General features: G+C 44.2%; 4 protein-coding genes across 4 annotated transcripts in view; 2 read left to right on the top strand and 2 right to left on the bottom strand.

Moving 5' to 3' along the window:
• Positions 1–16,786, top strand: part of ZNF787 (zinc finger protein 787) — a 25,268-nt gene extending 8,482 nt beyond the window's left edge. Inside the window, exons 2-3 of the mRNA XM_041743771.1 lie at positions 5,437–5,525; positions 15,041–16,786. Coding sequence (XP_041599705.1) covers positions 5,447–5,525; positions 15,041–16,119 — 1,158 coding nt within the window. The 5' untranslated portion in view covers positions 5,437–5,446 and the 3' untranslated portion in view covers positions 16,120–16,786. The remainder of the gene's footprint in view (positions 1–5,436; positions 5,526–15,040) is intronic.
• Positions 16,787–32,038: 15,252 nt separating this feature from the next.
• On the bottom strand, positions 32,039–69,963 carry NLRP5 (NLR family pyrin domain containing 5). Its single transcript, XM_041733995.1, is given in 15 exon segments — positions 32,039–32,171; positions 33,765–33,935; positions 35,216–35,386; positions 36,616–36,786; positions 39,135–39,305; positions 40,471–40,641; positions 45,137–45,304; positions 47,272–47,442; positions 48,693–50,347; positions 52,044–52,108; positions 54,414–54,470; positions 57,380–57,457; positions 60,243–60,581; positions 60,584–60,601; positions 69,867–69,963. Coding segments are annotated over 15 exon segments (3,636 nt in total).
• Positions 69,964–71,495: 1,532 nt separating this feature from the next.
• Positions 71,496–94,258, bottom strand: NLRP8 (NLR family pyrin domain containing 8). Its single transcript, XM_041733980.1, has 10 exons — positions 93,970–94,258; positions 92,696–92,770; positions 88,990–90,589; positions 85,317–85,487; positions 83,349–83,516; positions 80,425–80,577; positions 78,893–79,063; positions 76,500–76,670; positions 73,008–73,178; positions 71,496–71,885 (listed from the first exon to the last, which is right to left on the bottom strand). The coding sequence occupies exons 1-10, from the start codon at positions 94,256–94,258 to the stop codon at positions 71,756–71,758; spliced, it is 3,099 nt and encodes a 1,032-aa protein (XP_041589914.1). The 3' UTR covers positions 71,496–71,755.
• Positions 94,259–112,963: 18,705 nt separating this feature from the next.
• On the top strand, positions 112,964–136,138 carry LOC121478732 (NACHT, LRR and PYD domains-containing protein 13-like). The gene is made up of 8 exons (XM_041733972.1): positions 112,964–113,264; positions 121,659–123,246; positions 125,438–125,596; positions 127,034–127,201; positions 128,760–128,930; positions 132,932–133,102; positions 133,746–133,916; positions 135,964–136,138. The coding sequence occupies exons 1-8, from the start codon at positions 112,964–112,966 to the stop codon at positions 136,136–136,138; spliced, it is 2,904 nt and encodes a 967-aa protein (XP_041589906.1).
• Positions 136,139–144,179: the final 8,041 nt, after the last annotated feature.

Genomic DNA, 144,179 nt, shown 5'->3' with positions numbered 1-144,179 from the left:
TCTAAAACAGATTAACAGGAGGGAAGCACACAGATTGTATTTTCACAAACATGGGAGCCTGAGCAAGAGAGACATTCACGAAGTACTTCTGACCCTTCTGACCTGGAGTGTGAAGTGGCTGCAGCCCGGGGGCTCTACAGGAGATGGTCTGTTCATGCAGGCGACTTTCTCCAGGTCCAGGGAGGGCCCTGTACTGTGTGGCTCTCATGTGCTCTCAGGAAGAAAGGCGACCTGAGAGAGACCAGGCACTGCTCTGCAGCCATGGGCCCTCTCACTTGCCTCTGTAGGGGCTGTTGTTAGCTGCCCGCTGGGTAGGCTGGGTACGCGGGAATCTCATTGGCTGCAGACGTTCAAGGAGTGCCCCTGCACCCCGCCTCCTGGCCATGGGTGTTTTGAGGAGAGGACAGGGACAAGGGGGTGGTGGTGACGGAGTGAAGGCCAAGGCCCTTCTGCAGGAAACTGGTCTGAGCTGGAGACTTGGGTCTGGGAAGTCCCTGCTTTCGGTGACTTCCATGTCCGAGGGGGAAGCACAGCACACCCACTTGGCAAACAAGTTTCCGCACACAGAGGAAGGCAGGGGAGCCAGCTTTCTCAGTACACCTCTTTAGCCCCGCTGTCCCACAGCGCTGTTAGCAGTGTCTCCTTTTTTTTTTCTTTTAAAAGTTTTTTGTATTTGAGAGAATGTGTGCATGAGAGGGGGAGGGGCAGATGGAGAAGCAGGCTCCCTGCTGAGCACGGAGCCCCACATGGGGCTCCATCCCACGACCCAGAGCTGAAGCCAGATGCTTCACCGACTGAGCCGTCCAGGCACTTCTTGTTTTCCTTGAGGATGTAATTGGCTCTATTAAATGGGGGAAGGGGGGAACGCACCTCATTTTCAGTGTTGGTAGCCTTGTAATCAGAGGGCCCCCATGCAATTTTTTAAAGTCTGTTTACTTTTTTTTAAGTCAGTTTTTTTAATTTACTTTTATTTTTTTTAAGCATTCTACTTTTATTTTTTTTTAATATTTTATTTATTTATTCATGAGAGACACAGAGAGAGAGAGGCAGAGACACAGGCAGAGGGAGAAGCAGGCTCCATGCAGGGATCCTGATGTGGGACTTGATCTGGGAACTCCAGGATCACACCCTGGGCCGAAGGCAGGCACTAAGCCGCTGAGCCACCCAGGGATCCCCGTCTGTTTACTTTTTAATTGAAATGTAACTTACATGTCGTGAGGTCCACTCCCTTAACGTGTTCAATTTAGTGGTTTTTAACACATCAACAACGTTGTGCAACTATCACCACCATCTGATCCCATGATACTCATTGTTCCAAAAGAACCTCCGCACCCATTTGCAGTCCCTCACCATCCCCTCTTCCAGCCCCTGGCAGCCACCGTCTCTGTCCTGGATGTTTCTGGACGTTTCACAGAGATGGAATCTGCTCTCCGCTGTCCTTTGTGACTGCCTTCTCCCTCTGGTGTTTGCACTGTGAGCAGCTCTGCTGGAAACATTCAAGATTGAGCCTGTTTGTGGACACTTGTTCTTGGGTACATGTCTCTTGGCTGTGTACCTGGGAGTGGATTCCCGGGTCACAAGGTAGGTCTGTTTATCATGTGAGAAGCCACGGCTGCTCGGCTCGTTCCACATGCCTGTCAGCTGTGCACTGGGGGTTCTGTGCCTCACGGTTACTGTGTGTGACCCGAGGGCCGAATGATGGTGTCCCTGCCTTGCCCCCTCAACACAGTGATTTTCCCATCGCAGTGCACAGTCCTTATGGCGATCCAAAAAAGAATCAATGTGTAGTCTTTTTTCCCTTATTACAGGAGTAATTACTTATTCTGAAAAATTAATAAGTTGAGAAAATGAGGATAAACGAGAAGAAAAGTTAAAAGCATTCTTCCTGCTATCAGCAGGGGGCGTTATGACCCCTGTTTCTGAAGCTGTGGCTTCTGTGGGATTTTCTTAGGCTTTCTACCACGTGGTGCTGATGGCTTCTTTCCATTTTTTTCCCTGCTCTAAATCTGGCTGTGATGAACTTCTTTTTTTCCCATAAGAAATATTTTCTGAGATTTGGGTTTCCCCTCAGATGAGCTTCTGGAGAAGGGGGTGGCCTGGTCAGGGCCCTGAGCACCTGTTTGCGGCTCCACAACCGTGTGGCCAGATTGTGCCTGAGTAGCCCGGGCTGTCAGGTTCTGTGTGGACTGTATGTGGCACCACCTTGTGGCTTAGGGCTCTTCGGGCTTCCTGGGGGTCCGAAAGTGTGGGCAGGCAGGGGGGACAGAGTTGCGTTGCATTTATCTCTTGAGCCGCTGTTCTGTTCAGACCCTTCATGCAGGCGTCACATGACCATCATAGGCCCTGTGGGTGCCGAGCGCTGATGTGGGTGCTGTGTACCTAGTGGTCCCAGGGTCAGGCTGATTGGGGGCTGGGAGGCCTCTGAGGGGGTGATGCCTCAGGCAGACAGGGATGAAGACTGTTCTGCCCTCCTAGCTTCTGGGCATTGCTGCGGCTGCCTGGCATTGCTGCTGCTATCCGATGTGCCTTGCTGTTGGTGCTGGGCCCCTCTAGGATGTGGCCTCACCCATGTCTGTGAGCCCATGTCCTCTATAAAACATGTGTTGTGTTGGGGCCCACCTCAAAGAGGTCACCGCATTTCAGACAACTCCTCAATGCTAGGTCTGGCCTTAGAAGCCCTGCAAGAGAGCCCTCCCACTCCTGCATCTCTAGCCTCTCCTCAGGGCCTTTGCACTTGCTGTCCCTGCTGCCTGCATCCTTCCCTCTCCACCCTTCTCATGAGGGCCGCTCTTGGTTCCTGTGGCTCCTCCTCCTGGGAGATCTCTGGCTCCCCCCTCACCCCCCATACGAATCTTCACAGAATTCATTGTCTGAAATCACCTTTTTCATTCAGGTGCTCATTCATCACTGGCAGGGCTCTCCTATGTGGCTGGAGCTGTGGCCATTCACTGTAACATACGCCCGTGTCAGAGCAATGTCTGCCCCTTGGGGAGACCCACGCCTGTGGGGTACCGGTGACGGGGGCAGGTGGGGAGGAAAGGAGTGTGCCATTGAGCACACACCAGCACCTGTGCAGCTGCTGACATTCCTGCCTTATCTTCTCGTTAGTCCAAGTGAGGATCCAGTGAGACAAGGGCCGTGTGTAGAGGGGGAGCTTGTGATGTGGTGGGTGCTTCCATTTCATAGTGGGTGCTGTGATGATGTCTGTGAGTGAGAACCTGCACAGGGCACCCTCTGCATGCTTTCCTCACTGACCTGGCCTGACCCCGTGGTAGCTCCCTGCTGAGGTTGGTGGCAGGGTGGGTGGTGAGGAGACCTGGCCTTGGCTGTAGCCTCCAGCCAGGGGGCCCTTGCTGCCTTCCCCCTCCAGCCCTGCTTTCCTCCTGTCCACTCAGCAGTGCCTCTGAGATGGCTGCTTTCCATCTCCTGTTCAGTGTACCCCATCTTGGCCTCCTGGCCCCCTAGACAGGCTGGTCTTTGTCTTTGGTTGTGTCCTTGTTGGGTGTCAGGATGGCAGAGCGTTTGGGAGTGAGGACTCTGCAGTGACACCGTTGGCATCCTATCCCTGCTTCTTGATGACCTCATGTCCTCTGCTATGACATGGGGGCCGTTCAGAGCATGTTAGTGCAGGGTAATGCAGGGCCAGGCTGGTGGGCAGAAGACGGAAGGTGATTGGAGCCTGAGTGACAATATCGCCCACTCAGAGGGCTGTGCCAGAATCGAAGGCTACGGTAATGGCGTCTAAACCACGTAGAGCAGGGTCTAGACCCAGGAAATGTTGGCTGAAGGAACTGCTTACTATATCTGCAAGTGTTTGTTAACTGGACAGGTGGGTTCCTGGAGTTCCTCACAGAGGTTAGTAGAGGTTATGGAGGGGCGGCCTCATGCTTCCCAGTAGTGGAATGGGTTCCATTTGGTCCCTGGATGGTGGTGACCCCCTCTCAGTGGGGGATTCAAGAGAAGTGGGCTTGGCATGTTGTGCCAGGGGGCAGTTGGCTATGATTCACAGGTGCTATGGTGAGGTCCACATATGCAGTGAGGGGGGAGGGACTCTGGAGATTTGCTTAGAGCTGTAAGCACTCAACTCAAGGGACCAGGTTGATAAGTGTGAGGCCTAGAAATAGGGCAGGGGGACCAGGTCGCACCACCTCCTGTCAGAAGTCTCCACCACCTCCTGTCAGAAATCTGGCCCACCTGCAGGCTTCCTGTCAGGGAGTGATGTCCCACCAAGGGACAGGTTCCCCCAGTGCTGGGTGGTGGTGCAGCACAGGACTGACGAGCCCGCCTGGGCCCAGGGCCTGCCCGGTTCTCCCTCCCCTGCCAGCCGACTCCAAACATGGGGCAGAGTGGATGGAGGCCAGTCAGGAGGTGGAGGATTTCTCCCCAGCATGACCTGTTGCATGCGGTGAGCGTGGGGTAGGCATGGGGTGAGCGTGGGCTGTGCAGCAGCTCCTCTCTGGGCAAGGTGAAAACATGTCCCCACAGTACATGGCCTCAGATGCGCATTGTGGCTTTACTCCTTGGCCCCAGTCCAGACGCCTGTCAGTGTCGGCTGGTGGGCTGGCATACAAGGTGGTCGATCTTTCTGTATGGTGGAGTGTTGTTCAGCCATGAGAAGGAAGGAAGCTTGGACACATGCTAAGGTGTGGACGAGCCTTGAAAACGTTACGCTGAGGGAGAGAAGACGCAGACACGGCCCCCAGGAATGTAGTGTGCCAGTAACGAGACCTCCAGAATGGGCAGACCCGTAGAGACAGTGAGAGGGCCAGGATTGCAGAGAGCAGAATGGATGGGCCTCCATCCCCAAATGCCAGGGTTGTCAGGCCACCCCTTTTGTACAGGTACTCTGGACAGTCGGCGATCAGCGCCTTTGTCCCCCGGGATCCTGATTCAGGGAATTAATTGTTCAGTTCATGCATGCTTGAGGAGACCTGAAAGCATGAACCCCATAGGTGACCTGTGTGCCTCTCTGTCTGCTGCATCATTCCTTGGGGGTGGGCTTCCAGGGCACTGGCAGGAGGACCTGGGTCGGTTTCCTTGCTCCAGGGCTGGAGCTGCTGCTTTGCTTTGTTGTTCGATCTCATGGCACATCGGACAAACCAGGTGCCTGGAGGTAGCTGTGGAAGATGAGGCAGGCACGTGGAGTTTCTCCCCAGGCTCTAGCTAGGATCCGTACCTGGGTGGCTGCTCCCCAGTGCTTTCTCCTTGCCCAGACTGTGCATGACCTTGGGCTGGTCCCCCATCCAGGGGGAAGGTGAGGGCCATTTCACCTTTGTCCCTCAGGTACCTGCCATGACCGTCTGCCTACCAGGGCCAAGCTGGGAGCTCGGAGTTTGGGTGCCGATGGTTGCCAACGTGGGACCTGCCTTCCTGGGGCCCTCCGTTGAGTCTGGCGTCCTGTAAACTCTATATTTCCATTTCCTCCCGTTCTAACAGGGACCCAGACATGGAGCTGCGGGAGGAGGCCTGGTCTCCGGGGCCGCTGGACTCTGAGGACCAGCAGATGGCCAGTCACGAGAACCCAGGTGAGGTGGCCTTGGGCGGCGGGGCTTAGCTGATCCCATAGCCCTGGACCCCAGCTTGCTTCTCCTCCCTGTCCCATGGCTCAGGGTTGATGTGTCCTTCCTCCAGAGGGTTGTGGGTGCCCTTAGGGGCTGCTTCTGTCTGTCTCTCTGTTCCCCCAACTCCTGGCCCAGGCTCTCGCTCCCCAGCGTCCTGGGCCCCCTGCCCTATTTCTAGGCAGTCCGCCTTCTCAAGCAAGAAGCCATAGAGTGGGGTGGGCATCCCAGGGCTGGGGAGACAGCACGATAGGACGGTGTGGCATGTGCCAGTTTTTTTTTTTTTTTTTTAAATATTTTATTTATTTATTCATGAGAGACACAGAGAGAGAGAGGCAGAGACACAGGCAGAGGGAGAAGCAGGCTCCATGCAGGGAGCCCGACGTGGGACTCGATCCCTGGTCTCCAGGATCACGCCCTGGGCTGAAGGCAGCGCTAAACCGCTGGGCCACTGGGGCTGCCCATGCATGTGCCAGTTTTGTGGGGAAAGCCTGCATCTGGGTTTTCAAGGGAAATCTTTCACATTTTAAGTATTGGTGCTCTGTTTTGTTGAATAAAGCATTCCTTGGGTTGAATAAAGCATTTCTTGGGCTAAATAAAATTCACCTTTATCCCATGGGGCTGGGGTTTGCTTGCCGAGACTCTACTTTCCCATATGGCACTCGAGAAATAAAGCATGGACTGGGCTTTCATGCTGCTCTTGGTGTGTTTTTGTGCCAGGCATTATGCCAGTATGGAATCAGCACATTTTTTTTTTATTGTAAGGGGCCAGAAGGGAGATACATGGTTTGCAGACCATGTGCCCTTACAGCAGGAAGGCAGCCAGACAGGATGGAAGTGAATGGGTGCGACCATGTGCCAGCAAAACTTGACGTACAGAACAGTTGCTGGGTTCAGCCCCAGGGCCAGCATGCCATAGTCCTCCTTGATAAGGGCCATGAGACCTGCATGGTGGTGAGGGTAGTTTATGAAGCCTTGGTTACAGAGGAGGGAACTGAGAACTGAGGGCTTTGTGCAGGGGGACCATGACCGTCCTTCCCTGCTGCTCCTGCTACCCCCTCCCTCTGACGCATGTTCTTGGCCTCCCAGGCCTTTTAGAATTAACTTAAAATCCTGTGTCATTGTGGGAATGTCAGACCTCGGTAATGTCATGGTTCTGCCCTCAGCTTTGGGGTTAGAGACACCTCACCAGTCCTCCTTCTCACTCATGCCTTCTTCTCCTCCCAGAGAGTTTAAAGAACATCTCAGATTTGTGTCATTGTACTCCTAGGTCCTCCACACGAAACAACAGCTACAAAATGCTTATTACTTCACCCAACAAAACACCCAGGCTACCTTAACAACCTCTGTTTTCTTCAAAACATACATCTGCCATGGAGTAAGTCAGGTTTAATCTTACGAGTCCTCTGCTAACTTGTTCTCTTTAGAAAACCTGTAAAATGTATGGGTGAGTGCTCATGGCCTCTTTGTCCAGCCCACTGTCCTGACCTGTTTTTCCCCATGGGAATCTGCTGGAAATTCCTGCTCCAGCCACCACTGCTGCAGAGCCACCACATGGTGATACCCCTTCACTCGGTTCACAGGCCATGTGCCTGGAACTTCTAAGCTGCCGTGTGTCCCGTTGTTCTGGGCCTGCCACTGTAGGTCCTGCCTGCCTGTGGGGTGACTGTGCTGGACTCCTGCCCTGGGACCCTGGGCTGATGCCCTGGTAGCTCTGGCCTGCAGGGCAAGGGTTGATGTCTGTGCTGACCCCCTGAGAGTGGGGCAGAGTGGGGAGGCAGGCAGGATGGGCTTATCCACCTGTCCCAGGGTCTGAAGATGGCAGACAGAAGGTGCTTTTGGAGCCCTGACTCGCATCCACATGGCACAGGCGACCATGGAGGCTCCCTAGGGTCTCCCCCAACCCCCTTCTGACTTCTGGCGTGTTGAGCACCCACTCACAAAATACATTCTGGATGTGGCCACAGAGCCTTCCCGGCCCCAGCAGTCACAACCACCACCACTGCCTGGCACCTGGATTGCCACTGACCTCCACATGGTTCCTGCATCCCTCCTTGTCCACAGCCACCAGCTTCTTGAGATGGATGTGAGGTCCTGGCTTGCCCAGAGTGGTCCTACATCCTGCACCACATACATTGCCTGGAGTTAGCTGGCCCGTTGTCTGCAGCGCGGATGCAACCTATGCCCTCTGGGAGCTTGCCTCATGCCCTTGCCCCAGAGCCTTCTTCCCATAGCTGCTCCCGCCTTGCATTCAGCTCTGTTCAGATGCCCCTGGGTCACCGCTTCTGCTGGTGGGGGAGCTAGATTGGGGGCTAGGGACTGTATGCCTGAGGTCCCTGCCTCCATGAGGCCCGTAGGCTGCTAGTTGTCATGGAGAGGAATCCATTAGAGGCCGCCTTGCCAGAGGGCCTGTCTGATTGGGGGCAGGGCTGGCTTCACCAAGGAAGGGCCTGCCCACTGAGGGCAGCTGGCTGTGGAGCAGGGTCTCCGAGGTGGTTCCGAGGCTGGTTAGTGCAGCCATTTCTCTGTGAGCCACCAACCTTCTGGCTCTTGGTGGCCTTCTATGTGCTGTCCTGGCCATCCCTGCACTCCTGAGGTGGTATATCCGCTCTGGCCCTTGAGTCCTCCCAGGCACCTGCCAGGGATTGCAGGTCAGGGAAGGGAGTGGGGCTGAGGCCAAACTGGCTCCTCTGGTGTTTCTGCCTGGTAGCTGTGTTTGGGTCCTGCTGGCCTGGTTGGGGGCGTATGATGTAGGAGGTGGCTTCAGGCTCACCATGCCTGCTGTGTCCCAGCTCAGTCCTGTGCTTGGGATTTTCTGGCGAGGGAGAGGGCACTGACTGTGGGCAGCCCCCGGCAATGTCACCCCAGGGACAAAGGGTTCCTTTGGGGCTCGGGTATGTTGGAAAGCTTTCTGGGGCCTGCTATGGGGGCAGTAGTCCCAAGCCCCGTGGCACTCTGTTTCCCTGAGGCAGCGAACTCCTAGAAGCTCTGGTGGCTGTGGGCCCAAGGCTCCTTCCTTCCCTGAGTCCCGTGGACTGCACAGGTTGGGTGGTGGGCCCTGGTATAGGATGTTGTCTAACGGACACTCCAGCCCTCTCTGTCCCCTGAGCGTTAGCCTCCCTGCCACCCCACGATGAAGACATACCCTGCGACATAAGGCAGAGGGTGACCTGTCTTCTGACTGCTGTCAGGGCCTGCATTGTCACTAATATGCCCCCTGCCCCGCATGTGTTATGGGGGACTGAGGTCAAAGTCTCAGACCCGTTGTCCCTGCTGGCAGCACCTGCTCTGTGGTTGCTCCTGCTGCCTGTTGGTTTGGCAACTGCCCTGCCTGCTCTGTGGTGAACTGACCCTGCCAGGCTGTGACCCAGTGGGAAGCACGCGGCTGCGGAGGGCAGGTGGCTCTACACACCTGGGACTAAAGAGACCCAGAGGGTCACGTTTCCTTTCCAGTGCCTTTGTGAAACCTCAGGAACTTTCTCATTTTCTCCCTGTGCTTGGATGTTTTGGGGAATGGTGTGCAAACCAAGCTGGTGCTGCTGGCGGCAGTGGCGGGTGCTTTAGAAGCACTTCCTGGCTGCCCCATGCTCCTCTCCAGCCACTGGGCTGTCCTGTGCGGCTGGGTTGCCGGTCAGAGCGCTGGAGTGGAGAGGCCAGGTCACCCATATGGGCCGAGGTGGCTGTGGGAGGACAGCCAGGCTCTGTGCACTGTGCCCAGGCAAGGGTGGCCCTTCCCACCCTGCTGTGTGTGGCTCCTGATGGCCCCAGCCTGGCTGGCCAGATGGAGCGGTCAGAGGCCTGGGGTCAGGCGGTGGCGAGGTGGGAGAGCTATCTAGGCCTGTGTTGGGGCTTTAGCTACAGGGTACTCTGAAAGGGAAGCAATCCAAAAAATTAATACATAAATAAAAATGACATCATGATGCTCAGGAGGTAGCTCTCCCCACAAGAAATAGTCAGCTGGGGTCCTGGAAGTCACTCCCTGGAGGACAGGGTTCTGACCTCCCTCTGCCAGGCTCTGGCTCTCAAGTCATTATGGAGAATTCATCCAGAATGATGGCAGCCCTTAAACCTCCCTAGATCTCTATGTAAAAACCCAGATCCCTAGGGCCACACGGATGACCATACACTGTAGGTGTGATGGTGCCCCTGTGACCCCAAGATACAGTCGGATGGGGACAAACCAATGGCCACAGGCCTCTGTGGTGTTGGCATTGTGCTGGAGGGAAGGAAGCAAGAAGAGACCCAAATAGCCCTCGGGTTCACTTGAGGTTCCCACTGAGGCCACCGTCTGAGATTGGAGGTGTTCTGTCCAGACTGGGAGCAGGGAGCTTAGGGCCACAGGAAGATCTGGGGCTGGAGTGGGCTCTGGTGCCAACCAGGTCAAGCGTTCTGCCAGGACAGGAGACACTCCCAGCAAAACCTTCCAGGAGGGAACTCCAAACTGAATGGGACCCCTGTCCTTGACCACAGGGAGGAAGGAAGGAGCAGGTACAGATAAAAACAGAGTGGCTGCAGAGCCAGGATTCTTGGGAGAGTGTCATGGACTCTCAGCTATGATGTGAGAATGTCAAGGAGGGAGCTCTGCAAACCTTGTGCCCCAGGAACTGCGGATCACTTGCCCACGAAACCAAGCAACAGGAACAAGCTAGCTCGACACCGTGTTCCCCCACCCTGAAAGCTATGAGAATAAAAGAGAAAATGGGCAGATAACAGCTCCCCCCAACAGGGAGGCCAGGTCAGAAAGATAACAACCCACTGAGGGAGCACAGAAGCAGCACAGCAAGGAGCTAGGGTGTGTGGGGCTCAGCAGAAATTGGAGCAAAGTCACTTTCCAGTGAAAGCTGAAGGCAAAAATTCCAGAGGGAATAAAAAGAACTCATTCCCTAAGGAAAGTTGGAGGTATCAAGGAGGGATGTTTAAAATCAAAAAGAAATGAAAGAAAGGTTAAAACAGAGTTAAATTTTTTTTTCAAGTTTTTTTTTCATGTAGACCGGGAAGCCCTTGCAAGAAATCCAGAGCAAAGGAGGAGGACAAACAGTAAACACTCCACGCCAAGAAGACCTTCCTGAAATGTAAAAATTAGGTCTTGAAAGAGCACATCACCAATGAAAATATCTCAGATGAACAAGCCATGTTTTGTCCGGGTCACTGGACAGTGAGGAAGGAAGCTGATCTTTGGGGCAAGTAGGCAGACATGGAGTCAGCCATGCTTAATGCCAGGAGAGGGGGTGGTCGGGGCACATTAATCATTCCCAGGGGTCTGTTAGTGGGTGAGCAGAATGGGGCCTTGTGGGGCCATGGGAGATTCCATAGGTTAGACTGCACGCAGCCCGTGGGGGTCCTGCTATGAATGGACTAGTGCATGCAAAGCGTGCACAAAGCCATGCTTTGTGTTTCCAGAAATTGTAACTGGCAGTCATGGTGTTAGGGTGCTTATCTCAAACCTGTAACGGGAATCCGCAGATGAATAATTACAGGGTATTCAAATTCTCTTCCTTTCCTAGAGGGGAGATGGCAGACGTCACATACAAAGGACTCAAGAAAAAACCTGTAGGCCTGGATTTGTCTGGGAAGTGTCAGAGTGAACTTGGAGCAATTTTATTAATAATAATAATAAAAAAAAAAACAGTGACCATTTCCAGATTTTGGTCTTGAAGTACTTTTTACCAGAAGAAACCAGGGCCTCCTGGAAGGGGTGATTGCACGTCTGGGCAGCCCATGTAGGTGCACCTGAAGCATCCTGAGGCTGGATAGTGGGGAAGCCTCCAGGAGCACCAGCGTCCTGCCCCAGGGACGCCGAGGGCGGAGGGGGGGCCTGAAATGGCAGTGATGGGACCCCTGCAGCTCCAGTAGCCATAATGACAGCAGTGGACCGAGACCCACCAAATATGTTTAAATCCAGGAGTTCAGAGCGATGTTAAGAAAGGGGACAGTATTTGGAGTATGATAGAGGACCAGTTCATTATTTTGAAAACTGGACCCATGAGGGGAAGTGAGCGTGTATTCCGCCATGGCCACATGTGTTTGCTGTGGTGATGGGGAGTGTTTGGGGACCCTTCCAGCTGCCAGGGCCATGGGCAGCTCCGTCCTGCGCCCCTTGGGATCAGCCAGCGTAAGCACCATGGGAAGAGGCACGATGGCCACCATGTGTGTCCCATCGATGGAGCAAGAGCCTGATGTTGCCTTGAGGCCCAGCTACACACTGGCTGCCGGTGCGGGCACAGAGGCATCCCCCAAACCACATGCAGCGGGCAGAGGCCAGGTGGACTGGCAAGGCACAGGGGAATCTGGATGAAAAGAGACTTTCAGACACCCTGAATGAAAAAGTAACGGACCAAGTAGCATCTGGGGATGTGCCTGTGGGCACCAGAGCCCAGGGAAGGGGCGTGCAGGGTGGGGGGGGGGATGGGAGGAGGGGCTTCCTGGTGGGTGGTCAGGTTCTGGGTGGTTTCTATTTACCATGGCTAGCTTTGCATTCCACCTGGGGCTTTCTGAACCTGTCATGTATTTTGCAACAGAAGGGCTAACATGGAATTAAACCACATTCCAGTTCAGCTTCAGAAGTTCAGCTCGAGGGGCTCTGTGGTGGGAACCCTGGAGCTGGGCCCACCCTGAGTGAGAGGACAGTGAGAGTGCGGTGGGGAGCCCCTCCTGCCCAGCATGAGAGTGCCAGGGGACCCCCTCTCTCCTCCTTGAAGGGCAGTTACTCTTGTTTCTGTTGAGTCAAGGCTTTGTGCTCCTGGTCACTGGGCTCCTCTCTGCAGCAGTTCTTGAACCCTTTGAGTGCTAACACCGTGAGGCAGAAAGGTCCCTAGCCTTGTCTCCCCTGTGAGGAAGGGGCCGGCCACAGGGAAGCTGCTGACTGCCTGCCTGCCTGAGCAGGAGGCCAGCTCTTCTCCATCACCACCAAGCCCAGAGCCAACCAGTGCTTGGAAGCAGAGACCTAGAGCCCCGAAAGTCTGTGGGGGGCCAGGAAACCACCTCCACTTAGCAGTTTGTGTAGCACCTGCTTAAAAAGTAGCAGTACACATGGTGGACTAGACACAGGCCTGGTGGAATAGCATGAGGTGTCCCCAGCCCCGCTGCCCCCTCTATCCCCAGGCCGTTCCCGTTGCCTGTCTGGATCCCTCTCCCTGATCCTAGACCAGGCGCCCAGGCCTCTGGCTCCAACTGATGCAGCCATTTGCTGCTGTGGGGGTCGGGTTGGGGGGAGGGGAGGATGTGCCCTGAATGGGTTCCCTGGGTCTCTGGAGCTTTGGTGGTACCAATTCACATGACAACTGTGTAAATGTTCTTCCTGGCTGACAAGTGGTAGTGAACACAGTCTGTTAATTTTCTTGACAACTTTGAAAACAAAACTATTTTCTTTTTAAAATTATTTATTTATTCATGAGAGACACACACACACATAGAGAGAGAGAGAGAGAGAGGAGGAGGAGGAGGAGGCAGAGGGAGAAGCAGGCTTCATGCAAGGAGCCTGATGTGGGACTGGATCCCAGGACTCCAGGATCATGCCCTGGGCCAAAGGCAGGCACTAAACCACTGAGCCACCCAGGGATCCTCAACAAAACTATTTTCATGAAAGGAGTGTGAGCACTGGTGGTGAGTGGGGTGATGAGGCTTATTTCCCTACCCTGCCACCCAGGGCATATCACTTTCCAGGTCTGTTTTATTTTTCTCTTTGCTTTCTTGGTTTATGCTGACCCCAGATGGGCTCCAAGCCAGTTCCCCCGAAGCCCTGCACCTGCCTGATTTCCTCCCCGTGTAGTTTTGCTCCAGGTGATTCCATATCCAGTACAGGCCACTCTTCAGTAGTCTTCCCTCCGAGTGGTGGTTCTTTTTTTTTTTTTTTTAAACATTTTTAAAATTTTTATTTATTTATGATTAAGAGAGAGAGAGAGGCAGAGACACAGGCAGAGGGAGAAGCAGGCTCCATGTACCGGGAGCCCGACGTGGGACTCGATTCTGGGTCTCCAGGATCGCGCCCTGGGCCAAAGGCAGGCGCCAAACCGCTGCGCCACCCAGGGATCCCCGAGTGGTGGTTCTTATGAGTCCTGGTCCCCGGCCCTAGAGCTGACTGGATGGTCTGGGGAGCCAAGCAAGAGCGTTTCCAAGTTCCCTGAAGATTCTGATGCTGATGGTTGGGCCTCTTGGAGGAGTGTTCCGTTAGTGTAAGGTGCTGTGGGGTGGCTCGGGGTGGCTGGTTTGAGACCCATACTGCTGTGTAGCTCATGGCTTTGCCTCTCCCAGGTTGTGATTCATCTTCTGGTGCTTGGGGTTCTGTGCTGTAAAGACCCGAGTTCCAAAGCACCACTCTGACAGGATGTAAATGCATTGAGGCTTAAGTGCTCAGTGCCAGCCTTGGTGCACATCCTAACACCTCAGCATATTTGTGTTTCGTGGGTCAGTGTGAGTGTTTTGGGCCTGGCTTCTGCATGTGTTGAAGGGAAGCTGTGGGCACCCATGGGGGGCCACGCTGGGCCGTCGGGCAACATGCAGCAGTTCCCAGCTGAGGCCCAGGCCCCGCCAGATTGGGGGAGCCAGTTGCACACAGGTTAGTCTGAGCTGAGTAGGCTGGGGGGCAGTGCGTCACTCATTTACCCTGGGAGATGACTTAGGGCCAGGTGTGGTGCAGATGCCGGACAGGCTTTGAGGGCAGCCAGCATGTGGCGGAATCCTCATCTCATAGCTGGTGAGACTGGGCCACATGATCCTCTGTTATCTGCACTGGGCAGACAGGGACCAGGGACAGGTTTGAGGATGTCTGTAACAGAGGCTCCCAGTTATTGGGGCAGGTGGGATCCAGTGCCAGCCTGTGATCCCATTAACGAGTCCCATTCCTCCTTCCTCTCCTCCTCTCCACCTGCACTAAGATAGCCTTCCTGGAGCCCAGGTGTGATGCCATCACTCCTGGGCTTGTCTTTGCTCCTGGGCCAGGGTGTGAGCGCCCTGTCACCACCAGTGGAGTTCTCCCTGGACCCTCCCTGCCCCACCCTGGTGCCTTGGGCTCCTAGTGTCATTTCCTAAGCTGCTTGCATCTGTGTTGTGTTCATTTATGTTGATGCTGTTTATTTCCCAGACATTTTTGGAGTCCCTGCTATGTCCCAGGCATTGTAACAGGTGTGGGGGGCAGCATCTGGGTAGGAAAAAGTCTTGAGGGGTGGGTAATGACCACATGAATGTTCAGTAAAATGCCAGGGAGTGAGCGATGCTTTGAGGAAAACGGGGCAGGTGAAGAGATGGAGAGACAGGTGCATCTGCAGACTGCCTGTCTGTGTAAGGGCTTCATGCTGACCCGACCTAGCTGCCCTCCTAGGTGGGTGCCACAGGGGACCCTGAGGGGGCAGGGCTGTGTGAGATGCCCAAGGCTTTGTGCACACACCCTGTGGAAGGTGACAAGTGGCAGGGCTGGCTCAAAGCTCCTGGCCCTGTGTGCAGCCAGGGCTTCTCTGACTCTCCTCTCCTGCCCTTTTGCCTTCTAGTGGACATCCTCATCATGGATGATGACGACGTCCCCAGCTGGCCCCCGACCAAGCTGTCCCCGCCCCAGTCGGCGCCCCCGGCTGGCCCCCCGCCCCGGCCGAGGCCACCGGCACCTTACATCTGCAACGAGTGTGGCAAGAGCTTCAGTCACTGGTCCAAGCTGACGCGGCACCAACGCACGCACACGGGCGAGCGGCCCAACGCGTGCGCCGACTGCGGCAAGACCTTCTCACAGAGCTCGCACCTGGTGCAGCACCGGCGCATCCACACAGGCGAGAAGCCCTACGCCTGCTCCGAATGCGGCAAGCGTTTCAGCTGGAGCTCCAACCTCATGCAGCACCAGCGCATCCACACGGGTGAGAAGCCGTACGCCTGCCCCGACTGCGGCCGCAGCTTCACGCAGAGCAAGAGTCTGGCCAAGCACCGGCGGTCGCATAGCGGCCTCAAGCCCTTCGTGTGCCCGCGCTGTGGCCGCGGCTTCAGCCAACCCAAGAGCCTGGCGCGCCACCTGCGGCTGCACCCTGAGCTGTCGGGCCCTGGTGTGGCGGCCAAGGTGCTGGCGGCCAGCGTGCGCCGGGCCAAGGCGCCCGAGGAGGCGGCGGCGGCGGACGGCGATATTGCCATCCCGGTGGGCGATGGCGAGGGCATCATTGTGGTGGGCGCACCAGGTGAGGGGGCTGCGGCAGCTGCAGCCATGGCGGGCACGGGGGCCAAGGCTCCGGGGCCCCGCTCGCGGCGTGCCCCGGCCCCCAAGCCGTACGTGTGCGTGGAGTGCGGGAAGGGCTTCGGGCATGGGGCGGGGCTCTTGGCCCACCAGCGCGCGCAGCACGGGGACGGGCTTGGGGCGGCGGGGGGCGAGGAGCCCGCACATATCTGTGTGGAATGTGGCGAGGGCTTCGTGCAGGGCGCGGCGCTGCGGAGACACAAGAAGGTGCACGCCGTGGGCGCGCCGTCGGTCTGCAGCCACTGCGGACAGAGCTACTACCGGGCGGGGGCGGGCGGGGAGGACGACAAGGACGATGATGATGAGGCAGCTGGTGGGCGCTGCAGCGAGTGCCGTGGTGGAGAGGGCCGGTAGGGGCGGAGGCCCGGGGGGGGGGGCGGGCAGGGCCCCTCGGGCTTGGCGGGGAGGATGGCGCAGGACCCTGACACCGGAGAGACTTGGACCAGAGAGACCCGGACCAGAGAGACCCAGAGAGGGACGGACAGGGGCACGACGGCCGGTGGCGGCCTCATCATCTCCCCTGCGCCGCCACATGGTTCCCATGGTCCCCGCGGTGCAGAGGCGGCGGCCCGCTGGGGCCCTCCTGCGCCCTGCCCCCTGTCCTTGGCCTGGCCTGCCCCCCTGGTTCTTGGAGAGCCTCGGGGAGCCAGAGAGAGGACGGAGCCCACGACTGAGAGACCGGCCTCCGGCCCCCTTTTCTCTTGCCGCCCACCCTGGGTGCTTGGGAGGAATGAGCAGCCTGGCTCTTCTGTAGGAGGGCTGCATGGAGGGAGGGGGAGACAGCCCTTTCTCCTTTAGAGTTTTCTTTTAATCACACCACCTCCCGACTGCACCTTTCCATTATTTTGTCTTCTTCCTGCGGGTCCTGTTATTTTTCGTGGCCCTCGTCCTTCCCCTTCCCTGGATTTGGGGTCATGGAGGAGTTCTAGTGTACCCCTTGGAGACTGGGGTCCTGTCTGTTCCTGGCCTGGACTCTGCCAAGGAAGGGTGCGGGGGCAATAAATGGCACTATCTGACTATCTCTGCTGTGCGTGTTTCTTGAGTTGGGAGGGAGATTGGCTAGAGCAAGAATGCAGGGCCCCCACCCTGCAGTCCTGGAGGGGTCACCAGCCCTGGGCTGGGCCCCAGGAGAGCCGCTTGGGGCTGAGCAGCCTCCCACCCCTTGCCAGGGTGTAGATGGTGTGGTCCTAAAGAGTGACCCCACTTGGTCACCTGCAGTGGGCTGTGGGCTTTCAAGACAGAAGATCACCACACTGGGAATGTTCCACCAGCTTGTGAGGAACTGGGGGTGGCTCAGGGCAGGACCTGCTTCCTGCTGTTTTTAGGAGGAATCTCATTGTCTGTACTCCTGGGATGGTAGGTGGTCTTACGCAGCAAATGAGGTGCCGGTGCTCCAACTGTGGCTTCTGCCACCAGCACCTGAAGCCCCTTCCTGCATCCAGCTTCTTGGAAAACTTGGTCTGGAGATGACACATGTCTTCCCCTGCTCATATCTCATTGAGTGTGTGTATATGTGTGTGTGTGGGGGGGAGCGGGGGGGGGGATCACAGGGTCATGTCCCACTGCAGAGGAGGCTGGAAATGTCCCTGGCCAGGCCACTACTTCCCAGTGACAGAACTCTACTGTGGGGGGTGGAAGAGGGACTGGTGGGTAACTGTCTTGCCTATGGGGGTCCATGTGCAGGAGCCGGCTGAGGGGCTGGGTGGATGAAGACCAGGATATTGACAGTTTTGGGGTGCTTCCCACGCCCTAGGCACTTACAGACACTAGACAGAATCATTGCAACAGTCTTGTGAGGTGAGGCCTGCTGGGAGGTGGCCCATCAGGATAGGGTCCCCAATGCCAGCTCCTGTTTCCTGGGACCCATGGCCAGAGTCCTGGGTGCCCCTGTCCCTGGGTTTGTGAGAGGCTGCAGGGGGTTTCCTGGGGAAGAAAGATCCCCACCAAGGGGTATTTTTGACCTGGCTGTTTGGCCACGGCTGGACTCTGTCCTTTTACCTCTGGGGAAAGAGTTTATTAGCATCAGGGAGCTGAAGGAGGAAGCGAGATTTCCAGTGTGAAATCTGCCTTCAATCTGCCACTAGGTGCTCCCCTGTCCTTGAGCAGGTCATGCTCCTCCACCCCCCACCCGGGCCTCAGGTCCTTATCTGGAGGATGAGGGATGCAAAACCAAGGTCATGGATGTGGGAACCTTCCTCCTGGGAGGATCCTTTAGACCTTGGTTGTGGTTGCAGGTCAGATGAGCATGTTCTCAAGTGGCGTTTCCTTGGAAATTGGTTAATGTGGTTCAATTTGGTTTGAAATCTCAGATCACTTTAAGAGGGAGAGGTGTGAAGCTCTTGTTTGTTCAGAGAGCACATACATAAGCAGAGTTGAGAAAACATTGCCTAACGCTCTTGGGTCCCCTCTGTGAGGTGCTAACCTTGGGTGCCTTGGGAGGCAGGGGTGGGAGCGAAAGGAGCTGTGGGAGCCCAAGTGGTGGCAGGTGCCCCGTCACTCAGTGGAGGTAAGCAGTTGGGTTTCTTCCTTCCTTCCTTTTTTTTTTTTTTTTTAGATTTAATCTATTTATTCATGAGAGACAGAGAGGCAGAGACATAGGCAGAGGGAGAAGCAGGCTCCCTGTGGGGAGCCTGAGCGGGACTCAATCTCAGGACCCCAGGATCACTACCTGAACACCCCACTCAGGGGTGACACTCTGAGTCACTCAACCCCTGAGCCACCCAGACATCCCAGCAGTTGAGTTTCTTGTACCAGTTTAGGGTAGGTATTATGCTCTCGGGCCTGCCTCTTCTGCTCCCTACCCCAGGAGGTGGGGCAGGAGCTGACACCTAGGGCAAGAAAAATTAAACGTTAGTTTCCACTCTGTCACCTACAGGCCGTGTGACCCTGGGCAAGTGAACTCTGACCCTCCGGTTCCTCTGCAAAGATCTTGACTGTCTCACTGGAAGGGATACCTGGGGGCATCTGTCCAAGCCTGGTGCAGACTCACTGACAGTACCTTTCCTGGAAAGGAGCTTACTGCAATGTCCAGAAGCCAAGGTTCACATCTGGGTTCTCCCTAGGAACGTTACTCGCTTTGCTCTGAGACTCCACTCCTTTTACTTAATGCCAAACTTGGTGAGCTAACATGACTATGTACTTAGACATGTGTCCTTTCGATATTGATATTATCATCAGGGCACCTGGGTGGCTCAGCGGTTGAGGGCTGCATCTCAAGCCGTTGGTTCAACATCTGTTCGTCCCAAAAGACAATGTAAGTGCTCATTCATGTCACCCTCATCTGTTCCGTGTGCACACACTCTGTCAGATGTGAACACTGGTGTAGCTCTGCCCATGTGGAGAACTAATGCCCTGCACCAAGTGGATCAGGCCCTCTCAGCTTTGGCACTGATTACATTTTGTTTTTGGGGGGCATGCTTTGTGGTGGGGCCGTCTCGTGCGCTGTAGGGTGTTGAGCAGCCTCTCTGGGCTTCACCCAATCGATGCCGGTAGCTCCCCCTACCTGTGTCAGTGAAACATACCTCTAGACATTGCCAGAGGTCCTCTGGTTGTGAGGCACAGTCGTCCCTTGTTGAAAATCACTGAATTAAAGAAACCTCACAGCCCTTAGCAGCTTTTTCCTCCAATGGAGGGAACAGAACACTCCACCCCCTTCTTTCCTGCAGCCAACACTGCCTTTCTTGCCTCTTGTACCACATGCTTGATGTCTCGGCTTCAGGTCATGCTGGGGCCAGTGTGTTTCCATTCTCCTAGTCTCCTAAAAGGTTTACCTGTGAGCTGCAAGCTTAGATTCTTGTAGGGGCCAAGATTCTTGTAGGGGCCAGGCAGGGGACGGAAGTGAGAAAGGGCTTTGGGAAGACAGTCCCCCAGAGAGCCTGTCCCCAGTCCAGAGTGGGCAGCCGCCTCTCAGCTCAGCTGGCATGTGCCCTGTGGAATGTGGATCTGGCTTGGCCAGGCCTGATTTTCCAGGAGAGATCAGAATTAGGATTTTTTAAAATGGGAAACTCCATTTTTTAAAAATGTTAGCAACTAATTAAAAAAAAAAAAAGCCCAGCATAAACCAACCTAAAAACACTGGTGGCCAATTTGGGTTTAAAGGCTTCAATTTCTAATCCTCTCTCTCTCTCTCTCTCTCTTTTTTTTTTTTTTAAATTCCTTTAGAAAGTTCCTTTATTTCTTTTTTTTTTTTTTCTTAATTTATTCATTCAGGAGAGACAGAAAGGGTGAGAGAGGCAGAGACACAGGCAGAGGGAGAAGCAGGCTCCATACAGAGAGCCTGACATGGGACTCGATCCGGGGTCTCCAGGATCCCATCCTGGGCCACATGCAGCACTAAACGGCTGAGCCACCCAGGCTGCCCTCTAATCCTCTCTTTAGCATCGACTCAAAAGAATTTAGTTCTCACCAAACAAAACAAAACAAGCCCCCAAACAAAGAAGAGGTAACCGGGAGAGGTGAGGGATGTGTTAAGAGGTGGTGGGAACTCTTTGACAGTGTACATGTGTATCAAATCAGGATGCACACTTCAAACATCTTACAAACATCTTACAACTTGTCAATTTTACCTAAAAGCTGGAAAAAAATTTTTTTAAGGAGGAATTAAGGTTTTGGAGTCCCATATCAGCAACCTTTGTCTCCTTTTTCATGATCTTGAGCCAGAATTTTAAACTGGAACATATCATGTAAAAACAATGGCTTTCTGGCTTCTCTTGGAAGTTCTGGCAACACCAGGTCTTAATGTTGTGTGGAGATGGTTGGCTGGAGGTGTGGGTATATGTGTAGTGTGTGTATGATACACCTTTGCACACCCCAAACCCAGGGTTAGGGACAGCCTTTGTGCTTGGTCACAGGACCCCTGGGCAGGTCTTTTTTTTTGGGGGGGGGGCAGGTCTTTATAGTGTACTGACCCATATGTTTCAGTTTCCTTTTGAGCCAGTGGAATTGGTTCTGGAGATCAAAGATTTTGACTCTGGGTTAAGCACTCTGCATTGCAACTGGGGACAGCTATGGTGGCCATGTTGCCCTGGGACTGTGCTTAATGAGCTTTGTGGGTGCTTTTGATGGCTGCCCTAGTGGGGAAGCTGCCTGCCCCAGAAGAAACTCAGACATTCTCCACTGGGAAGGAACACTTGTCTTTGTCTGTGTCTGCTGTCCTTGAGCTTTGACAGGCGTATGGTGCTGATCAGGCAGATGCCTGGGACCTGTCCCTGGGGGTTTGTATTCAATGTCTGCACCCCAGGGCTCGATAACCCACAAGTCCTGGAGTTCCAGCCAAATCGGTGGGTGGCGCAGGAAAAACATTGGCCTCCCCAGCACCAGGCACCTGACCTATGCTTTCACACCAATTGTGCTGCTTATCTATCTGTCAGTGCACACACATATTTACTCACCCCTTCACTTACCCAGAAAGTATTTACCAAAACTGTCAGGCACTGCTTTGGGTGCTCGGGTAAAGAAAGAAATGCATGTTCTCTTCTCATGGGTCTTGCCATGTAGTCCTCACGCTAAGCCTACATTGCAGCCACTCACCCATGGCAAAGTTGAAGAAATCAGGGGCAGGTGAATTTGGGCAGCCTTTCCAATCACATGAACCCTAGTGGGTTCAAATCACATTTGCTACCATGTAGTTAGCACCCACTTTGGTGCAAGGCTGACTCCTGTCCTTCACTTAACCCAATCCTCACAAAGGCCCATGTGGTTGGGATTACTTCTCCCTTGTTGGTGATGGAACTGCTACCAGATCATGGTCTGTAAAGCAGTATAACTGAGATCTGAGCCCAAAGCCCCAAACTTCACACTCCTACTGTTTCCATGTCTCCTTCCTTGTTCATGTTTTCCGAGCACTTATTACTTGTCTGGGACCCTGCCAAACGCTGGGGCCTTGTCAGTGAACGTGACAGGCACACTCTGCCCCTCAGAGCTACCCTCTAGTGTGTGTGTGGTGGGGAGGGAGTGACACACAGGCAAGGATTGATGTGGAGAAGGTCCTGGGGTCAGGAAGGTGGAATAGGAGGCCGTCTGGAGAGGTGAGGTCTCAACATGTGGAAGTCAGACTATTATGAGATGACTATGTCCAACTTCCCTCTGTGAATGCAATGATCTGGGAATGTGTGCTCCATGTATCCCCACATCAGAACTGTTACATGAATATTTATTAAGTTGAGCACAGAAGGTGAGCTGTGACTCAACAGATCACAAGACAAACTGAAATAGAGAAGTTTATTACTTATGGGTCCTGGAGGAAGGATAACGCATTCCTCAAGGGGCCACATGGGGAGGTCAAGGCAGAGTGCAGACAGAGGCAGGACCTGGGGCATATGCCTTTATTGGTGTCTGTGGGTGGAGTGCCCTGGGGTTCCTGGGCTGGGGCTGGACTGGCCAATTCAAACCAAAGGAGTAGGGTTTTGGGGAGCCCCCCAGGGGTCTTAACTGAGGGGGTATATAAGGGATATAAGTGCTAGGAGGCCGGGGAGACTTACTCACAAGGGTGGTTGTGGGAGTTACCAGGACTTGCCTTTGCTTATGACACTAGGACATGTGCTCAAGGGAGGGGCGAATGTCAGGTTTGCTCCCACAGGCTACGTGGCTACACAGAAGGGATGCTGAGGCAACAATTTCATGGACCAGTCTTAGCTAAGGTCTGGAACCACCCTTTCCAAAACGTGCCCTGGGGAATAGGTTCCAGGGAATGTTGATAAGGTGTTTGGAGAAAACAGGATCCTATGTTCAAGTAATTTAGGAAAATGTTGTATTTGAATTTTTAAAAAACATTTATCTATTTTAGAGAATGGGAGAGAGAGAGAGAGAGAGAGAGAGAGAGAGAGAGAGAGGTGGGGAAGGGTCAGAGGAGAGGGAGACAAGCAGACTCCCTGTGGAGAGGAGAGCCTATGGGGCTCAATGCCAGGACCCTGAGATCATGACCTGAGCCGAAATCAAGTGTCAGATGCTTAATGGACTGAGCCCCCCAGGTGCCCCAGTATTTGAATTTTCTAACACATAGAGCAGTGCTGGGTACATGGTAGGTGCCATGCTGTCTTTTCTGAACATGTTTGATCATGAAACCTTCCACTAATAGAGCATCTTGGGGGCTAGTGTGCTCCAAGCCATCGTTAGAGAGGTGGGTGCTGTGTGCGCATGTTTATGCACATGTATGTGTGTCCTTGTGTGTCTTTGTATCTCTGCATGTCTGTGTCATTGTGTGTGTTATTGTATATGCATGTGTGTTTGTGTATCTGTATATGTTGTCTGTGTCTCTATGTATTTGGGTGTGTATCATATATACATCCACTCTTCTTTTTTTTTTTAAGATTTTATTTATTTATTCATGAGAGATACAGAGAGAAGGCAGAGACATAGGCAGAGGGAGAAGCAGGCTCCTCACAGGTAGCCCAATGTGGGACTTGATCCCGGAACTCTGGGATCACGCCCTGAGCCGAAGGAGACGCTCAACTGCTGAGGCACCCAGGTGTCCCTCATCTTTTCTCTTACACTTACCTTCCAAAGGGGCTATAGGTGGGAGGGGATTGTTTCTGACTGTATCGATTTCGCCTCCTCTCCGGCCTCCATAGACAAGTCTATCCACAAACCCTCATTGTTATCCCTCGGCTAGATCCTTCAGCACCACGGACAGGGCCCCATTGCGAGTCTAGGGTGTTGGAGCTCAGCTTAATCCACATGCATCATATCCTCAGGCTTCCTAACCACCTAATGAGGAAGTATCATTCCCATTTTACAGATAAGGAGAGGTTCAGGGGGGTATTTTACCCAGACTGTCCCAGCTAGTAAGTAGCAAGAACTTACTAGTCCAAATTGAATACCCATACTCACAGTGATCTATACTTCATGCAATATTTGTGAAATAGATGTGGTCATCAGCTAGCAAAGCAATGAATATGTTGATGGGCAGTTATGGCTACTGGGGGCTACACCTAAGGAATTTGGGTCAGGAATTGATATATGTTTGATCACAAAATCTTAAAAAAAATGGATACTTGGAAGAAAAATAGCAAGTGTCTTTATTATTTTTTAAAGTTTTTATTTATTTGAGAGCAAGCAAGCACACAAGCAGGGGAGTGGCAGAGGAAGAGGGAGAAGCAGGTTCCCCACTGATCAGGGACCTAGACATGGGGCTCAATCCCAGGACCCAGAGGTCATGGTCTGAGCCAAAGGCAGACGCTTAACCAGCTGAGCCATCCAGGCACTGCCTCCACAGGTCTCTTTTACACCAATTCCCAGATTCCTCATTCCTTTCCTATATTATTTTCTGGGATACTCAATGAATATACAAATGTTTTAAAAATATTTTATGAAATGGGAGCACATCATGCATACTATTCTGCCACTTGCCTATGTATGTATAAATGATATATCTTTCTACCTATGCATCTACTCTTGTGTCTATGTATGTGTGCATCTAATCCGTGTATCTATGTTTCTATCAGCTATGTATCTATCCTTGTATCTATATATCTGTGTATGTATGTGTCTGTCATCTATCTATCCACTACTACCTACCTACCTACCTATGTATCCAAGATTGTTCCAGAGTGGCCTATATAGATCATCTCATTCCTTTCAATATTTTCACATTTCATTGTGGACATAACCTTTTATTACCTAGTAGTTCAGTAAGTGTGTCTCTTGTCTTCTGCTATAACAATGTGCCAGCAAAAGTCACTTCTCTCCTGGCATCCAGGAGTAGCATGAAGGGGAATGTGTGTGTGAATTCTGACAGCTGCAGTGTCTCCTCAGAGGTTTGATGATTGTGTCCTCAACAGTGTACCAAGTGACTCTTTCTGCCTGCCCTCCCCAGTAAGGGTGATGTGGTTTGGGATGTTGGGGTCCAGAGCCAATCACCAAGAAAGAACTCCTAAGATGTTTTTGATGCAAAAAAAAAAAAGTGGTTTTATTAAAGCACAGGAAAAAAAAAAAAAAAAGCACAGGGACAGGACCCATGGACTGAAAGAGCTGCATTATAAGTGTGAGGGGTGACTGATTATATATTGGGAGATGGAGGAGGTGTCCAAGAGGACTTTGACATGCTAGAGACTTGCAGGATACTGGAGGCCTGGTTATGATCAAAAGAAGGTTGTTTTTCCCTCTAGTAAGGCATTGAGACAGTCGGGAGTTTCCTGGAGGAATGTTATACTCTGCCTATCTCAAGTATTTATCAATGGGCTGCAGGTTATAAGGGAATTTAGTTTTATTTACATTCCTTTCTTTTTTTCTTACATCACTATGGAGGGCCAGGTGATGTAAGGGCTCCAGGAAATGGAGTCTATGGGTTTCTATGGGAAGTTAGGCTAGTGGTAAGAATGCTTTTGTCTTGTAAATCACTAAGACATTTGTAAACTGATGGAGACTCTCGTCCTACAGGACTGTCATCTCTATGAGTTAACCATTTGTTTTTTTCTCTTCCCTTAGTTTTAGGGCAGCCAAGAGTGCCTGAGAAACGTCACACATATCCCTGAGGGCCAGGGGGGTGGTTTGCGGGGGTGTCAGCTTGTGCTTGGCCCTCAACTAGCCTTCTCCTCCCTCATCAAGGGAACACATGGATGAGGGTTTTGAGATGGCCATTATCTGAGAGATACTAGGGAGATGCAATTTCAGGTGCACCTACTGTGCGTCTGGTGCTTCTTAGGTATCATCTTGCCTAATGTTCACAGGGACACTAGGAAGCAGGAGCTAGTTTTTCCACTTGACAGAGAAGCAGCCTCAGAGAGGTAAGGTGACATATCCTAAAATTTATAAGGAGACATAGTAACACTGGGTGTCAGTCACTGGGTTCTGCCATGCCCCACACAGACGCAGCTAGATTTTGTTACTGTTAAGTGAATCCACTGGTCCAAGATCTGGTGATCCATTATCATTCCCTGTGGGGTGGAAATACTGCCCAGAACTCCACCTATTTTGGCAGCTTCCTCCATCCTGCCCCTCTTGTCCTGGACCTCAGAGGCTCTTCCTTCTTCTTAGCTGCGTTCACTGCTGTGAATAAATCCAGAGCAATTGATTTTTATTTATTTATTGGAGAGAGAGAGCAAAAGAGCAAGAGAGAGAAAGAGAGGGGTAGAGAACACTGCGCGAGAGCGGGGAGGGGCAGCAGGGGAGGAGGGGCAGAAGAAAAGAGAGAATCTGAAGCCGACTCTGGCTGAGCACAGAGCCCTGGCCTGGGTAGGGGGTATGAGGGTGGGCTCTATCCCACAACTGGGAGATCATGACCTGAGTCAGACCAAGGCTCTGATGCTTAATGGAGTGAGCCACCCTGGCGCCCCCAGAACAATTTAACAATAGGCTTCCACACTGCAGAAATGCTCTGCGCAATCTGGCAAGGCTTCCTAGGGTCCTCGAGGAAAACGCTGGTCTCTGCTGCCACTGTCTGGATTCTTGAGAACAGCACAGTGTCTGTGAAAGAATGAAAAGATGGGCTCCAGGATGAAGAGCAGTAGAGTGTTATTTATGTCACATCATTTATTTTTTGATTTTTTAAAAAGATTTTATTTATTATTTATTAGAGAGAGAGAGAGAGAGAGAGAGAGAGAGGGGCAGAGTCACAGGCAGAGGGAGAAGCAGGCTCCATGCAGGGAGCCCCGACGTGGGACTTGATCCCAGGTCTCCAGGATCACGCCCTGGGCTGAAGGTGGCGCCAAACAGGTAAGCCACTGGGGCTGCCCTATTTTTTGATTTTTAAAAAAGATTTATTTGTTTTAGAGCAAGAGAGAGCATGATGGGGGATGGGGAGGGAGGTCAGAGGGAGAGAGAAGATATCAAGCAGACTTCCTGCTGAGCGGGGAACCCAACCTGGGGCTTGATATGGGGTTGGATCTCATGACCCTGAGATCACGACCCTGAGATCATGACCTGAGCCAAAATCAAGAATCAGAGGCTTAACCAGCTGAACCACCCAGGCGCCCCTATGTCACATCATTTAAATGCATGAGTCTGAGTTAGACGGACCTTGTTTTGTTTATTGAGGCAAAATGCACATAACCCCAAACCAACCAATTTTCTAAAACTTGGTAAAATTGTTTAACCAAAAGATGAACAAAATATCCTAAACCATATTAATTTCACTTTATAAAATGTGTACATGACCTCATCATAACCTCATATATCCTAATCACCTCCCAAAGACCCCACCTCCTAATACTATGACATTGGGAGTTTCAACATCTGAATTTGGGTGGGGAGAACCTAGACATTCAGTCCATAACAGCTATAGAAGTTTTTTTTTTTTTTTTTAATAAAAGTAGTTTTCTGGATTTTTGTCTCTCCTCTCTCTTCAACTTAAAAAAAATCTTTTATTTTAAAATTTTATTTAAATTCAATTAATATGTAATGTGTTATTGGTTTCAGATGTAGAGTTCAGCGATTCATCAGTCTTATACAACCTCCAATGCTTATTCCATCAGGTGCCTTCCTTCATGCCCATCACCCAGTTACCCCATCTCTCACACCTCACCCCTCCAGCACCCCTCAGTTTGTTTCCTATGATTAAGAGTCTCTTGGGACACCTGGGTGGCTCAGTGGTTGAGCGTCTGCCTTCAGCTTAGGTTGTGATCACAGGGATCCCTGTGAACCCAGTTTTGGGTTCACACAATTTGTGGAAGGCATAGATTTCCCACTTACTGCCTGACCTGCTCACGTGCGCAGCCTTCTCCACTACCAACATCCCCCCTCCCAGAGTGGTACATTTGTCACCTTTGATGAACCTGCAAGACACATCATTATCATCCAAGCCTATAGGTTACATTAGGGTTCATTCTTGGTATTTATATTCTACTGGTTTTGGCAAACATATAATGAATCTATCATTCTAGCCTCACACAGAATAGTGAAGGCATTTAAGTTTCCTCTATGTCTTGGCTTGATGGCTTTTTTTTGGTGCTGAGAATATTCCATTATCTGGACCAACCACAGTTCATTTATGCATTTACCTCCTGAAGGGCATCTTGATTGCTTCTGCAGTTTTGGCAACTGTGGATAATGCAGCTGCCCTCTTGGGTGTCCAGTCCACGGCTGTCCCTCTCTGATAGAAGCAGCCAAAAGTGGCGGTAGTCTCGGCACTGCATGCTGACATTGGATTGCCTATGGATCAGTCAGATGCATTGGAGTTCAGGGGATATCATTGAAGGAGGTTTCCCTGTGTAATGTAGAGTGGTGGTCTTCAGATGAGGGCATTTGTACCCCAGGTGATATCTGGCAGTGTCTGGAGCCATTTTTAGTTGTCATGACTGGGGGGCAGGCGGGTGCTCCTCACGTCTTAGTGGGTAGATGCCAGGGATGCTGCTCAACATGCTAGCATGCACAGGACAGCTCCCTCTTCCACAACAACGCTAACAATACTGATGATGAAAATGCAATATGGGGAGGTATGAGCAGATCCTACTGGCTGGTTTAGCTGTATAAAGGAAAGGATGGTGCTCTACTGCCATCTAGTGAGCATCAGAGGGACATTGGAGGGCATTGCACAGCCGCAGAAAGGCAGGTGGGGCATCCCCACCCCAAGCTGTATCCGCTGTGATATTTTAGGATGCACTCAATAATGACTTGGCGGGTGGCTAATTCAGGTTTAGTGAATTCAGCAATGCCGGGAGGTTGTGGGGAATAAGTGTGGGGGTACAAATGGGCATGAGGGATTTTGTTTTGGAGGACGAACTGTTCTGTATATTTTGGTGATGGCTATCCAACTGCTTGTCAAAACTCAGAACTGTACGCTGAACAGAGGGAAATTTTTACTGTATGTAAATCATATCTGAGAACCAACTTGAAAATTACAAACGATGCAGAAAAAACATAGCCTTCTCATGCTCCAAATTTAAAAACAGCTGGCCCTCTCTTGCTAGCATACTGTCTCTTTGTAGGATGTATTGACTGGACATTTGCAGCTTGTACTTGAAACCACCCCCCCGCAAGAATGTAATAAGCTCTGAGAGAGCAAGGACATTGCTGGTCTTGTGTGCTGTTGAACTGCCAGCTCTGGCCTGGCAAGGGCTGGGCATTTTTTTTCTTCTTTAGATTGAATTTAATAAAGTTAATTTGCCAACATATGGTGTTGTATGCTGAACTGTCAGCTCTAGCCCAGCAGCCAGTGCATGGGGGATGCACATTTCTAAGAATAATAAGCACCTCATCGCCTCCTTTTGGAACTTGGAATCAAATGAGAAATCAGGAGTTAGATATAGATCAAGATGTTGCCTCTATTACTCAAAGCTTCATTGGTCCTATGGCCTGTATTTGCAGATACCTTTTTTTTTTAATAAAGATTTTGAGAGAGCAAGAAGCAGAGGGGAGGGTAGAGGGAGAAGCAGACTCCCCTCTGAGCAGGGAGCCTGACGTGGGGTTGGATTCCAGGACCCTGAGATCATGACCTGAGCTGAAGGCAGTAGTTTAGCCCACTGAGTCACCCAGGTGCCCTTGTATTTGCAGATTCCTAACACTTTGCTTTCATCAGAGTCCCAGGAAGCATGTGGCATGGAGGAGGAAAGAGTGCATATGTCCTAAGGACAGGCTGCTTAGAAGGAGTGCCCAGAGGCGCTAAGCCACACAGGCCTGGTGTCTTCCTGGTGTCTTCCTTCTGGCCTCATCAACTTGGTAACTTCTTTTCTAGGCTTGGAGATAGCTGGGGGAACAAGACATTAGCTGCCCTTTCCGACATGGAGGAGTTGAGAGTAGTTTCCCTCTAGAGCTAGAGCTCAGAGCAGAGCATCAGACTAAAGGTGGCCCCATGATCCCTCCCTTCATCCTGGTGTTCATGCGCTTGTGGGGTCTCCTCCTCTCAAATGTGAGGACTTGTGACTTACAGCCAGATAGAATATGGCAAAGATGGTGGGCTCTCACTTCTGTGTAACGTGGAGTTGTTAGTATGCTTTGCAGTGAGACTCTCTTTCTTGCTAGCTTTGAAGAAGCAACCTGTTATATAGAGCGGCAGCGCATGTAGCTGGGAATGCCCTCTGGCTGACAACCGACAAGAATCTGAAGCCCTCCATCTAATAGCCTGCAAAGAAATGAACGGTTCCAGGAACCACGAGTTTGGAAGAGGTTCTTTCCCCCAATGAGACCATGGCCCTACAGGACACATTGTGACTTTGTGAGACGCTGAGGTGGAGGACCCAGCTAAACCGCACCCAGACTCCTGACCCACAGAAACTGTGAGGGAATGTGTTTTAAGTTGCTGAGTTTGTGACAATATCGTGGACTGCCACAGATAAATAGGTATCCGAGAACATATTTGTGGAATGAATGTTCTAGCTTTGAGAGCTTTCCAGGAATTCATCTTTTCAAACTGCCCATAAGAAGTAGGTGTTTTCCTTATTTTACAGATAAGGAAACAAAGGCTGATGGAGGTTGACATTTGTCTCATGTCACATAAAAGTCATTTAAGAGGGCCAGGACACCAACAGATCTGAATAAAAAAGATGGTGCCTTCTCTTTGATCTTCCTTTTCAGGCAGCAATTTTCCAAAATGGGACATATGTACTGTCAGGGGAGATTGGGGACAGGTAGTGTTCAAGAGACTCCATGAAACACAGAAGGAAGGGATTAGGTATTTTTAGCTCTATGTAAGGTGATATCCTTTAAAAAAGACTAAAATAGTAATGCTTTATTAGTATTTAACACACAGAGCAGTGGTGCTGCCTCACCAGGTCAGATGGTCATGTGCCCCATGTGGGAGAACAGTTTTTTTTTTTTTTTTAAAGATTTTATTTATTCATGAGAGACACACATGAGGGAGAGGCAGAGGGAGAAGTAGGCTCCATGCAGGGAGCCCAACCTGGGACTCGATCCTGGGTCTCCAGGATCACACCCTGGGCCGAAGGCAGCGCTAAACCACTGAGCCACCCAGGCTGCCCAGAGAACAGGTATTCTGAAGACTGAGATCTCTAATGTAGGAGGTGTAACTGTGACACCTCTGCCCCATTCACATCACACACACCATGCCCCACTGGTCCAATGCACAAACATTATATAAGGTGAATACTCCCAGAACATGGGTTTAATAAAGTATTCCTTCAGGGACACCAAAGATTGAAGATGATGCTAGTAACATAAGGCCAACGAAACTACAGGGCTGGCATTTCCCCATGCCTGGCATAAACTTTTCAATCAGCACATTACAGGGGTAAGAGGAGGCAGGCAGATCAGAGAATGAAAACATTTCCAGGTTTGAAAAACGCTTGAATTTGAAGTCCAAGTGAGTTAATTTGTAGATTGTGCTTAGAGTAGAGCCTGGCACACAGTAAGGGCGGTGTTAGCTATCATTATCATAGACTAGAGAAATAAATGGAAGGACTAATAAAAAGTACACATTGGTGAGAACACAAGAATTTGTGTTCCCTCTTTTCTAGAAGAAGACTGATGGTTCTGTAGCCATGGTAAAGAGTAGGTAACCAACCAGGTGTAAACCCATGAACTGGATCCAAGACAATTTACCCCAGTGAACATGCTTTGACAAGCCAACCAAGGACTCCCCTCAGCTTCTGAGATTCAGCCAGTCAGGAAGAGATTCACCCCAGTGAACACACCTGTGACTGCTAAGCAGCCTTACTGAAGAGACTACAGATCAACTCATTCCGAAGATTCACCAATCCCTGAACTCCATGCTTCTCCACATCCCTACCTATATAAGATCAGCAGTCTGCTCTTCTCAGCGATGGTGGTAGAGCAGTTCATCAACTACACTAAGAAACATGTTCAGTTTGTGTTTCTATACATGTTTTAAAGATTTTTTCATGAGAGACACACAGAGAGGCAGACACATAGGCAGAGGGAGAAGCAGGCTTCTCGTGGGGAGCCTGATGCGGGGCTCAATCCCAGGCCCCCAGGATCAGGACCTGAGCCAAAGGTTCAACCACTGAGCCACCCAGGCATCCCTGTGTTTATATTTAGATAATGATAGTCACACCATCCTTTGACTTTCAGATTGTACTTTGATTTTTTTTTTAACACCAGCAGAGTTGAATCATCAACATTTGGGGGCCACTTTTAGGATTAAGCCCTCCCACTCTTCTCTTGGAACTACCCAAGAAGGTCACATGGTAATTATTCCTTGAATGCTCTCCATGTTTATTCAATTTTCTCTATATGCTCCAACATAGGACAGACATTTCACAGATACTGAGATCCTAGGATTTGAAAGTCACAGCCTATGTCACTGAGGGCTTTGTGAGAACCAGAACTAATATTCTATCCCCAAGAGGGAGTTTCTGGGCACAGCTTACCCCAGAAGACTATTTTTAATGTTCTTCCATCAGAGTGGGTGGGGTGGGAGGAGTCTTCAGCTTTTCCACCAGTACCGGTCATCTTCATCAAAAGAATACCAATCATCACCAATGACAATCTGTGGCTTGACTAGCTGGATTTCCTTCAGCAACTTCCTTATTTGAGTGGGATACTCCCATTTCCACAGCCTGGAGAAGAGAGATACATTACTCTGGGAATTTGCTTCTGACTACTTCTCCTTTCCTTAAAATTTCCTTAGTACATCAAGGATCTAAAACCTCTTCTTGTACTCTTGAGGTGCTCCATAGAATAAGAGTAAATCCCTACCTGTAAAGGCACGCTTAGATGTATTAGGTGCTACACTGAGCTTTTATAGGCATCTGCCCCTCACCACGGTCCTAAAAGGCAGGTGTGATAATTCATCTATCCATGAACTCTTTCCTGAGAACCTACTTTGTGCCAGGCCCTATAATAGTGTTTTGAGGCAGTGATGAGCAAGCCAAAGTCCCTAAACCTCATGAAGCTTATATTCTAGGACAAGAGAGAGAAACAGGTATTCAAATAGATACACAGAATCATCTCCATTTTGTGGATAGGGAAATAGGCTTCTGAAAGGTCCATTAGTAAAATCCAGGTCTGATTCCTCTTTGCAGGTTCAAGTGCTAAGTTCCATGGTCACAGGCTGAACTTGTCCAAACATGCTCTTTCAAACCAATCTTCTGCCCTTCTAGCTCATTTGCAAAATAGATCACTGTGACAGTTCTCCTTGGCCATGTTGGGATCTCCAAATCCACTGAGCCGTGCCCTCCAATCCATTTTGCTCCTCAGATCCCAACTACAATAGATGTCACATCTATATGCTGACACTTGGCTCCTGCACAAAGCCAACCACTGGAAGCTGGGCCACATAGAAGAGTTCCTCAGGGAAGTTTGCTATTGAAATAAATATGGGAAAACCAACCTCAATGTGCTGTCCATCTTAACCGTTTTTCAGTGTGCAGTTTGGTGGCATTTAGTATACTCACACTGCTGTGCAGCCACCTCCACCATCTATCCTTGTAAACTTTTCATCTTTCCCAACTAAGACTCTGTGCCCATTTAACACCAACTTCCCATCCCTCTCCCACAGCACCTGGTGCCACACCCATCTACCTTCTGTCTGTATGGATTTGGATGCTCTAGGGACCCCACTTAAGTAGAATCACAGTATTTGTCTTCTTGCATCAGACTTACTTCACTGAGCATAACGTCCTTAAGGTTCATCCAGGTTGTAACATGTATCAGAACTTCCTTTTGTTCCAATGCTGAATGAGATTCGACTGTGTGGATATACCACATTTCATTTACCCTTTCACCTGACAACAGATGCCTAGGTTGCTTCTACCTTTTGACTACTGTGAATAGTGCTGCTATAAACACAGGTCTACAAATAGTTCTTCAAGATCCTGGTTTCCATTCTTTTGGGTAGGTACCCAGAAGTAGAATTGTTGGATTATATAGCAATTCTATGATTAGCTTTTTAAGGATAAACATCTGATTTGTATGTGGTCTCTCCATTCTTCCTAAATCCATCCAAAAGTAAGCCCCATGATATCAGGAACCTCACACCTCCATCTCTATCCCTGTATCCCCAGCACAGTGCCCGAAGCAGTGGGCACTTAGTGGTTGAAACAAGGACCTAGTTGCTAAGCCACCATATCAGCTTCTGGGTTTCTCCACCAACCAGCATGCCTGTAGCAGAAGGTGGTTTGCATCTTGGAAGACAATCGCCAGGTACTCACCCGATTATTTGCAGGTTGGATGTGCGTTGTGCAAAGGCTGGGCACAGCTTCATCATTCCCATAGGGCTGAAATCATTCCGCATCAGATTCAGGCTGGTCAGGCGCTGGCTGCAGAGGAGAGCCGAGGCAAGGACCTCACAGCAGCCGGAAGTCAGTCCACATGCCTCCAACCTGCAGGGTCAACACAAGAAATGCCTCCAAAGTTCAGTGACTGACCCCTCAACCCATTGGACTTTCACATTAATGCTTAAAATGGAGTGGTGGGCTCTACCCCTGGCATTTCTGGTTCAGCAATTCTGGGGAGGAACCAGGACATTTGCATTTCTAACAGATTCCCAAAGGATGGTGCTACCACTGCTGCTGGTTCTCCTGTTAAGAGCTGCTGGGTAACTTAATTCCAGTTGTGAAAAGAATAAAAGATAAAAGGTGAGAGAGCCTGTAACCAGGGAACAAGAGAAGGCACATGGAGGAAGACTTGCTGAGAACCTGCATTTCACCCGAAACCCAAGAGACAAAGGAACCAGGGCAGGAAGTAGCAAGGAGGGCTTAGGAAATTGAACGTACTTGGCTCTTGTGGAAGGAAGAGTGGGTCATATATGAGACACAGAGAGTGAACCAGATGGCTACAGGGGAGCCAGAGGCCATCATGTGAGAGGCGGCTAGCCACTTTAGGTCACATTAAGATTTAGGATTTTAGCCTAAGAGCACTGAGGACCAAACAACATTGTTAGATGTAGTAATTGGATGGTAGCCATGTTCCCCTATGTTGGAGATGCATGTTGAGGTATTCAGAGGCAGAACAACTATAACTCACTGTGAAATGGTTCACCACATAGAGCAAAATATTGAGAATCATTTAAACCTGGTGGTAAGCATAAGATTTTCAGTGCCCCAATTGTTCTAGATTTTGTGTATTTGGGAATTTCTTGTGATAGAGTAAAAAGTCGTGGGACATAGCTCAAGTAGGTATAACTGCCTATAGTTAGGTGGTAAGGTGGGATTGAATAAACATTATTATTGGTTTTGCTTCTAAAATAATATCTAAGCATCTATGAAAACAGGAAGTCTCTATTAGGGAGGCTGTGGAAAGAGGCAAGGGGAAGTAATTCAGTGATAGTGTAAGGCAGTTCATAGATTCCCAACATGAATGAGGTTAATCTGATAGATGTAGGGATTCTTCCTTTATTGTTTCAGAAGGAAGGGAATATTCAGAAGGAATATATAAGTGGTTTCATGGTAGAAAGCCCAGAGCTATCCTATGCAATGTCTTAAGGTTGATTACAAGTGGGCGGGGGGGGGGGGGGGGGAGGTCCTTTCTTAAGCACCAGGAGGAACAAAGGCAGGTTCAAATGGAGGTGTGAGAGTTGGAACGCTGTTTTGTTCAGGAACTTCATGCTCTGATCTCCCTTCCTCTTCACCCAGGCCTCATACAGCGGACCCCGGGAACTCACCCAAGCCTCTTCAGAGAAGCCTTCCTGTGCTTCAGCCCCTCACACAGCGCTGTGACGCCATCATCACCCAGGGCATTCACGGCCAGATCCAGACTCTTCAGGTGTTTGTTCCTCACAATCACATGGGACAGTTTCTTGCAGCAGCCGGCAGTGAGATGACACTTAACCAATCTGCAAGAGGAGAACCTATGTCATTTGAGGAGAGTGCCAGAGGGGGATGGTGCCCAGAAACATCGGTGGGGCTTTCCTTGACTCTTTCCTCACTGGTAACCTTTCTGTCCATCCCTGGGAATGGCTTAGGCTGTGCAACATTCAGTGGTTCAGGTGAGGAGGGATGATAGTGGTAGGTGGGGAAAGCATGTGATGTGGCTGGAGGTATCTTTAGAAAAAGAAATAAGCACATCAGAGCTTGCTTCCCACCTGGAAATGGGATAAAGATTCTCCCTAGTGGATGAACAGAAAGACACACACACACACACACACACACACACACACACACACACACACGAGAGAGAAGTTGATAGAGTTCCTGAGAGGGTGAGGAAGGATGACAGAAGGTGCTGAAATGCTAGATGGGTTTGGGGTACCAAGTACACAAATATTTACAAGGTACACATGACCAAACCATTGGGCACAAGCTCAGTGTCTAGTTTTAGGGGATTTTTAAAGTTACCATGCATCATTAAGTGGAATACCATGCCATACTTTGTTTACTGTTATGGTCTGCAGATCCTTAAGGGACAGAACGTGAGACCAAAGGCAAGGTTTTGGCTTCTAGGGAGTTCTGGTTTCCCCTGGAAATGATTGGTAGGGAACTACATGAGCCTAAATGTGTAAAATATTTAAAGTCCTGTGCCTGCCATGTGGCAAGAATGCTTTCAGTGGTAACTGCAGGAGGAATTTGTCAAAGTATTAACAGCATTTATGGATTGGTTGTTAGATTGGAGATTTATTTCTGCTCATTGAGATTTGTTAACTTTCCTATAGTCTGTTTAATGATGGAATACTCTTATTGAGTAGAAACAGTCCAATAAAAGGTAAAGAAATTTGAGTCTCAGAGGGAAAAGGTGTCGGGATAGCGCCCCTCCATCTCTACCCTCATTCTGTATAGAATGAACAGCTGAAGAGTAACTCAGGGCAAAAAGAGGTCTTCTGAGAAGTGAACAGGTTTTTAGAAATCAAGAGTGACCTAAGCTCCAAAAATCCTGCCACAGGGCTCCTGTGTGGACTCATTTCGTGTTCTATCCACACTCATTGCAGTGTCCCCTGGAAAACACGAGCATCAGCTGACCTAAGAACTAATCTTGGGTACCAGTCTTCCTGCTCACATCTCCGGACTTTCTAGGAAATCCAAACCCCTATATAGTAGAGCTGACCCCCCAACAACCATTGAAACTTACTCTAGGTCCTGGAGGTGACAAGATGGTTCCATCATGACTTCACACAGAAGGTTCATTCCATCATCTTCCAAGGGATTCATGCTAAGGCTCAGATGTGTCAGATGTCTGTTGCCCATAAGTGCAAATGCAAGAAAGCCACAGCCAGCAACATCCAGGTTGCATTCGTTTAGTCTGTGGGGCACACACAAGGGAAAGAGGTCATATTCATGACTTGGTGTAACCTCAGGTAAGCCACTTCTGCTAGCTTCAGCTTGCTCCTCCTTTGGGGGAGGATTATGTAAGGAGGACTTTAAGAAGGTTTTGGCTTGGGTAATAGGACAACCATGGAGTGCTTAGCACAATGCCTGACATAATGCACGTGGCTGAATGCTGTTCAGTATCTAACCTTGCTTTATGCATTTCTTTATTCAATACATATTGTTGATTCATTAACATTGAACTTGGGGCCAATAGCACCATAACTTGTCCCTGAATGAAGATCATTTATGAAGCATCTTCTCTACCCACACAGCATGGCTTTCTTGTGCATTGGAACACTGGACAGCACTACAGCTCTACACATTAGCACCACATTTTATTTCTTTTAGCATCATATTTTAAACAGCAAGATCACCAATGAAAACCAAAGAATGTGGAAAATGTGATACTAACTGGACCTTGAAAAGGATATTGTCACTTTTTAATTTTCCTTCATATTTGAGGCGTTATTTTCCTATTCCTGCTGTGACAAATACCACAAACTTAGCGGCTTAAGATACACATTTATGATCTTACAGTTCTGGAGTTCAGCATCTTACTGGGGTAAAAATCAAAAGGTCAGCAGTGCTGTGTTCCTTCTGGAGGCTCCAGGGGAGAATTGGTTTTCTTGCCTTTTCTAGCTTTTATAGTAGGCAGCGCATAGTCTTTAGCTCCTGGTCTTCAGTCAGCAATTATATCTACCTTCTGTTATCACATCTCCTCTCCTGCTTCTCTTTCCCTTATAACGCTCCCTTTCATTACATTAGGACTACTCGGATAATCCAAGATAATTTCCCCATCTCAAGATCCTTAACTTGATCACACCTGCAAAGTCCCTTTTGCCATGTAAGTTTACATATTTACAGGGATTAGGACATGGACATCTTGGGGAGGGTTCACTATCCTGTCTACCACTCAGACTCTTCTCATCACTTATTCACTGAGGCACCTTGCAACTCACAAAGTAGACATGTATATTAAAGTTATATTCTTTAACAGAATTTCTGGCTATAGGTATACCATTAACATATGTTGATTTTAAAAATTATTTATAGGGTTATTGGTGAACTAATTGGTCAACGGGGTAAAATGGCTGAAAGCAAAGTGACCCCAGCAAGGCAAGCTGACAGTGTGGAACAGATGTAATAATCCTTTGATCTCAGATGAAAGATGTAGGCTAGAAGGGTAATCTGGCGATGGGGTAGTTTTTAAAGAACTTACTGAGACATCTTGCTGTATGCTAGAGTACACAGCATCCCCTAGCCATGTGCATGGTACTGTCTGGAGTAGTGGAGCATTACCCCTGTGGCTACCAACCCTGTGTCACCATTACCATCATCTAAAAATCTCAATTACCCAGCTCTCCCTACCAAAACCTAAGCTCTGTAAACTCAGAGGCCACATTGATTGTCTGTGCATCTCTACCAACTATGTGTTTGCCTACATCAGGTGTTCAGTGAGTATGGTTGATCCTCATTCATGGATTCTGTGTTTGCACATTTGTCTGCTTACTAAAATTTATTTGCTACCCTCCAAATCCATACTCGTGGTGCTCATGACTGTTCATGGACATGCGCGCACGGGCAGAGCAGAGAAATATTTGAGCTGCCCAATGCACACGTTCCCAGCTGAGGCTGTCCTCATTTCAAATTCATCATAAATAAGTATCCTTTTCATGGTCCAGTTATTGCCACATTTTCTGCATTTTTGTGGTTTTCGTTGATGACTTTGCTGTTTAAAATGTGGCGCTGATGTGCAGAGCTGGAGTGCTGTCCAGTGTTTCCATGTGCAAGAAGGCAGTGCTGTGTGGATGGAGAAGATCCGTCCTAGATGAGCTTCATTCAGGCATGAGTTGTGGTGCTGTTGGCCGTGAGTTCAATGTCAATAAATCAACACTATGTATTAAATAAGGAGTCTTTAAACAGAAATGCACAAAGCAAGGTTAGGTTCTGGTTGGTTGAAAATGTGACCAGGGGCTCACAGGAACCTAATGCCGTGTTTACCCAGGGAGAAGTGGTTCAGTGTTTGTGGTGACTTTACAGAACATAACTGCAGGAAACAACGAGAAACGTCTGTATCTGGATGAAGGATGACTTCTCAGTGTAAGAAGATGAAAACAGAGAATTTTCCACGGAAGGAAGAAATGGGCGGGGACAGAATGCAGCTCCTATCAGCTACCTTCATCATGACAGCTGTGTTCCTGCTACTTTGTGTGTGGCAAGTGGTACATACTGTTTGTAACAAAACAATGCAGTCCACCCAGGGAAGTGAGCTGGACTCACATCAGCCTCTGTAGTCCACAGTTGGGGAATTTTATGGCTCGACCCAACAGATTCATGCCTTCGCTCCCCAGGCTGTTGCTTGACAGGCACAGGTGTGTCAAACTCTGGTTGCTGATGAGGGCTGAGGCCAGGTCCTGGCAGTCGGGAGCCTTGAGGCCACACTTCCCCAGTCTGCAAGGAGAGAGCCCCCAGGAAAGAAAAGATGAAGGTCTATTCCTAAGATTCTACCCCTCCCTCCTTGCAAAGACGGGAAAGAAATACCACCCCCATGGCTGACCATGCTCTTGCAGACATATGCTGAGGTCACACTGTGTCTGCGTTGAACTTGCAAACCCTAATAGTCTAAATGGTATGGGTGACTAGATTAGCCATCACCCATAATGGGAAACACATGGACAAAGTCAACCTGCTCTCCATCCAGGTATCTTTGCTCCTCATGTGTACTATGGTGTGAGGTGTTGCCAAGATTAGGGACCTTCCTATTTAGAAGGTGACCTTCCACCTGTTTTTCAAAGATTAATATGCAATAGCACTTGAAATTAAGAGCCCAATAGTACTACTCTCATTGTGACAAAGTTAAATAAATTAACTCCATCTAAGTGCGTAGAGAAGAGAGCTCTAAGAGCATCTAAGTGCGTAGAGAACTTTGCCCAGATTGTAGGTCATCAAGGGGGAGATTTCTAAGCCTTAGTTATCAAGCCAGGGGTCATATTTTAGCTTTGTCTCTTATTCCCTATATGGCCTTAGATAAGAGATTTCCTTTCTTCTGGATTCTGTTTTCCTTATCAGAAAATGAGGTAAAAATAATTCCTACCTAGCAGGTTGTTTGTAAAGTTGGCATTAATGGGAACAAACACTCAGCACAGAGCTTGGTGCTCAAGGACGCCAGGGATGGCAACTCCAACCACAAGCTAAGACTCTCCGGGATTTGGGCATTGGTGAAACTTTCCAGTATACAACACAGCATTGCTAACTATAAGCAGAATGCTGTATATTAGATCCCCAGGACTTAACTGTGCATCTATACCCTTTAACCAACCTCTCCCCATTTCTTCCCCTAACTGCCAGGCCCTGGCAGCCACCATTCTACTCTCTGGTTCTATGAGTTTGGGTTCTCTCCTAGACTTTTATATATTGTTCAGAGTTTGGTAGCAAAGACACAGATGTTATTTACTGGTCTTTTTTTATGCCTCAATATTGGGGTACTCCCATAGGGTCAGAACTCCCATTCTAACCCTTGGCTTAGGTATCCAATGATTCCACTCTCTCCTTCCCCACCACTTGGACCATGTCAGTTAAGAGAAAGGAACCCTGGGTGGAAAGAAGTGCAACTCACATCATTTTCTGCAGCGTGCACTGTGAGGCTGTCAAGGCGTCACAGAGAGGCTTTATGCCCTGGTTTGTCACCTTATTTCCTACCAGGCTGAGAGATTTTAGGCTGATGGATGTAACAAGGATTTGGGAGATCACCAGGCAACAGGCTGGGGTTAGTCCACAGTGATCCAACCTGCAGAGATAAACAATGTGAAATACATTCTCCTCTCTTCCCCAGAGCAACCCATTTCCCTGTGCTCCAGCTACTCTGGCCCTTTTGCTGATTTCTGGACACTGCTCCAGGCTCAGGGTCTGAGCATTTGCTTAGTTGTTCTGTTTGTAACATTCCTCCTCATCCCCAGCCCCATATCTTTATGTGGTTCAGTTTTTCATTTAAGTCTCTGGAACATCGCCTCTTCTGAGTTAGCCAGTCTCAAAACCTTACTTAACTGTGCCTGCCCCACCCCCATTTTACCCAAATCCCCATCTTCCTAAAAACAAGGCATGAATTTCCCTTGTACATGTGTTCCTCCAGCGTTATTTTGTGCGTAGCAATGGTCTCCAGCATTATTTTATGCATAACAATGATCACCAGCCAATATTTCACACATTTGCACTTAAAAACTTGAAATATATCTGACCTATAACACTGTATACATTTAAGGTATAAGCACATTGATTTGAAACATTTATATACTGCAGTATGATTGCCATTGTAGTATTCTTGAGCACCTCTATTGGGTCACATAATTATTTCTTTTTTGTGGTGGGAATAATTAAGATCTAGTTTCTTAGCAAGTTTGAGGTTTGTAACACAATATCTTTGTCTATATTTATACTGTGTGCTAGGTCTCCAGGATCTATTTACCTACTAGTTGCAAGTTTGTACCTTTCAACAGTATATTTCTATTTTCCCCCACTCTTCTAGTCCCAGATAACCACCATTTTACTGTTTTTGAGTTTAGCTTTTTAAAAATTTTGAGAGACAGAGAGAATGAGAGAGACAGAGAGTGAGATCACAAGCAAGGAGCAGCGGGGAGGGAAGCAGATAGAAAGGGAGGAACAGGTTCCTCACTGAACCGGGAGCCTGACGTGGGGCTCAATCCCCAGGGCCCTGGGACCATGACCTGAGCTGAAGGCAGATGCTTAACCAATTGAGCCACCCAGGCATGAGTTCAGCTTTTTTTTTTTTTTTAATTCCATATGTGAGGCCATATGGTATTTGTTTTGTTCTCTAGAAAGTCATCTTGTCATGTCGATGAGGGTAGGCACCTGGCTTGGGATGGCAGCTCACAGGTTACAGAGCAAAAATATTCATGTGGTGCAAAGCAAAATACTCTTCCACAGTTGCTGTGTGTCAATTAAAGCTTAAAACAGAGCTCATGTTTCTCTGTCTCAGCATACCAAAAGCATCCAGTAGCAGTGTCTTTAGCCCAAGTTAATCTAATTGGCAAAACACATGCTTAGGATCTACAGAACTGTGGTAACAGCCCCAAAGTGGAAAGGACCAAAACATCCCTGGACAGGTGAATGGCTACACCAAATGTGGTGTATCCGTCCTATTGAATAGTACTCAGCACTAAAAATGAATGTGATACACAGAACAGGATAGATGATAGATCTGAGGGCATTTGCTGATTGAAAACCGCCAATCTCATGGTGTCTGGGTGGCTCAGTTTGTTAAGCATCTGACTCTTTGGCTCAGGTCATGACCTTAGGGTCATGAGATTGAGCTCCATGTCAGGCTCCACACTAAGCATGGACTCTGCTTAAGATTCTCTCCCTTTCCCTCACCTCCCCCCACTCCTGCTGTGCTCTCTCAAAAAATGCAAATTAAAAAAAATAGAGAGGGGCACCTGGGTGGTTGAGTTGATTAAGCATCTGCCTTTGGCTCAAGTTGGGCCTTGAGTCAGGCTCCTTGATCACTGGGGAGCCTGCTTCTCCTTCTCCCTCTGCCTGCTGCTCCCCTTTTTGTACTGTCAGATAAATAAAATCTTAAAAAAAATAAAAAGGGAAACAAGCCAATCTGAGGGTAGTGACATACTGTGTGATTCCACTGATAAAGCATTGTCCACATGACAAAATTATGGAGATGGGAAACATCAGTTACTTTCAGTGATTAGGGATGGTGTGGCTGGAAAAGGGAACAGAGTGGTGGCACTTCTGGATCTTGGGGATGGCATGCTTTTATGAACCTGCACATGTGATAAACTGACACAGGAGGACATCCACATGTTGGTTAGTGTCCACAGTTTGACACTATACTATAGTTACATACACTGTCCATTACACTCCATTATTGGAGTTCGATTTGCCAACATATAGTATAACACCCAGTGCTCATCCCATCAAGTGCCCATCACCCAGTCACTCCACTCCCTCTGCCCACCTCCCCTTCCACTACCCCTTATTCATTTCCCAGAGTTAGGAGTCTCTCATGTTCTGTCACCCTCTCTGATTTTCCCCATTTTCTCTCCTTTCCCCTATAATCCCTTTCACTATGTTTTATATTCCCCATATGAGTGAAACCAAATAATGTTTGTCCTTCTCTGATTGACTTACTTCACTCAGCGCAATACCCTCCAGTTCCATCTGTGTTGAAGCAAATGGTGGGTATTTGTCATTTCTAATGGCTGAGTAATATTCCATTGTATACATAGACCACATCTTCTTTATCCATTTATCTTTCGATGGACACTGAGGCTCCATCCACAGTTTGGCTATTGTGGACATTGCTGCTATAAACATTGGGGGTGCAGGTGTCTTGGCTTTTCACTGCATCTGTATATTTGAGGTAAATCCCCAGTAGTGCAATTGCTGGGTTGTAGGGTCGCTCTATTTTTTAACTCTTTGAGGAACCTCCACACAGTTAACCAGAGTGGCTGTACCAGTTCACATTCCCATCAACAGTGCAAGAGGGTTCCCCTTTCCTCACATCCTCTCCAACGTTTCTTGGTTCCTGTCTTGTTAATTTTCCCCATTCTCACTGGTGTGAGGTGATATCTCATTGTGTGTGTTTTTTTTAAATTTTTTTATTGGAGTTCAATTTGCCAACATTTAGCATAACACTCAGTGCTCATCCCGCCAAGTGCCCCCCACTCAGTGCCCATCACTCAGTCACCCCAATCCCCCGCCCACCTCCCTTTCCACTACCCCTTGTGGTTTTGATTTTTATTTCCCTGATGGCAAGTGGTGCAGAGCATTTTCTCATGTGCTTGTTGTCATGTCTATGTCTTCCTCTGTGAAATTTCTGTTCATGTCTTTCGCCCATTTCATGACTGGATTGTTTCTTTGCTGTTGAGTTTAACAAGTTCTTTATAGATCTTAGATACTAGCCCTTTATCTGATATGTCATTTGCAATATCTTCTCCCATTCTATAGGTTGTCTTTTAGTTTTGTTGACTGTTTCTTTTGCTGTGCAGAAGCTTCTTATCTTGATGAAGTCCCAATAGTTCATTTTTGCTTTTGTTTCCCTTGCCTTCATAGATGTTTCTTGCAAGAAGTTGTTGTGGCCAAGTTCAAGAAGGGTGTTGCCTGTGTTCTCCTCTAGGATTTTGATGGATTCTTTTTTTATTTGTTTTTTTTTTAATTTTGATGGATTCTTGTCTCACATTTAGTATTTCATCCATTTTGAGTTTATCTTTGTGTATGGTGTAAGCGAATGGTCCAGTTTCATTCTTCTGCACGTGGCTGTCCAATTTTCCCAGCACCATTTATTGAAGAGACTGTCCTTTTTCCAGTGGATAGTCTTTCCTGCTTTGTCGAATATTAGTTGACCATAGAGTTGAGGGCCCATTTCTGGGTTCTCTATTCTGTTTCATTGGTCTATGTGTCTGTTTTTGTGCCAGGACCACACTGTCTTGATGACCACAGCTTTGTAGTATAACTTGAAATCCAGCATTGTGATGCCCCTGGCTCTGGTTCTCTTTTTTCATTATTTTCCTGACTATTCAGGGTCTTTTCTGATTTCACACAAATCTTAAGATGATTTTTGTTCCAACTCTTTGAAGAAAGTCCATGATATTTTGATAGAGATTGCATTGAATGTGTAAATTTCCCTGGGTAGCATAGACATTTTCACAATATTAATTCCTCCAATCCATAGGCATGGAATATTTTTCCATCTCTTTGTGTCTTCCTCAATCTCTTTCAGAAGTGTTCTGTAGTTTTTAGGGTATAGATCCTTTACCTCTTTAGTTAGGTCTATTCCTAGGTATCTTATGGTTTCTGGGTACAATTGTAAATGGCATTGACTCCTTAACTTTTCTTCAGTCTCATTGTTAGTGTATAGAAATGCCACTGATTTCTGGGCATTTTGTATCCTGCCATATTGCCGAATTGCTGTATGAGTTCTAGCAATCTTGGGGTGGAGTCTTTTGGGTATTCTACATACAGTATTATGTCATCTGTGGAGAGGGAGAGTTTGAATTCTTCTTTGCCAATTTGAATACCTTTTTGAAATTTACTTTTTTTGTAGTAAAATATGCATAACAAAGTTTACCACCTTGATCATTTGTTAGTACCCAGAAGGGTGGCATGAAGTACATACACGCTGCTGTACAACCACCACCACCATCTCCAGATTGTCCTCTTCTCTGATACATTTGCAACTTGCTGTGAACAATTCTTTAAAAAGGAAAGACAAGAAAGGCAAAACCAAAGCCATAAAAGCCATAAGCAGAACATACCTCAGAGATTCCAGCAAGCAGTTTGGGTGTCTTAATGCTTCGCACACCATCATCAGATCTTCATCCTTCAGGTGAGTGCTTTCCAAGTTCAGGCATTTAATATTACGGTTGGTGATGAGAGTGATCCAGAGATGACGAAGACCCAGGGTAACCTGTGCACCTTTAAATCTACACAAGAGAAAGCAGAAAATATGCATGAGACACAGGTGATAGCTGTATCCCAGTTTTTCTTTTCCCCTCTTCTCCCATCCCAAATCTCTTATTTTCACTATTTGCATTTATTTAAAGTTTTTTTAAAATTTTTATTTATTTATGATAGTCATACAGAGAGAGAGAGAGAGAGAGAGAGAGAGAGAGAGATTGGCAGGGACATAGGCAGAGGGAGAAGCAGGCTCCACGCACCGGGAGCCTGACGTGGGATTTGATCCTAGGTCTCCAGGATCGTGCCCTGGGCCAAAGGCAGGCGCCAAACCACTGCACCACCCAGGGATCCCCCATTTATTTAAAGATTTTTTAAAAATTTGAAAGTGATCTCTACACCCAACATGGGGCTCAAACCCATGACCCCGATATCAAGAGTTGCATGCTCCACCGACTGAGCCAGCCAGGCACTCTACAGTTATTTAATTTTAAAGCAACAAATACTTGAGCATCTATGATGCATCAGGCACTGGAAATAGTATTAAGTGACACTGATGCTTCATATTCTCATGGAGCCTGATCTTATGGGGAGACACTTAAAGAGCTGAATAAGAGAGTTATGCTGGAGAATGAAATATGGTCAGTCCATTAAGAACAGAGCTATAGAGGCACCTGGCTGGCTCATTCTGAAGAACATGCAACTTTTTAAAAATATATTTATTCATGAGGGACACACAGAGAGAGAGGCAGAGACATAGGCAGAAGGAGAAGCAGGCTCCCTGTGGGAAGCCTGATGCGGGACTCCATCCCAGGATCCAGGGATCACAACCTAAGCCAAAGGCAGATACTCAACCACTGAGCCACCCAGATGCCCCAGGCATGCAACTCTTGATCTCAGTGGTCATGAGTTTGAGCCCCATGCTGAGTGTAGAGATTACTTTAAAAAAAAAACAAAAACAGAACTATAAACAGATGTGGTTAAGTTCAGGCTGAAGAAAGGCAAATGTCAGAAGACTGTGTATAATAATGTAACACCATTTGGATGGAAAAAAAAGTTATTTGCCAATATATAGATATAATGGCATGGAAAGTTTAGGAGATATGAAAGCTAATTAGGGAAATAGGAAGTTTAGGAAGTTGAAGAGGCATTAGAGAATTTACTTAAAACCCTTACAATGTCCGAATCTTGTGACCATTATGATGCCTTACTGCTGTATTACGATATAGTGATGACACAGACTCAGTTTCCTCACTGTGTAGCAGGAGCTGAGAGCAGGGACAGCTGATGGGAAGGGGGGTTCCTGGGGGGTAATGCTAAGGTAAAGCTGACAGAGGGGTTTGGGGCAGGACGGAGGAGAACAGAACATTGCAAAGACTCTGGCCTTGCCAGGCTCCCTGGCACGGTGCAGCTTATGAAAACTACTTAGGAGATGTTTGCATGGAGAAGTTGACTTGCTCTAGTCTTGGGTGTCACATATGCTTCTCTCTTGGTCTTGTAGGAAAGAGTCCAGAATAGAAGCTTTCTGCAGAACTAGCCCTTCATCTACTCCTGAGGTCTCTCACAGACCCAGGCACTTACTGTGAATTCAAATATTTGTTACATTAATGAACCAGAAAGCATTAAGAACTGATTTAAAGCCAAAGTCTAGCACTTTGATCTTGCAATGGCTTCATGCTCTACCCATTTGCCTGTAATGAGCCCCCCTTACCTTTGCCCCTACTAGCACTCCTATTCATCCTTCAATACCCAGAGTAAAACCCTGCTAGCACTCCTATTCATCCTTCAATACCTAGAGTAAATGAACCCACCTCAATAATCCCTTCACAGGGTCTTTGGTTACTCCCTATTGCATGCTTTTGGGAATTTGTCTCCTGTATCTTCCACAGCACTTATCCCCTCTGATTACAAATGCTTAGATGGATCTTTTCTCCTAGGTGGGAGACGAGTGTGGTAACACAGCCATGCAAAGGGGCATGTACCAGGGCAGCCTTACATCAGATTCTGTATTTTACAGGTTGGCTGTCTCAGCTTGATGCAGAGGGTCTTCATGGCCCATTCATTCAGGATGCTGCCACTCAGGTCGAGCTGCTGCAGACTTGGGTGGGTGCTAAGCACCAAGCAGAGACTTTCCCACCACTCATCAGCAAGGGTCTTAATCAGCATCCTATATTGGAGAAGGAAAAACACTTCCACAGGATGGAGTTTAACAGAAGCAACTGCCATAGCAGTGTCAGAAGAGGAAAAATAAGTCTGTTATGGCAAGATAGGGATGGCTTTAGAGGTTCTCCGGACAATTTAATATTGTCGCTTTGTTCTGTGACTGTGCACTCTCACACCCACCCTGTCTCCTGAATATTTTTTTTATGCCAGGGGGAATGTATGAAGATGATATAGAGCCACCAGCTCTTGGATCAGGTTTGCCTGGAAATTCTAGCTCTCCCTTGAATGTAAAATGGTGCAGCCACTATAGAAAACAGTATGGAAGTTCCTCAAAAAATTAAAAATAGGAAAAAAAAATTAAAAATAGGGCTACCACAGGATCTAATAATTGCATTTATACAAAAGAACTGAAATCAGGATCCTGAAGAGATGTGTGCACTGTCATTCACAACAGCCAAGATATGGAAACAACCTAAGTGTCCACTGATGGCTAAAGCATGAATAAGGAAAATGTGACACACACACACACACACACACACACACACACACACACACGTCAGCAAATATTACTCAGCTTTCTTTTTAAAAAGATTTTATTTATCTATTCATGAGACACACACACACACACACAGAGGAAGGCAAAGACACAGAGGGAGAAACAGGCTCCATGCAGGGAGCCTGACATGGGACTCGATCCTGGGTCTCCAGGATCACACCCTGGGATGAAGGCAGCACTAAACCACTGAGCCACGCGGGCTGCCCATACTCAGCTTTAAAAAATAAGGAAATCCTGCCATTTGAAACAGCATAAATGAACCTAAAGGACATTATACTAAGTGAAATAAGCCAGTAACATTAAGACGCATATGATCTCACAGAATCTAAAATAGGCCAACTCATGGAGGCAGAAGACAGTGGTTTGCCCATGGCTGGGAAGCAGGAAAGCAGCAATGTTGGTCAAAGGGTACAGAGTTTCAGTTACTCAAGATGGATATCTAATGTACAGCAATGTGATTGCAGTTAACAATCCCGTATCGTATATTTATGATTTGCTAGAAGGATAGGTCTTAAGTACTAGCAACACACACGAAAATGTGTGTGAGGTGTAGGTGAGGTGATGGATATGCTAATTAGCTTAATCGTGGGGATTGTTTTACCAAGTTGTACATCTTAAATACATACAATTTTTATTTGATTATAACTCCATAATGACGGGAAGAAAAAAGAATAAAATGACAGAGGTAAAGGACTCACCCTTGGGGAGCTAGGGGATGTGCCTCAGTGAATTCATCCTTTGAGAAGCTTTCACAGACATCCATCCGAATTTTCTGCAAATACTGGCAACGCTGAAGACAGAAAGAGGACACCATCAAGTCCATACGCCGGTTTATGGGAAGCCACACTTCCTGGAAGCTGTTCAATGCCAAGAGAACAAATTCATCATCCTGAGTCTCAAAAAGACAGTGGAAGGCATCCAGGGAGTCTGGTGGGGTGGCAGTGCTGGCCTGCTGACCCAGTAAAGAGATCCAACACAGAAGCCCCTGCTTCATCACCAGGGGGACAGGACATCCAAGCAGGACCTCTAGGGCTCCCATCACCTCTTTGCTCATGAGGCCAAACAAGAAACGCTTCATCTGGAGCAAGTGGGCATTGGAGCTGATCTCTTTGAGCTCCACCAAACTCCTCATGTTCTCCATGAACACAGGGTAGGGATCCCACTCTGTTTCTAGTCCTTCTAGAATATAGTACAGGGCAGCACAGAAGTCCTGGAGGCTGACATGCAGGAACGTGTAGCATCTTTCATGGCTGCCATCTTGGAGGAGGATGTTCGTCTGAAACAGAGCAGAGAGCTCCGACTTCCTGAGCCTGTGAACACTCAGGTCATCTCTGTAAAACACAAACTTCCTGTTCCACACTCCCCGCATAGCCATTAGGCACAGGTTCTTCAAGATTGCCCTCTCTTCCTGGTTGAGACAGCGCCGGGATGCATCTCGTGGAGTGAGCTGATGGAACACAAAAGTGGCATACAAGCCCGTGAGAGTTTGACAGGTAGGGGGAAGGCTCTTTCCTGATGCCTCCTGCAGATTCAGAGCCTCACAGATGAGTGACCCCAAGATGGGAGCCTGGCACTCCTCAAATAGCAGATGGTTGTCTACCACTGAATGCAAGACTTGTGTCTTTAGATGCTCATTCTTTGTGTGCTGACAAAGCAACTGAATCCTTTTCTCCACTGAGATGCCCCTGACTAATAGGTAACGGGGGGATGTGAGCATGGATTTTAGCTTCTCTATGCCCGTGTCTCTGACAGTGATCATCAGGGAGGACTCAGGGAGCAGGACTTTCTTCAGCAGACTATGCATCAGAACAGATGTGGGTTGTTTGTCTGTCCAGTCTTCACAGAGATTTGGGTCATTGTCTTTGAAGGCAAGGTCCAGGTCATCAAAGCCATCAACAACAAACAAGAGCCTTTCTGGTTGGGACATGATATCCATCATTGGGACCTGGGAGTCTGGCCATTCCCTGGAAATCAATTCTGCAAAACTGCCCTCCTTCATGCAATGCATTTCTCTGGCACCGAGGAAGAAGACATAGGAAAACATGCCCTGGTAGAGTTTACCCTGTGCCCAGGACAGCAGGACCGTTCTGGCCAAAACTGATTTCCCGATTCCTGATTTTCCATGCAAAACCACAGTGCGAGGCTGGAAGCCCCTCTGGTCTGGATTAAAAGCACCAAGCAATGTTTGCATTTCTGGATAGTTTGAGGCAAAGTTTTCAGAACCATGGTATTCATCTAACTTTGTAGCAAATTTTGTCATCACATAGTCCTTGTAGTTCCATGTGTTACCTCCACGGCCCAGGTTGGACAGGGGAAGGGAGAAGAAAAACAGGAGACAATGTTTGAAGAAAGTCTGGAATTTAGGGAAAAAAAACCCAAACAGAACAAACCCCAAATCCTGGATGTAGAATCAGAGGATCCCAAGTCAGACAGTCTACCCACATGGTTTTTTTGTTCCTTCCCAGCAATGTACTGATAACAAGTTCCAGCCTTCAAAGATCACTTCCTCAATGCTTAAGAATATCCTACAAAATAAGTATTTGTCACTTTAGCCTGATCTTTATTCTCAGCATTTACTACCTACTTGACACATTACATTTGTTTTGGCTTACTATCCTACTCCCCTCAGTAGACTATGCAGGGACTTTGTTATTTACTGTCATGTCTTCATTATTTATGATAATGCCTGGCACTCTGTGGACACTCCAGTATTTGTTAAATGAATAATATATAACAAACACTCCTATGTGGTCTCTGAAAGACAGACAGGCTTAGGGTAGCTGAGGATGTGTGCACTGTGGCCCTGAATTCTAGGCTTGCAGGACAGGCGTGCATCTCTAGGTTGCTGTGGAGAAATACCTCCAGGCATGGGGAATCCAGCTCTGCATAAAAAGGCAATCCTGGCCTTTTAAGTCAGCCAGATCCTACTTGAAATTCCAAGTTCTACTGTACAGGGTCAGTTGAGCCTCAGTTTCCCCATCTCTGAGATGGGATTAACATCATATCTTAAAGTGTTGCAATAAACCTTTAAGGGAGAATGTGCCTTCAAAATTCATTAGCATGGGGCCTAGCAAAAATGATCAATAGCCACTATCGTCATTACAAACCATAATTCTTTCACATTATTTTAATCATAGCACTTGTCACAAACAGTAATTCTTTTATGCATATTATTGTCTAGTTCCTAGATTGTGATTTAAGTCCTATGAAAGCACTTTACCTCCATACCTCCAACCTCTCTTCAATAATCTGACATCTGCTAGGTAATCAATAATATGGAAAAAAAAAACCCCAACCCTCCAATCCTGGGTCCTTACATTTGCTGGTAGTACTATTAATATATATATATATATATAATATAAATATAAATATATATTATATATATATAATATATAATATAAATATATATATATTTTTTAAAGTCAGCAAGATTCTCTTGTGTATAAGGCAATTGCTATCTGTACATAAAATCTCTACAGAGAAGTTCTAAATCTTAAACTCCATTATCCTGTATCAGAGACAGATATTAAGAGACCTGTATCAAAACCACAGGAAGAAGATCTTGAGATATGAACAACTTCTTTTTGCTGAGCTCAAACCAATACATTACCCTCAAAGGACAGGCTATGTTCCTGGGCTGTAGGTTTTCAGAGAGGTAAGGCAGCCCCAGAAAGGTAAGCCTGCAGTTGAATTCAGGTCTTCCTTGGCCACTTCTCCTCCCACGGACTCAAGTGTCACACCTGTGACCAAGAGTTCCAAATCTCTGTCTGTGGTGCTGACTTCTTTCCCAAGGTCCCAGGCTCATGTGTCAAACTCATCACCTTAACACGTCACAGGGACCTCAAATTCAATGCATCAAAAACTCATGTTTTACCTCCAACCAGAAACTCCTTCTTATACATTTCCTATAAGTGATAATTATAAAAGTTTCTCTTCATGAACTTCCTTTGAACTGATGTTTGCCTTATTGCTTTCTCCATAAGCCTAATTTTAGCCCCATCTCGCCCTCAATGGTGGTTTGTTCATCTACAAAGTGGGGATATTAATACCTCCCCTATGAGACTGCTGTAGGATGCCACAGCATAGTTGTAAGATGTGGAGAACAGCACCTGGTCTGTGGCAATTATTCTTGAGAGGTCGTTAATACTGGCATTTATTATTACTCATCCCAAATGAAAATGGACAATTCTGGCAACCACTAGGTCTTCAAGCTTTTGTCCAGTGAAAGATTACATAACACACCTAAGGCTAACATAGGTTGGGTTGTAGAGGTAGAATAAAAGCCTAGCTTGAAAGGCACATAAATCACTGACTCTCGGCATCACCATCCTTCAGGTTGTCTAATTAGAAAGGCAGGAAGCATTCCTGAACCTTTTTTTCCCCCTGAAACCCCAAACACCAACTTGTATTAAATATCTCAGAAATCAAAGCACTAGGGATGCCTGGATGGCTCAGTGGTTGAGCGTCTGCCTGCAGCTTAGGGTGAGATCCTGGAGTTCTTGAATCAAGTCCCACATTGGGCTCACTGCCTGGAGCCTGCTTCTCCCCCTGACTATGTCTCTACCTCTCTCTCTGTGTCTCTCATGAATAAATAAAATCTTTTTTAAAAAATGAAATCAAAGCACTTCTGTCCATCAGCACTTCCTTGTACATGAATGTTCGTAGTGGCATTATTCATGATAGCCAGAGAGCAAAGGGAGCCTAAATGCCCATTGTCTGATGCATAGAAAAAGAAAATATGGTCTATCTACACAATAGGATAGTAGAAATGAGCCAAGTGCTGGTATGCACTACAACACGGATGAACATTATACTAAATGAAAGGAGCCAGTCATGAAAGGCCACATTTGTAGGATGCCATCTATCTATCTATCTATCTATCCATCCATCCATCCATCCATCCATCCATCCAGATTAGGCCAATTTGTAGAGGCAGAAAGTCTATTAGTGGTTGCATAGGCTTGGGGAAGTAGAGATGTAAAGTGATAATGGGTTTTGAATTTCTTTCAGGAAGAGAAAAATTTGGAATTTCTTATTTGGGAAGAGAAGAAGAGAATGGTGATAGTTGCATAACTATGTGAACATACAAAAAAAAAAACCCCACTGTACACTTTAAAAGGGTGAGCTTTTTGGAACATGAATTACAGCTCAATAAAAAAGACACAAGTAATATTCCTCAGGAAAGCCTACTGTCACCTCCTTGACAGGTTGTTTGCCATGTCATATAATCATGGCACCTGGTATCTCATCTTCATTTTGTATTTTTAGTTAACATATAACTCTACATGGCCATATATAGATATTTTACCACTGTGTTCTGGTCACAGTTCTTTAAATGGTAGGTATTCACGAAACAAAGGTTGACAGAATGGAGAAAAAAAAATCACCACTAGCCAAGTAATTTTGGACAAAGTGCTTGACTACTCATCTCTATATTTAGTGCCTATCAAATGAGCTTGTGCTTGATGCCCAAGTTCACTGGAATCACAGGTCTTTGGAATTTATTTTCATACCCAGTGACTGTAGATGATCACAGTGAGCATACATGACTCTGTCCTTGGTGATGATTCTAGGAGCTCTTGGGGAAGAGGCTGATGCATCAGAGACAAATGGAGAAAAGGGAACCCTCTTACACTGTTGGTGGGAATGTGAACTGGTGCAGCCACTCTGGAAAACTGTGTGGAGGTTCCTCAAAGAGTTAAAAATAGACCTGCCCTACGACCCAGCAATTGCACTGTTGGGGATTTACCCCAAAGATTCAGATGCAATGAAACGTCGGGACACCTGCACCCCGATGTTTCTATCAGCAATGGCCACAATAGCCAAACTGTGGAAGGAGCCTCGGTGTCCATCGAAAGATGAATGGATAAAGAAGATGTGGTTTATGTATACAATGGAATATTACTCAGCAATTAGAAACGACAAATACCCACCATTTGCTTCAACGTGGATGGAACTGGAGGGTATTATGCTGAGTGAAATAAGTCAATCGGAGAAGGACAAACAGTGTATGTTCTCATTCATTTGGGGAATATGAATAATAGTGAAAGGGAATATAAAGGAAGGGAAAAGAAATGTTGGGAAATATCAGGAAGGGAGACAGAACATAAAGACTCCTAACTCGGGGAAACGAACTAGGGGTGGTGGAAGGGGAGGAGGGCGGGTGTTGGAGGGGAATGGGTGACGGGCACTGAGGTGGACACTTGACGGGATGAGCACTGGGTGTTTTTCTGTATGTTGGTAAATTAAACACCAATAAAAGTTAAAAAAAAAAAGAACTTTGGAAAAAAAAAAAAAAAGAGACAAATGTGGATTAGCAAAGGGGCAGAGGACTCCTCTGCCAGGCAAACTCCATAGACTGGTTTTCACCGAGTTCTATTCCAGGATGAAAAAAAACAAAGTGAATCAGTTTTCTTTACCTTGTTCTTTTGTCTCTGCTGCTCTGGCACCATCTTGTTCTATAGCTTGAGAAATTTCTGTAAAAAAGAGAGGGAAGAATAAACTCCCCCACTCATATATGAGTATGTGAATCAGAGATGGTACAGACCCACATCTCAGGACCAGTTTGAAACATGGCAGCCACTGGCTCAGCTAGAGATTAATTATACAATGAGCACTTGATTCAAAAGTCAGAAGATATGAGGTTCTGGTCTCATTTTTGCTTTTAATTCTTTGGAGACCTTTAGGCAGTCATTAAAATGAGGGATAGAACGTGGTGGATAAGAACCAAGGGTCTGGAGTTAGACACAGGATTTAAGTGGGAATTCTGTCGCTTTCTGCTTGTGAGGTCTTAGTTAACTTGCTGGGTTTACAGGCTTCTGTATGTTCATCTATAAAACTGGGATAATGGTTCTTATGTTGTGGAGTTGCTCTGAAGATAAAATTGGGTGTTTTGGTAGAGAAATAGCACAGCCTCTGGTGTGTACAACTTAACAAGAATAACCATTGTGTCTGCTTATTAAAAATTAGTTCTCATTCATTTGGGGAATATAAATAATAGTGAAAGGGAATAGAAGGAAAGGGAGAAGAAATGGGTAGAAAATATCAGAAAGGGAGACAGAACATAAAGACTCCTAACTCTGGGAAACGAACTAGGGGTGGTGGAAGGGGAGGAGGGCGGGGGGTGGGGGGGAATGGGTGACGGGCACTAAAGGGGGCACTTGACGGGATGAGCATTGGGTGTTTTTCTGTATGTTGGCAAGTTGAACACCAATAAAAAAAGAAATTTATTATTAAAATAAATAAATAAAAAATAAAAATTAGTTCCTTAACATGACTAAGTACATATTTGACTTAGGGGATGTGAGAATGACCTTATGGTATTTAAGGAATAGTCATAAGGTGGTGTTTGTACAAATTGTAAAAAAAAAAATAATACAATAAATGAACAAAAATATAACAGAAAACGACTTAAGCATTTTGAAGCAAAGGAGTCAAGTTATTACATGTAAATTTCTAAAAGATCACTTTGGTTATTGTGTGGCAAATGGATTACATATAAGCAGAGCAGAAACAGATAAGAGCTTCAAAGGTAATGATTCTTGCATACAGGATATGGATAGAAAAACATAGAAATGGGTCATACTTTAGATGTAGAACTATAGGATTTTGATTCATTGGATGGAAAGTAGAGAAAGAAAAAGTCTAAGATTAAAAAGGGACTAGGCTTTTGGAATGAATAACCCAGTGGATAACAGTGCCATTTACTGAAATCGAAAATAGTGGAAACAGATATAGAAAACCAATAACACCAATAACAGAAAAATGCATGGTCCCCTGGAATGCACATGTAACTTTCTCCAAGATGGGCCACAAGACATAATGCGAGGATTTAACAACATCCCAAAACTTCTGGCATACAGATAAAGCAGTGCTTAGTGTGTCTACACCCGTAGGGTTTGGGCATATTCTTTAGCCTCTGGATCTGTTTTGTTGCTGGACAATTGGAATTACAGTTACTACCACACAGGATCCTGTTGAGATTTATGAGATTATTCTCTTTTTCTTTAATTCAATTACCCAACATATAGTATAGCACCCAGTGCTCATCACACCAGAGATTTAGGAGATTAAAGCGTATGGCACTATGCTTGACCCATAAGGTCTCTACAAGGGGTAGTTCTTGTGTACAATGGTAATTTAGAGGAGTTCCCCCAATGTGGCAGGGTAAGACCCCTGCTGTTGTCAGTTTTGGTCCCATAACCAAGATTAGCCAGGCAGTGTCTTTATTTCATACCATTACTACATCCCTACTTAGTGATCTATAAATGCATAAGACATAATTGTATCCCTGGAAAGATGATATATAGGACTACCCCGCTAAGCCCACATTTACATTAAAATTGGAACAATTTATAACTTCTGGTAGTATGAGACTCTGACTCATCAATTTCTCATACTTTATTTTTTTTGTATATTTTTTTTATTGGAGTTCGATTTGCCAACATATAGCATAACACCCAGTGCTCATCCTGTCAAGTGCCCCCCTCAGTGCCCGTCACCCAGTCACCCCATCTTCCTGCCCACCTCCCCTTCCACTACCCCTTGTTCGTTTCCCAGACTTAGGAGTCTCTCAGGTTCTGTCACCCTCTCTGATATTTCCCACTCATTTTCTCTCCTTTCCCCTTTATTCCCTTTCACTATTTTTTATATTCTCCAAATGAATGAGACCATATAATATTTGTCCTTCTCCAATTGATTTACTTTACTCAGCATAATACCCTCCAGTTCTATCCACGTTGAAGCAAATGGTGGGTGTTTGTCATTTCTAATGGCTGAGTAATATTCCATTGTATATATAGACCACATCTTTATCCATTCATCTTTCGATGGACACCAAGGCTTCTTCCACAGTTTGGCTATTTCAGACTTTAGTTTTGAAGGGAGCTTTCCTATACACAGCCTGGACCAAGATGCCCAACATAAAGTTGACCCTGATTCTTTTGAGGGTCTAATGACTTCATGGTCAATGCCCATGCTGGAAGATTAGCAATATACAGGCGGTAGCGTGAGTGACAGTGGGGAATGCATGCCGACTATGCAAGCCTACATCTTTCCTTCTATGTTTTGGCTTCGCTGCTTTGACCCCTTTTGTTACTCTCCCTTTTCTTCCACTGAAGTATAAGTTTTAAGGTCTTGAAGATGCCCAAACTGAAGATGGGAACCCAAAGTTGTAAGAAAGCTTTAAGATCACAGAACTCTCTTGGACTTAGAATAAGAAAGACTGATTACTAGGTACTCAGAACCCATACAACCAGCTAACAACAGGATGCTGAACTAGAAAGAGCACTGGGTTATCAGGTGTCAAGTTCCAGTCCTGGACATGTCACTAACTAGTCCCATGTGGCTTTCGACAGATCCATTTTTCCACCACATTCACACTGACCTGGCCCTTCTTTCATGTTTGGTTCTTGGTCATTCTTCTCTGGTGTAGAATTTTCTGGAATTTCAGTCAGTGAATATTCTGCAAAAACAAGGAGAGGACATATTAGTCTCAATAAAGGCATAACAGTTACTAAGACTAGGGATGAGAACATCTCCTGCCCAAATTACTGAGTGGAATCAAGAAAGCCTCAGGATCGCACAGTTAATTCCATGACTAGCTGATAATGGAGAGAGTGGAGTCAGATCCTCCAGTACCATCAGTACAGAGAAGCAGCAAAGATTTGTCATAAAGTGTGCTTGGAGCTTGAACTGGTAAATTCTAGTCCCATTTTTGCTATATGACCTTGGGTAATTCACATAATGAGGCAGTATATTACAGTTATCAGGAGTTCATTTTCAAGAGTCATTCTCAGTGCCTTTCTTGGAACTTCAACTAGTTAAGTACTCTCTAGAGGCCTGTGAATTATCCAAATAGAGGTGTTCAACTCATGAGTTCTAACACTAATCATTCTTTCTCTCGTCTAGTTGTTGCAAACATTTCTTCCTGTATTTCCTGAGGTGAGATGATAGAACCTCATCCACCCACTTTTTCATGCCAGAATCACGGGCGCCATCGCTGATGGCCTATCCTCTCTCTACATTAAGTCCTATAAAACTGTTGCGTCTGCTTTTGAAACCTATTCCAATTACATTTCTAATGGCCACTGCCACCCTGGCCCAAGACACCTCTATTTCTCCGTGGGATACTAGAATGGCTTCATAGCTTGTCTTTCCACTTCTACTCAGGACTCTTTCTGGACCACATAGCACTTCAGCAACAATGCTGAAATGCCAACTAGATTATTTTTATCCCCCATCCCTTTATAAATGAATTGTTTACGCTTTTCTATTAAAGTTATTAAGATTCTGTGTTGTTGGCTTTGTAGTCCCCCCCCCCCGCCCAAAATCTGACTTGTTCCCTCCTGTTCTCCATGGTCTAAACACACTCTTTGCTAAAAGCCTTCATAATGCTATTTCTGCTGCTCATCATGTTATTCTCTACCATGTCCAGTTAGCTTGGCTAGCTTCTTTGTTTAATATTTGTTCGACTGAACTTCAGTTCTTCTAGAAAGGGCGTCTAGTCTTCACTCTGGTCCAGAATAGGGACCACTTAAAGAGGAAATTGTTTATCTACACCATTTAAAAAGAAAATTGCCATCAATCCTTCTTCCCTTCTGCACCAGGAGCTAGAAATCTTTGGTACATTACCCATGAAAATGTAAATATATGTTAAATAGTGAATCTCATCTTTGTCACCCACTAGCTCATGAACTTGGTTAGGTTTTATAACTTGGTAGAACTTCTGTTTTAGTTCTGCCATAGGGAACCTATTTCATTGGCTGGGTTTGGGACTTCATTGTAGCAGTTTCAACATAGTACCTCACCTAGAGTACTGACTCAGTAAATATCAGCTATCATTTTAATTTTATAACCCTAATTTCCTGTGAGTAATATCAACATGTTCCCCATACAGGGTTGTTTTTTTTGTTTTTGTTTTTGTTTTTTTTAAAAAGCTCAGAAGAGATGGCTTCTCTTATGGTCCCTTGCAGCTGTAGATGCTGAGTTACATCTAGGAATGTCATACCTGTAGTCTTTGGGGCCAGTCTGACTGCTCACCCTTGGGACTCTAAGTTCTGTCCACAATTGAACAGGAGAATTTCTCCTGATAAAAGAGAGCTATTTTCCCCACACTACCTTTCTCCTACATACCCTAAGCTCATCACACAATTTGATCTGAGTACGTTGCTATAATAGGGACACCGGCAGTCTGACAAGGTCAGTCTTTTTTGGGGGGGGGGGCTGCCTATTTTTAATTTATTTCCTTTAAGACCACCTCCTTGCAATTTCCAAGAGAAAATACAAAACAAGAAACAGACTTCGTTTCAAATACATAAACAGTGTGCTGGAGTTTAAAGCATTACTGATAACATTGTTACGGAAGAATGTCAGCTTACTCCAGGGCACTTCAGTATTCCTGAGTAATAAACAGGATTTCTCTTTTCCTCCCACTGGGATGTTCTCAGGTGTAAGTTACTACTCCTGCTCTTTGACATATTTTCCATGTAGAAGATATGGAGCCTGGAAATCATGCTGACAGTTGGAGTAGGCCATTCCCAATCCCATGCCAGAACCAAAGGCAAATGGCCACATTCTTTTTTAAAGAAGGTAAGTGAGAAAACAAGTCCTAATCCAAAACCAGTACCTATCTTCATGACCGCATCCGCCATACACCGGTCCCACTTCCTGCCTAGCTCTGAATCAACATGTTCCCCACCCGCGGCTCCTACTTCCCAAGGTCAGTCTTTAGAAGGGTTCCTTGAGCTGGGGTGAGAAATATGGGAGACACCCACCATACAACCACCATAGTATTCTCAATAAACGAATGAAGCTTTGTTAACCACTTTATGTACATTATTTTACTGAACCTCTGCAACAGCACAGGTAAGCATCACAGTTACTGTTCTAAGATATGGATCCGAGGGTCAGAGTAAAAAGGGATTTGCCCAAAGTCACACATAGAACAAGTTGAAGTCCAGAGCTCAAGCTTAGCACTTATGACTCCAAATTCTGTCTACAAACTTCAATGAAATTTTGTCCAGGTAGAGGGTCCATCTACTCATTTCTTCTCCTTCACTGTTCCACAGGCTGGAGACTACTCTAATTTCCAGCCAGGCAGGAAAACAAACAAGTGACTTTTCACATTTCAGACTCATGCCATGGAAGTGGACCCAACTAGGGAACAAGGATAACTTCCGCATTCTCATGTAAACTTGAAGTCACCTCCCTTCTTTCCCACCCCCATGTTTGCCCCAAATCATACTCACTTTTCATTTCTTTCCTTGCCTTCTCAGAGAGCGTGGACAGGTTCATCTCCTCAAAGATGTGAATGGATATTTTCCAGGCAAGAGATTCTTTATAATGCTCATGCAAGAGGGAGGCTAGATGTTCCACATTGGCATTGCTCACTTCAACCCATGGAAAGGAGCACACTGCCAATTCTGAAGCTTTTTCCATGAGCAATTCCTTAAATGTCTGAAACTCTTCCTTGCTTAGCTGCTTGAAACACCACTGCAGTCCGTAGTTGGAAAAACAGGGTAATTTGGCTTCTCTCATCTTAGTACAAGGCTCAGGGCTCGAGTTTTGATGGAAGAGTGGATTCTTTAAAATATGGAGCAAATGGTGCCTGTGAAAGAATAAGGGCATCTGCGCTTTGCTCCTTTGACCCACACACTGGTTCCTGGTAATTAGTTCCTCTCTGTCCCTCCACCTGCTGTTTTCTACATGTAATTTTAAGGGAGGGGTTGCTAAGATTATTTCAATTTACTGTGTGAGAGAGGTTAAAGAAATTGAAGATTGTAAAATACATGGAAGGAAACTCAGAAGGGCTCTGTGCTGGTGGAAGAGGGGGACATAGAGATTCCATTGTGACAATTTAGATTTCTTGAGTATTTCAAACACTGCTTTCAGAGATGAAGTGGCCTACATGGGCACAAGCTTTTCCTCAGCATACAGGAGATAGGTTATCACAAATGCCCGATTTATGGGAAGTGCCTCTCAAAAACAGTTCAGAGGTAGCACCCCTCAGACCATTATCATGAATTGACCAGCTGCCTAGAGAAGCTAATACAGTTTTTTCCCCCCTTGCATTTTCCAATTTTCCCTTTATATCCCAGAGAGAGTTCTGCTACGATGAATTGCTAATGATAATATTGTGGCAGAGGGCAGCTAATGGACTTGACTAGATCTGTATATTCGTGTGCCAAGTCTGAAGGGTCAGCTGGCACAGAGGAAGCATCTAAGAAAGTAGGACTCAGGGTGCCTGGGTGGCTCAGTCAGTGAAGCATCTGCCTTCAGCTCCTGGGATCAAGTGTGCATCGGGCTCCTTGCTCAGTGGGGAGCCTACTTCTTCCTTTCCTTCTGTCAGCCACTCTCCCTGCTTGTGATGTCAAATAAAATCTTAAGAAAGAAAGCAGAACTCACAGAAGCAGAGTAAAGAGGTGGTTGCCAGCAGCTGGGTGTGGGGGAAATGTGAGATGGTGGTCAGAGGTCAAACTTCCAGCTACAGGGTGAATAAGTCCTGGGGAATCTAATGCACATCATGGTAATGATAGATACCAGTGCTGTATTGTAGAATAGAAATTTGCTGAGATTAGATCTTAAATGTTCTCACCACACACAGGTGATGGATAGGTTAATCAGCTTGATTTTGGTGATTATTGTACAATGTATACTGTATTAAAACATTAGATACCTTAGATATATAATTTTAATTTGTTCATATCTCCATAAAGATGAGGAAGAGTCCATGTAGGCAATTAGATGTTAAGAGTGTGTATACTTGGGGGATCCCTGGGTGGCTCGGCGGTTTAGCGCCTGCCTTCGGCCCAGGGCATGATCCTGGAGTCCCAGGATCAAGTCCCACATCGGGCTCCCTGCATGGAACCTCTTCTCCCTCTGCCTGTGTCTCTGTACCCTCCCCCCTCTGTGTCTCTCATGAATAAAATATATTTTTTAAAAAGTGTATACTTCTGTGATTATGAGTACAGGCTCCCAGATGAAGTGAGAGCTCCAACTTTAATTTCTGCTTCCATGACATTCATGAGGTGTCTCCTGGGGCAAGTAACAGCCTCAGAGTGGTTACTGTCTCCCCTGGAAGATAGGAATTGGTACCCATATTCCTGGGTGTTTCTGTGAAGTGACACAAGTGGGGAGTCAGCATAAGGACCAGCCAAGAGCATGTGCCGAAATCCTGAGTACCATCTGCTCTAATTATCCCATGCTGGGAACAAGACGTCCCCAGCAAAGTAGTATATGTTAACGACTGCTCAGGGCAGTTAGATTTAGGATTTAATTGTTTATTTGTGCATGTGAGTGAGGCTAAAATAGCTTTATCCTTTGGTAATTTCAGAATGTCTGGAGATTAGGACATAGGACGCTTAAGGCTATTCTAATCCAGTCTTTGGAATTCCTGATTTTGTCAAATGAGGCAGGATTTCTATTAACCTACTTACCTTCTGGGGGAAAATTTTTTTTTGTGCTACTATGTTTGTTATTCACACAATTAAAACCTTTATAAGAGTGATTAGTAATCACTCCCTTCCCTAGTCTGGAACAGAAACCTTAGTTCTATAGACAGAATAAATGCCTACAGTTTGTTTTAAATTTTAATTTCAGTACAGTTAAGTTTCTGCACAGCAAAGGAAACAATCAGCAAAACTAAAAGACTAACCTAGGAATGGAGAAGATATTTGAAAATGACATCAGATAAAGGGTTAGTATCCAAAATATATAAAGAACTGATACAACTCAACACAAAAAAATTCCAAATAATCCAATTAAAAAATGGCAGAAGACCTGAACAGACATTTCTCCAAAGACATATGGGTGGCCAACAGATGCCCAATATCCTACAGTTTTTACTAAGGAAGTTTCATTTGTGTTTGTACCACTCTTCACATATCTGAGCAACCTCAGGTTTGAAATATTTGTAGCATCTCTTTACACTGTAATCAGTTTTTACCAGTATTTTGTGGCATGAGGAAAACACTCCTTTATTGGGGGAAATCAACTATCATCCCCTAGTAGAAAGGCTTTATTCTATAAAGGGGTGAGCATGAGTAGTGAGAATTAGGATTTGGAAAAAGGATAAAAAAACCCACCACACACATGCACTCGAAGACAGATTCCATAGAGTAGAGGCAAAGAGCCACACATAGTTAGGTGAACGAAGCTCAATCCTGATGAAACTGAGCGCGGATGTTAGTTTAACAAAAGAGTTCCACATTCCCAGAAAAATTAAGCAATTAAGCAGCAAAAATCACATGGTCTCGTAAATGCATAAGTAGTATGAAGACATGCTTTGCAAACTAGAACTAGACATCCTTCAAACTATTTTCTGCTAGTAAAAGCTCCAGCAATATTATCGGTGAAACCTAAAAAGAGCAGAAGTCAGCAGACTTTCTGCAAAGGGCTGGCTCTTTTTGGCTTTGTGGGCCATTAGCTCTCGGTCTCAATCACTAAGTTTGGCTGCCATTGACGATAGATAAGTGGGAAAGCTGTTTCCAATAAAACAGGTGATGGGCTGGATTTGGCTCTCAGGTGGCATGCAGTTCACTGATTCCCAGGGAGGGAGATTGAGCATTTCTCCTCAGTTTTCTACTCTCCCCTAGCATTTACTATATTCTCCTTTCTTTATCCAATTGCTTTGCTACGGAAGTATAAAAGTGGCAAAGAAAGGTAAAATAGTAACCTTTGCAGGTGGGTTAAAAAACCATCATAAATCATATCATTGAATTGAGTTGGTAATCAATCCGAGATATAAATCCCCACCCTAATCCTATTTTTAGTGTATGTGCTACTGAAGGAGCACTAGAACCTCATCCTAATCTTAATAGCCAGTCAGGAAACAACCATCAGATTAGCTACAGAGATAAAAAAAAAAAAAAAAAGAGTATTATTTAGGAAAGTGAAGTGTCTGTTTTGAAAGCTTTAGCATGTTCATGATAAAACCCTTGATGGGAAAAGACAGACTGTATATTTTCAGAATACCACTTCTCCTGAAAGTCATCAATATATCACCCCAGAAGTTCTGATATATTTACGGTAATAGACACTAATTAAAGTTCTTAGAAGCAGCCAAAAATGGATAAGAACATTTTTGGGGAAAATTACTTCATTGATGTCTCAGCTAGGTGGGGACCTCCATGAGAGGTTATGGTTTCCTAAGGTCTAAGATAGTACAAGTTATGCTACATCTTAAAATGTATAGGTTTGTGAATTCCTAAAAATAATTTGCAGATGGAACAGAAGTTCTTAAAGGTTAAAATAAGACAAATAAGATGACAAAAATTCATTCAACTCACTTACCTCCTTACCCCCCCCCCCCACCACCAAAAAGCCACTTGGTTATTTTAAATTCAGTTAGCCAACATATAGTACATTAGTTTCAGATGTAGTTTTCAATAATTCATCAATTGCCTATGAAACAGTGAAAAAAGCCATTTTAAAGCTCATCTAAGAAATGAACTGGTATAAATAAATATGAAACACATGACAAAGAAACCATCGTCATGTGTTTCTATAGAGAGCGCTCTCTGGTCAGTGGAAATGATCAATAGCTCAATTTATTAAAAATGAGCAAAGGATATGAATACCTTAAAAAACTGGATATGGCTTTTAAATGTACTTGAAATCAATGGTATAATATGATCAATAAAAATTTCAATGTTGTCCCATGTTTGACGTTATGGCAGTGTCCATAATGTTTGATCATTGCACTGCTTCCATATAGTGTAGGAAAAAGGTACTCCTACATTTTTGGTGGAAGTATAAACTTGAGCCATGTCTCTGGGGGGGAGGGGACAATTTGGCAAGATCTGTGCATTTTTTTAGATTTTTATTTTTTAAATGCAAATGTTAGTAGACAAAGGCTTGTAACAGCAAGACCAAAGACCACCGATCCATAACAGGTGGGTTAATTTAAGCAATTAAGCTTTCTGCATCCTTAAAAATGCTCAATCAGCACAAAATGGTGCCCTAGTCTGTAGGACATTAACACAATCCACACACAGGATTTTGGGGGATGAGCAGAAAGTGCATTGTGCTGGGGAGGGTAATCTCACCGGGTCATGGGAAGTGTTAGGAATTAGGTGGACAGTTTGGTAGTCAGGGCCACGGTTCCCCAACAAGAAAATGTGGGATTCAGGACAGCTAAAACAGCACTGACATCCTGTTTTGCAGCTTAGACAGGACCTAACATGGTTTTATAGCCTTTGCAAAAATGACTTCTTGCAAAATGTCCTAAATTAAGACAAGTCAACCACAAAGCATTTGTCACTATCATGGGGAAGGAGCACTTAAGACGTAAGCCCCCAGAGGTCAGCCAAAAAAAGACCATCAGCTGACATGATACTCTACATAGAAAACCCAAAAGCCTCCACCCCAAGATTGCTAGAACTCATACAGCAATTTGGCAGCGTGGCAGGGTACAAAATCAATGCCCAGAAGTCAGTGGCATTTCTATACACTAACAATGAGACTGAAGAAAGAGAAATTAAGGAGTCAATCCCATTTACAATTGCACCCAAAAGCATAAGATACCTAGGAATAAACCTAACCAAAGAGGTAAAGGATCTATACCCTAAAAACTACAGAACACTTCTGAAAGAAATTGAGGAAGACACAAAGAGATAGAGAAATATTCCATACTCATGGACTGGAAGAATTAATATTGTGAAAATGTCAATGTTACCCAGGGCAATTTACACATTCAAGGCAATCCCTATCAAAATACCATGGACTTTCTTCAGAGAGTTGGAACAAATCCTCTTAAGATTTGTGTGGAATCAGAAAAGACCCCGAATAGCCAGGGGAATATTGAAAAAGTAAACCAGAGCCGGGGCATCACAATGCCAGATTTCAGGCTTTGTACTACAAAGCTGTGGTCATCAAAACAGTGTGGTACTGGCACGAAAACAGACACATAGATCAATGGAACAGAATAGAGAATCCAGAAGTGGACCCTGAACTTTATGGTCAACCAATATTCGATAAAGGAGGAAAGACTATCCACTGGAAGAAAGACAGTCTCTTCAATAAATGGTGCTGGGAAAATTGGACATCCACATGCAGAAGAATGAAACTAGACCACTCTCTTTCACCATACACAAAGATAAACTCAAAATGGAGAAAGCTCTAAATGTGAGACAAGATTCCATCAAAATCCTAGAGGAGAACACAGGCAACACCCTTTTTGAACTCGGCCACAGTAACTTCTTGCAAAATCCATCCACGAAGGCAAAAGAAACAAAAGCAAAAATGAACTATTGGGACTTCATCAAGATAAGAAGCTTTTGCACAGCAAAGGATACAGTCAACAAAACTAAAAGATAACCTACAGAATGGGAGAAGATATTTGCAAATGACGTATCAGATAAAGGGCTAGTTTCCAAGATCTATAAAGAACTTATTAAACTCAACACCAAAGAAACAAAGAACCCAATCATGAAATGGGCAAAAGACATGAAGAGAAATCTCACAGAGGAAGACATAGACATGGCCAACATGCACATGAGAAAATGCTCCGCATCACTTGCCATCAGGGAAATACAAATCAAAACCACAATAAGATACCACCTCACACCAGTGAGAATGGGGAAAATTAACAAGGCAGGAAACAACAAATGTTGGAGAGGATGCGGGGAAAGGGGAACCCTCTTACACTGTTGGTGGGAATGTGAACTGGTACAGCCACTCTGGAAAACTGTGTGGAGGTTCCTCAAAGAGTTAAAAATAGACCTGCCCTACAACCCAGCAATTGCACTGCTGGGGATTTACCCCAAAGATACAGATGCAATGAAACGCTGGGACACCTGCACCCCGATGTTTCTAGCAGCAATGTCCACAATAGCCAAACTGTGGAAGGAGCCTTGGTGTCCATTGAAAGATGAATGGATAAGGAAGATGTGGTTTATGTATACAATGGAATATTACTCAGACATTAGAAATGACAAATACCCACCATTTGCTTCAACGTGGATGGAACTGGAGGGTATTATGCTGAGTGAAGTAAGTCAATCGGAGAAGGACAAACAGTGTATGTTCTCATTCATTTGGGGAATATAAATAATAGTGAAAGGGAATATAAGGGAAGGGAGAAGAAATGTGTGGGAAATATCAGAAAGGGAGACAGAACATAAAGACTCCTAACTCTGGGAAACGAACTAGGGGTGGTGGAAGGAGAGGAGGGCCGGGGGATGGGGGTGAATGGGTGATGGGCACTGAAGGGGGCACTTGACGGGATGAGCACTGGGTGTTATTCTGTATGTTGGCAAATTGAACACTAATAAAAAAATAAATTTATTATTAAAAAAAAAAGACCATCAGCATGTAGACAGTAACCTAATAGGTAGATAAGTCACTAAAGCTCTGATTGACATGACTCACCACAGCCTGATTGCTAAGATAGTTCTGCAAAAAAGCTCATTAAAAAACCCTAAACCTGTCACTTTATGCCTTCTCATACGGTTTGCATTTTCAAAATACTACCACCATTAGAAATAATTTTAGAAGCTAGTAGAAATGTATTTTAACAACACAGTTCTTACCATAACCCATCTATGAAGGGCCAAAAAAAAAAAAAAAAAAGACTAGGGGGAGAGAGCCAGGTAAACATTACTGACAATGGGAAAAGTTTATGTGATTACTTTAAAGAACACCCACTTTTCTGCACATTCGTATATAATATTTATGAAGAATATTGACCATATTGGTGGAAAAAGGGAAAAATACTTATTTCTAAGAACATGCTAAAGAGGTTACATCCTGGGGTGCCTGCATGGCTAAGTGTCTGCCTTTGATTTCAGGTCACGATCCTAGGGTCCTTGGATGGAGCCTCTCCCCCCCTTCTTAGGGCTCCAGGCTCAGTGAGGAGTTGCTTCTCCCTGCCCCTCCCTCCTGCTCAGGTGTGATCTCTCAAATAGATAAATCCTTAAAAAAAGAGTTACGTCCTAACCACAGAGAAATTGTAATTTTAAACAAAAATGTCCTAGTTTTTCCCCCCAACATAAAACAACCTGGATACATAGGGATTGAAAACCAAGCAAAATAACCCCCCACCCCAAATCTCCCAACTGTTTGGTTAAATGATTAAATGAATATGGGAAGCTCAATGAAAAGAGAATGAACTTCAGATTGCCATACCTGAACACTGATACAGACCCAATTTGAATTAAACCTTTGCTATATGGCACAAAGCAATCACTAGCGGGATTAGATAAACAAGAGAATCAAGGTTGTAAAAAACATCCACAAAAATAACAGTGGTCTCAGGAAGATTATTTTTAGGATGAGATGACTGACAAAGTTTCTATGTTCAGAGCAAAAAGTAAAACTACAAGCGTAAACCAAAAAATTAAATGAGTACTTCCCTAAATCCGTTCTTAGATACCTCATAGCAACTCCTTTGAACTTCCCATAAGTAATGTCAACATACCAAGAGTATTATTACGTTCGCTTTACAGAGTTGAAAGCTGAGGTTCTGTAAAATTGAACAGCTGTTAGGAAAAAGCGTCCTAATGCACACCTGATCATAATGCTCCACCTCTTCCAATACACCCCAGAGAGGGAGCTGATAATCAAACCCAACCGAGTAGGGAGGAGCCCAGCTGGAAGGACGGATAGGCAGATGGACACCTTCTCCTATAAAATTGAAGAGGGTTTGGGGAGAATGTAAGGACATTATTCTCACAGAGGCAAGATTGTAGGTTGGAAGGTTGTAAATTAAGAGTGGTGGTTAAGGTTATTTTCTGGAAATGAAAGACTAACCAAAGTGCTCCCCTATCTTTTACAACCTCTACCTGCAATAGCTTTCTGCACAGGGGTCTTGAATGATGCCATAGAAGCAGTCAAGATTACAGGGCTGGGGATTAGTCACATGCAGTCCTGAATAGGGATTCCTCCCTTGCTACCCCAGGCAAAACCATTTAATTAATCTGTGACTCAGTTTCCTCACTTGACAAAGATCATTAGGACCGTATAGCATTTCAGTAACCATAACCCATAACACAGAATTAACACGATGAACACAGCAATACCCCTGAACTTCCCCAAGTCCAGACATCAGCCAGTCTTTAAGATTTTTGTTTATTCATGAGACACACACGCAGAGAGAGGCAGAGACACAGACAGAGTGAGAAGCAGGCTACACGCAGGGAGCCTGATGTGGGACTTGATCCCTGAACCCAGGATTATGCCTGAGCTAAAGGCAGTTGCTCAACTGCTGAGCCACCCAGGCATCCCCCTAGACATCAGCCAGTCTTGAACTTGAAACCATAGCATTCTCGACTGTTCTTTATTTTAGACCTAGAGACTGGAAAGGATTGAGGAACGTACCATAAGCAAATGTGAAAAACACTTTATTCAAATGGGTGCAACGGGACACATCATTCTTTCAAAAAGGGTCTTTGGTCCTTGGGCTCTGGCTAGTCAAAATGGTGAGTGTGGGGGAACAGAGCAAAGCTCAAATAATAGATCCTAATCAGTCACAGGGAAAGGAGAGAGGAAGGCACTAGAAACAAGATGGGATAAAATACTCACCAACTCACCGAGTTGCCTCCCAAACCAGAGCCTGCTCCCTGGCTCACGGGCAACCACAAGCTAGTGATGGTCTTTTGGGAATCCTGGGCCAGTGACGTTGTTGCTTCCCATTGGCTGCCCTGGGCTTGGAATGGCCAGGCCCAGCGTACAATGTGGAACAGCTGCTTTCTGTGCCTATCTTTATGCTACTGGTGAAGATGCTGCCTCCCCGCAGCACACCTGCGCCCAGCCTTCAGCAGGCTGTCTCACAATGATAATTGTGCGTGTGTCCTTATTTTACACAGTCTGCATTTACTGACCACAGTCTGATGCCACACTGCCATTGTTTGTTTAATCTACTTTCTCCATAGAACTTTTATCTGGATTCCCTGTGAACTCATAGTAAGCATTCCTGTCTGTTGTCAGAATAACGTTTTCTGAAACAATGTTCTCGCCTTCAAAAGTGTCCATCTTGGGTGACAGAAATACGAGCCACTTTGTACCATGAGTCTCCACATTAATGGTAGTCTCCTAGAGTTTTTCCTCTCCCCCACAGCTTTGAGATATAGTTGACAACACTGTGTAAGTTTAAGCTAGAGAACATATTGAGACATTGATTCATTGCAAAGTGATTCCCAGCTATGCTAACAGATAGCTCCTACTTCAGCTGTTCCCAAACTTCACCCCAGGTTAGAATCACCAGGGGGAATTTTTAAAACCCGTTGCCTGAGCCACACCCTATTCCAATTGAGTCTGGAGGTGTGAAGCCCCCATTCCCCAGCTAAGACACTACCACAAAGCCTGGGGACACTGTCACACCTTCAAGCCTGGCTCTTCCCAAGGTACATTCCCCTATAGCTTTAGCAAAGGAGTGTCTCCAGGGCCTTATGGGGCACGTGTCAGTGAGTGGATTCTCTGGCTTTCTATTGCCCATCTCTGAGCCTCATTCACTGTAGACTGTAGTGGTGGTAGCTCACCATTGGCTCCAGCTGTTTGACATTGACGGACCTTTATTTTTCTCTACTCCTGACATAGGGGTGGGCGAGGGGTTGAGGATCCCAACTGCTCTGACTTTTGTAATGAAACCCTTTTGGAGAGCAGATAAACCAACACAGGTAATACCTGATCATTATACAGCGTAGAAAAAGATGATTTTTCAAAAGAAAAATGATTATATGACTGCTTCTAGATCTTTGAGTTCCAAATGCTGTTCTAACTACTTCAATCATGAATGGCATAGTTTAGACCTGAAAGAGTTTAGTCTGCTCTGTGATGTACAGTCCCTCCCCATGAGGTTGGAGGGGAGATCACTTGCATGTTCCTATAGCTTCTTGACATCCCGTGGACCAATCTCCATAGCAAGGCTCTAGTTCAGCCTCCTGTGTGTCCAAGAAACCTCTCCTTGAACTTATTCTATTGTATTAATGGACTAAAATCATTAAAAAAAGCTAGGAGTCATATTTAATTTTTAAAAAGGGTTCTTTAAATATGAAATGAGGGGTACCTGGATAGCTCAGTTGGTTGAATGGCCAAATCTTGGTTTTGGCTAAGACCGTGATCTTGGGGTGATGAAACTGAGCCCCGTCACACTTTGCACTCAGCACAGAGCTTGCTTCAGATTCTTTTCCTCAAGTGCACTCTCTCTCTCTCAAGGAAGTAAATAAAATCTTTTTTAAAAATGAGGTGCTTTTCCTTTTCCATTTCTTGCTGTAGTATCTTCCTTGGAAATGTGCCCTGGACACTTTTTTCAGACAAGGAACAGAGTTCTTTTTTTTTTTTTTTTTTTTAAGATTTTAGTAATCTCTACACCCAACATGGGGCTCAAACCCACAACCCTGAGATCATGAGTTGCATATTCCACCAATGGAGCCAGCCTGGTGCCCCTGAGATCCTTCCTTCTAAACAGTTTGATATACTAGTCTACAGGTAAATAAATAACGCTTGAAAAGTTTTCAGATTGCATTCATGTATACATTTTTAATTAAATTATTCCAATATCTTCATAGGCCAGTCAGATATTTCCCAGAGACAATATTAGCATGACAGATTCAGAGATATCTGGAAGCCAGGGATGGAGATGGGCTGGCGCTCCTAACTCAATAACTAATCTGCGCCTAACACATGGCCTCAGCATCTCTGAGAGAGATGCTTAGAGGTCATGCCCCAACCATTTTCCAGAACCAACTGGGCCATTCCAGACTGAGAATGGTCCTCAATACGCCAACATTTCCCAAGGAAGAAAACAGCCAGGGGGGGCACCAGATCACTCCATCCATCTTGCCTCATCCCAGCAGTCAGCACTCCAGTCTTGTATGATCCTCAGGCTTTCATTCTTCACAGCTGGGCCCTCCAGCCTCATCACCATGTCTGGGGCATAATTCTGTTTCGTCTCCCTGTGAATAGTAAGAGTTAGGTTTTGTTCTCTCATGTTTGGTTTTCTTCTGAGGTTCTAGAGAATTATGTAGAACCTCGAGGACAGAAATTCACTACCCTGGAGACTGCTCTGGTCCCATACAGTAGACTGAGATGAATGGTGCTGCTCCTGGGAGTCACAGATGGAGTCCGAGGGCTGCAGTTCAACCACTTACTGAGTGTGGTATGAAGCCTCAACCAGCCCAGTGATTCTGTCCCCTGTTACTCATACTCTGGTGGAGTCTTCTCCCTCACTATGGTTGGTCTACGTGACCAAGAGAGTAAGGCAAAAGTGGTAGATGCCACTTTCTACAAGAAGTAATCAAAGACTAGGGAGTCTTTTTTTGGGTTCTCTCTCTCTCTCTCTCTCTCTCTCTCTCTCTCTCTCTCGGAGAAAGCCAGGTGCTCTGTCATAAGCAGCTCTACAGGGAGCATTGGGGTCACCTGCCAACAGCCAAATGGTTTCAGCGTCGAAACCGATCTAGTCTCCGTCAAACTCTAGTTGGTGGTTCATCTGATGAATGGCCATTCTCTGCCTCAGGTCTGAGGCATTCTCTCTGGTCTGCCTCAGGAAAGACCATGAGCTAGAGCCAGCCAAACTGCTCCCAAATTTCTGACTTTCAGAAATTTTATAAAAAAATTCATATTACAACCTCCACCCAGAACCCACTGCTGACCAAAGACATCGTGGTGTCAGGCACTGTGCCATGTCCTCACAGACAAACTTCCTTCTATCCTCACAACACCTCCATGGAGGAAGCTGCCATCCCATTTCACAGATGGGGAAACAGACTCAACAAGGTAAGAGAACTTGTTCACAGTCATACAGCTGGTAAGTGGTGATTAATCAGTTAGAACCAGGGTAGAAGGTGAAGGATAGATAGAAGTTAAAATCAGATGGGAGACTCCAGGTCAGTTTTCCCATTAGGCACAGGCAGGGCCTAGGGGTATGATCAGCCACATTAAGGTGAGTATAAGTCCTCAGGAAATGAGAGATGGACATTAGCAATATCTGCACTTGCTTTTTGGGTCTAGAGTCTCCCTCTTTACGAAAAGCCTTGCTTGTACTGCTGTTTCTGCATGGGAATCCAGTAGAGACTTACAAAACAACCTTCTTTTTCCTCTTGTGCTGCTGGAAGGCCTCCCGCAGGAGCAATATGCCCCTGAGCCCAATGTCATTCTTGCTCACGTCTAGGTACCTCAGGCTCTGGTTGTGGAGGAGCATGGAAGCCATAGCCTGGCAGCAGAGAGAGGTGAATAGGCACCTTTCCAGCCTGCGGGGTGGAAGCAGACAGGAGACAAGTCACCATGCCCCACACCGGAGAGCTCAGCCAATCCTAACCCCAGAAATCGCACCCACTGGAATGAGGCATTTTATTCTAAACATGTTTTTAAGAACCTGCTATGTGTGCATCGGTTTCTTCGTGTCATTTCAGGCGACTGTCCAGGGTAGGCTGTAGGTCCTAACTCTGAGAAGTTATGAGGTATATAACCTCTTTCAGAAACAGATTGTCACAGTGGATTAGCTTTGTTCATTCAAACACGATTTATTTAGCACCACCTGTGTACCAGGCACTGCCCTGGGCATTGTTGACACAACACTGAAGAAGACAGCATCTCTGGCTTCCTGGTACTCATAGTCGATTGGGGGTAGGGGAGGAGGCAAGTCCCCAAATAAATGTATTTGAAGAGCATGGTTTCACTATTTCAGTGTGCCAGCATTCTGGTTCCTCCATAAATAGATCCCTCTGCCCTCACAGTGTTTATGGCAAAGCTGGAGAGGAAGTTCTAGAAAGGAGCTGCATCATAGAAGGGATGCCTATCATAAATTTAGAACAGGCATAAAAGAAGTAGTACTGTGTAGGTGAGCAAAAGGTACAGAAAGGGGGTGATTTGGGGGTCCCATTTTTATTTTTTTATTTTTAAAGATTTTATTTATTTATTCATGACAGACAGACAGACAGACAGACACACACACACACACACACACAGAGGCAGAGACACAGGCAGAGGGAGAAGCAGGCTCCATGCGGGGAGCCTGACGTGGAACTCGATCCCGGAACTCCAGGATCATACCCTGGACTGAAGGCGGTGCCAAAAGGCTGGGCCATCGGGGCTGCCCTTGGGTCCCATTTTTAAAAATTTTTTTTATTTGAGAGAGAGAGCCAGAGCACAAGCAGGGGGAGGGGCAGAGGGAGAGGAAAAAGCAGACTCCCCACTGAGCAGGGAGCCTGATGGGGGGCTTGATCCCAGGACCCTGGGATCATGATCTGAGCTGAAGGCAGCTGCTTAACTGACTGAGCCCCTGGATCCCATTTTTAAAAAAAGATTTTATTTATTTATTTATTCATGAAAGACAGAGGCAGAGACACAGGCAGAGAGAAGCTTCATGCAGAGAGCCTGACACAGGACCCAATCCCAGGTCTCCAGGATCACGCCCTGGGCCAAAGGCAGGCTCCAAACCGCTGAGCCACCCAGGCCTCCCAGGGTCCCATTTTTGAATGAAGAGTAGAATCTCCCCTGGAGCAAGGCAAAAGGACAGGCAAAAGAGAGAGCCATGGGGGGCCCTGTGTCTCCTACCTGTGCATCCTCTGTTTTCTTTCTGATGGCTTGCCTCCCCTGCCCTGTGAACTCCCACTAGCTGATAAATGACAAGCTGGAAACTGCTGTTCAAGCCAAAACTACAAGGGCATGCATTCAGCTTTGCATTGGTTTATAAAATACTGACGCTGTTTTCATCAGGGAGGCACCTGGTGCTCCCTTAGTGCACCAACCAAAACATTCCTTAACCTTGGTTACAGTGACATAAATCATTTCCTTTCAACAATAGAAGGAGAGTTGTTCTAAAATAATTCTAATTATAAATAAGACTCACAGGTATGTGAGGACTTTTTTTTTTTAATGAAGAGAATAAGCAATAGAAGTCTGGGTTCTTCTTGGGAAAAATAAAGATATAGATAGCTTTTCTACAAGACTAGAATGCCACAGAATTAAGATCAAGAAGTTTGGGATGGGGTGGTCCATGAATTTTATACTCAGCCAAGTTGCTGCTCATCTGTGAAAGTAGATTTAAAAAAGTAGTCTCACACATGCAAAGGCTTTGAGAACACTACATAAATTCTCATCTGGAAATTTGTTTAATCCTTGAAAATATATTTTGCTCAGTCTAAGAGATAAATCAATGTTTAAAACCAAGATTAAATTTCTGAAGAAAAAGAATCAGGAGCTCGGGCTCCTAGCTGGCGCAACTGGTAGAGTATGTGACTCTTGATCTCAGGGTTATGGGTTTGAGCCCCATGTTGAGTGTAGAGATTATTTATAATAAAAATTCTTTTTTAAAGATATTTTTTAGAGAGAGAGAGAGAGCATGTAAGGAGGGACAGATGGAGAGGGAGAGAGAATCTCAAGCAGGCTCCATACCCAGCATGGAGCCTGACATGGGGCTTGATCTCATGACCCTGAGATCATGACCTGAGCTGAAATCAAGATTTGGGTGCTTAACCGACTGAGTCACCCAGGTGCCCTAAAATAAAAAATCTTTAAAAACAAACAAACCATGGATTATAATGAAGACTAAATTTCCTTGGACTAGCTAATTATCAACAAAAATGAAGTCCATTATCAAGACTAATCCTAAGAAGTTAGAGATGTAACATAAAGCAATGATTTTAATTACCTAGACTTCAAACCCAGATTATACTAATAGAGAAGAGAAAATGTGGGCAGAAAAGAGGCAAAACCATTTCATCCACACATGTTGGATCCACAACATCCAGAGCTGTTTCCAAATCTTTCCCAAATACTCAATGAAACCATAATATGAATTAAAAATAGGATGATGCTTTTCAAATTGCTGGCTAGCATGCATGTTGGCATAGAGACCATTTAGAAGAAGAAGAAGAAAATTATATGTAAAAAAGAATCCCTAAGTACAAACATCTATTTCAGAAGACCAGCTATCTCAGTCATCATTCCATAGCCAACAAATAAACTCTTCTGTCTTTTACTGAATGGAAGACTATTCCCTAGAACTGTAGTCCTCAAGTGCAGCATACATGGGAGCCACCTGGACGTGCAGGTTAAGTAGTCTGTGGGCTCACCCCTAGAGCAACACATGACCCAGCACCACCACCTTTGTGTCCCCATCCAAGGAACTGGAACCAGGATCTCCAAGAAACACCTGCACTCTTATTCCCTACAGCATTACCCCCATAGCTACCACACAGAAACAGCTTTCATGCCCACAGCAGATGAATGGATAAAGAAAATGTATTTACACACAATGGAATATTATCCAGTTGTAAGAAAGAAGGAAATCCTGCCATTTGTGACATCATGAATGCATCTTGAGGGCATTATGCTGAATGAAATAAGCTAGACATAGAAAGGCAAACACTGCAGTAATTTGCATCTCTAACAACTCCTGGGAGAAAGAAGTTCCCAATCTGAGGAACCACTTTCTGAACCACTGCACTGAAACTGTCCAGTCCTCCAACTAAATGGAGGGAAAAACCTGGAAGTGCAAAAATCCTTTCCCATATTCTGCTCAGAGAATTTTACAGACCATTGTTGCAAGAGGAGCATGAGTAACTTACTCCAGGATCTGGAGGCCAGACTCAGACTTCTTGAGGGCCTCAAAGAGCAGGGTAACTCCATCATCCTTCAGGGTATTAAAGCCAAGGTCCAGGCTTCTTAAATTTTTATTTTTACCCAGAGCAGAGGCCATGTCTTGACAGCAGTCCGAGGTGAGGGCACAGTTTCTCAGCCTGCAAAGAAACATGTGTCAAGAAAACCAACCAAAAACCCTTAGATTTTTACTCCTTTCCTGCCCCTCATTTTTTTGGGGGGGCATAACAGTATTATTGAGATATTAATAACATACCCTATCATTTGTCCATTTAGATTGTACAAATCAATGTCTTTTAGTATATTTACAGAGGTGCACATTTGCCACAATTTTAGGACATTTTCATCACCCCCAAAATGAAAACCCTGTATTCTTCTAATTCCCAATTTTGTTCCTCAGCCCACCCCCAACTCCAGCAACCACTATCTGGTTTTGGATATTAATCCAAAGGAACTGAAATCAGGATCTCAAACAGATCTAAAAAAAAATACGGTGTCTTTCATTTACCATAATATTTTCAAGGTTCATCCATATTGTAGTGTGTATCAATATATTGACTCTTTCTATGGTTGAATAATATTCCATCATATGGATACACCACACATACATCAGTTTATCAACACTTGATGTATTTCCAATTTTTTGGCTGTTATAAATAATGCCGCTATGAACATCTGTGTACAACTTTCTAGTGGGAGTGTTTTTATTTCTGTTGTGTATGTATCTAGCAGTGGAATTGCTGATTTATATGTTAGGTCTACATTTAACCTTTTAAGGAGCAGCTAGACTGTTTTACAAAGCACCTGGACCACTTCCTGCTTAACTTTGGGAAGCTAAAAGTATAATGGGTTCAGGGGATATATATATTTTTTAATAATAAATTTATTTTTTATTGGTGTTCAATTTACCAACATACAGAATAACACCCAGTGCTCATCCTGTCAAGTGCCCCCCCTCAGTGCCCATCACCCATTCGCCCCCACCCCCCCGCCCTCCTCCCCTTCCATCACCCCTAGTTCATTTCCCAGAGTTAGGAGTCTTTATGTTCTGTCTCCCTTTCTGATATTTCCCACATATTTCTTCTCTTCAGGGGATATTTTGTGCCACTTTCTCATTTCTGGTTTTATGAGTCAGCAACTTTATGGTTTAAAACCATCTGAGTTTATTTTCTGTTAATGATAGATAAAAGCACCTTACATTGGTGCTCTGAGACCAGTTTCATCATAAATGGGGTGGTCCCCCACACTAAGAAACAATTCTCAGACACCAATAGAATCTGAGAATTCAACTCAATTCTACTGATATCTACAGATCATCAGATTGGGCAGGTTAAGGGCTCAGTCCTACAAGACTCCTCCCACCTCACTCCCCTTAGACACTAGCTGCAAGCTCAGGCTGTGCTTCTATAACCTGGAGCTTCCAGTGCCTCCTCCAACCCAGGAAGCCAATCACCAGTCAGGTTCTCATGACCCCCTCCTTGGATTCCATTAATTTGCTAGAGTGGCTCATAGAACTCAGGAACCCATTTACTCTTCACCATTTTATTATAAAAGGATAGAACTCAGGAACAACGGATGAAAGATGCATAGAGCCAAGTATGGGGAGAAGACACAGAATTTCCAAGTCCTCTTCACATGAGCTACTCTCCCTGCATCTTTTTGGTGTTTACCCATCCAAAAGCTCTCAAATACTGTCCTTCGGAGTTTATAGGTAGCTTCATTACACAGGTATGATTAATTAAATCATTGATTATGGGTGATTGGCTCCATCTTCAGCCCCTGTCTCCTTCCCAGAAGTTAGGGGGAAGGACTTACACTTCTAACCCTCTAATCGCAAAGCTGGTTCTTGGGGCTACAAGCACCCAATCTTGGGTGCTTTCCAAAAGTCACCTCATTAACATAACAAAAACACCTTTATAGCTCTCACCACTTAGGTATTTCCAAGGGTTTAGGGAGCTCTGGGCCAGAAACAGGAAGACCAAATACATATTTATGTTATAAATCATAATATCACACATCCTGACGCCTAAGGGAAACCATTTAAAGAATTCATAATAGGGATGCCTGGGTTGCTCAGTGGTTGAGCATCTGCCATCTGCTTTCTGCCTTAGGCTCAGGGCATGACCCCAGGATCCAGGATCGAGCCCCACATTGGGCTCCCTGCATGGAGCCTGCTTCTCCCTCTGCCTGTGTCTCTGCCTCTCTGTGTCTCTCATGAATAAATAAATCTTTTAAAAAAAATAAAGAATTCATAATAGAGATCAGTGTACACGCACACACACACACATATACACATACAGTTTTCCTCAAACACTCTATTCTACTCTAGGGAGCCCCAAGAAGAGGGCATTTTGGAACTCACACCAGCCTCTGTAGAGGACACATAGGATGCTGTAAGGCACTACAAAGCTGTTTTGCTCCTTCGTCCTTCAAGGCATTCTCTGCCAAGCTCAGATGGGTCAGCATCTTATTACTCATGAGGGAAGACATAAGACTTTTACAGGAAAGCACCGTGAGGCCACAATTCTCCAATCTGGTGGACAGAAACACACAGATGGGATGCATTTAAATTCATGCCCATGACCAGATTTTCTTTGTTTCATACTGAGAGATGAACATTGCCATCTGGGATTTCTTTTTCAGTGTCAAAGCCTCATCACACCCTTGTTATCATCTCTTAGGGCTTCCAAGTCCTAAAGAAGAAAGTAGCAGTCTTCCTGTGAGGCTAGGGGAGTGGAGAAGATGTGGGTCAAGAAGACAGTTATAGGGGTTAGAAGGAAAGAGACCACCAAAGGCTAAAGAATATATAACAGACATCTGGGTGGCCCAAGAAAGATAGCCTTTCACAAGCTTAATAAAGACTCAAATTATCTATCTATAGGTATCTATTAAAAAGATGCTTTAAAGACAGGAACAGGCATTTATAGTAGAGAAACCAAAATGAATAGTAAGGTCATGAAAACATTTTCCTAGTAATGAAGAATATACACTTTAAAATAATGAGATACCATCTCCTGTTCAGTAGACTGGCAAAAAGAGTAGTGAGAATACGGCCAGTAACAATGCCCAGATGGGGACTCAGAGTTATGGGAATTGGTATCCACCTGTTGGTGGGACTGCAAACTGGTGCAAAGATGCTGGCCACTGGGGATCCCTGGGTGGCTCAGTGGTTTGGCACCTGCCTTTGGTCCAGGACGTGATCCTGGAGTCCCAGGATCGAGTCCTGCATCAGGCTCCCTGCGTGGAGCCTGCTTCTCCCCTGCCTGTGTCTCTGCCTTTCTCCTTCTTTCTCTCTCTCTGTCTCATGAATAAATAAATAAACTATTTTTAAAAATATGCTGGCCACAAGCTGGTAAAATGGTAAAATGGAAGATGGGTGCTCTCTATACTCAGAGATCCCACTTTGGAGTGTTCATCACAGCATGTGGCTGCATGCATGTGTGTACGTACAGACAGCATAAACCTCAGTGGCAGGTAGGATGGATACTTACATTGTTGCATATTCACACAACTGTGATCATTCATCAGTGAAAAGGAATGGGCTTCTGAACCAACTAAGTAGGAAAATGTTAGTTGATCAGAAAAAGAACTAGCTAAGGCTACTTATGTGAAATTCAAATCAGTGCAAAACTGTGTGATGCTCTTTTAAGCTGGCTATCGTGAGGGGTGGGGCAGGAATCAATACAACCTATGAGGAAAGAAAACTGTTGGTGAGGTTCTAGGTCATCAGCTGGAGGACAGATGCATTGGGCTCATTGTGTTCCATGGACCCATCTAGGTAATCATACCAGCCACAAGACTTAAGTTGGCACACTTTCCTCCATTATTGCTCTCCTCCCAGAAGCACTCCGTTCACCAAACAAACAAAGTCATGATAACAACAACAAGACTTACAACAGTCTCTCCAGTTGGGCCAGTGACAGGTAATATGCCCCAAATGTCTCCAGGCAGCTACTTCTCAGCATTAGTGTCTTCAAGTGTCTGTTACTTCCAAGATCCCTGGCAAGATCAGCCCAACTTTTAGGGGTAACTGAGCAGTCTTCCAACCTATGGAGGCCACATAAAAATGCCGAGCCTGAGCTCCTGGGAAAGATGGTACCCGTGTAGCCACATAGATCCCATCTACTGTCCCAACATCCTTGTTCTTCACACAAGAGTGACTCCAGGGGAGATTTCCATCTTCTCCAGCTGGTAATCTTGCATCAAATTCAGCATCTTAGTCCCAAAGTATCAATAGTATCAATGACCAACTGGCATGGGTTTACAACTGGGCTCTAACTATGAACCAAGAACTCAATTCAGCCCTTGAAATAAATATAACTTCCTTTTACATTTACCTGCCAAGCAATCTTCATGACAAAGAACTGAGATTTCAGTCACATGTCACAGCTATTGTCTTGTCAAGTTAGGTTTCCATCTGAAGTTGACCTTTAGCCAACTACCATGTTGCTCCACCTCCAGGTCTGGCCACTTGAACCTTCCAGGCTCCACTCAGCTCTGACCCATGTGAAGGAGCAGAGCTGGCAGGAACAAGAGGCTGCGCAAGTTTTGTTGCCACAACGGAACCCACGGAAAGGCCTGTGGGGATGCTAAGCACTTGGGTGCTGGTAAATGTTTATGGACTCTGGAGAAGAATGCCCTGATGTGCCGTGTTTGCCAATGTCTAGTGTGAATCCTCCTTCGGTGGTTGATTTATGATGTGAGGTTGTTGAATGCACAGCAGAAGCACTGCACCTCACCAATGCAACAACTGTAGGAACACACAATGGAAGTTGGCAAACTATAGCTGTGGGCCAAGTCTGTTTGGCACCTGGTTTTGTATAACCTGTGAACTAAGAATTTTAAAAATGTTTTAAATGGGGATGCCTGGGTGGCTCAGAGGTTGAGTGTCTGCCTTTGGCTCAGGGTGTGATCCCGCGGTCCTGGGATTGAGTCTCACATCTGGCTCCCTGCATGGAGCCTGTTTCTCGCTCTGCCTCTGTCTCTGCTTCTGTCTCTCTGTGTCTCTCCTGAATAAATAAATAAAATCTTTAAAAAAGTTTTAAATGGTTAAAAAAATCAGAAGAATATTTTGTGGCACATGAAAATTAAATGAAATTCAAATCCCAATGCTCATAATAAAAATCAGCAAATTAGGGGCACCTGAGTGGCTCAGTTGGCTAAGTATCTGCCTTTGGCTCAGGTCATGATCCCAGGGTCCTGGGATTGAGTTCTGCATCAGGCTCCCTACACAATGGGGAGCCCACTTCTTCCTCTTCCTCTCCCCCACTGTGCTCTCTCTGTCTCTGTCTCTCTCTCTCAAATAAATAATAAAATATATTTTTTTAAATCAGCAAATTATACAGTAGAGTTATTAACAAATTGTATATTTCTTAATTATTAATAATAGATATTAAGTTGTATTATTAGCAGGTGCTCAATAAATTAATACAGTTTTATCGGAACACAGCCACATCTGTTCATTTACATACTGGATGGAAAATTTAGCCGTATAATGGCAGAATTGAAAAGTCATGACAAAAACTGAATAGTCCACAGAGCTGAAAATTCTTATCTGGCCCTTCATAGAAAAAGTTTGCTGCACCCCTGGCATCAAAATAAATTAGGAAGTCAATTGGAGAAGGACAAACATTATATGGTTTCATTCATTTGGGGAATATAAAAAATAGTGAAAGCAAATAAAGGGAAAAGGAGAGAAAATGAATGGGAAATATCAGAGAGGGTGACAGAACATGAGAGACTCCTAACTTTGGGAAACAAACAAGGGGTAGTGGAAGGGGAGGTGGGCAGAGGGATGCGGTGACTGAGTATCAGGCACTGAGGGGGGCACTTGATAGGATGAGCACTGGGCATTATGCTATATGTTGGCAAATTGAACCCCAATAAAAAATATATATATTAAAAAAAAAAAAGAAAACCAGGGCACAGCAAATATGGGAGAAACAGGTGTTAAAAAAATATATATATATAATCTATCAGATTTTGTTTTCTCATATGGTTTATTTAAGTCTGTACAATTTAACTTTTCAATAATGCTGTTTGACAATCGGCTCACAAACTCCTGCATTCTTAGCAATCGCTTCTTGTGAGCTGATGTGAGGTAGGTCAAGGTCACCACCGAGGCTCTAGTTTCTCTATCTCAGACACATCTAGGACACAGCCAAATTGTAGAGCATGAAGGGAATCCCTGGGTGGCAGCGGTTTGGCACCTGCCTTCAGCTCAGGGTATGATCCTGGAGTCCCAGGATACAGTCCCACATCAGGCTTCCTGCATGGAGCCTGCTTCTCCTCTGTGTCTCTGCCCCTCTCTCTCTGTCTCTCATAAATAAATAAAATATTTAAAAAGAAACCAAACAAATTGTAGAGCATGAAAAGGTGATATTTAGAACCAGGGAGTAGAATGGTGGTTGCCAAGGGCAGGAATGTGGGGGAAATGGTGAGAGGATGGTCTTCCAGTTGTAAGATGCATGAATTTTGGGGAACTGATGTACAGCTTGGTGGCTGTGGTTGACAATACTGTAGTATATATATAAATATATAAATTTGCCAAGAGAGTGGGTCTTAAGTGTTCCTCCCCATAAATGGCAACTACGTGAGGTGGTAGATGTGTTCATTAGCTTGATGGTGATGATTATTTCTCAATGTGTATGTACATCAAATAATCACATTGAACACCTTAAAAAAAGCCATATAAAATGAACAATAATGAGACCCAAAAAAAAAAAAAAAAAGATAACAGGCAGACTGCACATGTAATCCTACCTCTGAAAGAACAGTCTGGTTGCCAGGATCTTTTCTCAATCTCAGGCCCATCTTACCTCAGACACTGGAGATAGCACTGTGGGTATTTTAAGGCTGTGCACAGAAACTCCATGGCCTCACATCTCACTTCTGTGCCTTGTATTTCCAAGCATCTCAGATACCAGTTTTCCATCAAAACTTGGAGTAAGTCTTCATTCAACATGGAAGTATTCACACGTCTAAAGCTAGAGAGGTAAGCAGTGCCTCGTTACGATAAGATCTCATCAGCCAATAAGTTCTTTTTTCAAAAACAGCTTTATCGAGGTATAAATAAGATATCAATAAATGCATCTATCATTTTAATGATCACAACTTGGTGAGTTTGGACATATGCATATACCCATGAAACCATTGCCACAAAGTGGCTAATTAGTCTTCCAGCTTTACTGAGATGTGATTGACACATAACATCTAAGTTTAAGGTGTACGACATGTTGATTTGATACTCTAATATATTGCAAAATGATTACTGCCTTGGCATTGGGTAACACCTTCACCCCATTACAAAATTATCATTTTTTTGTGTGAGTGATGGAAACACTGAAGATGGACTCTCAGCAGCTTTGGAGTATACCATATAGTATTGTTGACTACAGTCACAATGCTGCATATTAGATCCCCAGAACTTACTCATCTTCTACCTGGAAGTGTGTATCTTTTGACCAGTATCTGCCTATTTGCTAATCAGTTCTAGATTTGATTAATCTTTGAATACATGAGAGCCTTTCTTTTGAGGTCTAAAATGGGTTCTCAGCTCAGCCTGGCCTCCCCAGTTGGGTGACTTAATGTAGGTCACTTACCTTCCAAAATTCAGTTCCGAGTCCACAAGAAAGCATGATGCCTTCTCCTTAAGATGGGTGTGGGAATTAATGTACATGACACCTATAACTGGCTCTGCATAGTGCTTGATGTACAATAGCCACCCAACAAGTGGGAGCTAATAACAGTCACCATAATAACAGGAGAAAAAAATAGGTCAGACACTGGCTAGGGGGCCACATGTTGTCTAGTGTGCTATTTCAAGGAATTTTGGGTATTGGGTTTCTGGATCTTAAAATCCACAGGGAGCGAGAGTATAGTGGAATGGCTTTAAGAACAGACTCTAGAGCCAAGATGTTCAGTTTAAATCTGTATTTTAAGTGCATATCCAGTTTGTTCATCCATGAAATGGGGAAACCTACTCCATTTGTATGTCCTTTGTTTTTTTTTTTTAAGATTTTATTCATTTATTCATGAGAGAGACAGAGAGAGAGGCAGAGATACAGGCAGAGAGAGAAGCAAGCTCCATGCAGGGAGCCTGATGTGGGACTCGAACCGGGGACTCCAGGATCACACCTTGGGCCAAAGGCAGACACTCAACTGCTGAGCCACCCAGGCATCCCTGTATGTCCTCTTTGGAAAAATGATCTCCCTAATATGTGGAATCTAAAAACAAAAACAAAAACAAACAAACAAAAAACACCCACAAACTCAGAAAAACAGATCAGGTTTTTTTGTTTTGTTTGTCATCAGAGGTAGGAGATGGGAATCGGGTGAGGGTGGTCAAGAGGTACATGCTTCCAGGTATAAGATGCAAAAGTAAAAAAAAAAAAAAAAAAAGATGCAAAAGTACTGGGGATGTGATGCATAGCCTGAGGACTGCAGTTAACATGGCTGGATGGTGTATTTGAAAGTTGCCAAGAGAGTAGATCTTTCTCACCACAGGGAAGACAAACATTTGGTAGCTCTAGGAGATGATGAATATTAGCTAAAGTTACTGAGGTGATCATTTTGCAATATATGTATATCAAGTCATGATGCTATACACCTTATACATACACAGTAATGTTTATCTATTCTTTCTCAATAAGACTAGAAGGGGGGGGAATGATAAACATGGATGCTTTCTGCAAGTCTACATGAGCAGAGAGGGAGGTAGAAAAACGGGATGGCAAATAGACTATTTCAACAGAATCCTTTCCAACCAGTATCTGTTTTATTCGCACATTAGTTTTTGCAGTTTACACCCAGGATGTCTCAGAGCTGCAGAAAGGACCTTCACTGAATCAGCTTCCATAACAGTGTTTGTCACAGCCAGGACTTCCAAATTCTCATGGGTCCTAACCACGGAGCAGAAGTCTTGCCACCAGAGAAAACACTGATTGCTGCTTCCTGGTCTGTGTGCAAGGGAGAAAAGAGAACATGGCTTGTCATTAGAGATTAAACTTGAGAAAATCCACTTGGAAACTCAGGGCTGGTGTTCCTGACCCTGGTTGTGATCACAATGATCCAGTAAGACTCCCCCATTGAAAAAAAAAAATGCCCAGGAGAACTACTGCAAGATTTCTCATTTTATTCCAGGAAGACTTATGACCTTTGGGAAGGACACCTAGATTTTCTTATGACTTTGGAAGAAAGAAAATTGTTTTAATCACTTAGGATTTATATGGGGAAAGAGATTAAATTATATCTGTAGCCTATATTTTTAGTCTTTGCTTATAAAATTGTTATTAAAAAGAAAAAACTCTACACAGAAGTAAAATAAGGGAAAAATTAATCTCCTTCGGCACAGTGAATGCAGGAAAAGAAAATCCACAGCTGGACCAATATGTGATATAATTTGACTTGGGAAGCACCTGCTGATTTTCCCCTGTGCAATCTTTTCAAAGAGGCTCATCAAGAGACTCCCATGAGTTTTTTTGTACAATGCTATTTGTATTATATAGTTGGAAATAACTCAAAAGCATATGGAGAACTGATTTCATAATCTCCAGTACACCTATATTTAGAAGACTTTAGTAGACCTCATTGAAGAAGGTGTACACAAGCATTAAAATATTTCTAAGACATAGAATAAAAAGGAAAATTTCAGAATACTTATGCTAGCATGTTATTTTTGTTTAAAATGAAATCCCATATAATAAAACCATGTGCTTTTCACACCCATTTTAAATGCAAACACATAAAAATAATACCAACTCCATTTGGAGTGGGGGAAGTGGATACAGGTGGTCAAAGGATACAAACCTCCAGTTATAGATGAATAGATTCTGGGGATGTAATGTCCAGCTGGATGACTATCAATAACAATATTATACCTGAAAGTCACTGAGAGTAAAAGATCTCATCACTCACAGACACAGATTGTAACTAGGTGAGGTGATGCATAAGCATTTTGTAATGTATACATATATAAAATCACTACATTGGGGCAGCCTCGGTGGTGCAGCGGTTTAGCGCCACCTGCAGCCTGGGGTGTGATCCTGGAGACCAGGGATCGAGTCCCACATCAGGCTCCCTGCATGGAGCCTGCTTCTCCCTCTGCCTGTGACTCTGCCTCTCTATGAATAAATAAATAAAATCTTTTAAAAAAATCACTACGTTGTATTCCTTAAACATACACAATGTTATACAACAATTATAGCTCCAAAAAAGCTGGGCTAAACATACCAGCTCCGTTCAAGAACTGCCACAGAAGTTATCAACACAGACTGACCAACACAAAAGAAATTTCTCATCTTTTAAGAGTTCTGCTAATTTTAAGTTTTATGATTAATTCAGATTTAGATCAAGACATTATGGTTAGACTTTGAGGTCTTTGTTGGGAAGACCAATATGCAATAATAGCAAGTTAGATATCAAGCTCTTGGCATGCATTCTCCTCCCCAGTTGAAAGTACTTGGGGGCAAAGGGGCCAGTCAGATGTGATGTTGTGGAGCTGTTTGGAGCTGCTTTTATAAGTTGGAAGTAGACATAGAATTGCCTGTCCTATGTAGCCATCTCATCCATAAAATACTAAGAATCCCTGGAGAGCAATTTGGTGCTATCTGTGATACAAAGTTAAGATGTGATGTGTCCACCTTGTGATCTGGCAATTCCTTTTCTAAAAACATACCCTAGCACAGCACTCGGCATTTTTTTTTCTGTAAGTGGTCAGCTAGCAAATATTCAGCTTTCATAGATCAAACAATTTGTGGATATATCCCAACTTGGCCACAGCAATATGGTAGCAGTTGAAACACTGTCACAAGCAAGCGTGGCTGAGATCTGATTGAAATTTACTTACAATAATGAACAGCAACCTGGGTTTGCTTACCTCTGCCCTGGAGAAAGTCACATGTGCTGGAGAAAGATGGGCATTGTTTGATGTGATGACGCATCACATAGAACCGAGATGTTGCCTAACTTCAGAAGAGGTCCCTTTATTTATATAGCCATACATCAGACTGACGTATGACATTTCAAAGGAACCTGACAACAACCCATCAACATGCTTAAGACTTATGCCATCTTTCATGGGAAAAAATGCAGCTGGAAGAGATTGTGGCTCCTTTATACAGAGAAATGAAGGAATGAGGGGAGCACTCTAAGTTTGTAGCAAAAAAGTGTGCTCTTTCCCATGCCTCCAATCCCAGGGGTCAGTCTAGTTTTCTGGCTGTTCATCACAGCCAGCAGAGGTCCCATTTCAGTTTAAGTGTTAGCTTCAACCAGCTGTGTGACCTTGAACAACTTATGAATCTATCTGACCTCCAATGCTTCGTGGTGTCCAATAGCCATTGGAAGCAACAATTCACATCAAGTAAACATACCTGGCACTGTGTCTGGCACAGGGAAAAAGCTAAACAAATATTAACCAGTATGAAAACTGTCTGAAAAAGTGATTAGTCAGTACTATCTGTCACTTAAGAAAAGTACATCCACTATATTTAAGTATAGATCTTCTGAGAGAGTTTCAGTTGGGTGGTGGGAATAATATAGTAATTTTAGCCATATTTATTGGTAGGAACTAAAGGCTGGGACATGTTTGGTGTGTCATACGTATGGTCTTATTTAACCTTCATAAAAGGTTAAATGCCCCCTTGTGGGGCATGTACTATTTTTTAAAAATTATTTACTCATGAAGAAACAGAGACCCAGAAAATTTAGGAATTGTCCAAAGACACACAGTTTGGTCCCTGGAAGAGCTGGGCCAAACTCTTGCCCAGGAAGCCAGAACACCCACTTCAGATCACAATGGGGAACAGGGAAGAAACAGTGAACAGAAACGGTGATTTCAAGATGTTTGATAGGAAAACAAGGAGGGAGATGTAATAGTCCCTTCATGAGGCCATGTAGTTTTCAGTTTTTTTCCCCCTAATTAAAGATGGAAGCGATGTTTTTACACTGAAAGGAAAGCTCCCCTGGAGTCGTGCTGCCCAATATGGTGACCACAGCTATACATGGCTATCCAAACTTAAATTAATTAAAGTTAAATAAAGTTTAAAATGTAGTGCCTCAGTCACACTAACCATATTCCCAAGTGTTCAGCAGTCACACGTAGCTAATGGATTTCCACCATCACAGCAAGTCCCATTGGACAGCACTTCCCTAGAGACTAACAAGCTGGTGATACATAGAAGTGGGGGTGACAAGTGAAGCAAGGTCCCCTCATTTAAGGGAGGGGAGGGAATGCAGAAGAGAGATAAGGAAGGTAAACAAATCATTTTGCTTTTCCAGGATTCTCCCAGCTTTAGCATGAAACTCTCTATCCTAGGAGCAGCTCCCGTCCTGGTTTTAAAACTGAAAGTGTTCTCTGTAAGGGACTACCTCAGGACAGCTGGCCATCCTGGATGCCTGGGGGAATGGTAGACAAATTTCCTGGGAAGGATAGGCTGCCCAAGGAGGGATGCAAGCACTTACTCAGTGGACTGGAGGGGATCCGGGTTGAGTGCATACAGTTGAGTGATGGTCAGGGTAATAGTCAGTTCTAGATTCCGCAAATGTCGACAGTGTTTGAGGCAAAAAGCAGATGCTTGCATGTCTTTGTTCCTGCTGATGATCAAAGCAGCTTTCTGACAATCACTTAGGATCTGACTCACAAATGCCTCCTCCTGGATTTCATGCAGACAGTAGAATAGCTGTGGGATGCCATGGTGCAGGGTTGGTGGGCCACATTCATATGGCAAGGCTGCAACTTTCAGCAGTTTCTTCTTATTACCCAAGGACAGCTTGCATCGGAAGGACTTCTCTGCGGCTAAACTGCACTTTTCATTTAAAAGGCCAAATAAGAAAAGCCCCATCTGAGCAAGATAGTTTTTCTTTCTTCCAGGATATGCTATGAGGCGTATGATTTGAACACGGTCCAACACCCAGAAATTTCTTAGTCTTTGTGGGAAGCAGAGAACATACAACAAGGCAGCAAAAAACTCCTGGAAGCTCAAGTCGGCAAAAGCATAGTAGTCTTTGTCACCTGCAACCCTTCGAAAAATATTCACATGGAGAAAAGTAGCAACAGCGGTCTCATCCAGCTTGGCCTGTTCAAAGTCTTTCATGTCAAACACCCATCGCATGTTCCACATACCTTCTGCAGCCAAGTAACACAGACCTCTCAGTTGTTCTTGGTGAGTGTTACTGGGAAGGCTTCCAGCTTTGGTTGGAAATAAGCTAGACAGATACTGGACGAATACAGCTGTGGCATTTGGATACGCCTGCACAAGATCTACTCCTTTCTCCATCTGCTGTCTCAGACAAGAACACACCATCCAGCAAATCACAGGGACCTGGCACATGGAGAAGAGAATCGTGTTTCCCATGACAAAACTCAAGGCTTCATCAGCCTCCCTCTTGTTTCTGAAATATGTTCTGAAATACTTGACTTTTTCCACCATACTAAACCCTGTAAGTGTTATAAAAGAGGGATGTTTTAGGAAGGGCTTAAGTTTCCTCCAAGATGTGAACCTCAGGGTGATCAGAAGGGTGGCCTCAGGAAGCATTATTTTGCTCAGCAAACTGGTCAGAAGGACAGACCCAGGCAATTTCTGGCTCCAGTCCTCACTCAGGTCAGCTGGTCTATCTGTGAGGGTCAATGTTACTTCCTCAAAGCCATCAAAGAGGAGCAGAAGTTGGTCTGGTTTGGACATAATCTTGGACATGAGAGCCTGTGCCCTGGGCCATTTATGAGCAATCAGCTCTGACAAGCTCTGCTCATCTACCTGGGCCACTTCCCGGCAATGGAAGTAGAAAGCATACCAGAACTTGTGGCTGTAGAACTTGTTTTTTGCCCACTCCAACATCACCTTTCTGGCCAAGCTTGATTTACCAACTCCAGACACTCCCTGTAGGACCACAGTCTTGGGTTGTCTACCTTGAGGTCTTTTGGGAAGAAAAATACATGGTAAGAACCTCTCGTGTCTCTCTATGTCTTGGTAGAAGAAGTCCATATGGTTCCCAGGCCAAGTGGTCTTGCTCTGTATCATGGAATACTCATCAATCATATACAGTTTGTATTCCTGTATTTTATCTAGATTAGCAAGGTGGGAGAAATACAGGGTACAGTGTCAGAGTTATTTGTGAGAACCAGTCAAACAAAAAGAAAACTAGCCTTGATGTCTACATTAAGCCCCATGACACACCTGCATGCATTATGCACTTTTCCAGACAGCTCTGCACCAATTAAGAAGCTGTGAGTAAACAGAGAAGTCAGCTTGAAGTGGTTTAAACAGAGAAGGTCTACTTTTGAGTTAAGAAATATGGGGAGGAAAGGGACGCCTGGGTGGCTTGGTGGTTGGGTGCCTGCCTTCAGCTCAGGGTAGGATCCTGGAGTCCCAGGATCGAGTCCTGCATCAGGGTCCCTGAGTGGAGCCTGCTTCTCCCTCTGCCTGTGTCTCTGCCGCTCTCTCTCTCTCTCTCTCATGAATAAATAAATAAAATATTAAAAAAAAGAAATATGGGGAGGGATATGTAAAAATTAACACATTTCTATAAGTCTGTTCTTTATGCTTATTGCCTCATGAATAGGAGATTGCTGTTGTAGTTATGTTATTGTTATGTAGTAAGTTATATTTGTATTCAGAGCAGAAATAGTGGGGAGGAGGGACATGCTCAGAGCTCATGTCTACTTCCATCAGTACAAACTGAAGCACTCAGGAGACTTCTACTTATATCCGATGGTCTAGAGCCATCAGATGGTTAATCCCAACTTTATGGAAACCTAGGAAAAAAGTATTTCACTTAGGACCATGTACATTTTACCCCTAAATAAATTGGATTCTGTCAGCACATGAGATATGGAGTAGGGAGTTAAAAGGAGCTGTCATGACCTTCATTTCAACCTGTGATCCACTACCCCCTCCCCTCGACAGGAAACTGCAAATTAGACATGATGACTGGCTCCAACTTTATTCACTCTACCTCTAGCTGATAAGTAGAAGGGTGCTTACTACAAGTTCAAGATCAACTTACTTATTAGCTTCATGAGGGTAAGCAAGTCATAGAACCTCTAAGCCTCCAGCCTGCCATCTCCAAAATAAAGCGGGGTTTATGACTCTGGCTGAGACTATGGTGTCAGAACCATCAGCCCTCCAGTAATTTATTGAACAGGTGAAATCTAACTGTGCTAAGGCTGGAACTGGGGATCCCACATCCCACTTCCTGTGTGCTTTCACAACAAATTTGAGTGTTGCCCTTGGGCTCTTGGCTCCTTTTGACCTCATCTCTTCACACAACCTGACTGGGAAATGCAAACTCAGTTCACATGAACATAATTTGAGTTCTTTCTAGAATCGAATTTTTGATGTTCCAGGATGGTGGAGCAGGGAAGAGGATGGATTAAGGTATCTGTTGTATTTGCCTGCTTACTAACCATTCCCATTCTGGCATAGCACTCCAGTGATTCTTTGGCGAACTACCCCTTGCCAGGCCTTGTTTTTAAGATTTTATTTATTTATTCATGAGAGACACAGAGAGAAAGAGAGGCAGAGACACAGGCAGAGGGAGAAGCAGACTCCATGCAGGGAGCCAGACGTGGGACTCGATCCCAGGTCTCCAGGATCAAGCCCTGGGCCAAAGACAGTGCCAAACCACTAAGCCACCAGGGCTGCCCTAGGCCTTGGTTTTTAAATTGAACTATGGCTGGCCTACCACCAAACTCTCTTTGAAGTATGCATGGGCCAGTCTTAACCAACCAGAGCACTCCATCATTTCATTCATTGTTGAGCTTGTGACCTCAGTTCATTCAGCTGAATCAGTTCTAGGACGAATGCTAGAGAAATGAGAAAATACTCTTTCTGCTGATGATGCTAAGCAGGTACAATGTATATGTAGGGTAGCTGGTGGTCAAGATGGTCAGTGGGAGGGGAGACCACTCAAGACTGAGTCCTACAGAAGAAAAGGGAGCCAGGAGAAGGACAGAAGTGATGTCTTGATATCACTTGATGCTGCCAGCTGGGTTGGTGGCTGGACTTCTGAGTTAGGTACATCCACAACAACTCTTTTTTTTCTTAAATTCTGATTCATAGAAGAGATGCTGACATAGTAATTTATAATCTGCCTTGCCTCAGGAATTGAGCTTCTCACCCCAACCCACAGCCCACTTTCTTCCAGGTTTTGTCACAATGCCAGCACATACCAGATTCTCCTTCCTCCAAACTCACTGGCATTTCTCTTGGGTTTGAGTCCTCTAGCTCCAGGCTGGGTAGAATGTCTGGAATAGACAGGAAAGGAGACTGTTCCACTGGGATGATTGTTTCAGGATAGGAGCAGCCACACCATCCAAGAGTCCCATTCTCTCACCACCTTAGTCCAGGGAGAAGAAAATTGTCTAGACTCCATCATGTTAGGAAGTGAGAAAATGGTGCTCTTTTAGGAATGTACTGAATATTCAATAATACAAATTGATAGCTCATCCAGACACAGAGGTAGCAATATATACAAACTCACACATGCATATGTATTTGTAAAATATATGCATACTTTAATATCTATGCATGTGCACATATCTGTGTACATGTATATATCTATTTATGTGTAAATTTATATGTATATGAAAATAATGTGTATACACATACACATGTAATCATTGATTCTTCTTACTCATGTTATTTATGTTCTCTAAAATTACTGTGAATATTCAATTAGCCAGTTCTGCTCCCCCATGAATACAGGGTTAGGTTCCTGTAGCCTCTGCTTACATTTTCAAGTCTTCAATACATAACCATGGTCCATGTGTGTTTTTGTTTAAATAAATCTTATTCAATATATATTGTTGATTCATGAACACTGAACTCACAATCAACAGCACTATAAGTCAGGCCTGAATGAAGCCTACCCAACACATATATTTTCCCTGTAAGGCACAGCATAGCTCTTTTGTGCCTACAACACTAAACAGCTCTTCACCACTTCACTTGGAGGCAGGTTAAATAGCAATGTAACCAACAAGATACACAAAAACACAAAAAAAGTGGCACCAAATAGACCGTGGAAAGGACACTTGTTTATAGGATAAGTGCACAGTTAAGAAGGCAGAGCACTGCTTTGTTCAATTGCAGCTGGGAACATCTGTGTTCAATTTTTCTCTACCCTTCATGTCTATAAATGACTATGAAAGTGCCACAATCACTGATTTTGGAGTTACAAGTAAGGTTTAGTGAATAGGCAGATTCTCAAACATGGAATCCATAATTAATGAAGATAGACTATATAGAGATAGCAGATAAGCAGTATCTGGTTAAGTTTTTTAAACCATGCTAACATGATAGTCTTTGCCTTTTGGGGTCAGAGGCATCATCACACTCTACTATTTACCTTCTTGTTCAGGAGACTAACATGGGTGGCCAGTAAAGTATTTAGTTCTTTAACACTCAAACCCATCCCCATTTTGTATACCAGATTATTACTCACCATTTAGCTCCATTTGCACCCGAAGACACAGTTCCATCTGGTTCATCTTGGCAAAGATGTCATGAGTCACATCCCAAGCTAGTCGTCCAGGGAAGTATTCCATTAAGAGATGAACCACCTCCCCCCATCTGGCAGTCTTCACCTGGTCCCAGGTGATCTGGACAGGGCCAGGTCTGGGTCTCTCATCCACTAAAAGCTGCTTGAATGTTTGTAGCTCCTCCTTGCTTAAATAGACCATGTACAGCATGACCCCATTTTCAAAAGGGGAGGTGGAGGAGGCAGAGGACATCACGGATGAGATTAAATAACAAGGAGAAGAAGAAGAGCAAGAAGAGCAAGAGGAAGAACAGGAGGAAGAGCTGGAAGGAGAGCTGGATGAAGAAGGGCCAGATTTCTGATTCATTTCACTTATCTTCACTCAAGACCTAGAACCTTAGTGCCAGTGATCAAGACAACCAATTAGAAGAGAACAGACCAGACCTGTGAAGGCATGAAGATATAAGAAAATGAAAACTCACCCAAGAGGACAGATTTATTTAATTAATATTTGATATAGCATATAATGTATCAGATACTCTCCTTAGCTCCTTTCCCCCCTCCCCCATGATGTTCTTTCCCTTATGGAAAAACCAAGGGACCTGTCTAGTATTCAGGCTTAGTGTTTGGACTCAAATCCATTTTGTCGTTTCTATAATTGTTGCCATGTATTAGCAAGGTAGATAGCCAAATCACAGCACCTCTTTGTGCCTCTCTTCTCATCTTTGATCCTGGGACCAGAGCATACCTGTTGATGGGAGTGTGAGGATTCTCAGAGACAAATCTACAGGTACATTTGGACCTATGCCTGGCATATCATAGCTAACAATTATTTGGGGCTTACATCTATACCACAGTTATTTTAAAGACTCAATGGGAATTTATAAAACTGCTTGGAATCAAAGGCTTATTATTCCTTTTCATCTATCCCCTCCACTGTCTCATCCTTCCTTTGTCTTCCATCATGATTATCATGGGCAAGAAATGGAATGTGGAGAAGAAGAAAACAATGATGTCACTGGCAGCAGAGGGTCTCACTTTTTGGTCAACCTGCTGCTCACATACAATTGCTTCCCTGAGTTTTTTGTTGTTACCATCTTTTAATTCTCATCTCCATCATCTGAGAACTTCCTGTATACCTCCCTTAAGTCATCATGTATTGGACACTGGCTTAAAGTTTTATCTCCTTCGACTTACTGCAATGCTTTGGATAATTGCAAGGTCCGTGTGTGGATGACAACCACCACTTAAGTAAGCACTCAACCTTCACCTCCACTCTTGGATTCTGTCATTCCTGATATGTGAGCCAAAAAAACAAAAAACAAAAAACAAAAAACAAAAAACCCTACTTTAAGGAAAAAAAAGAAAGATCTCGACCCAACATTACACTTCAAGGAGCTAGAAAAATAAATGAAATAAAGACCAGAAAGACATTATAAAAGATCAGTTAAACTAAGAGTTGGTTTATTATTGTTTTTTTTATTTTTTAAGATTTTATTTATTTATTCATTAGAGAGAGAGAGAGAGAGAGAGAGAGAGAGAGAGGCAGAGACACAGGCAGAGGGAGAAGCAGGCTCCATGCAGGGAGCCCGACGTGGGACTTGATCCTAGGTCTCCAGGATCACACCCTGGGCTGAAGGCGGCACTAAATCACTGGACCACCCGGGCTGCCCTGTTGTTTTTTTAAATAAACAAACTGACAAACCTTCCACTAGACTAACCATGAAAGACAAAGGACTCAAAATCAGAAATAAAAGAAGAGCTATTACAACTGATACCATAGAAATACAAAGGATCATGAGAGACTATCAATTACAATAATTGATAATCAATATCAATAATTACACAGCAACAAATTGGATAATGAAGAAATAGATACATTTCTAGAAACGTACAAACTACCAAGATTGAATCATGAAGAAATGGAATACATGAACAAATCACGAACAACTGAAGAGATCAAATCAGCAACCAAAAACCTCCCCCAAAAGAAAAGAACTGAGCTGAAAGCAGACGCTTAACCAATTGAGCCACCCAGGTGTCCCTTGAATTTAACAGCAAATTAAAGCAATCATACCCCATGGCAAAATGGGATTTATCTCTGAGTATGCAATGATGGTTCAACATAAAATCAATAAATGTGATACAATACACCAACAGAATAAAGTGTAAAACCCATGATTATTCAAATAGGTGCAGGAAAAGCATTTGAAAAAAATTGAAAGCACAAATACATGAAAAGATCCCATGTTCTTGGATTGGAATACTCAATATTATTAAAATGTCCAAACTACCCAAAGAAATCTATGGATTCAATGTAATTTTATCATAATTCCAATGGTGTTTTTCACAGAAATAGAAATAACAATCCCAAAATTTGTATGGAACCACAAAAAATCCTAAATAGCTAACACAATTTTGATAAAGAACAACAAAGTGGAGACATCACACTTCTTCATTTCAAGCTATACTATAGAGCTATGGTAATCAAAACAGTGTGGTACTGGTGTAAACACAACCCAGAGCCCAATGGAACAGAATCAAGAGTCCAGAAATAAATCTGTGCATATATGGTCAACTAATAATTGAAAATGGAGCCAAGAACATTTAATGGGGAAAGAATAATCTCTTTAATGAATGTTGGGAAAATTAGATACCCACATGCAAAAGAATGGAATTGGACTCTTATCTTACATTATAGGCAAAAATTATCTCTAAATGGATTAAACAGTTAAATGTATTACCTGAAACTGTAAAGCTCCGAGAAGAAAACATATGGGAAAGTCTCCTTAATATTAATCTTGGCAATGATTTAGAGCACATAACACCAAAATCTCAGGCAAGCAAAAACAAACGAGTGGGACTATATTAAATAAAAAGCTTCTGTGCAGCAAAGTAACAACTGACAAAACAAAAAGGCAACCTACAGAATAGGTGAAAGTATTTGCAGATCACATATGTGATAAGGATTAACATAAAAAATATATAAGGAAAGCATACAACTCAATCATGAAAAAACAAAAACAAAACACCAAACAGCAACAACAAAAACCCCAACCAAAAACTCCATTAAGATGAGCAAAGGTGGGACACCTGGATAGCTCAGCAGTTGAGTGTCTGCCTTCACCTCCAGGTGTGATCCCGGGGTCCTGGGATTGGGTTACATATTGGGCTCCCTACAGGAAGCCTGCTTCTCCCTCTGCCTATCTCTCTGTGTCTCCCATGAATAAATAAATAAAATCTTTTTTTCTTTAAAAGATGAGCAAAGGCCCTAAGAAGACATTTTCCCAAAGAAGATGTACAAATGACCAAAAGATATGTGAAGATGCTCAACATCACTACTCACTAGGAAATGTTAACAATACTATGAGACGTTATCTCACACCTGTTAAGATGACTATCATCAGAAAGACAAAAGGACAACACATGTTGGCAACAATGTAGAGAAAAGGGAACCCTGGTGCACTGTTGTTGGAAATGTAAATTGGTACAGCCAGTATAAAGAACAGTATGGAGTTTCCTCGAAAAATTAAAAATAGAACTACTTTCTGATCCAGCAATCCCACTTCTGGGTACACATCCAAAAGAAATGAAATCAGTGTCTTGTAGATATATCTGTATCTCCAAATTCATTGCAGCATTATTGACAATTGCCAAGATCTGGAAACAATCTAAGTGCCCATCAATGGATGAATGAAGAAAATGTGGTATATATACAATGGATTATCATTCAGCCATTAAAAAGAAGGAAGTCCTGCCATTTGCAACAATACAGATGAACCAGATACAGAAAGGTAAAAATTGTAGGATCTCACTTATCTGTGGAATCTAAAGTGTTGGACTCATAAAAGCATAGAGTAGAATGGGAGTTACCTGGGGTTGGGGTTATGGGAAATGGGGAGATTTTGGTCAAAGGGTACCAATTTTCAGTTATAAGATGAATAAATTCTGAGGCACCTGGGTGGCTCAGTGGCTGAGCATCTGCCTTTGGCTCAGGTCGTGATCCCAGGGTCCTGAGACTGAGTCCCGCATAAGGCTCCCCAGAGGGAGCCTGCCTCTCTCTCTCTCTGCGTCTCTTGTGAATAAATAAAATCTTTTTTTTTAAAGATTAAGAAGTTCTGGGGAATCTAACACACAGCATGGTGACTATAGTACATCACATAGATCCTTACTCCTCCATTTTACAAAGGAGAAAAGTGAAGTTTATGTAGGTTAACTAAATTCAGCCAAAGCTGTGACACAGACCAGCAGTTGGAGCCATGTCTCATTCCTAGCCCTGTGTGCTGAGCCACGTGGCTGAACTGATAATTATCTGCATCAAAAAGGAATACTTGGAGTGAAGTGGCGTCATAGCATTTCTTAATTGTAGCTGTCTCCTGTACTACTCTGCCTCAATCTTTCTCCTTCATGAGAGCTTTCTTGATTTTTTAACTTTTAAAACTTAAAATAAATATATAGCATATTATTAGTTTGAGGTAGAATTTAGTGATTCAGTTGCATATAAGACCCAGTGCTCATTCCAAGGGTCCTCCTTAACGCCCATCATCCAGTTACCCCATCCCCCATCCACCTCCCCTCCATCAACCCTCAGTTTGTTTCCTAGAGTTGAGCCTTTTACGGTTTGTCTCTCTGATTTTGTCTTATTTTATTTTTCCTTCCCTTCCCCTAGGTTTATCTGCTTTGTTTTTTAAATGTCACAAGAATGATTTTTTAAAATCTTATCAGCTAATGGCCACTGTAGACCTTGGAGCCCCTGGACACCCTCTGATATTTCTCTCAGGTCTCAGGATTGTGCTAGCTCTGACAGTCTCTTGGCCCTCAGATGCTGAGAGCTGGGAAAAAAAGATTGAGGGGACTTGAGGGTCAGGAAGGCTGGGCTTCAGAGATTAGCAAGGATTTTATCAATGACAGAGCTGATCATTTTTAAAGGTGAGTCTCTAGCTTTGCTTTGCATTTTAGATATGGGCCAACAGGACTTGGTGAATTTGAGTGTGTCCTTGTAGAAAGTGAAATGATGCAGAAGGTAAGGGCAGGAGAGAAAAAAACACAACACTCACCCCAAGGGAATTAGGCTCCTTGGCTCCTGGCTCCTTCCTGTCAAGTATATCTCCCAAAACAGAAAGAAAAGCACTTGGTTTGCCTTGCCCCCAAAGCTAATAGGCTCTGGTGATCAGGGCAGTTAACATCTTCCCTCCCATTGGCTGGGGCTAGTACATGATCATCCTATCATCCTCCTGCAACATACAGGTTTGAAAGCATTTAGCATCCCAGGTCCAAGGTATTAGGCTACAAGACTTGTTCCCTGAAGGTGCTTTCAATCTGAGAAGGAAATGCCCCCCTACCTCTTAGACTCAGAAGAATATGCAACTTTAGAAAATTATGGTTTTGGAGAGCTTCCCAAACTCACAGAGGGCATGTAAACAGTCCCAGCATGTTACCTCCCATTTGAAGACATCTAGAGCAATTTATTGGATGACGTTGTACATTTTCCATCTCCTCTACCTGGAGTGTAATATTACCAAATAAAAGGGGAGTCTCAGTTTCTCCAGGACCCAGTTTGGGTCCGAAAACAACAGATCCTGTCACAGACCCAGAGACACAGCATGTAGGAAAATGACGTAAATATATATGTTGGAAGTAGTTTTTTCCATTGAGTCTTTCAAGTGTTCTGATATGCAATAAAGTTATCTGTACATATGGTTTTACCTGTTCCTCTCCAATTCTTATACCTTTCTACAAGTGCTTCCTAATTTCCAATTTAAAATTGCTAATTTAAATTTAAAATGGTTGGTTAAAATCACTGATTCAATTTGCTAATACCACAGACACTTAAGTAGCAGTGGCTTAAAACTGTCCCATCGTGTTCCTGACTTCAGCGGAAAAGTCTTCACATGTGTGATGGAATGGTGTCATAGGTGGTTTTCTTGGCATTGGGAGAAGTGACCACTAGATGTGGTTCTGTCTGTGGTTTTATTTTAGGCCCTCCCGGGCTCTTTATTCCTCTTATCTTTCACTGTGCTACATGATCTCTCAGGTGGTAGAAGAGGTACATTAATGACCTTTGGCTAGAGCGGAAGACTCCCTTCATGTCAGGATAGCACTTTAAAAAATATTTTATTTATTTATTCATGAGAGACACACAGAGAGAGGCAGAGACATAGGCAGAGGGAGAATCAGGATCCCCAAAGGGAGCCTAATGTGGGACTTGATCCCAGGACCCAAAGATCACAACCTGACCCAAAGGTAGATGCTCAACCACTGAGCCACCCAGGTGCCCCAAGACAGCATGAGTTTTAATTAGAAACCCACCTGTGCCTCCCCTTTCCCAACTAGTGATGATTTACACCTGGAGAAGTTGTCAGATTATGTGTGGCAGCTGGGTCCTGGGTGGCTTCTCAACCTAGCTAGAAGGAGTCAGAAGTGAGCCATAATCTAGGAGCTTGGAGAGAGACCTGATAGGCTGAGGAGGGGCCTGAGGACCTATCACAGGCTGCGGAGGAGGTGCAGCTGGCTACTTCTTGGAGGTTCCCTGAATCCGAGCACCTGGGAAGTTGCATGAGCTTAGGAGTCTGATTGGTAAGTGATGTCTCTTCTCTCTGTGGCTCCAAAATTTTCCTTCTCTAGTGTCTCTCCCCCTCCTAGAAAGACAAACGCTGCATGCTTCCACTTCTAAGAAGTATCTAAAAGATCAAATTTACAGAAGCAGATACTAGAATGAGAATGGTGGTTTACCAGGAGCTGGGTAGAGTTTGTTGCTGGCACTTTTTTTTTCTTTTTCCTTAAAAATATAGTTAATTTGTTTTTCTTTTCGTTTTTATTGCGGTTCGTCCGATTTGCCAACATATAGTATAACACCCAGTGCTCATCCCGTCAAGTGGCCCCCTCAGTGCCGGTCACCCGGTCACCCAGTCACCCCGCCCACCTCCCTTTCCACCACCCCTTGTTCATTTCCCAGAATTAGGTGTTTCTCATGTTCTGTTACCCTCTCTGATATTTCCCACTCATTTTCTCTCCTTTCCCCTTTATTCCCTTTCACTATTTTTTATATTCCCCGTATGAATGAAAACATATAATGTTTGTCCTTTTTTTGGTATATTTTTTTAATTGGAGTGCAATTTGCCAACATATAGCATAGCACCCAGTGCTCATCCTGTCAAGTGCCTCCCTCAGTGCCGGTCACCCAGTCCCCCCGTCCCCCCGTCCACCTCCTTTCCACCACTCCTTGTTTGTTTCCCAGAGTTAGGTGTCTCTCATGTTCTGTCTCCCTCTCTGATCTTTCCCACTCCTTTCCTCTCCTTTCCCCTTTATTCCCTTTCACTATTTTTTATATTCCCCAAATGAATGAAATCATATAATGTTTGTCCTTCCCCGATTGATTTATTTCACTTAGCATAATACCCTCCAGTTCTATCCACGTTGAAGCAAATGGTGGGTATTTGTCATTTCTAATGGCTGAGTAATATTCCATTGTATACATAGACCACATCTTCTTTATCCATTCATCTTTCGATGGACACCGAGGCTCCTTCCACAGTTTGACTATTGTGGACATTGCTGCTATAAACATTGGAGTGTAGGTGACTCGTATTTTCACTGCATCTGTATCTTTGGGGTAAATCCCCAGCAGTGCAATTGCTGGGTCATAGGGCAGATCTATTTTTAACTCTTTGAGGAACCTCCACATAGTTTTCCAGAGTGGCTGCACCAGTTCACATTCCCACCAACAATGCAAGAGGGTTCTCCTTCCTCCACATCCTCTCCAACATTTGTTTCCTATCTTGTTAATTTTCATCATTCTCACTGGTGTGAGGTGGTATCTCATTGTGGTTTTGATTTGTATTTTGCTGCTGGCACTTTCTTTTTTAGCGCCAGGAATTTGCTGCACCTGTGTCCAGCTTTTCGTTTTCCTGGAGAACTTCCCACTGGGTTCCTGCATCCTTTTATCTTCTCCCTTCTGGGGCTTTCACTCTGTGGTTTTCACTGACCACTGCCCCTTATCTTCCATTCTCCTTGCTTCAATCTGATATATTCTCCAAGCCTCCTTTGAAGGATGGAGGCTTCAGTAGATATGATACTACAATAGATGTAACTGAGCATTCCCTTTTCTCTCGCTTGCTTGTTCTACTGGCTGTGTGATCTCATGGCACCCTGTAGGATCCTGTTTAAGACTCAGTACACTGTAATACTAATTACAGTCAGTCCTCATTATTCATGGATTCTGTATCTGTGAATTCACCTACTCGCTAAAGTGTATTTGTAATCCTCCTCCCCTAAATCAATACCTGTCTCGCTTCCCTCGTCATTCTTGGACATGCACAGAACGGTGAAAGATTTGAGAAATGCTCCAAGCTGGAGTTGGACAAGCCAGTGCTCTGCCTTTTTGTTTCAGCTTTTATTCCCCAATGTAGATGTCCTTTTAGCAGGTCTGTTTGGTGCCATGTCTTTTGCATTTTTGTGCTTTTCTTTTGGGATGACGGTACTATTTATTATAACCTCTGTGTGTAGTGCCAAAGTGCTGTCTGGTATTCTTCAGCTCAAGATGGCTCTGCTGTGTACCCTACAGAGAAACACCTGTGTTAGGTGGTTTTCCTTCAGGCATGAGGAATAGTATTGTGGGCCATGAGGTCAGCATAAATCAACCAACGGTAGGTGTTGAATAAGGTGTCCTAAATAGACACCCAAGCGAAGAAGGCTACATATTGATGGGTTGACAAAGGCTTACATGGTAATCATCATCCCTGACTAGAGGCTTACAGGATGCTAAACCTGTATTTGCTACAGGAGCAATGCTTTAGTATTTGCTAATTCAGTGTTCTTGGTGACTTTATAGAACACAAGGACTGTGAATGAGAACCGACTATACCTACAACAGCAGATGGTATGTGTTTAATAGAGTTAGTGGAGAAGTGGACAAGTTACACAAAGACTTTGCAAACATGCATCTTCATGGTGAGTTTGTAAACTCGGGTAATCTGCTCATTCACAGCAGCATGTCCCCCTGGCTCCTGGTAGGTGTTTGATGATAGTTTGCTGATCAAAGCTCCGATTTCCTGCTGATCTTTCTCCTGCCTATTAATACCTCATACGCTTTCCCCAGGAGCTCCCAATTCCTTCCCAGCATTCTCTTCTCCCTCTTTTCCTTCCAGCTACATTCAGTGCTAGTCCTGTGAATTTGGGCTGCTGGGATGGGTTTTAATAACATTCTGAAGGATGTCCTTTTGGGAGAGGCAAATCCACAGACCAGTAGCCTCAAGCTTCTTCTGTTTCCTCCAGTGCTCCCTGGGGCTTAAGATGACCAGTGTGCTGGCTGTCCAAGCTCTGAGGGGAATACCAGTAGATCTGTCTTTGTTTTTTGTTTTTTGTTTTTGTCATAAATGTGTATAAGCTTCGAGATATTTGGGGGTTCATTTATAAGATTGACAAAATTGAACGAGAGATTTCTCAAATAACCTTTTTACTTTTTTTGATACTTTTTTTGTTTGGATTTGTGATCACTGTTCTGTATATTGGCACTTTTTGATGCATAAATACTTGTTTAATGTGTAGAATTCAATGCGTTTGGGTACAGGTATACACCTGTAAAATGATTACCACTGTCAAAGCCATAAACCTATCCATCATTGCCCAAAGCTTCCTCCCACCCTCTTATTTTTGTGATAAGAAGGCTTAACAAAAGATCTACTCTCTTAGCATATTGTAATCATAAAATACAGTATTGTTAGCCATAGGTGCTAGGCTGCACATAAGCTCTCCAGAATTTCTTCATCCAGCATGACTGTAGCTTTGTATCCTTCAACCATCAACCCTTCCTTCTCCCTCCCCTAGTCCCTGGAAACCGCCAATCTACTCTCTGCTACTGAGTTCGGATTCCATGTATAAGTGAGGTCACACAGTATTTGTCTTTCTGTGTCTAGTTTATTTCACTTAGTGGAAGGTTCTCCAGGTTCACAAATAGCAGGATTTCCTTTTATTTATTAAGTCTGAGTAACACTGCAGTGTGTGTGTGTGTGTGTGTGTGTGTGTATAGATATAGATCTATATATTTATCTCACACTTCATTCACTGATATTTTGGTTCCAAGATATTTATTGGCTGTTGTGATTAATGCAGCAGACCTTAATTACTGTGATTGTTCAATGGCCACAATAGATGTAACTGAGCATTGTTTTTTTTTTTCTTTCCTGCTTATTCTTCCTCCCATCCCCCACCATCTCTCAAATGTCTTTGTGACATTCACTTCAATGTTTGTTTTTTTAAGATTTTATTTATTCATAAGAGACCCAGAGAGAGAGGGAGAAGCAGGCTTCCTGCAGGGAGCTCGATGTGGGACTCGATCCCAGGACCCTGGGATCACACCCTTCTGAGCCAAAGGCAGACACTCAATTACTGAGCCACCCAGGTGCTCCTCAATGTTGTTGTTGTTGTTTTTTAATTCACATTTAGGGTGAACCTCATGAATTTAAGTACAGTCTTGAATCTCCCTTTTCTAGGACAAGAGTAACTATTTTAATAAGGGGACAAATCAGGTATTTATGACTTCCTTATTTCTGGGAGGGGATGGGAGCACAGATCATGAGTCCTGCATAGGTTTGCCAGAGAAAACACAAGATGTCCAGTTAAATTAGAATTTCAGCTAAACAAATTTTATTTTTGTCTATGTTCCAGAAGGCATTTGTTCTCAAACTTAATTGGAATTGGCAGTATCTGGAATTTCAGATCAACAATTTTTTTTACTGTACGTATATCCCAAATATTTGTGAAAATATTTCAACTGAAAATTCAACTGCCATCAGCATCAGTTGGAATTAATGTTGGAGATAAACAACACATAAGTTTTTTTCTGTTTAAGTATGTCCCAAGTATTCTTCCTCACTTACCTGCAATTCAGACTTGGATTTAAATATGTGTCCTGTATTTTTATACAGGGGACTTACTGCATCTGGCAATGCTAGTCTAGTATCTGCTGCCACTACCTTCTGTCTTTATTCTTGCCCAGAATTCTCTCCCGGGTTCTAAGTGGGAGGTTGAAAGCTATTGGTCCTTGGGTTATCAGGAACCTGATTATCTAGTACTATCGACATTTTACTGGTTTTCTTGTAAAAATAGGTGCCTGCTTTTTAAATGACAAAAGGCATGTGTGTGTGTAGATCTCTTGTCTCCTCTCCTTCCTCCTGATCACTGATCTTAGGGACACTGCACATCCCAGGGGTTGTCCTCTGGTTGAGGGGATGACAGTGAACTTTGAGCAGAGCTGAGGGTCCTTGAGGTTTGCTGCTCAGGGTGTTCCAAGGGTCTTTCACAGGGTAGAGACAGACTTAGAAATTCCTAATGGTTTTCTTTTTTCGCATCTGGGGAATGAACCACTGAGGACGAGTAGATCAAGTGGCTTCTCCATTTCTAGTGTTCTTTTTGATTCCAGCTCCCTGTGTTCAGGGAGCAGATATTTGAACAACAAAGAGCCCTTCCCTTAGGCCTGGCAGCATCTTTGGTTCATGTGGGGAACATCTGAGAATATTGTCAGTAGGGCCCCATTCCTGACCCATTTCATCTGCATTCCTGAGGTTGTGGGGGCAGAACAGACCTTAAAAAGACCTTGTCTTTTTAAAGTTGCTCATGTGATCTTAATATGCATGTGAATTTAAATTCCTTTAAATTCAATAAATTCAAGTGTAGTTTGCATGCCCTTTTGTTGGCACGTTGTTACTCCAGGGGCATTTCTTCAGCCTTAGAACCCCCTCCTTATTCCACACACCCTCCACTTTTCCACTAATACATCTTAAATGTCTTATCCAAAATGCTTTTTATCAAACTTTTCTCGTAGTTTTTTTTTTCTAATTGAACTGAAATTCACACTACAATTAACCATTTTATTTTATTTTATTTTATTTTTTATTTATTTTTATTTTTTCAATTAACCATTTTAATGTGTTCATTTCTGTGGTATTTAGTACATTCACCATTGTACAACCATCCCCCTTGGTGCCCTAAACATGTTCATCACTCCCAAATGGAATGTGAACCCACTAGGCAGTCACCCCATGTTTTCCTATCCTGCAGTCCCAGGCCCTCTGCTTTGTCTGTATGGATTTACCTATTCTGTGTATTTTGTAAAAATGGAAGCATATAATGTCTTTTTTTTTTTTTTTTTTTTTTAAGATTTTACTTATTTTTTTCATGATAGACCTAGAGAGACAGGCAGAAGGAGAAGCCGGCTCCCTGCACGGAGCCCGATGCGGGGACTTGATCTGCAGACTGGGGAATCACACCCTGAGCCAAAGGCAGATGCTCAAACTCTGAACTACCCAGGCATCCCAACGTGTAGTCTTTTAATGTCTGACTTCTTTCATTGAACATAATGTTTGTTGAGGTTCATTCACATGGTAGCGTGTATCTGAACCTGATACCTTCTTTTTATTTTTTTTTTAAGATTTTATTTACTTATTCATGAGAGACACACATACATAGAGAGGCAGAGAGAAGCAGGCTCCATGCAGGGAGCCCAATGTTGGACTACATCCCAGGTCCCCAGGATCCCGCCCTGGGCTGAAGGCGGCGCTAAACTGCTGAACAACCCGGGCTGCCCGTGATACCTTCTTTTTTTTTGATTGAATAATATTCCATTGAATGAATATACCACATTTCATTCATTACATGTCGATAGACAGTTGTTTCCCCCTTCTGAGTATTGTGAGTAGTGCTGCTACGAACATGTGTACAAGTGTTTGAGCATCTGTCTTCATGTCTGTGGGGTGGATAGCCAGGAGTGGAATGGCTGCATTATAGAGAAACTGCCTACTTTTCTTGACTATTCAAGCTAAGTTAGGTTGAATATTTTCCCCCTTGTGTTAACCATTGTTCAACAAATATTTGGGTGCCTGTAGTGCATTGGGCACTGTTGGAATAAAATGGTGAGCAGGACAAAATCTTAGTGTTTTCCTTTGTAGACTAGAGAGCTTGCACCAGGGCTTTTATTTTGCCTCCTGGAACTGGCATAAGTAGGCACTCAAATATTAGGTTGAACGTTACAAACTTTCCGTCTGTGTAGATATGAAATTGTGGGAATCTTGGCAACCTGTACATGGTACAGCCTGGTAATTAAGTAATTCTGCAAGGCAGAGGAGAAGCTCAGATGCACAAAGCTATTCCTGACTTATTGTGTGGTTCTTCAGTTACACACAATGATCTTAAACTTCTTGCAATCTTGCGTTTCTTTGGTTCTTTATTGAAATGTAATGTGGATAAAGCACAGACTTTTTAAAGGTTTTTATTTGGGATCCCTGGGTGGCGCAGTGGTTTGGCGCCTGCCTTTGGCCCAGGGCGCGATCCTGGAGACCCGGGATCGAATCCCACATCGGGCTCCCGGTGCATGGAGCCTGCTTCTCCCTCCGCCTGTGTCTCTGCCTCTCTCTCTCTCTCTATGACTATCATAAATAAATAAAAAAAAAAATAAAGGTTTTTATTTAAATTCCAGTTAACACACAGTGTAATACTAGTTTCAGGTGTACGATTTAGTGATTCGACCCTTAACTTCACCAATTACTCATCAAAGGTAAAGCACAGACATCACGAGTATACAGCATTAGGGGAAACAATTAAAAGCTCCTGCCAACCCAGAAAACTGCACAAAATTAAAAGAGAAAAAAGTTTTATTATTTATAAGCATTAAGTCAGACTGCAAAGTGTGTCACAGGCAATTCACTAAAGAGAACACAAAGGCAGATAGAAATTTTGCCCTTTTCATAAAGCCAGGCAGATACAGCCAGTTACATACATGTTTTCAAGATAAACAATAACTAGTCTTGGGGATCCCTGGGTGGCACAGCGGTTTGGCGCCTGCCTTTGGCCCAGGGCGCGATCCTGGAGACCCGGGATCGAATCCCGCGTCGGGCTCCCGGTGCATGGAGCCTGCTTCTTCCTCTGGCTATGTCTCTGTCTCTCTCTCTCTCTCTCTCTCTCTCTCTCTGTGACTATCATAAATAAATTTAAAAAATTAAAAAAAAACAATAACTAGTCTTTAAGTATGAGGACTTGCACAAGAGTTGACAACATTTGATACATGTGTTTCGTCCTAAATGTACCTGGTAATTGGGGTGGCCGTTTGTGTGAGTTAATGGTCTTTCACCAGTAACAGAATGTGTAGCTTCTCTAGGACAGGCAGGTAATCACATCTTGGAACCAGGACCTAAATTAAAGTGTCCCAGAGACCAAAGGATAGGGGTGCTATCTTCCTTGGCATTTACAGCTCAGAGGGGATAATGCCAGCAAGAGGCAAGTTAGACTTTTAAGACCTTTCCATGCATCTCGAAGAGGTAGAGAAAGAATTTACAATGACAGATTTGTTAAAGAGATGCCCTAAGGAAAGGAAGGGGCAATCACTTGTCTACTTCCTGTTTCTATTATTTTTGACTTATTTTTAAGTTTAAGATTACACAGATAAGTGATGCCATGCGGTATTTGTCTAGCTTATTCCACTTAGCAAAATGTCTTCCAGGCTCATCATGTGGCAGGGGATTGGAGGATGGGAAACAATGCAAGGAGATAGTAAAGGCTTCAACTTTCAGCTGTAAGATGAATAAGGTCTGAGGATTTAATGTAAAACATGATGACTGTGCTTGATAACATATTGTATAATTGAAATTTGCTGAGTAAAACTTGAATGTTTTCACATGTACAAAATATAAGCAAGATGGATGTGTGAATTCACTTGATGGGGAGAATCCTTCACAACGTATACATTATTAGTCACTACAGTATACACCTTGAATATCTTACAGTTCTGTAAATTATACCTCAATAAGACTGAAATTTAAAAATGAGGAAAGTCCTTTCCCTCTTTTACATGAGTGAGAATTAATAATGTTAACTTTTGATTTTATTTGCGTTTATAGCAGCATAATGCCTTTTACATATACTGTAATGCACCCTGCCCCCATACAACCCTGAATATTTCCAGTACCCTAGAATGCCTCCCTGTGTCCCTCCCAAGCTCCCCCAGAGTTAACAGCTATTCTAAACTTTATCATGGTGGATTAATTTCTGAGCCTCATATAAAGATATTATGCAGTGTGTACCTTTTGTGATCTGATCTCTTCTCCACGTAATGTGAGGTTGATTCATGCTGTTGCATTTGTCAGTTGTTTTTATTTATTGCTCTAAAGAATACCACTGTATGGATGTAAGACATTCCGACATCAGTGGATGTTTGGCTTCTTCCAAGTGTTTGATTATTACCAGCTAGAGTTGCTGTAAACTTTTTTTTTTTTTTTTTTTTTTTTTTTTTTACTGTAAACATTCTTGTTCGTGTCTTTCGGACATGTGCCTGGGAGGGCAATTGCAGGATCTATGCACATGTAGCTCTAGGATTTGCTGCCAGGGTATTGTACAAAATGGCCATATTGTTTTACGCTCCCACAAGCAAGGCATGGTTGCTCCAGCTCCACATTAGTGACAACACTGGATGTCAGCCCTTCCCCATTTTAACTCCTCCAGTTGGAGGTTTAGAATTCTTGTGGATCCAATGGAAATTTTCTGATGAGTCCTGTTCATGAGTCAGTCATTTGGATAACCTCACCTGTAACATGGATCTTGAAGTGTTCTGGCCATTAGTAAAATTAGAATGAATGAATGACAGTTGTTGGGGGTAGTGTTCTATATGCATATATCACAGTTGTTGGGGGTAGTGTTCTATATGCATATATCAGTAAGGTCGGATCGGTTAATGATGTGGTTCAAATGTTCTATATCTGTTCTCCTGCCTGTTCCCTTAGTTATTGAGATCTGTGTTTAAACCCCCAATTAATCATTTTATTTACATCTTTGTTTTATGTAACTGAAGCTGTATTAGGTACATACAAAATTAGAGCTGCTCTATCTTCCTGCTGGACTGGTTCTGTTATAAAATGTGTTTAGTGATAATTTTACCTTTAAATGTACTTAGGGGATCCCTGGGTGGCGCAGTGGTTTGGCGCTTGCCTTTGGCCCAGGGCGTGATCCTGGGGACCCGGGATCGAATCCCACGTCGGGCTCCCAGTGCGTGGAGCCTGCTTCTCCCTCTGCCTGTGTCTCTGCCTCTCTCTCTCTCTCTCTCTCTCTCTCTCTCTCTCTCTGTGACTATCATAAATAAATAAAAATTTAAAAAAATTAAAAAAAATAAATGTACTTAGATAATATTATAGCTTTGCTAGTTCTGGTTAGGTGTGAACACTGCATTTTTTCATAGTAACTTTAAATGTTCTATGCTCTGATACTTATGTGCTTTTTATATACTGGGTATTTAGCCCTTCATTTTACTGTATCTGTATCTTTGCGGTAAATACTTAGTAGTGCAATTCCTGGGTCATAGGGTAGTTCTATTTTTAACGTCTTGAGGAACCTCCACACTGTTATCCAGAGTGGCTGCTCCAGTTTGCATTCCCACCAACAGTGCAAGATGGTTCCCCTTTCTCCACATCCTCTCCAACATTTGCTGTTTCCTGTCTTGTTCATCTTAGCCATTCTCACTGGTGTAAAGTGATATCTCACTGTGGTTTTGATTTGTATTTCCCTGATGCCAAGTAATGTGGAATATTTTTTCATGTGTCTGTTGGCCATTTGTTTTTAATCCAGTTTGACAGATAGTTTTCTTGAATCAGTATTTATCTTATTTATGTTTCTATGATTGCCAACACATTGTGGTTTTGGTATGTCCTCTTGCTCTTTGTTTTCTGTGCTTTTATTCTTCATTTTCTGAAGGAATATTTTGTTACATTCTCTTGTTACAGTGGTTACTGTAGAGAGTTCAGTATTTACCTCTGATTAGTGGTTTGCCTGCGAGGTCATGACTGATCATAACAGGAACCATGGAGTATCTGCATTTCCTTTACTTCTCATCCTTATCACGGTTTCTGTTTTGCCATGTATGTTATAATGTGTTAATGTATTTATTATTTTGATATAATACAATATGTTGTCAAGGGTTAATATTCTTACACATTTATCCACACAGTGACCACTTCTGTATTCCTCTTTTTTGAAACATCAGCTTTATTTCCTTTTTCTGTTTGGGGAGCACACGTCAGCTTTTTTTCTTTTTTAAAAAAATTTCAGTTAGCCAAGCTATAGTACATCATTAGTCTCAGATGTAATGTTCAATAATCTATCAGTTGTGTAGAACACCCAGTGCTCATCACATCATGTGTTGTCATTAATGCCCATCACCCAGTTACCCCATCCCCCCATCCACATTCCCTTCAGCAATCCTGTTTTGTTTTGTTTTTAAGATTTTATTTGATGGAGAGAGAGCACAGGCAGGGGAACAGTAGGCAGGGGGCACAGTGGTAGAGGAAGAGGGAGAAGTGGGCTCCCTGCTGCGCAGAGTCCCATGTGGGGCTCAAATCCAGGACCCTGGGATCATGATCTGAGCTGAAGGCAGATGCTAAACAGACTGATCCACCCAGGCACCTCTCTGTTTGTTTTCTATGGTTAAGAGTTTCTCATGACTTTTCACCCTCTGATGACTTCCCATTCAGCTTTCCCTCACTTCCCTTATGATCGTCTGTGCTATTTCTTAAATTCCACGTATGAGTGAAATCATATGATGATTGTCTTTCTAATGGACTTATTTTACTCAGCATAATACTCTCCAGTTCCATTCATGTTGAAAACTTATAACCTTTGACCAACATCTCACCAGCCCCTAGCAACTCGGTATTTGATTGGAAACATCTTTGTTTTACCTTCATTTTTAAAGTTTTTTTTAAGATTTTATTTATTCATGATATATATCTATATATCTATATATCTATATATATCTATATATCTATATATATCTATATATCTATATATCTATATATCTATATATCTATATATCTATATATCTATATATCTATATATCTAATCTATATATCTATATATCTATCTATCTATCTATCTAATCTATCTATAGAGAGAGAGAGAGAAAGAGAGGCAGAGACACAGGCAGAGGGAGAAGCAGGCTCCACGCAAGGAGCCTGACGTGGGACTTGATCTCAGGACTCCAGGATCATGCCGTGGGCCAAAGGCAGGCACTGAACCACTGAGCCACCCAGGGATCCCCATTTTTAAAGTTTTTATTCAAATTCCAATTAATATAGAGTAATATTAGTTTCAGATCTATATTAGTCATTCAACAATTCCCTACATCACTTGGTGCTCATCACAATGAGTGTCCTTCATCCCCATCACCTGTTTTCCCCATTCCCCACACATCTCCCTTCTGGTCACTATTAGCTGTTCTCAATAGTTAAGAGTCTGTATTTTACCTTAATTTTTTAAAAAAAGACTTCATTAATTTGACAAAGAGAGTACAAGCATGTGGAGCAGCGGGGAGAGGGAAAAGCAGACTCTCCACTGAGCAGAGAGCCTGATATGGGGCTCAATCCCAGGACCCTGGAATCACGACCTGAGCCAAAGGCAGATGCTCAACCACTGAGCCACCCAGGTGCCCCCTTTGCCTTCATTTTTAAATGATATTTTCATTGGACATATAATCTAGATGGCAGTGTGGGGTTTCTTTTCTTTATAGTAATTTAAAGATGTCATTTCATTTTTACTTTTATACAATAGAGATAATTGGCATGTCACTGGTGATAATTGTGTCACTGGTGTTTTAGAGAATGAAACGAGGGTGATGGATCATAGTGTAGAGTAAGTGTTCAGTATCTCCTATTCTGTCCTGTGTGCCAGATGCTGCTCTAGGCACCAGGGGTGTAGCCTACAACAGACCATGTGTCCCAAGGGAGTTTACACTCTTGCAGCGTTGAGAAAGAAGTATACAAACACAGGTAGCAGGAAGTGCTATGGGAGAAAGTAGAAAAAGGATGTAGGTTTCTTTTGGAGGAGGTGAAATCTGGCTTATGGTTTCAACTCTATTCTCTACAGGCTCTGTTTTGTGGATGTGACAGTTCTTGGGCAAAGCTAGAAATCTTGTGTGTTGAGCAACATGAGCTCCTCTGCGAACATCTATGTTGACAATGGTTCCTATGACAAGCTTCTGTCTTACTTGATGGGCCTGGATCAGTCTCAGCTGGAGGAATTCAAGCTGTGTCTCCAGTCCCCACAGCTGCTGCTTGAGAACTTCCAGAAGATCCCCTGGGCAAACTTGAAAGCCATTGATCCCATTAATCTGTTATGTCTGTTGAGTGAATACTTTTCAGAAAAACAGATGTGGGAAGTGACTCTCAGCATCTTTGAGAACATGAACCTGACTTCGTTGTGTATGGAAATTAGAGCAACGATGAATGGTGAGTGGGTCCACATGAGGGATGGATGAACAGATGAACGGGGGCACAAAGAGGCATCTGCCTGGAGCTCATAGGAACAAAGAGATTGCTGCTGGATTTTTATGGAGTCATACCAAATTGCTAGCTATACCTAAAAAAGAATCTCCCTGGTGGGCTATGAAAGTTTAAGGTAAAGGTATAAAGGCTACAAAGATTTGGAGTTCCATCCTGGGAAGGAATGGTGATCCAAAGCAAAAACAGGAAACTAAGAGGTACACTCAGTTGTGTTGCAAATCATCTTTCTCGAAAGTACAGTGCAGGGATCCCTGGGTAGCTCAGCAGTTTAGCTCCTGCCTTCGGCCCAGGGCGTGATCCTGGAGTCCCAGGATTGAGTCCTGCATCAGGCTCCCCACAGGGAGCCTGCTTCTCCCTCTGCCTATGTCTCTGCCTCTCTCTCTCATGAATAAATAAAATCTTTCTTAAAAAAAAAGTACAGTGCATTTTTTCCAATACGGCTGTAGTATTAGTAATTTGAGTATCAGGAGTTTAATGTTTGCTTATGTAGGATTTTTTTTTCCTGCAAGGGAAACACTTGGGAAATGCCAACAAAACTGGACCCAGCTGAGCCAAGCCATGAAGGAATATACAAAATGCACACATGCACATACATACCTCAAACATCTACCAGCTACCCTAGCGTGAGCCACACCCACCCAAAATGTACTAATTTTAGATCCCTCTCCTTCCACTTTATAAAACCTCACAAGCTATAACCCTTCCCACATCCATAAGCAAGCATCAGACTTTTAAAAATATTTTTAAAAAGTAAAGTGCATGCTGTTTATGGTGGCGTTGCAGTAGTTAGTTAGCTACCTACCTGGTGTGCCTTTGTATTGTGTAGTATTGTGGTGGTGATGTGTTTCATAACCAGTGAATAAGGGTAAAACTGTTGTACTGGTTTTGTTTCCATCATTTTTTTTAATGTATCACCGATCCATTTTCCTATAAAATAAAGACCCATGTGGTTTTTATCTGGTGAGCCTTAGGAGTGTATATGCGACTTTATGGCCGAACCAGTTGTCTCTAAGACCTGGGGAAAATCATCCTAACTTTTGCTGGTACTTGTTCAGAGCTAGGCATTGATCCTGATGACTCCTATGCATTCGAATGTAGTCTTTAACTGCACTCATAAGAAGGAGGTCCTGTTATTCCAGTATTGTAGACAAGGAAATGGGGACCCAGAGCTCAAGTTGCCCAAGGTGACTTGAATCCAGGTAGCAGGTCTCCAGAGGCTCTCACATGTTCATTTATCTTTAGGGTAGTTCTTTCTGGGTTCCAGGTGCTACTTTGAGGATAATGCCAGATGGGTAGTATCACAACTGAGAATGTCTTTGTCCTCTCACTGCATGTACCTTCCACCCTACCCAGGACTACCTCAACAGACTTTGGGTAGGTAAATCTGTAGTTCAGTAAACTTTCCTAGACAGACGAAGGGAAGTCAGAACTGGGAACTTTTTTTTTTTTTTTTTTTAAGGAATTGGACTTAAATTCTAGGCTGTCATGTTGGCTCTTTTGACAGGCAGCCCCAGCTATATCTAAAGCCTTCGATTTACTGTGTTAAGCTATGGTTTGTGGCAGCAAAGCTGTAATCTGGAGGGGTCCCATCACTGGGTTTATGTGCAACAGAGGAATGCAACATGCCATGTAGTTGGTGTACAGATAAAAGGAGCTTGGCGCATGAGGAGGAAGCCCAGGATCCAGCTAGCTATGCAGATCAAGTCCTGCAAACCTTGACAACCAATGGAATTATAAATGTTAAGAGCCATGTCTCCTTTAGAGTTATCTCTTACAGGACATTGGCTCATAGCAGCTAAGCACTGGGCAGTGGAATAGGAATTATTGCTGTGTGAGTTAGACCTGGAAGGGGCCCTTGTAGCTCATGAGGAATGGAACATTCAGAGTGGTTTTGTGAAACATACAGAGTGAGGCTTGAGTTAGAACCCAATTGGTGCTTTTATTTCTCTAGTATTCTGGTATCCAGAAATATTAAAGTGGCTTCTATGAGCTGGGCACTGTTCTACATGCTTGGGATAAGTAAGCAAACAGAGGCTAGTCATTTGTGCCCCTCCTTCAGTGGGGGGTGGGGTGGGAAGAGAGGTACTGAATGCGAGAAATACGTATACTACGTGGTATGTTAGGAGGTGACAAATGCAATGGCAAAAGAGAAAGGTGAGTGGGGAGAGTCCTGGGTATGTACTGTAGGGATCAGATACAGTATTAATCAGGACTGCCTAGCACCATCAGCTAAAATTGAGCAAAGACTTGGAGGACAAGCAGTGAGCCATATGGGTATGGGGAGAGAGCATTCCTGACAGGGGATGGCTGGGTTCAGAGCACCTGAGTTGATGGAGCTGAAGACATGATTACTTTGTCTCTTCAGTCTTAAGCTTGTCAGAGTGATAATTGGATCTGTAGAGAGTATCATTGGCTATTTGCAGCCTGGGTATCTCAATATCCCACCATCACTGTGTGTTTCAGAGATGGAACAGGCATTGGGACCCCAAGATCCAAACCAAGAAGAAGCAGAGGTGCCAGAGGAAGAAAAAGGTTTGTATGATACTTTATGGTGATCACAGACAGATTGCTTGATGGGGCATCATTTTATTGGATCTATAACTGCCACCACCTCTGAAATTTTCTTCAGTTTATAGCATTCAGGAAATTATACCATTCCCAACCTGTTCTTCCACTGCTGCTTGTTGAATAATAAGTTACTGTAACCTGGATAATTTCTCTGACTCTACTCTGTTCTTAGATTATAGTGTCTGTTTCTGGACTTTATGATTTTGTTGCATTAATAGGTAACTTTTTTTTTTGGTACCAGTTGACTGCTGGAGATTTCCATGTTGACAAAGTTATACATGCAGCTGTGGAACGGGTTTGGTTTTCTCCAATATTCGTACTAGTGCATAATCCAGAAAGAATCATAGAAACCTAAATCTTGTAATGAAAAACATCAATCCATTTCTCAACTCTTGAGTTCTGTTCTGTAGAAGCAACTATACGCCACTCTAAGCTGCCACTTTCACTATTACTATGCTCAAAAGGGATTAACACTCCAACCTCTTGGTTTTTCAATCAATTGTCATGGTAGGCAAATATCTCTCCCAATTATTTTCGTGGAGCAATCAATTTTCAGTGTCCTGGATATAAATCAATGCTGAGCCACATAATACATCAGGATTATATGCTCTTTTCTAGAGCTGCCATAATATATTTCCACAAACTGGGTGGCTTAAATAACAGAAGTTTACTCCCTCAATGTTTCTGGATTAGTCCAAGATTAAGGTATCAGCAGGGCCGTGCTTTCTCCTAGGGTTTGTGGGGAGCAGCATCCTCGTTTATCTGGCTTCTGATGACAATCCTGGGCTTGTGGCTGTATCCCACCAATTTCTGCCTCTGTGGTTACATGGCCACCTCCTGTTTTGTGTCAGAACTCTGTCCCTTGTAAGAATACATTTGGCTACATGTAGGGCAATCCAGGAGAAGTTCCTCTCCTCAGAGTCCTTACATTTGTTATACAAGGTCCTGGGGATTAGGATATGGACATATCTCATTTTTGGTGGTGGTGGTGGGGTATCGCTGTTCAGCCCCCTACACATATCTCTTTTGGGGAAATCCATTGCCTGTTTGAGCGAACTCCTTTTTAAACTTTCTGTGCGATCATTCTCTCCAAATTCGTTGGGAAGTGTAATGCAATGGGATGTAAAAAGGAACCTATCAGCTCCCTTGTCACTATTTCTAGACAGTTTCCTGAAGCTGCAGGACTATGGACTCTCCTGGGCTTGATTTAATCTCAAATTCCACTTTCTACTCTCGAATGTTGCTGTCCCCCTTTTGCTTAGGTCCTACCTCTATCTGTCTTCCTTACCACTGTTTCAGGGGACCCCCTTTATAATAACTTAGAAAAGTCAGTATGAGGGAATCTCTTTGAGAGCTTGCCTGAAAATTTCTCTAGTGTGCCGGTGATGAACAGCATGGGTATAATTGTGGTTTGAGAGTGCTTCTCCTTCTGTTTCTTTTTTTTTTCTTTTCTTTTTTCTTTTCTTTTCTTTTTAAGATTTTATTCATTCATGAAAGATGGAGAGAGGCAGAGGACCTAGGCAGAGGGAGAAGCAGGCTCCCTGTGGGGAGCCTGATGTGGGACTCAATCCCACGACCCTGGGATCACGACCTAAGCCAAAGGCAGATGCTCAACCACTGAGTCACCCAGGCGCCCCTCCCTCTATTTTTCTGGTCATCTAGTGCCCAGTGTGGCTAAACCTTGATAACTTAGGTCATATACAATGTAAGAAATTCCTATCTCTTACACTATGAAAGCCTATGGGGTCCTCCACCCTTGTGTTCTGAAATGTTATGGGGTGACTAGGCTTGGGGTCCTTACCCTCTTAATTGGGATGGATACTAAGCAGGACATTTAACTATAAAAACATGCTTTTCTGCTCTCAAATATTCAGCATTATTAATTTTTTGTCATTAATTATTCCATCTCTGTTCTTTTTCTGCAACTCTAATCAGGCATTGTGTTTCCTGGGACTAACATTAGATCATAACTTTTTTTTTTTTTTTACAAAATTTATTTTTTAAATTATCTTGGGTATAGTTGACATGTTACATTGGTTTCAGGTGTACAACTTAGCGATTCAAAGGTTTATACATTATGCTGTGCTTACCATAAGTATAGCTGCCATCTGTCCCATTACATCACTATTACAATATCATTGACTATATTTCCTACACTGTGCCTTTTATTCCTGTGACTCATTCATTCCATAACTGGAAGCCTGTATCTCCTCTTTACCCATTCTGCCTTCCCCCCAGTTGTAACTTTTTAATCCCATGCTACCATCTCTGTTTGTTTAAAAGATTACTTCAACTTTCTTTTTCTTTATTATTATTTATTTATTTATTTATACATACATACATACATACATACAAGAGTGAGAGAGCACGAGCTGGGGGAGTGGCAGAGGGAGAAGAAGCAGGCTCCTAGCTAAGCAGGGAGCCCAATGCAGGGCTCAATCCCAGGACCTTGGGATCATGTCCTGAGCTGAAGGCAGATGCTTAACCAACTGAGCCACCCAGGCTCCTGTCTTTTCTTTCTTTTTTCTTTTCTCCCCTCCCTCCCCTTTTCTTTGCTTTCTTTTCTTTGCTTTCTTTTTTCTTTCCTTTCCTTTCTTATTTAAAGGTTTTATTTATTCATGAGAGACACAGAGAGGGGCAGAGACACAGGCAGAGGGAGAAGCAGGCTCCGTGCAGGGGAGCCTGATGCGGGACTTGATCCCAGGACTCCAGGATAACGCCCTGGGCCCAAGGCATGCTAAACCTCTGAGCCACCCAGGGATCCCCCCACTTTTTTTTTTTTTTAAGATTTATCCATTTATTCATGAAAGAGAGAGGCAGAGACACAGGCAGAGGGAGAAGCAGGCTCCTCGTGGGGAGCCTGATGTGGACCTGATCCCAGGACCCTGGGATCACGCCCTGAGCTAAAGGCAGATGCTGAACTGCTGAGCCACCCCGGCGTCCCTCCCTTCAACTTTCTATCATACCTTCTGTGAAGTCTATTTCACCAATAATAACTTTAGTATCAAAACTCTTAACAGTATTTCTTCTTATTAATATCCTTTTCAAATATAATAGCTTTTAAAATTTTTCTTCAGCTTCTGGAGCAGTTTTTGGTTCCCAAAGTTCTCTGTTTCTTGGTTAGAATAAAGTGATTACACAAGCAGATATAAATGGTATAGTGTGCTTAATATTTTAGTGTCTCCTATATTATCAGTTAATTCCATAAAGGTAGCCAGCTTAAAAATTTGGTGTTCTTCCAGCTTTTCTTCATGAATTAGATTATATATCAGTTTGTATCAAACAACAAGCAGTACAAACATATTAGCCTCACTCTTTAATAGCTACTTGATATACCATCGTATGGGCATATCATATATTGTATGGCCTATATATAGCTTACACTGTTGGTAGAAATTTAGGCTTCTGGGTGTGTGCATATTAAACAGTACTTCTATAAACATCCATGACCCATTATATACATCTGCAAGTATTTCTGTAGAAGTTGTGCCTAAGCTAGAACTCCTGAATCAAAGCACATGCAGAATCTAAGCTTTGAAGGTAAATTGATCTTCTAAAAGGCTGTATAAAGTGACTTCTCCAATGATACTATGAATGTTTGTTTTGCCATCCTGCTATCAACACAGATTCTTTTTTTTTTTAAGATTTTGTTTATTCATGAGATATATATATATAGAGGCAGAGACATAGAGGGAGAAGCAGACTCCTCACAGGGAACCTGATGTGGGACTTGATGCCAGACCCCAGGATCTTGCCCTGAGCCAAAGGCAGATGCTCAACCACTGAGCCACCCAGGTGCCCCAACACAGATTCTTTCAAATATTTGCCAACTTGACAAAAATTCTGCTCTGATTTAATATTTGGTTTGCATTTGTTCTATGAGTGAGTTGAAAACTGTAATTGTTTTTAGCCTGTTTATTTCTTGCAAAATAACCATTTATTCTCCCCTTCTACTTTTTTTGGGGGGGGTGTGCTTGCTCTCTTCTTTTTCTTTTTAATTTTTAAAAAATTTTTTTCATATTTTTTTTATTGGAGTTCAGCTTGCTGTCTTCTTTATTGGCTTGTAAGGGCACATTAGTCATAGAAAATGAATGACCTCTTAGTCTGTCCTATAGATGGCAAGTATTCTCTGTCATGCAGTTTTTCTCTTTTGAATTTACATGTGTGTGTGTATGTTCTGCTTTGTATCATCTGGATAGCAAGACCTCTTGGCTAGATGGCAGCGAGGCAGAGACAGGAAGGGTAGCTCTGCTGTAGCTGCCACCTGAGTTTTTTTTTTTTTTAAGATTTTATTTATTTATTCATGAAAGACACAGAGAAAGAGAGGCAGAGACACAGGCAGAGGGAGAAGCAGGCCCCCTGCAAGGAGCCTGATGTGGGACTTGTTCCCAGATCCGGGGATCACACCCTGAGCCAAAGGCAAATGCTCAACCACTGAGCCACCCAGGTGTCCCTGCCACCTGTGTTTAGATTCACATGTTTTCCAATTCTTGCTGCATGGAAGGGAACAAAGGGCAGGGGGAGATGGATCCATGAGATCCATTTCTTAAAGGTTGAATGGTCCAGTCTTGAGGTCAGTCCAGAACAAAAGTTCTTGTCTGGAGATGGGGTAAAGCTCTGCAAGGTTGAATATTTGAGGCATGCCAGCCTTCAGAGACCTTTGATAATCTGAGCAGAAAGGACCCCACCTCCAGAAGATGACGTTTCTCCTCTGGTAGGTAAAAGAAAAAATGTTTTTCCATTCTTTCCTGCTTATTTAGAACTTATACACAAGGGAACTGGGGTTCAAATTAGTTGAAGTCTCCACAAAGCATCACAGCCCTAAAGAAAATGCGAGGGTGGGGCTTTGGTATTCCTACTCTCCTGCTCTTTCCAGCAGAAGTAAGTGTGTGTGTGTGTGTGTGTGTGTGTGTGTGTGTGTGTGTGTGTGGTAAAAGGAATCCTCTCCACCAAGATATTTAAGCCACAAGACCAGAATGCATGTACAACTTTATTTTCTTTAGCATTCCCCACACCCTTGTTATTAGAAATTATTAGTAATCCTATTGGTTCTACTCTCAATATGTACCTTAAGTCGATTCATCTTCTTTTAAACACTGTCCTCTAGTTCTTCACAAGCTCTACTCAAGTGTTTCCACAAAGAACCAGGGACCTATTGTTGTTGCTGTTATGTTATCAATGGATATGTTTGACCAAACCTACCCACTTTCACTTAAACAGAAGCAGCTTCATAAGTGGGTTCTTTGCTCCTTTCTTGTACCATAAATCCCTCTCCAAGCAACAGTGACCTTTTAAAAATGTAGATTAGGGCTTATTATCTCTTGACCTTTAGAACAAAGCTACTTGTGACCAGCTCCTCCCCACAGTTGAGTGCCCCTGTCGGGTACCTTGTTCACTGTGCTCTAGAATGTTCTTACTTTTGTCTCAGGGCCTTTACATTAGCCCTTCACTCTGCCTGAAAGCCTCTCTTTCTACATCTTGGACTGGCGGCTTCTTGTAATCCTGGTGTTAACTGTCCTGCAGAAGGCTCTACAGATCCCTTCTGCCCTTCAAAGGGCATTCTCAGTCTCATATTCTGTGTTTATTTGTGTATGTATTCAAACTATTCTGCTATCTTTGCTACTTTCTACCACCATGCTCCTCCCAAAAGCTAGACTCTTAGAGTTAGAACTTGTCTGTCTTGCTCAAGGTTTAATATTAAAAACTTACTATTCCTAAGGCTGAAATTCATTTTGACCATTGTTCTGTTTTTGCTTCACTTCTCTGTTTTAGTTCACAGAAGAAGATACAGAGAGAGGATGAAGGCTAAAATATTGATGATGTGGGACAACATGCCATGGCCTGAAGACCATATATATCTCCGCAATGTAACTGAGAAGGAACATGAAGAACTGAAGAGCCTCCTGTATCCTAACAGGACTGGAGCCCAGCCACAGACAATCATCTTGGAGGGAATAGCAGGGGTTGGGAAGACCACTCTGGCAATGAAGGCCATGCTGCATTGGGCAGAGGGCTTTCTCTTTCAGCAGAGGTTCTCCTATGTTTTCTTTATCAGCTGCCATAAAGTTAAAGACATGAAGGATACCACGTTTGCTGGCCTGCTTTCCTGGGACTGGCCTGACTCCCAGGTCCCCATTGAAGAGCTCATGAGTCATCCCGAGAGGCTCCTGTTTGTCATCGATGGCTTTGAGGAAATGGACATGCCTTCCAACTTGGACAACAGCCCACCATGTACAGACTGGTATCAGCAACTCCCAGTCAACAGAATCCTGTTCTACTTGCTGAAGAAAGAATTGGTTCCCATGGCTACCTTACTGATCACAACCAAAGAGTACAGAACCAAGGATCTTAAAAAGTTGTTACTGAATCCATGGTTTGTACAAATCTTAGGGTTCACAGAGGGAGACCGGGAGGAATATTTCATCAGGTACTTTGGTGACCAAAAAAAAGCTAAGAAAGTCTTGTATTGGGTAAGAAAAAATGAGACTCTGTTTTATTTCTGCTCTGCCCCCCTGGTATGCTGGACTGTGTGTTCCTGCCTGAAACGGCAGATGGTAAGAAATCCTCATTTCCAGATAAGCACCCAGACCACCACCAGTCTGTATGTTCATTTTTTCTCCAGCTTGTTTGCCACAGCAGAGGTGAGTTTGTCAGAGCAGAACTGGCCAGAGCAGTGGAGTGCCCTATGCTCTCTGGCTGCAGAGGGGATGTGGTTTAGGAACTTCACATTTACAAAAGAGGACCTCAAACACAAGTGCCTGGAAGCCCATCTCATTGGTTCTCTCCTCAGGTTGAATATTCTTCGTAAGGTAAATGACTGTGAGGAGTGTGTTACTTTCACTCATCAGAGTTTCCAGGTGTTTTTGGGGGCCATGTTCTATGTACTTCGGGGGACAAAAGGATCCATTGGTGGCCCTGCAAAGCATGAAGAGATGAGGGTGCTACTGAATGATGCTTTGGTTGACAGAAACTTCTATTGGAATCAGATGGCTCTTTTTTTCTTTGGCCTTTTAAAAAGAAGCCTAATAAGAGAACTGGAAGATACTTTGTGTTGTAAAGTGGGTCAAAGGATAATGGATGAATTATTAGAATGGGCAGAGGAATTAAAAAGTTATGACATTGTCCTTAACCGTTTTGAGTTCCTACACTTTTTTTCATGCTTATATGAGACTCAGGAGGAAAACTTTGTAAGGCAGATTTTGAGTCCTCTCCTTGAAGCTGACATCAATATTTTTGGGAATCAACAACTCCAAGTTTCTTCATTTTGCCTAAAGCACTGTCGAAGTTTAAGTAAGCTAAGGCTTTCTGTCACCAGTTCCATCCCTCAAACGGAATTGACTTTCAGTGTGGAAACTCTGGAGTGAGTAATGCAAACCACTTCCCTCCCATCTTTCCAGGCTCTGAGTTCTTCCATGAAGAACTGGGGATATGTTATGTTATCATTGGCTATGATTGACCAAACATTCTAGGTCATTCCAACCTAGAAGACTATTTCCCTTTAGGTGTCCTGTAGGGATTCCCCAGGTACTTCAGTTGATCTATTTTGAGGTGGAGCTTCCATTTCAGGTCCTGCAAAGTGAGGGTGTATGTGCCAGGCATTGTGCTAAGATCTCTACCGAAGCTATGTCCATTATTGAATGGAGGGTAGGGTGTTATTGCCACTCATAGATGAGAAAACTGAATAAAAACTGAATTTTCTTATGTCAGTATAGCCACTAAGCAGCTTAGCCTGGATCAATGCTCAGCTCTCTTCCAGAGCTCCAGATCTCAAAATGCTGGTGCCTCTCCTTTGAGCAGGAGTTGGGGTGCTCTAGATGGGTCCAATTGTGTCAACTAAATCCTGAAGCTTATTATGAAGAGTTTGTACTTTTGCCTCCTGGAAGAGGAATCCCAAAGATACTTAAACTACTTCTAGTTCTTACCCTATGACCTTTTCCCATTGCTGATACTGTTGACTTCCAGTCTAGGAGATAAGTCGATCTGAGTGTTCTAGCTATTTTAGGCCCTAAGAGTGTTTTCTAAACTTCTCTCATGAGACAGAGGTTGCTATGTGTTCCCAAATCCTTTGCTTGACCCTCAGACCTACAAGAAATACCAGTTCAATTTTGGTTGTACAAATAGAAATTTTGAGAAGATTAACCTGTGTTTTCTCAGATTGGAATATTCATAAGATGTTTGGTTTTGGGGTCTGGAGCCCTAAATATTCAATATATATTGGCTGTCATGTATTTGTCCAGTCTTAGATTCCCTAAAACCTAAATAGGGGCTTTATTTAGGTAGTATTCACTTTGGGTTATATAAGTGTCCTTACTACCAAATGTTTTCCAAAGGATAATACCATTTATTGTAAGGATTAATACTCCATCAACACCATTCCTCACCTTACACACAATTATCCTAAAGCTGAAGATGTCATGTTTTCCCTAAAGTTGATAACAGACCTTCCAATATTAAGGACAGTCTGTTTCTCTATAGTATTTCTTTTCCTTGGTGGTTTTTAATTCTGTTGTATCTCAGAATTAACTGGGATGTTAAACATATGAATATGTGGCATGTGTATACATACACACACACACACACACACACACATACATGCACACCATGGTTGGAAATATTGCTCTACCCAATGCTAGAATTCTGGGCTCACCATGTAGAATTTTATATCCTTCAGATGATTTTAATGTGTTCTTTGTTTTACTTTCTTCACTGGAGATAAAAAATCTAATTCATGATTTGGATGCTCTTTTACTCTTGTAAATATTGAGAGCCTACTACATTAAAGAAATTCCAAATTTCTAATAACCCTGTTCTAAATATTTGCATAAACCATTTTAATTGCAAAATTCTATGAAGGTAAGTTTTATTTTTAATGGTCATATTTTTATTTTTAGTAACTCTTAAAAATCAGATTTAAAATAAGGTAATACAAACTCACAGCACTAAAAAGGTACAGAAACAAATAAGATGAAAAGTAAAAGTCCCCACATATCCTAAAACCCCATTTCCTTTTTCTAAAATTTATTTATTTTTTTATTGGATTTCAATTTGCCAATGTATAGCATAACACCCAGTGCTCATCCCATCAGTGCCCCTCTCAGTGCCCGTCACCCAGCCACCCCCCCCCCGCCGCCCACCTCTCTTTCCACCACCCCTTGTTCATTTCCCAGAGTAAGGAGTGTCTCATGTTCTGTCTGAGGGTAAGTTTTATTATGTACATTTAGAGATAGAAAATTGGAGCATGGAGATTAAATAATATTATAGGTAACACAGCTCTGAATTTATCTTAGGTCTTGTCTGAACTTATGGATTATACCAATGGCCACCTTGTCCGTGGCCTCTCTTATGCAGTTTGTTTCCTCTGAAAAGGATGGTTGAGGATTGTTGGAATAAAAGATCCAGAACTGTAAGAACTATACTTTGGGGGCCATGATTTTCCTGCCTGGAACGCCAGTGAATTCCTACACTTCCTTTGGGACAGTTTTTGCCTCCTGTAGACCACCTCTAGGTGTTACTTTAGTTAACCCTTCTTTCTCTCTCTCATAAACAACAAGGCCACATTCCAAGATTTATCAGTGGCAAGATATTTGCTCCGTGTTTTGCAATGGGCATGTGAGTGAGCTGGATCTGAGTAACAGCAAACTTAATACTTCATCAATGAAGAAACTCTGTTATGAGCTGAGAAATCCAAGGTGTAAGCTCCGAAAACTGACGTAAGTGTGACACAGTTTGAAAAGTTCCATTGGAAAATAATCTGGCATTTTCCTCTTGATTGCTGCAGTGAGTATCTGTTTTCCAGAAAGTAAGCTCAGGTGCTTGTGAGAATAAAATAAATAAATGTGTTTGTGTGAGTTTAGGCAAAGACTTGGCAGTCTGTCATGAGTGATCTTGCATGAGAGGTACAAGTAGACAAACTAGTTTTTTCCATAAGACTGCTATTTTGAGCTGAATATGAAGGAGCAGAAAACTTGTAGCATGTGATTGGGACAAAGCATTTGAGGAGAGCCAGAGTTTATGTGGAGCCCTATGAAGGGTTGGATCTTAAGGAAAGGTGGGTAGTTTGTGGTGAAGCATTTGTTCATTCAATGGATATTTATTGAGCATCTCTTATTCATTCTGAGCTTATAGCAGTGAACGGAATGGATAATTCTTGCCTTCACAGAGCTTACAGTGTTGGAGAAACAAGCTTAAATGACCAGAGTAGTGTACGAGACAGTGAGATTTCCCAAAGCAGGAGGAAATCGTTAAGGCACTCAGGGTGTGGAAGAGGAGGCTTTGCATTTTTTGATAGAGCTAGCAGAAGGGCCTCTCTTATCTCAAAAATATTTGAGTAATAAATATCTACTCATTGGAGCTGAAGCATCGTTTTGGACTGAAACCTCTCACATGATGTAAATAGAGATCACAGGGTCCCAAATCTGACTCAAAGGTAGAGAAGAATAGAGGTGGCGCTTGAATAAGCAGCCAGGGAAGAGCTGCTACCTGAGTAAGGACAGAGTGAGTGACTCTTGGAGTTCGAGAAGGTGTTGGGTTGGATGCTCTGGGGTCCACACCAACTTCCTACTGTTCCTCTGAAATTCAGTACTACCTTGAACTCTGAAAACCAGATGCATGCACTGATTCAGTGAGTTAAGAGAGATTTGCCAGTAGTGACTGTCCTCAAACTTCAGTGTATTCTGTGAACGGGATCAAACACACAGGAGGCAACCTTAAACATCCTTTATTAGGATATGACTTTTTCATCATTTCCTCTTGCCCCTCCATTTTGGTCTTATCACTTAGTTCTAGAGATGAGGAGAAACAGATTTAAGAAAAAACAAGAGGAGAGATATATTCTCACCAGACCATCCTGGGTTGGGGTGTGTGTGTGTGTGTGTGCGCGCGCGCTCGCGTGCGCGTGCGTGCAGGGGTCATCCCCTGCCTAGAATAGTGGGCAGCTCCAGGGTCTCTTATGGCAGACTTGGTGGGGGAGAGGATTGATTCCTGATTTAATACTTCCAACTATGCTTCAATATTTGGATTCCTTATATATGTATATCCTTGAGGGAGGCGGTGCATGTGTGTGCATGTGTGTATGTGTGTGTGGTAGAAAGTCAAGAAGAAGCATTCCCCTTCATGAGGCCAGCCATCTCACTTCCTCCCTTCCTCAGGTGCAAATCAATAACTCCTGTGAAGATTCTGAAGGAGCTTGTCCTTGTCTTACATGGTAACAACAGGCTTACCCATCTGAACTTGAGCTCGAACAACTTGGGAGTTCCTGTGTCCACGATGATCTTTAAAACCTTGAGGCATTCAGCCTGCAACCTCCAGTATCTGTGGTAAATCTCTGGTTTTCCAGATCTGTCCTCCACATCAACCCTAGCTTCGTGATGCCTTGGGAGGATGGGACTCAGCATGGCAGCAAAAGGGATGTAGAGAAAAAGGAACAAAGGGAACGAGTATGTGGGTACAGGGCAGTGCTTTGCAAAACTTAATGTCTACCAGACCCATCTGAGGGCGCATGTTAAAATGCAGGGTCCTGGAATCCATGCCCTAAGACCCAGCAGTACTGCTGGGGGGCCTGATAGCTAGCATTTCCAATAGGCTCCAAGGTGGTGCTAGACCGTGGACCACACTCTGAGTGGCACAGACGTGGGGCCATCCTGCCTGGGGTAAGGGTGAGGAACAAGGAGAAATAAGCTTTTGTGGAGAAAGGCCTCCAAATGAAGACCCCTCTTCCCTGGAGTAACTGCCTGTGTTGGGGCCCCTTTGTTAGGTTGGAATCATGTGGCCTTACCCCTCTGGTGTGTCGTCATCTCTTTATGGCGCTCAGCAGGAACTCAAGTGTGAGCTTTCTCAGCCTGGGGGACAATGATCTCTCAGGTATGAAGGTTCTGCAGGGGCCCTCTGGGATGTCAACATCTTCCCTGAAGGAGCTGTCGTAAGTCCTCTTGCCTTGTCAAAATGGTGTCTTTGCAAAGTTAAGTGGTAGGGTGGGGTGGCAGTGGGAGCATTTCTAGGGGGAACTTGGGGATCCCCCTATTGTAGTTACCTACTCCCAATGACACACTATTTACCTTCATTCTTTTCCACCTTACTCCTTAGGGCTCTGTCTTAAGACAGCTTTGCCCTCACCTTAATTGTGGGAGTTTTGCTTGCCAGCCTTCCCTAAACTTAGTGGTTTTATTTTTAATTCATTTATTATTAAGGATTATTTGAGAAAGAGGGAACATGAGCGGGGTTGGGGGGCAACAAGGAGAGGCAGATGGAGAAGCAGACTCCCCACTGAGCAGGAAGCCCAATGCAGGACTTGATCCCAGGACCCTGAGATCATGACCTGAGCTGAAGCAGAAGCTTAACTGACTAAGCCACTGAAGTGCCCCATTTTTTAAAAAAAATATTTATTTGAGAGAGGAGGAGGAGAGAGAGCACAACTGTGAGAGGGGGGCAGAGGGAGAGTCAGATTCCTCGCTGAGCAGGGAAAATTCAGTGGTTTTAAACTGGGGGTGATCTTGTCCCCTAGGGGATATATGGCAATGTCTGGACACTTACTTGGCTCTCACAATTGGGAGAGGAGAATGCTACTGGCATGTAGTAGGTGGAAGCCAGGTATGATCAATATCCTTCAATGCACTGGAGGACTCCCTACTCCCCCTACACACACACACACACACACACACACACACACACACACACCAGCACCAGAAAGAATGATCTAACCCGAAGGTCAGTAGGGCTGATATTGAGAAACTTCACCCTTTCTTCTTAAAGCTTTTGTTCCTTATCCACTTTAATCTTTTCATGATGTTTCGGTCCCAGATGTGTGGCTAAAGGGACTGGGAGTTAAAGAGAAAGTGGGAATGGCTGAGGCTTACCCTGCACTTGTAACTTCCACAGCCTGGAGAAATGCAACCTGTCAGCAGCCATCTATCAGGATCTGGCACTGCACCTCTCTAGCACCCAGAGGACAACTCGACTATGCCTGGGATTTAATCCACTCCAAGATGATGGTGTGAGACTCCTCTGTGCTGCCCTGACTCATCCTGAGTGTGCTTTAGAGAGACTGGTGTAAGTTCCTCTTGGCTCCATTTCTAGAAGTGACTCTCTTTGGGGGTGGGCATGGAGGAAAACAATAAGTCCTTCATTCAGGACCCATTTATATCATTAAGTTCTAACATGCATTGAGTGATTACTCCATGTACTAAGCATCATTCTAAACGTAGGTTTTGAGTAGCACCTTGGGATTTGTTGAATCAATCTCTGGAAGTTGTGCCAAGGACCTCAGTTTTAACAAGGATACTGGGACATTATGATCTATCCAAACAACATCTGAGCTCCTATCTCCAGACACAGAGTTGGGCACCAAGGTTGAGGTGGTAGACAAGACAGACAAGCTTCTTGCCTGTGTGGAGGATGTAGATGTATGAGTGAGATCCCCCAAATCAAAAACTAGTAGTTCAGCTAGGAGGAAAAACAAAGTGGAATAAGTAGACAAGAAGTAGTGGGTTGGTTTCCTGGTAGTCTTCTCTCACCAGTCTATCCAAGTAGGTGACACTGAAGCCACCAGACATTAAAGAAGCCACATGCAGAGGGAAGGAAGAGGAGGGCAGAGGAACCTGAGGATGGAGTGAGTTTGGGGTGTCATAGGAACAGCAAGACCACTAGTAAGGCTGGGATAATGTGAGTGATGGGCAAGGATAAAGCTAGAGAGGAGACAGGACGATGCCTGGAATATGCTCTGGCGGGAAGGAATCCATTTTGTTTGGAGGAGAAATGTCATCTGAGGACTGGAGTTTGTATGGGGACATACTCTGAAAGATCACCCAGATTGCTGTTGAAAGGTGGACTATAATGAAAGCAAAAAATAGCAGAAGCAAGTGCCTGTAAATCAGGCAAGAGGATGAGAGCAAATTGGCCAGAGTGAGATGGTAGGATTTGGAGTATACTTGAAGGTAGGGGCAATGGGACTTCCTGACAAATTAGTGGCAGTTTAGGAAGGAAAGAACTGAAACACCTCCAGGTGATTGGCTTGGCAGCTGGGTGAAAGGTGGTGCCATTTTCTGACATGGGGGGGAGGACAGGGGAGGATGAGGTTTGAGTGTGAGGGGTTGATTTGGGACATGGGAGCATGAGATGCCTATTAACCACATAGAGATGTTACCTGAGGAGGTTTATTTAGGGCTGTAGGTCTCCAGGGGGTTGCCAGGTGAGGATGAGTCTATTGGTAGTGGTAGGTGCCAAGTGTGATATCGTAGATGTTTTCTACTTTAGCTACACTGTGCTTCTCTGGGGCAGGTGTGGAATAGATGAAGAGATGGATTTTCCTGGAATTGGATATTGCTCAGGTGAGTATAAAAAGTGCATCCAAGGGAGCAAATGGTGAAAGACCATAGAATCTGAGCTAGGGACCCAAGGGTTAGCACTCACTCAGCACTGAGCCTCAAAAAACCGTAATATTAATAGCTAATTAATACATATGTAATATGAACTAATATGACAGTTATAGGTTATATTAAGAATATATATAATTATGCTTATAACAATATAACATATAATTATATATTTAATATATATACATTAATATATAACATAAAATATATATAATCTCTTTAATCATGATGTTATACAATAACATCATGTAAATATAACCTATCACCTATATATTTTAGATCTATAATATATATGGTATACATATTATATATATCTAATGCTGATAGAATCTCTTTATATTCCATATCTCCTACAACTTGTATTGCACACTTGCCAGGTACTGTCCAAGCACTGCCTGTCACGGCTCATGGGATCATTAATAGTGCTGTGATGGGCCATCATAATCTCCAGCTTAGCAAGAAATGAAGGCTGGAGGGAATAATGCAACATGCCTGACAATAGTTAGTAATGGCTGAGCAGCATTTGAACCCATGTCTGACTGGTTCCAGAGCCTTAGGTTCATTCCTAGCTGCCTCCAGGTCATTTAAAATGTTTTCCCTTCTATTTATTTTTTATTTTTACTTAAAAAAATTCTCGCATCAAACTTTTTTGACACGTGAGAAGTCCTATGTATTTCGAGTACAAGTTGGTAAGTTAAGGGAGAAGTACACACCCATGAGACCATCACCACCATTAAGGCCATACACGTATCTGTCCCCTTCCAAAGCTTCCTCCTTCCCCTTTTTTACTATTAAACTTTTTTGTGTTGGGGATCCCTGGGTGGCGCAGCGGTTTAGCGCCTGCCTTTGGCCCAGGGCGCGATCCTGGAGACCCGGGATCGAATCCCACATCGGGCTCCCAGTGCATGGAGCCTGCTTCTCCCTCTGCCTATGTCTCCGCCTCTCTCTCTCTCTCTGTGACTATCATAAATAAAAGTTAAAAAAAAAAAGTTTAAAAAAAATAAATAAACTTTTTTGTGCTATCACTTAAGATAGAAAATTTAAATACATAGAAAATTCTAAATCTTAGAGAACTATAATCACACAATACTGTACTGTTAACTATAAGTGCAATGCTGTATGATAGATCTTCGGAACTTGCTCTTCTTGCGTTACTGAAATTTGATATATTTTGACCATCATTCTGTTATTTATTTATTTTTTTTAAGATTTGAGAGAGCGCAAGCCGGGGGGGGGGGTGGCAAAGGAAGGAGAGAGAATTCTCAACAGACTCCCTGCTAGGAGCAGAGCCCAACACAGGGTTCAATCCTAAGACCCTGAAAACATGACCTGAGCTGAAATCAAGAGTCAGAAGCCTACCCAACTGAGCCACAAGGCACCCCAATCATTATCTATGTATCTATGTATGTATGTATCTATCTATCTATCTATTTATTTATTTATAATAGATTTATTTTTAATTGGTGTTCAATTTGCCAACATACAGAATAACACCCAGTGCTCATCCCGTCAAGTGCCCGCCTCAGTGCCCGTCACCCATTCACCCCATCCCCTGCCCTCCTCCCCTTCCATCACCTCTAGTTCATTTCCCAGAGTTAGGAGTCTTTATGTTCAGTCTCCCTTTCTGATATTTCCTACACATTTCTTCTCCCTTCCCTTATATTCCCTTTCACTATAATTTATATTCCCCAAATGAATGAGAACATATAATGTTTGTCCTTCTCTGATTGACTTATTTCACTCAGCATAATACCCTCCAGTTCCATCCACGTTGAGGCAAATGGTGGGTATTTGTCATTTCTAATGGCTGAGTAATAGTCCATTGTATATATAGACCACATCTTTATCCATTCATCTTTCAATGGACACCGAGGCTCCTTCCACAGGTTGGCTATTGTGGACATTGCTGCTATAAACATCGGGGTGCTGGTGTCCCGGCGTTTCATTGCATCTGTTTCTTTAGGGTAAATCCCCAGCAGTGCAATTGCTGGGTCATAGGGAAGGTCTATTTTTAACTCTTTGAGGAACCGCCACACAGTTTTCCAGAGAGGCTGCACCATTTCATATTCCCACCAACAGTGCAGGAGGGTTCCCCTTTCTCCACATCCTCTCCAACATTTGTGGTTTCCTGTCTTGTTAATTTCCCCCATTCTCACTGGTGTGAGGTGGTATCTCATTGTGGTTTTGATTTGTATTTCCCTGATGGCCAGTGATGTAGAGCATTTTCTCATGTGTGTGTTGGCCATGTCCATGTCTTCCTCTGTGAAATTTCTGTTCATGTCTTTGGCCCATTTCATGATTGGATTGTTTGTTTCTTTGGTGTTGAGTTTAATAAGTTCTTTATAGATCTTGGAAACTAGCCCTTTATCTGATATGGTCATTTGCAAATATCTTCTTCCATTCTGTAGGTTGTCTTTTAGTTTTGTTGACTGTATCCTTTGCTGTGCAAAAGCTTCTTATATTTTTTTAAACCACTAATGACCAGCATGTTCTTGATGTGCTCATTGCGCAAATCTGGGAAAGGATAAGTAACACAGATACTCAGCATGTTCTGGACTGAGGCTAAGGGGGACACCATGGTTGAATTCAGAGGCAGAGCCTGACGCTTGTGTCCCCAGGGGCCTCCATTTGGAATACCTTCCTGCCTGAGCATTTGTCTCTGTGGCTCTTGCCCCATAGGCTCTGGTTCTGCCAGCTTGGTGCGCCCAGTTGCAGGTACTTGTCAGACGCTCTCCTTAAGAACAAGAGTTTGACACATCTGAACCTGAGGAGGAATAAGCTGAGAGATGAGGGAGTGAAGTTTCTGTGTAAGGCCCTGAGTCATCCGGACTGCAGCCTACAGAACCTGGAGTGAGTTCAACTGCCTTTCTGTCCTCCAGATGTTGTGAAGAGAGCATGTGAATTGACTTGCAAATGCCTGAGTTCCATGTAGAGCTGGAGCCCTGGGTGTAGACATGATTGCTCACATAGAGGAACTTCAGATTCTATTGGAGGAGGTAGATGGGGATGGGTGGTGGTGCCTATGGTAGGGGGTGGGGGTACTGGAATAACTGCTAAGGACCAACCACAACATGTGTTGGGTGTTCCCAAGACCACCCTGTGGGTTTGATGACTGACTCATAGAGGACTTCAAGAACTTGGTATGCAGTCAAATTTGTGGCTGTGATTTATTACAGTGGAAGTAGAAAAAGCAAAAAAATCAGCAAAGGGGAAAGATGGTACAAGGTGAAGTCCAGAGGCAAGGTGCAAGCTCCTTGTAGATGACATGGGGTGGAAGCTGCGTTGCTGTTCTGTCTACTTCTTTTCTATGAAGTAGATAGAGTCCTCAGACCTCCTGACCAGCACCCTCCTCTTCCCAGGGCTCAGAATTAGAAGTCTGGCTTTGGCATCTCTCTCTTCCTTAGAAGACTGTGGCATGGGCTCAGCTCAGGTACATAGAGCAAAGTCTAAGGATTCAAGAGTTATTCTTTTCCCCCTTATGTTTATTTTGTAGTTTGTCAGATTGTTCTTTCACAGCAGATGGATGTCAGGAGCTTGCTAATGCCCTCAGGCATAATCATAACATGAAGATTTTGGATATCAGGAACAATGATGTTCAGGATAATGGAGTGAAACACCTGTGTGAGGTTCTACAGGATCCGAATTGTGAATTGAACACACTTGGGTGAGTTGAAGCTGTTCTCTTTTCGGGAAGCCCCCCTCTCTACTCTTGCACTGGGAGGGAATAATATGCAGTCACCTGGGGATTCAAGAAGGTGGGGAACAACAAAGTTCTCTTGTTAAAAATCTATTCTGCTTAATGATAAGGCTCAACTTCAGAGACAGCAGTTCATTCCAGTTACTCCCTCCTTGGTATATTGTAAGTATTCTTTGTTTCAATCAAAGGGATCGTAGGGAGGGGGCAGGTGCAGCATGTTTCCTGCTCCAGAGTCTTTTCTAAGGAGAAGCCTGATTCTAACCATAAGGTGATGTGTTTGTTCAGCTAACTAAGATGGTTTAGACTAAAATAATAGGAGTTTTGGTTAAGTGTGGCTTACGTGATAGCTATTTTTCACACGGGTGGTGATTCTACTCACAAAATGCTTAGAGATCATACAGTATTTCTTTGTGGAAATCCTGCCATTTGCATTAAAAGGATGGACCTCGAGGACATTATGCCCATAAGTGAAATAAGTCAGAGTTTTTTGTTGTAGTTTTTGTTTTGTTTTTTTTAAACCACATCCTTGCCCTTTAAGAAGTATCTTCAGGTGCAGTATTCTTTATCCTGTGGGTAAAGAAGAAACAGTCAGATTTATGCAAGTAATTCAGGGTTCTGTTTGTGCCTTAAAAATAATCCTGGTCTGGTTTAAGACCTCACTCTCTAGGTGCCTCTCCCTGGATGAAGAAATGAATAAAATGTTTGCAACAGTTATTGTATTGTTTTTATTATTGTATTGTTTTTAATCATGAATCCCTGCCTAATATTCAGTTCATTTTCATCCAGTTTCATTCTCCAATGCTGTAGCCTTCATACAGCACCTGAGTGTCTTATTTTGGGTTCACAGGGTCCCATCTTTATTATCAGACCAGAGTTTCTCAAGGTCAGCATTACTGACACCTTGGGCTGGGTAATGCTTGGCAGTGGGCTCTCCTGTGTACTGTATGATGCTGAGCAGCATCCCTGGCCTCCACCCCCCAGATGCCAATGGCACCTCCCAACTCTGCAGGCATTGCTTAGTCTCCCTCTAAGGAAAAGATCACAGTTCATGGAGAAACATTGGCCTAGATGACCAAGGGAATACTATTAAAGGTACATGGTCAAGGTCAACAATATATAACATAGTGGTAAAAGCCCTGCAGGTGGTGCTAGACCAGAGACAGGACACACTTGTATGATGGAACCCATTTTTCTTTTTTTTTAAGATTTTATTTATTCGTGAGACAGACAGAGACAGATAGGCAGACAGACATGGGCAGAGACATAAGCAGAGGGAGACGCAGGCTCCATGCAGGGAGCTCGATGTGGGACTTGATCCCAGACTCTAGGATCAGACCCTGAGTGGAAGGCAGACGCTTAACCACTGAGCCACCCAGGAGTCCCAGAACCCATTTTTCTTATGCCATTCACTCCCTGTCCACCAAATAGTACCTTTATGTTGAAGCATTCTCTGGATCCTACCCAACTTCTTCCACCCTAAGGAAACCTGTTCTTTCCCTTTATTCTTTATGTATCAAAATTTTCATGTATAGACACTTGTCCCGTTTCTTTGTACACTTAGGTGGAAATTTCCACTACCTTAAACTGATATAACACTTTGTCATTTTCATCTCTGAACATATGGTTGACTAGCTACTAGGAATACAGATTTTGTTTTGTGGAATTTAGAAACAAAATGAAAATGTAAGGAAGGGGCTGTAATCTTATTTTAGTTCTTTCAAGGACCTTATTCACATCCACTTTTTAAGAGCATTGTTTCTTTCACAGTTGGGCAGCCTAACATTCTGTTTCCTCATCTGGCAAATGGAGTTTGATATTGGCTACCTTTTACAGGACTGGTATATGGATTTAATGAGTTATGTGTAAGCATTTGGAAAAGTGTCCAGTATGTGGTAAACTCTCCACTGTAAGCCAGTTTGCTTTAACCACAGACTTTTTTCCTAGATCTGGTCTCATTTCTAACTTCTCAGTCTTAGAGGACCATCTTTCACACTTCCTTCCCACCCACCCCTAGGTTGGAGAAATGCAATCTGACGCCTGCTTGCTGCCAGCATCTCTCCTCTGTTCTCACAAGCAGTAAAAGCCTGGTTAACTTGAACCTTTTGGAGAATGACTTGGAGCCCAGTGGAGTCAGCATACTGTGGAAGGCCTTGAAAAAGTCAATGTGCAAACTACAGAAACTTGGGTAATCCCCAGTGACTTTTATACTGGGAAGCACTAGCTGAGAAGGGGGCTGGATGGCTAATGTTTTAAAGCAAACATTGAGTTCACTCTGCATTTAATTTGCTAAAGCAGTGCTGGCCAGCAGAACCTTTAGCAATGATGGAAACAGTCTGTAACTACTGTCCAGTAGAGTGGTCAGTAGCAGCCTGTGGTAACTGGGCACTTGAAACAGGGTTGGTGCAACCAAGGAACTGAATTCTTGACTTTCCTCAGTTTGAATTACTGAAATGGCCACATGTGGGTAGTGATGAACATACTGGGCAACATAGTGACAAGAAATGAAGAGTGTTGTAAGGAAGTTGGAGTAGCATGTGTAAAGGCCCTGAGGTTGGACTACCAAGCTCTGTATTGCCCCTTCCAGGCATTGAAATAGAGCATTTAATTAGAATACTCTCCACCTTATTCAGTATTCTGGAGATAAGGTCAGAAACCTAAGTAGTGTCTTTTTAAAATTTATTCATTCAGGAGAGAGAGAGAGAGAGAAGAGAGAGAGAGAGAGAGAGAGAGAGAGAGAGAGAGAGAGAGAAGCAGAGACATAGGCAGAGGGAGAAGCTGGCTCCCTGTGGGGAGCCTGATGTGGGACTCAATCCCAGAACCTGGGATTAGTACTTGAGCCGAAGGCAGACGTTCAACCGCTGAGCCCTGGCTCCCTGTGGGGAGCCTGATGTGGGACTCAATCCCAGAACCTGGGATTAGTACTTGAGCCGGAGGCAGACGTTCAACCGCTGAGCCACCCTGGTGCCGCAAGCAGTTGGGTTCCCCCCACCACCAAGAGAAAGACCTTTAACTAGGCACATTTTAGCAGAAATCGTCTCCAATATCAAGGAACTTTGCCAACTTTGGGAAGTTAATCAAAAGCTATACATTCAGGACCTTATAGTACCAACTTCAGGTCTAAGTAATGCATTTTAAAGGGTGTTCTATCTCTCTATTTCTTGCAGGCTCAAGAAAGAGTTGTATGACCTAGTGCTCTCTCTCTCTCTCTCTCTCTCTCTCTCTCTCTCTCTCTCTCTCTCTCTCTCTCTCTCTCTCTCTCTCTCTCTCTCTCTCTCTCTCTCTCTCTCTCTCTCTCTCTCTCTCTCTCTCTCTCTCTCTCTCTCTCTCTCTCTCTCTCTCTCTCTCTCTCTCTCTCTCTCTCTCTCTCTCTCTCTCTCTCTCTCTCTCTCTCTCTCTCTCTCTCTCTCTCTCTCTCTCTCTCTCTCTCTCTCTCTCTCTCTCTCTCTCTCTCTCTCTCTCTCTCTCTCTCTCTCTCTCTCTCTCTCTCTCTCTCTCTCTCTCTCTCTCTCTCTCTCTCTCTCTCTCTCTCTCTCTCTCTCTCTCTCTCTCTCTCTCTCTCTCTCTCTCTCTCTCTCTCTCTCTCTCTCTCTCTCTCTCTCTCTCTCTCTCTCTCTCTCTCTCTCTCTCTCTCTCTCTCTCTCTCTCTCTCTCTCTCTCTCTCTCTCTCTCTCTCTCTCTCTCTCTCTCTCTCTCTCATTTCTGGTAGGTTAAGAGATGGGATAGATGTGACTCTAATTCCATCATTATTCTGTGGATAAACCAGTCAGATGGAGATCCAGAACCACTCCCAGTATGCAAATAAACCCCATTTTGGCTTTGTGTCTACCTTTGATCCATGGCTCTGTTGTATTTTACCTACCTGAAAATAGAGGAACATGGATCCTACACAGGATATAATGTGAAATTAATATCCTGCATAGGAATGCATATGAAGATAGGAGCTTATTACAATTTTCTTTCCCTTGCCCTATTATTCAATAAACAACAGCTATCACAAGTCTTAAGGAACAGTTGGATATTCATTTTATTTTACATTTTGTAGCTTATAAAATCTTCATGGTGTGTCTCAATCCTCACCAGAGCCCTGCAGGCAGAGACATTCTTCCTTGATGAATTGAAAAATGAAAGATACTGACAGTGAATGCTTTAAAACAGATCACAAAAAAAAAAAAAAACAAAAAAAAAAAACAAAAAAAATAAAACAGATCACAGAAATAGTAAGTCAAATAATGGAACTTGGGATCCAAGCCTTCTAAGAGCCAACAGGTCTTATGAAAGCCAGTGGAGTCTTTTAGTAAGTTGCCTGCCATGATCCTTCTTTCCATCCATGTTCCCCTACCATAAACATACATGAAGCCCAGATCCTTGAAATACTTCATTCTCTTCCTCCTGCACTTTTGTCATTCATTGTAGATGAAAACTGGTAAAATAACAGGGGAGGTATATGAACTAATTTAGAAACTCTTGTTGAGGAAGATTTCATAAACCAGTGGTTTAGATCTAGTCACCATGTCATGACTAAAACTACTGCTGATTAAAATGGCATCCTGTCATTTCTGATAATCTGACAAACTACTTGTTAACCCAAATCCAAGACGATCCCAGTTTCTTGTTTCTTTATAACACAGGGATATTCTTCTGTGAGTACTGGATCTACAAATTGTCTATTCCTATTTTCTTTTTCTTTTTTTTTCTTCTATTCCTATTTTCACAGTATTTTAGGAATTTATTCTAGAATTCCTGAATTTGCCATGGAATTAATTCAATTGTGGCAAAGGATCTTAACCCTTGCATGTTCTAAGAGTGTTTTATTTCACAGCCACATAATGCCAAAATGGCTTTTTTTTTTTTAAAGATTTTATTTATTCATTCATGATAGAGAGGCAGAGACAGGCAGAGGGAGAAGCAGGCTCCATGAAGGTCAACTAATCTTTGATAAAACAGTCTCTTCAACAAATGATGTTGGGGAAAATTGGATAGCCACATGTAGAAGAATGAAACTGGACCACTTTCTTCCACCATACACAAAAACAAGCTCAAAGTAGATGAAAGACCTAAATATGAGGCAGGAATCCATCAAAATCGTAAGGAGATCATAGGCAGCAAACTCTTTGACCTTGGCTGCAACAACCTCTTACTAGACACATCTTTAAAGGCAAGGGAAACAAAAGCAAAAATAACTATTGGAACTTCATCAAGATAAAAAGCTTTTGCACAGCAAAGGAAATTCAACAAACCTAAAAGGCAACCTATGGAATGGGAGAAGATATTCACAAATTATATATCAGATAAAGGGATAGTTCCAGAATGTATAAAGAATTTATCAAATTCCACACCCCAAAAACAAAAATCCAGCCAAGAAATGGGCAGAAGTCATGAACAGACATTTCTCCGAAGAAGACATACAAATGGCCAACATACACATGAAAAAATGTTCAGTATCACTTGATATCAGGAAAATACAAATCAAAACCACAATAAGATCCCTCCTCACATTGGTCAGATTGGCTAAAGTAAACAAGTCAGTAAATAACAGATGTTGGTGAGGATGTGGAGAAAGGGGAGCCCTCTTACACTGTTGGTGGGAATGCAAACTGGTGTGGCCACTCTGGAAAACAGTATGGAGATTCCTCAAAAAGTTCAAACTAGAACTAATCCAGCAATTTAACTTTTAAATATTTATCCAAAGGGAACAAACATAGTGAATTGAAGGGGCACATGTACCCCATGTTTATAGCAGCAATGTCCACCATAGCCAAAATACGGAAAGAGCCCAGATTTCCATCAACAGATGAATGTTTTTTTTTAAAAAAAAAAAAAAAAAGCTTTTATTCATGAGAGAGAGAGAGAGAGAAGCACAGAGACACAGGCAGAGGGAGAAGCAGGCTCCATGCAGGGAGCTTGATGCGGGACTCCATCCCTGAGCCCCAGGATCACGTCCTGGGCCTGAAGGCAGGCGACAAACTACTGAGCCACCCAGGGATCCCCCAAAATGGCTTTCTAGGGGAATCAATAATAGGTCTACCTACCCCTGCCTCCGGAAGGGTGATGGGGGTTCAGGAAAGGAAGAGATGAGAAAGAAGGGATTTGTATGAGCTGTGATTGCTGAGCTGCTTCCCCAGGCTTACTACTGGTTATGAAGCCCATGATCCAGTAAGGAGTGATTAATTTGTGACTAATTACACACTAACTGTAAGTCTGTGATCATGTGGAAGACCCACCCACTCTCCTTTTGCACACCTGCTAACTTTGCCATCTTAAAAGTGTGGGTAGGGGATCCCTGGGTGGCGCAGCGGTTTGGCACCTGCCTTTGGCCCAGGGCACGATCCTGGAGACCCGGGATCGAGTCCCATGTCAGGCTCCCGGTGCATGGAGCCTGCTTCTCCCTCTGCCTGTGTCTCTGCTTCTCTCTCTCTCTCTCTCTCTCTCTCTCTCTGTGCCTAAATAAATAAATAAATAAATAATAAATAAATAAATTTAAAAGTGTGGGTAGATGTGGCCAGGACCAGAGGGCGGGGGGTGGGGGGTAAGGCAAGGACAGTGTATAGTCGATGTTAGAAGCAGAGAGAATCCCCTTTGTGATGGTAATGGAGGAGCTGTGGTTGAGAAAAGGATCCTGAGTGGAATCTGGTGAGACAAATAGATGCTATGGAATGGAAACATCCACAGTGGCTTTGGATGATGGCACCACTGCTGCTTAGCTAGCGATTTTACAGCCTTTAAGTTGACTTTCTCCCTACAACATGGGTCTGATAGCATCAATCTCAGGTTTTGCAAAATTTACACAAAGTAACTTTTTAAATGCTCTGTGTGTGGTAAACAGCTATAAATATTTCTTAGGTTAATAATCTCCCTCAATCCTACCATCTCAAAATCCTCTCTTGCAAACTAGGTCCTTCATGACTCAGTTCTTTATCTGCATATCCTTCCCCCTCTTTCCTACCAACCTCTACTTTTGAGGGAAAGAAATTTGAGATTACAGGGAAACTGTTGGAGTGCCTCCTAGTGGGTGGGAATGGATGTCCCCTTAATATAATTGTAGCAAGGGGAGTAAGTTCTTTGGTTCTTCCAGCTGGTCTGTCTCACAGAAGCCCTGGTCGAGTGTCATCCCTCTTTTCTACAAATGACATGAAGTGACTTTTTAATCTTTATCTCTTGCATTGTTTATTGTGGTAAGATGGACATAACCAATTCATTGTTAAGCCATTTTAAAGTGAACAGTTCTATGGTATTAAATAACTTCACACTACTGTGAACCCCTCATCACCATCCTTCCATGGAATTTTATCTTTCCAAACTGAAACTGCCCCATTAAACACTAACTCCCCATTTCTCATGCCCCCAGCTGGAGCCACTATTCTACTTCTTGGCTCTATGAATTTGACCACCCTAGATACCTCATAAAAGTAAGATCATACGAGGGCACGTGGCTGGCTTAGTCGGTTAAGCATCTGACTTTGGGCTCAGGTCATGATCTCAGGGTCCTGGGATCGAGCCCTATGTCAGGTTCTGTGTCTAATGGGGAGTCTGCTTGTCCCTCTCCTTCTGTCCCTCCCCACCACTCATGCTTTCTGTCTCTCAAATGAATAACTTTTAAAAAAAATAGGATCATAGAATTTTATTCTTTTGTTGACTAGCTTATCTCATTTAGCATAATGTCCTCAAGTTTACTTTGTGTTACAGCAGGTATCCATTTCCTTGCTTTTTAAGGCTGAATCCTATTTCATCCACATTGTGTTCATCCATTCCTTTGTTAATGGACACTTGCTGACTTTATCAGTCTTAACTCCTAAATTGATGGCAAAGGAGTCCAGAAATGAAATACCCCTTAAGTTTTCCTTCCCGTTCCTACCCCCATCTTCATTCATGGGGATGGAGGTCTTCATTTGGAGGAAGGGAAAGAAGAGTAGAGAGTCTTAGAAGCCATAAGGTATAGTGGGAGGAGGAGTACCTGAGTGGAGTCTGGGGAAAGATGGGAGAGGCAAAGGGCCATGCGGGGAGGGTAAGATTAGCAATGTAGAGAAATGACCCAAAACTTGGGAGGAGGCAAAAGAGAATTACTTAGTTGTTCTTTTGGGGGAGTGCTGTGCTTGCAGCTTTTGTTGATGGAGTGATTTTACAGCTCTTCAGAGGCTGACTTGTGGCATCTTCTCTGGTGTTTGTATACTACTTTTAATTTTATACTTCTACTTTTTCAGTTTACTCCACGGAACAAGCACGACTCATGAGATAGAACATTTTAGCCTAACTGTCCAAATTTACTCTCAGATGTGAAATCTTTTCCTGCATCTAGTTAAATACTTGTCCTGAGCCACTTTTTAAAAAATCACATAATAGTCTCAATGTCAATTTAACAATCTAGTCCCATGCCACAAAACTCAATTTAAACTTTAAGCTCTCCTGAACTAGATGGAAGCCTGGAAGCCTGAGAAGGCATGTGTTCAGAAAGAGGAAAGGCAAGGGAGCAGGGAAGATAGTTACTTGATTGGCACAGTGACAGACTCACATCTGCACCACCCAATCTGGATGTGTATAACCAGCTTTTCTGGAATCAGCAGAGCTTCCCATCAATAGAGAAATGCCCATTGGAGGCTTTACTGATGAAGACAAATACATGCTGAGCTCAGCTGGTAGCTTATTCCTTCCTGAACCACGTTGAGGCCAGAAGCTTATCTTGCTGATGTTTGGCATAGCAATTTTACACAGTGTCTACTACTGTCTTACTGTCCTGGATGTTGAGCTCACTTCCTCATACCCACTCCACCTGCCTCCCTCTTGTTATAATTTTTATCCTTCTATTGGTTGCCTTGTAGCTGCATGTACATCTCTAGGTGGCTAACCTAAAGAAATACTCAGACTCCTATAGGAGAAGAGATTTACAAGGTTGTAGGTTGTAATGATATGTATAATGTCAAATATTAGAAACTAAAAGTCTATAAATAGATCACTCAAATGAAGTGTGTGTGTATATATACACACAAGGCCATTCTGTTAGGTTAAAGAATCAAGGTGTAGGAGAGTTCAAGAGGACAGAAGAGTATGGGTCCTCAACTCATCTGGTCCCACAAACTTACCTAGATAATTTTCAAAACATTCTGAACACCTACAAATTCAACCTGAGATTTAAAGAGAGAACAGTTAGAATGCTACAGAGAGAAAACTTTTTGCTTCTAACAAGGTAGGAAGATGAGGAAAAAAAAGAATAAAGTGGGGGAGGAGAACCGTGACTAGCAGGGCTAAAGAGGAGCTGTGAGAGCCTCTGGGGGAGGAAAGCCCAGCCCTGGAGAAGCAGGAACGTTAAAAACCCACACCAGAGTTTTCCCTAACAGAACAGTGCTTAGGGGGAAATCAGGCAGAATCACAGGAGGGGCGATGAAGCCTCAAGATTCCTGGAGTCACTATTAGAGGAGTGCCCGGTGGAAAACTCACTGCAAACCGTGGTCCAAGATCGGTAAAGGGCTGGGTGCCACAGCTCTCGGGGCATTTGGGAGAAGCCAGCTTGTTATGCAGACCGGCTCCGGAGCTACCTTTGCCCTAGAGGCTGGCAACGGAAGGGGGTGGCTGTGCCCCGTTCCCTTCAGGAGAGGAGGTCGCCAGGATCGCGGGTCCAGCAGCACAGGGCCCTGGATCCCAGGGGATCCACGCGGACAAAACCGGCAATCCTCCATTCCCCCTGGAACAGGTGGAAGCACGGAGGGCACAGGAAAGCGAAAACTCTCCTGCCGCTGGGACCCTGCAAGCTGTGCAGTGCACCTGCACCTGCCCCCAGGAGCATCTAGGCCAGTGATAACTGGGAGACTGCAATTAGTTACTCGTGGGGAGCTCGACTTCAGAGCTGGAAACCTGGCCACCACCATTTTTTCCCTCTTTGTTTCACCTTGTGTCTGGGAGAGGCGGGGTCACCAGGGAACAAAGGCTTCACAGGATAACCAGCTCACACTGAGCCCAACACCTGGCAAGAGATGGGGCATTTCCACCCAGGCACAGACACCTGAGAATAAGCACGACAGACCCCTCCCCCAGAAGACCAGCTAGAAGAACAAGGGAAGAGCAAGTTTACTGAACAAGTCCCTTTGGGACTGAGGGAAAATAGTATATAGACCTAGAGGGTCCTTTTTTTTTTTTTTTCCTTTTTCCATTATGATTCGTTTTTATATCAGACTAAAAAATTCCAATATTTTCTCTTTCCCCACTTTTTAAAAAAAGATTTTATTTATTCACGAGAGATAC

Source organism: Vulpes lagopus, chromosome 2, assembly GCF_018345385.1.
Source record: "Vulpes lagopus strain Blue_001 chromosome 2, ASM1834538v1, whole genome shotgun sequence".
Taxonomy (NCBI): domain Eukaryota; kingdom Metazoa; phylum Chordata; class Mammalia; order Carnivora; family Canidae; genus Vulpes; species Vulpes lagopus.
This window is presented reverse-complemented; position numbering and strand designations above follow the sequence as displayed.

Coding starts and splice junctions, on each gene's coding strand:
- LOC121478732 (XM_041733972.1), top strand. CDS start 112,964: ATGAGCTCCTCTGCGAACATCTATGTTGACAATGGTTCCTATGACAAG. Junction 113,265..121,658: donor AATTAGAGCAACGATGAATG/GTGAGTGGGTCC, acceptor TCTCTGTTTTAG/TTCACAGAAGAAGATACAGA. Junction 133,103..133,745: donor TGCAGCCTACAGAACCTGGA/GTGAGTTCAACT, acceptor TTTATTTTGTAG/TTTGTCAGATTGTTCTTTCA.
- NLRP8 (XM_041733980.1), bottom strand. CDS start 94,258: ATGTCCTCTGCCTCCTCCACCTCCCCTTTTGAAAATGGGGTCATGCTG. Junction 83,517..85,316: donor TGTAAACTGCAAAAACTAAT/GTGCGAATAAAA, acceptor TTACCTCTCTAG/CTTTAGACGTGTGAATACTT. Junction 71,886..73,007: donor AGGAAAAAGAAGGTTGTTTT/GTAAGTCTCTAC, acceptor TACTATTCACAG/GGAGACGAAACAGAATTATG.